The sequence below is a fragment of the Pseudophryne corroboree genome, chromosome 4 (assembly GCF_028390025.1).
Source record: "Pseudophryne corroboree isolate aPseCor3 chromosome 4, aPseCor3.hap2, whole genome shotgun sequence".
Taxonomy (NCBI): domain Eukaryota; kingdom Metazoa; phylum Chordata; class Amphibia; order Anura; family Myobatrachidae; genus Pseudophryne; species Pseudophryne corroboree.
In genome coordinates, this window is record NC_086447.1 from 353910539 (window position 1) to 354054717 (window position 144179).

Consider the following 144179-nt stretch of genomic DNA (forward strand, 5'->3'; position numbering starts at 1 on the left):
TCTCAGGGGTACAAGCTGGAATTCGAGGCGTCTCCCCCCCGCCGTTTCCTCAAATCTGCCTTGCCGACAACTCCCTCAGGCAGGGAGGCTGTGCTAGAGGCAATTCACAAGCTGTATTCCCAGCAGGTGATAGTCAAGGTGCCCCTACTTCAACAAGGACGGGGTTACTATTCCACACTGTTTGTGGTACCGAAACCAGACGGTTCGGTGAGACCCATTTTAAATTTGAAATCCTTGAACACATACATAAAAAAATTCAAGTTCAAGATGGAATCGCTCAGGGCGGTTATTGCAAGCCTGGAGGAGGGGGATTACATGGTATCCCTGGACATCAAGGATGCTTACCTACATGTCCCCATTTACCATCCTCACCAGGAGTACCTCAGATTTGTGGTACAGGATTGCCATTACCAATTCCAAACACTGCCGTTTGGACTGTCCACGGCACCGAGGGTCTTTACCAAGGTAATGGCAGAAATGATGATACTCCTTCGAAAAAAGGGAGTTTTAATTATCCCGTACTTGGACGATCTCCTTATAAAGGCGAGGTCCAAGGAGCAGTTGTTGGTCGGAGTAGCACTATCTCGGGAAGTGCTACAACAGCACGGATGGATTCTATACATTCCAAAGTCACAGCTGGTTCCTACCACACGCCTACTGTTCCTGGGGATGGTTCTGGACACAGAACAGAAAAAAGTGTTTCTCCCGCAGGAGAAAGCCAAGGAGCTGTCATCTCTAGTCAGAGACCTCCTGAAACCAAAACAGGTATCGGTGCATCACTGCACACGAGTCCTGGGAAAAATGGTAGCTTCTTACGAAGCAAAATTCCATTCGGCAGGTTCCATGCAAGAACCTTTAAGTGGGACCTCTTGGACAAGTGGTCGGGATCGCATCTTCAGATGCATCGGCTGATAACCCTGTCTCCAAGGACCAGGGTATCTCTACTGTGGTGGCTGCAGAGTGCTCATCTTCAAGAGGGCCGCAGATTCGGCATACAGGACTGGGTCCTGGTAACCACGGATGCCAGCCTTCGAGGCTGGGGGGCAGTCACACAGGGAAGAAATTTCCAAGGACTTTGGTCAAGTCAGGAGTCGTCCCTACACATAAATATTCTGGAACTGAGGGCCATTTACAATGCCCTAAGTCTGGCAAGGCCTCTGCTTCAAAACCAGCCGGTACTGATCCAATCAGACAACATCACGGCAGTCGCCCATGTAAACCGACAGGGCGGCACAATAAGCAAGATGGCGATGGCAGAAGCCACAAGGATTCTCCGATGGGTGGAAAATCACGTCTTAGCACTGTCAGCAGTGTTCATTCCGAAAGTGGACAACTGGGAAGCAGACTTCCTCAGCAGACACGACCTACACCCGGGAGAGTGGGGACTTCATCCAGAAGTCTTCCAACTGTTGGTAAACCATTGGGAAAGGCCACAGGTGGACATGATGGCGTCCCGCCTAAACAAAAAACTAGATATTGCGCCAGGTCAAGGGACCCTCAGGCAATAGCTGTGGACGCACTAGTGACACCGTGGGTGTACCAGTCGGTTTATGTATTCCCTCCTCTGCCTCTCATACCAAAGGTACTGAGAATAATAAGAAAACGAGGAGTAAGAACGATACTCGTGGTTCCGGATGGGCCAAGAAGAGCTTGGTACCCAGAACTTCAAGAAATGATATCAGAGGACCCATGGCCTCTACCGCTCAGACAGGATCTGCTACAGCAGGGGCCCTGTCTGTTCCAAGACTTACCGCGGCTGCGTTTGACGGCATGGCGGTTGAATTCCGGATCCTAAAGGAAAAGGGCATTCCGGAGGAAGTCATTCCTACGCTGATAAAAGCCAGGAAAGAAGTAACCGCAAACCATTATCACCGTAATTGGCGAAAATATGTTGCGTGGTGTGAGGCCAGGAAGGCCCCCACAGAGGAATTTCAGCTGGGTCGTTTTCTGCACTTCCTACAGTCAGGGGTGACTATGGGCCTAAAATTGGGTTCCATTAAGGTCCAGATTTCGGCTCTGTCGATTTTCTTCCAGAAAGAACTGGCTTCACTGCCTGGAGTTCAGACATTTGTAAAGGGAGTGCTACATATTCAGCCCCCTTTTGTGCCTCCTGTGGCACCTTGGGATTTCAACGTGGTGTTGAGTTTCTTAAAATCACATTGGTTTGAGCCACTTAAAACTGTGGATTTGAAATATCTCACGTGGAAAGTGGTCATGTTATTGGCCTTGGCTTCGGCCAGGCGTGTGTCAGAATTGGCGGCTTTGTCATGTAAAAGCCCTTATCTGATTTTCCATATGGATAGGGCAGAATTGAGGACTCGTCCCCAGTTTCTCCCTAAGGTGGTATCAGCTTTTCACTTGAACCAACCTATTGTAGTGCCTGCGGCTACTAGGGACTTGGAAGATTCCAAGTTACTGGACGTAGTCAGGGCCTTAAAAATTTATATTTCCAGGACGGCTGGAGTCAGGAAAACTGACTCGCTTTTTATCCTGTAGGCACCCAACAAAATAGGTGCTCCTGCTTCTAAGCAGACTATTGCTCGCTGAATTTGTAGCACAATTCAGCTGGAGCATTCTGCGGCTGGATTGCCGCATCCTAAATCAGTAAAAGCCCATTCCACGAGGAAAGTGGGCTCATCTTGGGCGGCTGCCCGAGGGGTCTCGGCTTTACAATTTTGCCGAGCTGCAACTTGGTCAGGGGCAAACACGTTTGCTAAATTCTACAAAATTGATACCCTGGTGCTGCAGAGTCATCCGCACTCTCCCGCCCGTTTGGGAGCTTTGGTATAATCCCCATGGTCCTTACGGAGTTCCCAGCATCCACTAGGACGTCAGAGAAAATAAGATTTTACTCACCGGTAAATCTATTTCTCGTAGTCCGTAGTGGATGCTGGGCGCCCATCCCAAGTACGGATTGTCTGCAATACTTGTATGTAGTTATTGCCTAACTAAGGGTTATTGTTGAGCCATCTGTTGAGAGGCTCAGTTATATTTCATACTGTTAACTGGGTGTAGTATTACGAGTTATACGGTGTGATTGGTGTGGCTGGTATGAGTCTTACCCGGGATTCAAAATCCTTCCTTATTGTGTCAGCTCTTCCGGGCACAGTATCCTAACTGAGGTCTGGAGGAGGGTCATGGTGGGAGGAGCCAGTGCACACCAGATAGTACCTAATCTTTCTTTTAGAGTGCCCAGTCTCCTGCGGAGCCCGTCTATTCCCCATGGTCCTTACGGAGTTCCCAGCATCCACTACGGACTACGAGAAATAGATTTACCGGTGAGTAAAATCTTATTTTTTGCAGACAATACCAAATTGTGTAAGATTATAAATTCGGTGGAGGATGCGGAGTCTCTTTAGAACAATTAATTTAAACTGGAAGCATGGGCTTTCAAATGGAGAATGAGGTTCAATATAGACAAATGTAAGGTAATGCATTCGGTAGCAAGAACAAGAACACTGCCTACATACTAAATTAGGAGAAACTAGGGGATTCTGTACTGGAAAAAGATTTAGGTGTTCACATAGATAACAAACTGAGCAGTAGTACCCAAAGTGGGAATGCAGCAAAAAATGCAAACAAGGTATTAGCATGCATTAAGCGTGGAAATAATGCAAGGGATGAGAGTGTTATACTCCCATTATATAAATCCCTTGTGATGCCACATCTCGAATACTGTGCACAATTATGAGCAACATACTACAAAAAAGATATCCTGGAACTAGAAAAGGTTAAAAGAAGGGCAAACAAATTGATTAAGGGGATGGAGAAGCTAGAATAAGCGGAAAGGCTTGCTAGGCTAGGCATGTTTACATTGTAAAAAAGGAGATTAAGAGGGGACATGATTGCCATTTACAAATATATAAGGGGTCAATACACAGAGCTAGTGGGGGATTTGTTTTTTGTAAGATCATAAAAAAGGACACATGGACACCCGCTTAGGTTAGAGGAGAGGAGATTTCGCACACAGAGACGGAAAGGTTTCTTCACAGTAAGGACAATAGGTATATGTTATTCCCTGCCTGAGAGAGTAGTAATGGCGGACTCGTCATTACTTTTAAGAATGGGTTAGATAAATTCCTAATGGATAAGGATATACAGGGCTATGGTGGATAAATCATGTACTATAGTAATAAAAAACAGAGTATTTTAAGGGGTTCCGTCCTATTCAATATAGGCTGTTATTTTCGACAAGTCGGAAATTCACAACTTCTCGGAAAACACGTGGATCGGCAGATTAAGTGCCGATCCACGTGCTTCCGACAGAAACAGGGCCAAATCCGACAGGTTTTGGCCCATTTTCCGACAACCTCAACCCAACTTTTTTAAAAAGTCGGATTGAGGTGAGGAGATGGGGGAGAGGGGCGAGGGAGGAACAGAGAGTGCTTACCGGTGGGGGCAGATGGAGCCGTGGTTGGTGGAAGACACGGCTCCTCTCTGACATCCCCCCAGACAGGCACCTCTCTCCCAGGCAGCACTCCCCGGCCGGCACTGAGTGCGGCTGTGTGGCTGTCTACAGCAGCTCCCTGTGTTCTCACACACGGGGAGCTGCTGACAGCAGCAGCACAGATGGGAGGGAATGGCCAAATCAGACAGTCGGAGTTGGCTGTTCATTGAATAGCCCTTGTCGGATCCATTCCGACAAATGCATGTCGGCATAGATCCGACTTTAATTGTGTATACCCCATACTCAACTTTTCATGCAAAATAGATCTTATATATCCATATATATCCATGTAATTATATATACACACATATATAACTTTGCATTCAGGGTGTGCAATATACTGTATAATAAGAATTTACTCACCGGTAATTCTATTTCTCGTAGTCCGTAGTGGATGCTGGGAACTCCGTAAGGACCATGGGGAATAGCGGGCTCCGCAGGAGACTGGGCACTCTAAGAAAGAATAAGGACTACTGGTGTGCACTGGCTCCTCCCTCTATGCCCCTCCTCCAGACCTCAGTTAGGGAAACTGTGCCCGGAAGAGCTGACACAATAAGGAAAGGATTTGGAATCCCGGGTAAGACTCATACCAGCCACACCAATCACACCGTACAACTCGTGATACTATACCCAGTTAACAGTATGAATAACAACTGAGCCTCACGAACAGATGGCTCATAACAATAACCCTTTAGTTAGGCAATAACTATATACAAGTATTGCAGACAATCCGCACTTGGGATGGGCGCCCAGCATCCACTACGGACTACGAGAAATAGAATTACCGATGAGTAAATTCTTATTTTCTCTGACGTCCTAGTGGATGCTGGGAACTCCGTAAGGACCATGGGGATTATACCAAAGCTCCCAAACGGGCGGGAGAGTACGGATGACTCTGCAGCACCGAATGAGCAAACTCAAGGTCCTCCTCAGCCAGGGTATCAAACTTGTAGAATTTTGCAAACGTGTTTGAACCCGACCAGGTAGCAGCTCGGCAAAGTTGTAAAGCCGAGACCCCTCGGGCAGCCGCCCAAGAAGAGCCCACCTTCCTCGTGGAGTGGGCTTTTACTGATTTAGGATGCGGCAGTCCAGCCGCAGAATGTGCAAGTTGAATCGTGGAGCAGATCCAGCGAGCAATAGTCTGCTTAGAAGCAGGAGCACCCAACTTGTTGGGTGCATGCAGGATAAACAGCGAGTCAGTCTTTCTGACTCCAGCCGTCCTGGAAACATAGATTTTCAGGGCCCGGACCACGTCCAGCAACTTGGAAGCCTCCAAGTCCCGAGTAGCCACAGGCACCACAATAGGTTGGTTCAAGTGAAACGCTGATACCACCTTAGGGAGGAATTGGGGACACGTCCTCAATTCTGCCCTATCCATATGGAAGATCATATAGGGGCTTTTACAGGACAAAGCCGCCAATTCTAACACCCGCCTAGCCGAAGCCAAGGCCAAAAGCATGACCACTTTCCACGTGAGATATTTTAATACCACGTTCTGAAGTGGCTCAAACCAATGTGATTTTAGGAAATCCAACACAACGTTGAGATCCCACGGTGCCACTGGGGGCACAAAAGGGGGCTGAATATGCAGCACTCTCTTAACAAACGTCTGAACTTCAGGCAATGAAGCCAGTTCTTTTTGAAAGAAAATAGACAGGGCCGAAATCTGGACTTTAATGGATCCCAATTTTAGGCCCATAGTCACTCCTGACTGTAGGAAGTGCAGAAATCGAACCAGCTGAAATTCTTCTGTGGGGGCCTTCCTAGCCTCACACCAAGCAACATATTTTCGCCATATGCGGTGATAATGTTTTGCTGTCACATCTTTCCTAGCCTTTATTAGCGTAGGAATGACCTCAACCGGAATGTCCTTTTCCATCAGGATCCGGCGTTCAACCGCCATGCCGTCAAACGCAGCCACGGTAAGTCTTGGAACAGACAGGGCCCCTGCTGTAGCAGGTCCAGCCTGAGAGGTAGAGGCCAAGGGTCCTCTGAGATCATTTCTTGAAGTTCCGGGTACCAAGTCCATCTTGGCCAATCCGGAACAATGAGTATAGTTCTTACTCCTCTTTTTCTTATTATCCTCAGCACCTTTGGTATGAGAGGAAGAGGAGGGAACACATACACCGACGGGTACACCCACGGTGTCACTAGAGCGTCCACAGCTATCGCCTGAGGGTCCCTTGACCTGGCGCAATATCTGTTTAGCTTTTTGTTTAGGCGGGATGCTATCATATCCACCTGTGGCCTTTCCCAACGGTTTACAATCATTTTGAAGACTTCTGGATGAAGTCCCCACTCTCCCGGGTGGAGGTCGTGCCTGCTGAGGAAGTCTGCTTCCCAGTTGTCCACTCCCGGAATGAACACTGCTGACAGTGCTAACACGTGATTTTCCGCCCATCGGAGAATCCTTGTGGCTTCTGCCATCGCCATCCTGCTTCTTGTGCCGCCCTGACGGTTTACATGGGCGACCGCCGTGATGTTGTCTGACTGAATCAGCACCGGCTGGTTTTGAAGCAGGGGTCTTGCCTGACTTAGGGCATTGTAAATGGCCCTTAGTTCCAGGATATTTATGTGTAGGGAAGTCTCCTGACTCGACCATTGTCCTTGGAAGTTTCTTCCCTGTGTGACTGCCCCCCAACCTTGGAGGCTTGCATCCGTGGTCACCAGGACCCAGTCCTGTATGCCGAATCTGCGGCCCTCGAGAAGATGAGCACTCTGCAGCCACCACAGCAGAGACACCCTGGCCCTCGGGGACAGGGTGATCAGCCGATGCATCTGAAGATGCGATCCGGACCACTTGTCTAGCAGATCCCACTGAAAGATCCTTGCATGGAACCTGCCGAATGGGATTGCTTCATAAGAAGCTACCATCTTTCCCAGGACTCGCGTGCAGTGATGCACCGACACCTGCTTTGGTTTCAGGAGGTCTCTGACCAGAGATGACAACTCCTTGGCCTTCTCCTCCGGGAGAAACACCTTCTTCTGTTCTGTGTCCAGAATCATACCCAGGAACAGCAGACGCGTCGTAGGAACCAGCTGCGACTTTGGAATATTCAGAATCCAGCCGTGCTGTTGTAGCACTTCCTGAGAAAGTGCTACTCCGACCAACAACTGCTCCCTGGACCTCGCCTTTATAAGGAGATCGTCCAAGTACGGGATAACTATAACTCCCTTTTTTCGAAGGAGTATCATCATTTCGGCCATTACCTTGGTAAATACCCTCGGTGCCATGGACAGACCAAACGGCAACATCTGGAATTGGTAATGACAGTCCTGTACCACAAATCTGAGGTACTCCTGGTGAGGTGGGTAAATGGGGACATGCAGGTAAGCATCCTTGATGTCCAGTGATACCATGTAATCCCCTTCTTCCAGGCTTTCAATAACCTCCCTGAGCGATTACATTTTGAACTTGAACCTTCTTATATAAGTGTTCAAGGATTTTAAATTTAAAATGGGTCTCACCGAACCGTCCGGTTTCGGTACCACAAACATTGTGGAATAGTAACCCCGTCCTTGTTGAAGGAGGGGAACTTTTATTATCACCTGCTGGAGGTACAGCTTGTGAATTGTCGCCAGCACTACCTCCCTGTCTGGAGATGCAGCTGGCAAGGCCGATTTGAGGAAACGGCGAGGGGGAGATGTCTCGAATTCCAGCTTGTATCCCTGAGATACCACTTGTAGAACCCAGGGATCCACCTGTGAGCGAACCCACCGGTCGCTGAAGTTCCGGAGACGGGCCCCCACCGTACCTGGCTCCACCAGTGGAGCCCCAGCGTCATGCGGCGGATTTAGTGGAAGCAGGGGAGGATTTCTGTTCTTGGGAACTGGCTGTATGGTGCAGCTTTTTCCCTCTACCCCTGCCTCTGGGCAGAAAGGACGCGCCTTTAACCCGCTTGCCTTTCTGGGGCCGAAAGGACTGTACCTGATAATACGGTGCTTTCTTTGGCTGTGAGGGAACCTGGGGTAAAAATGTCGACTTCCCAGCTGTCGCTGTGGAAACGAGGTCCGAGAGACCATCCCCAAACAATTCCTCACCCTTGTAAGGCAAAACCTCCGTATGCCTTTTTAGAATCAGCATCACCTGTCCACTGCCGAGTCCATAATACTCTCCTGGCAGAAATGGACATTGCATTTATTCTAGATGCCAGCCGGCAAATATTCCTCTGTGCATCTCTCATGTATAAGACTACGTCTTTTATGTGCTCTATAGTTAGCCATATAGTGTCCCTGTCAAGGGTATCAATGTTATCAGACAGGGAATCCGACCACGCAGCTGCAGCACTGCACATCCATGCTGAAGCAATAGCTGGTCTCAGTATAGTACCTGAGTGTGTATATACAGACTTCAGGATAGCCTCCTGCTTTCTATCCGCAGGCTCCTTTAAGGCGGCCGTATCCTGAGACGGTAGTGCCACCTCTTTTGACAAGCGTGTGAGCGCTTTATCCACCCTAGGGGATATCTCCCAACGTAGCCTGTCCTCTGACGGGAAAGGGTACGCCATTGGTAATTTTTTTATCAGGAGAAGCCCACGCTTCTTCACACACTTCATTTAACTCATCTGAAGAGGGAAAAACCACTGGTTGCTTTTTCTCCCCAAACATAATACCCTTTTTAGTGGTACTTGGGTTAATGTCAGAAATGTGCAATACATTTTTCATTGCCGTAATCATGCAACGGATGGCCCTATTGGAATGTACACTAGTCTCGTCGTCGTCGACACTGGAGTCAGTATCTGTGTCGGCATGTGTCTGCCATCTGAGGTAGCGGGTGTTTTAGAGCCCCTGATGGCTTTTGAGATGCCTGGGCAGGCACTGGCTGAGAAGCCGGCTGTCCCACAGCTGTTATGTCAACGAACCTTTTATGTAAGGAGTTGACACTGTCGTGTAATACCTTCCACATATCCATCCACTCAGGTGTCGACCCCGCAGGGGGTGACATCACATTTATCGGCACCTGCTCCGCCTCCACATAAGCCTCCTCATCAAACATGTCGACACAGCCGTACCGACACACCGCACACACACAGGGAATGCTCTGACTGAGGACAGGACCCCACAAAGTCCTTTGGGGAGACAGAGAGAGAGTATGCCAGCACACACCACAGCGCTATATAAACAGGGATTTACACTACACAAGTGATTTTCCCTATAGCAGCTATAATACACAGTTTTGCGCCTAAATTTAGTGCCCCCCCTCTCTTTTTTACCCTATTGAGCCTGGAAACTGCAGGGGAGAGCCTGGGGAGCGTCCTTCCAGCGGAGCTGTGAGAGGAAATGGCGCCAGTGTGCTGAGGGAGATAGCCCCGCCCCTTTCTCGGCGGGCTTCTCCCGCTCTAATATTAATATAATGGCAGGGGATTTTTACACATATATAGTTTTTAGGCTATATTATGTGTGTTTTTGCCAGTTTAAGGTACTTTTATTGCAGCCCAGGACGCCCCCCCCGGCACCCTGCACCCATCAGTGACCGGAGTATGTGGTTTGCATAGGGAGCAATGGCGCACAGCTGCAGTGCTGTGCGCTACCTTAATGAAGACCGCCGATTTCCATGACGTTCTTCTTGCTTCTGGCTCTGCAAGGGGGACGGCGGCGCGGCTCCGGGACCGGACGACCGAGGCTGGGCCTGTGTTCGATCCCTCTGGAGCTAATGGTGTCCAGTAGCCTAGAAGCCCAAGCTAGCTGCAAGCAGGTAGGTTCGCTTCTCTCTCCTAAGTCCCTCGTAGCAGTGAGTCTGTTGCCAGCAGATCTCACTGAAAATAAAAAACCTAATAAATACTTTCTTTACTAGAAGCTCAGGAGAGCCCCTAGTGTGCAACCAGCTCGAGCCGGGCACAGATTCTAACTTAGGTCTGGAGGAGGGGCATAGAGGGAGGAGCCAGTGCACACCAGTAGTCCTAATTCTTTCTTAGAGTGCCCAGTCTCCTGCGGAGCCCGCTATTCCCCATGGTCCTTACGGAGTTCCCAGCATCCACTAGGACGTCAGAGAAAAATATGTGAGTGCCGGGTTGAAGTATATACACATACAGTATATACACAATATAGTCATGGAGCCTGCACACTGCATATACACGTACAGTATATACACACACATATAGTCATGGAGACTGCACACTGCATGGGCCAAGTGTCAAGCATCTGGTTTTTCCTTTATTGCTCCTCTCACATCATATCATTTGATGTCACATCATAAAAAACCTCAGTTTCTTTCTAGGACACTAAGCTATACAATAGTGAAAACACAATGGCCCTCATTCCGAGTCGTTCGCTCTGTATTTTTCATCGCATCGCAATGAAAATCCGCTTAGTACGCATGCGTAATATTCGCACTGCGACTGCGCCTAGTAATTTAACAATGAAGATAGTATTTTTACTCACGGCTTTTTCATCGCTCCGGCGATCGTAATGTGATTGACAGGAAATGGGTGTTACTGGGCGGAAACACGGCGTTTTATGGGCGTGTGGATGAAAACGCTACCGTTTCCGGAAAAAACGCAGGAGTGGCTGGAGAAACGGGGGAGTGTCTGAGCGAACGCTGGGTGTGTTTGTGACGTCAAACCAGGAACGACAAGCACTGAACTGATCGCACAGGCAGAGTAAGGTTGAAGTTACTCAGAAACTGCAAAGTAGTTTGTAATCGCAATATTGCGAATACATCGGTCGCAATTTTAAGAAGCTAAGATACACTCCCAGTAGGCGTAGGCTTAGCGTGTGTAACTCTGCTAAATTCGCCTTGCGACCGATCAACTCGGAATGAGGGCCAATCTAAATTCATCCAATAGTTTCTATGTGATGAACAGACAGACAAAAATTCCGATTTTTTTTCTTCTTTCATCTCCATAGTTCATAAGCAGTCCCTAGAAATATATATTTCCGAAAAAAATGCTATGTACCGACACAGCCCTTACAATTATATGTATAGATAAGTGGAGTATGATACTACTTTATAGCCACTGCATGAGCAAGATACACTACCATGTTCTGTTGTCATTGTTTATTGAAAGTTATTTCTTTCACTAAATATTATACTGAAGAAACATTTTTTTCATGAATTCAAATATTGCTTAGAACTACATTTGGTTTCATACATGTCAATCATAGTAAATTCAGAAATATGATTCAGACACTTCACATTGCCAAGAATTAGCATAGTACATACAACAATCAATACACAAAATTGTTCAGCAGGTAAAGACATACATGAACAAATGCTTTAGCAGTCTACTTGGTTACATTATCTAAGTAATGTTCTTTCACACCTGCTATGGATATTATGACAAATATGACAATGTAAATAATTGCACTTTACAAATAAAAAAAAAATTGTTGAAGCTAATTAGAAAAATCATAAACAATTGTCTGGGGCAAAAAAAAAATAGTGGTATCCTTAGGCCATTGTACTTAGGTGACACAAATACTGTTTGGCTTCAACTTCTGCACAATAAAAGAATTTCAAGTGAAATATGGAAGCCCTAAATGTCTAATGTTATAATTACAGCAAGCCATGCTTTCTATTGGCAATTGTGTGTGTGTGTGTGTGTGTGTGTGTGTGTGTGTGTGTGTGTGTGTGTGTGTGTGTGTATTACATTAACAAATCCAACTGAACACCAATTTCAATAAATTATTTGTTGCATGCATGAATTTGGAAATAAAGCAATAATGTAATGACAGGTCTATGACATTTATCTTTTTAGTAACCATAGAGTCAATGCTCCAAGTCCCACGATAATAGAGACAACAAGTTCTCCTGTTGAGGTTTCTCTTTGAGGTTGTGCTGGGGCTCTTGGGAGTCTGTCTGTAAATGAGCCTCTTGACTGATGAGGAGTACTTGGAGATTCCTCTATCTCTGGCTGGATTTTTGCTGTCATTGTCTGCCACTTACAGATGTGCAATCTGCAAGCCTCGCAGTGCTCCTTGTCATGGGGTCCTTCCATATTATTACTGTATAGCTCAGGCTTTAGGTCTGGGTTAACCCTCTTCTGTCCATAGAAGACTTGCTGGATTCGACTACACACGTTTCTGATGATTCTACTTACATTCTCCAAACTGACCTCTGGCTTCTCCAGTAGAGGAAATTTGCATTTCTTACATTCCTGCTTGAAGATCCTCATCCTCACTGTTCCTTGTTTCATGTATTTATTCAGATTCATGAGAAATAAAACATGCACTTCTGCAGAATTCCATGAACGTCTACAAAGTGAACACCGAAACCTGAACAAAATATATAATTTGTTATATAGGAGTAAATGAACTGCAAATAAATCAACAGAATGTTCAAGAACAAACTAAATAGAATTGAAGTATAAAAAAAATTGAGTGATTCTAATAAATGGATGTAACAGGTCGCTGTCCCGATTTATCAATGGACAAGTCGCCATATGTAATAGTTTTAAAAAAGTTACAAAACAATAGAGATACCACTGTCCACTCTGAAAATCTAATCTGGGCTTACAACAGATTTAAATAAATAAATAAGTAATAAAAATAAATAAATGTATAAATAGTTTAAAAAATGAAAACAAAAACATCCCCCTCCCAAAGTATAATCAGCACTAGCACTGAAAGCATAGTCAGGTAGTTGCAAAACCATGTGAATGAACATAGTGGGGTTCCCCACAAATTGCGATTATACTGCAGGTCACAGTGACGTGCGGTGGGGTGAGGCAGATGAGGCAGAGCTTTTCAAGTTATATTCCAGTATATACCAGAGTTTTGACTATATAAAGTATATGAAAAATATCAAGAATATATTATAAATATCTTCTTTGTATTATTCTAATAATTTTTTTATAGTCAAAACTATAGTCCATGACAGGCGAGGCAGTGCCCACATGCACCCTTGGACTCATATATTGTGTGTAAATCTGGCCAGTGCCTCCTTAGCCATTTACCTCACTGCATGTCTCTGATAGCTGGCAGCATGTGTTCCCCCACAATAGTGCAAACCAGTCCTAGGCTGGTCAGCGCCAGGCCGTATTCCCTAATTAAATGCAGACTCCTCCTAGGAAAAACAGCATATTGATGATAGTACTTGTGATCTTCCTGCACTGCTAGGCAGTCGCTGTGGATTAATAAAATGGTTAATGACAGTCTTTCTTTTCTTCCCTGGATTATATTGCAAGGGATTATGCTATTTGTGGCCCAATAGCCCCCTCACTTCCACCTGACCAGATCTCCAAGAGCACAGAAAGAAAATATAGGTAACTATGAAATGACGCTCATTAGCTTCCATTGTAAAAGTCACATGAAAATTATAAAACACAACTCATACAGTCAGTGTCGTTTCTTGCGGCGGGCGAGCCGTGAAACCGCGTGGGGCGCCCGCTGCGGCACTTCTTGAGCACTTTGAATCCCCCCTACTCCCTCCTCCCGAGTGCCCAGCTCAGGGGGCGGAGTGTCGCGGAATGACGCGGGTGCGTCGTGACGTCACGACGCAATCGCGTGATTCCATGAAACTCCGCCCCCCGAGCTGGGCACTCGGGAGGAGGGAGAAGGGGGAGCCAAGCCGGCCGGCGCCGCGCAGACGAGGGAGAGGCAGCTGAAGAGCGGGAAGAACCGCTTCAAATGTAAGTCAGCCTCTCTCTCCCCCCCCCCCCCCCGCCATCTGCCGGAATGTGTAAAATGGGGACTCTTGCCTGCCGTAATGTGGAAAATGGGGACACGTACCTGCCGTATTGTGTGATAGGGGGACATTTGCCTGCCGTAATGTGTAAAATGGGGACTCTTGCCTGCCGTAATGTGGAAAATGGGGACACTTGACAGACGTAATGTGGAAAATGGGGACACTTGACAGACGTAATGTGGAAAATGGGGACTCTTGCCTGACATAATGTGGAAAATGGGGACACTTGACTGATGTAATGTGTAAAATGGGGACTCTTGCCTGACATAATGTGGAAAATGGGGACACCTGACTGATGTACGTTGTAAAATGGGACTCTTGCCTGCCGTAATGTGTAAAATGGGGACTCTTGCCTGCCGTAATGTGGAAAATGGGGACACTTGCCTGCCGTAATGTGGAAAATGGGGACTCCTGCCTGCCGTAATGTAGAAAATGGGGACTCCTGCCTGCCGTAATGTGGAAAATGGGGACACGTGCCTGCCGTAATGTGGAAAATGGGGACTCCTGCCTGCCGTAATGTAGAAAATGGGGACTCTTGCCTGCCATAATGTGTAAAATGGGGACTCTTACCTGCCGTAATGTGGAAAATGGGGACACGTGCCTGCCGTAATGTGTAAAATGGGGACTCTTGCCTTCCGTAATTTGGAAAATGGGGACTCTTGCCTGACGTAATGTTGAAAATGGGGACACATGCCTGCCGTAATGTGTAAAATGGGGATTCTTGCCTGACGTAATGTGTAAAATGGGGACTCTTGCCTGCCGTAATGTGGAAAATGGGGACTCTTGCCTGCAGTAATGTGGAAAATGGGATTTTAATGTATCAAGGGCATTGCGGTGTATGGCATAATATATATTTTTTATTTTTTTACTGTGCTCGCCATGATCTGTCAGTGCAAGGTCAAAAACTGGGGTGTAAGGTAGTCTTTTCAGATGAGACCACGCCCATTTTATCGAGGCCACACCCCCTTTGTCAGGAGCATACCTTTTACTTTTTATATCTATGGGCGGGGGCGCATTTTTTGTTATGTCAATGGGGGGAGGGGGGCGCATTTTTAAATCTCGCACTGGGAGCCAAATTGGCTAGAAACAGCCCTGCATACAGTGGGGGGGAATTCAAATATTTGAAATGTCAGTTGGGTGTCTGTTTTTCCTGTCTATTAGATAGGAAAAAACAGACACCCAACTGACTTTTTATGCAGTTGAATATACCCCAGTGATTCTCACTCGAACTTCAGGACCCCACACAGTTCACATTTTCCAGGTCACTTGGCAGGTGCACTGTGTATCACCAACTGTCACATTTCAAAAATCCACAGGTGACCTGGAAAACATAAACTGTGTGGGGTCGTGAGGACCGAGCTTGAGAACCTGTGCACTAATATATACATACCTCCCAACATTTCAAGTCAATGCAGAGGGACTCCTGCGCAGGCGAGTCCGGAAAGGGGGAGTGACCTATGGAAAAGGGGGCTTGGCTTCATGGCAGTGCCGTGTGCTGCACTATAAACAAAGGGTGATCAGTATTAATGTGACTGCTCTTTACATGGACATGGTGGGAAGAATACATGTGGGCTGACATTTTATTGGTAGCAAAGCAAAAAAAAAGCAAATTTATTTATTTATTTATTAACAGTTTCTTATATAGGGCCTAATTCTGAGTTGATCGCAGCAGCAATTTTGTTAGCAGTTGGGCAAAACCATGGCCCTCATTCCGAGTTGATCGGTCGCAAGGCGAATTTAGCAGAGTTACACACGCTAAGCCTACGCCTACTGGGAGTGTATCTTAGCTTCTTAAAATTGCGACCGATGTAATCGCAATATTGCGATTACAAACTACTTTGCAGTTTCTGAGTAACTTCAACCTTACTCTGCCTGTGCGATCAGTTCAGTGCTTGTCGTTCCTGGTTTGACGTCACAAACACACCCAGCGTTCGCTCAGACACTCCCCCGTTTCTCCAGCCACTCCTGCGTTTTTTCTGGAAACGGTAGCGTTTTCAACCACACGCCCATAAAACGTCGTGTTTCCGCCCAGTAACACCCATTTCCTGTCAATCACATTACGATCGCCGGAGCGATGAAAAAGCCGTGAGTAAAAATACTATCTTCATTGTTAAATTACTTGGCGCAGTCGCAGTGCGAATATTGCGCATGCGTACTAAGCGGATTTTCATTGCGATGCGATGAAAAATACCGAGCGAACGACTCGGAATGAGGGCCCATGTGCACTGCAGGAGGGGCAGCTATAACATGTGCAGAGAGAGTTAGATTTGGGTGTGGTGTATTCAAACTGAAATCTAAATTGCAGTGTAAAAATAAAGCAGCCAGTATTTACCCTGCACAGAAACGAAATAACCCACCCAAATCTAACTCTCTCTGCACATGTTACATCTGCTCCACCTTCAGTGCACATGGTTTTGCCCAATTGCTAACAAACTTGCTGCTGTGATCAACTCAGAATTACCCCCATGGGCCCTCATTCCGAGTTGTTCGCTCACTAGCTGCTTTTAGCAGCATTGCACACGCTAAGCCGCCGCCCTCTGGGAGTGTATCTTAGCATAGCAGAATTGCGAACGAAAGATTAGCAGAATTGCGAATAGAAATTTCTTAGCAGTTTCTGAGTAGCTCTAGACTTACTCAGCCATCTGCGACCAGCTCAGTCAGTTTCGTTCCTGGTTTGACGTCACAAACACACCCTGCGTTCGCCCAGACACTCCCCCGTTTCTTCAGACACTCCCGCGTTTTTCACAGAAACGCCAGCGTTTTTTCGCACACGCCCATAAAACGGCCAGTTTCCGCCCAGAAACACCCACTTCCTGTCAATCACAGTACGATCACCAGAACGATGAAAATCCTTGTTATGCCGTGAGTAAAATACCTAACTTTTGTGTAAAATAACTAAGCGCATGCGCTCTGCGAACCTTGCGCATGCGCAGTAAGCGACTAATCGCAATATAGCGAAAATCGGCAATGAGCGAACAACTCGGAATGACCACCATAGTGCAGCAAATTCCGTTGCACTTTACAATTGGAAATAACAATGATATAACAAAACTGGATAACTTATCACCTTGATAAAGTCATGTTGTACTGCAGGTGGGGAAGAATTAATATAAAAATGTATATATGAGAGGGGCTCAACTGAAATCTAAACTATATTGTGAAACAAAGCTGACTATCATTTGTGGGCTACATGCAAAAGCAGCCAGTATTTACCCTGCATGTAAAAAAAAAAAAAAAAAAAGATTTACCCCCTTGGTATTGCACCATTGTTTGCCCAGATGCAAAGTTAATTGCTTTGTTTGCTCTACTCCCAACTCAGGGGTAAATTTACTAAGGTGGGAGATTTATAGAACTGGTGATGTTGCCCATAGCAACCAATCAGATTATATCTATTATCTGCTAGAAGCAGCTAGATAAATGGTAAGTAGAATCTGATTGGTTGCCATGGGCAACATCACCAGTTCTAAAAATCTCCCACCTTAGTAAATTTACCCCATAGAATCAGTTTTAATATGTTCAGTCGTTCTAAGGAAAAAGCAACCCACCACAGTATAACTAAATAAATCCACTTTTACTTAGTCAAAGAACACGTATTACTTAATTGTAACCTGATGTATCTATCTAACCCCGCAAATATTCTTAGGCAAACTATCAGTTCACACTCCACTTTTATGCTAACAATTGTGATTTTATTTTAATAAGATTTTACTCACCGGTAAATCTATTTCTCGTAGTCCGTAGTGGATGCTGGGAACTCCGAAAGGACCATGGGGAATAGCGGCTCCGCAGGAGACTGGGCACAACTAAAGAAAGCTTTTAGGTCACCTGGTGTGCACTGGCTCCTCCCACTATGACCCTCCTCCAAGCCTCAGTTAGGACACTGTGCCCGGACGAGCTGACATAATAAGGAAGGATGTTGAATCCCGGGTAAGACTCTTACCAGCCACACCAATCACACTGTATAACTCGTGATACTATACCCAGTTTAACAGTATGAAAAACAACTGAGCCTCTCAACAGATGGCTCAACAATAACCCTTTAGTTAACCGTAACTATGTATAAGTTTTGCAGACAATCCGCACTTGGGACGGGTGCCCAGCATCCACTACGGACTACGAGAAATAGATTTACCGGTGAGTAATATCTTATTTTCTCTGACGTCCTAGTGGATGCTGGGAACTCCGAAAGGACCATGGGGATTATACCAAAGCTCCCAAACGGGCGGGAGAGTGCGGATGACTCTGCAGCACCGAATGAGAGAACTCAAGGTCCTCCTCAGCCAGGGTATCAAATCTGTAGAATTTTGCAAACGTGTTTGCCCCTGACCAAGTAGCAGCTCGGCAAAGTTGTAAAGCCGAGACCCCTCGGGCAGCCGCCCAAGATGAGCCCACCTTCCTTGTGGAATGGGCTTTTACTGATTTAGGATGCGGCAGTCCAGCCGCAGAATGCGCGTGCTGAATTGTGCTACAAATCCAGCGAGCAATAGTCTGCTTAGAAGCAGGAGCACCCAGCTTGTTGGGTGCATACAGGATAAATAGCGAGTCAGTTTTCCTGACTCCAGCCGTCCTGGAAACATAAATTATCAAGGCCCTGACTACGTCCAGCAACTTGGAATCCTCCAAGTCCCTAGTAGCCGCAGGCACCACAATAGGTTGGTTCAAATGAAAAGCTGATACCACCTTAGGGAGAAACTGAGGACGAGTCCTCAATTCTGCCCTATCCATATGGAAAATCAGATAAGGGCTTTTACATGACAAAGCTGCCAATTCTGACACACGCCTGGCCGAAGCCAAGGCCAATAACATGACCACTTTCCACGTGAGATATTTTAGATCCACGGTTTTAAGTGGCTCAAACCAATGTGATTTTAAGAAACTCAACACCACGTTGAGATCCCAAGGTGCCACTGGAGGCACAAACGGGAGCTGAATATGCAGCACTCCCTTCACAAACGTCTGAACTTCAGGTAGTGAAGCCAGTTCTTTCTGGAAGAAAATCGACAGAGCCGAGATCTGTACCTTAATGGAGCCTAATTTCAGGCCCATAGTCACTCCTGCTTGTAGGAAATGCAGAAATCGACCTAGTTGAAATTCCTCTGTTGGGGCCTTTTTGGCCTCACACCAAGCAACATATTTCCGCCATATGCGGTGATAATGCTTTGCAGTTACATCTTTCCTGGCTTTAATCAGCGTAGGAATGACCTCCTCCGGAATGCCCTTTTCCTTCAGGATCCGGCGTTCAACCGCCATGCCGTCAAACGCAGCCGCGGTAAGTCTTGGAACAGACAGGGCCCCTGCTGCAGCAGGTCCTGTCTGAGCGGCAGAGGCCATGGGTCCTCTGAGATCATCTCTTGAAGTTCCGGGTACCACGCTCGTCTTGGCCAATCCGGAACCACGAGTATTGTTCTTACTCCTCGTTTTCTTATTATTCTCAGTACCCTTGGTATGAGAGGCAGAGGAGGGAACACATAAACTGACTGGTACACCCACGGTGTAACCAGAGCGTCCACAGCTATCGCCTGAGGCTCCCTTGACCTGGCGCAATATCTCTCTAGTTTTTTGTTTAGGCGGGACGCCATCATGTCCACTTGTGGACGTTCCCATCGATTTACAATCAGCGTGAAGACTTCTGGATGAAGTCCCCACTCTCCCGGGTGGAGGTCGTGCCTGCTGAGAAAGTCTGCTTCCCAGTTGTCCACTCCCGGAATGAACACTGCTGACAGTGCTAGTACGTGATTTTCCGCCCATCGGAGAATCCTTGTGGCTTCTGCCATTGCCATCCTGCTTCTTGTGCCGCCCTGTCGATTTACATGGGCGACTGCCGTGATGTTGTCTGACTGGATCAGTACTGGCTGGTGTAGAAGCAGGGATTTTGCCTGACTTAGGGCGTTGTAAATGGCCCTTAGTTCCAGAATATTTATGTGTAGGGAAGTCTCCTGACTCGACCATAGTCCTTGGAAGTTTCTTCCCTGTGTGACTGCCCCCCAGCCCCGAAGGCTGGCATCCGTGGTCACCAGGACCCAGTCCTGTATGCCGAATCTGCGGCCCTCTAGAAGATGAGCACTCTGCAGCCACCACAGCAGAGACACCCTGGTTCTTGGAGACAGGGTTATTAGGCGATGCATCTGAAGATGCGATCCGGACCATTGGTCCAACAGGTCCCACTGAAAGATTCTGGCATGGAACCTGCCGAAAGGAATTGCTTCGTAAGAAGCCACCATCTTTCCCAGGACCCGCGTGCAGTGATGCACCGATACCTGTTTCGGTTTCAGGAGGTCTCTGACTGGAGATGACAGCTCCTTGGCTTTCTCCTCCGGGAGAAACACTTTTTTCTGGACTGTGTCCAGGATCATACCCAGGAACAGTAGACGTGTCGTCGGAACCAGCTGTGATTTTGGAATATTCAGAATCCAACCGTGCTGGTGTAGCACCTCCTGAGATAGTGCTACTCCCACCAACAACTGCTCCTTGGACCTCGCCTTTATTAGGAGATCGTCCAAGTACGGGATAATTAAAACTCCCTTTCTTCGAAGGAGTATCATCATTTCCGCCATTACTTTGGTAAACACCCTCGGTGCCGTGGAGAGTCCAAACGGCAGCGTCTGGAATTGGTAATGGCAATCCTGTACCACAAATCTGAGGTACTCCTGGTGAGGATAGTAAATGGGGACATGCAGGTAAGCATCCTTGATGTCCAGGGATACCATGTAATCCCCCTCGTCTAGGCTTGCAATAACCGCCCTGAGCGATTCCATCTTGAACTTGAATTTTTTTATGTATGTGTTCAAGGATTTCAAATTTAAAATGGGTCTCACCGAACCGTCCGGTTTCGGTACCACAAACAGTGTGGAATAGTAACCCCGTCCTTGTTGAAGTAGGGGCACCTTGACTATCACCTGCTGGGAATACAGCTTGTGAATTGCCTCTAGCACAGCCTCCCTGCCTGAGGGAGTTGTCGGCAAGGCAGATTTTAGGGACCGGTGGGGTGGAGACACCTCGAATTCCAGTTTGTACCCTTGAGATACTATTTGCAGGATCCAGGGATCCACCTGTGAGCGAGCCCACTGATCGCTGAAATTTTTGAGGCGGCCCCCCACCGTACCTGGCTCCGCCTGTGGAGCCCCACCGTCATGCGGCGGCCTTGGAAGAAGCGGGGGAGGACTTTTGCTCCTGTGAACCTGCTGTTTGTTGTAGCCTTTTTCCCCTACCTCTGCCTCTGGACAGAAAGGACCCGCCTTTTCCACGCCTGTTTTTCTGAGTCCGAAAGGACTGTACCTGATAAAACGGCGCCTTTTTAGGCTGTGAGGGAACATGGGGTAAAAATGATGACTTCCCAGCAGTTGCTGTGGAAACTAGGTCCGAGAGACCATCCCCGATTAACTCCTCACCCTTATAAGGCAAAACTTCCATGTGCCTTTTTGAATCTGCATCCCCTGTCCACTGGCGAGTCCATAAGCCTCTCCTAGCAGAAATGGACAGTGCACTTATTTTAGATGCCAGCCGGCAGATCTCCCTCTGTGCATCTCTCATGTATAAGACTGAGTCTTTTATATGCTCTATGGTTAGCAGAATAGTGTCCCTATCTAGGGTGTCAATATTTTCTGACATGGAATCTGACCACGCAGCGGCAGCACTGCACATCCATGCTGACGCAATAGCAGGTCTAAGTATAATGCCTGAGTGTGTATATACAGACTTCTGGCGGGAAAGGGAACGCCATTAGTAACTTCTTAGAGATTACCAATCTTTTATCAGGGAAAGCCCACGCTTCTTCACACACTTCATTTAATTCTTCTGATGGGGGAAAGACTACGGGTAGTTTTTTCTCCCCAAACATAATACCCTTTTTAGTGGTACCTGGGTTTATATCAGAAATTTGTAACACCTCTTTCATTGCTTCAATCATGCAACGAATGGCCTTAGTGGACATTAGACTAGACTCATCGTCGTCGACACTGGTGTCAGTATCCGTGTCGACATCCGCGTCTGCCATCTGAGGTAGCGGGCGTTTTAGAGCCCCCGATGGCCTTTGAGACGCCTGGACAGGCACGAGCTGAGAAGCCGGCTGTCCCGCATTTGGCATGTCGTCAAATTTTTTGTGTAAGGAGTCGACACGTGCACGCAATTCCTTCCATAAGTCCATCCACTCAGGTGTCTGCCCCGCAGGGGGTGACATCCCTTCTATAGGCATCTGCTCCGCCTCCACATCATTATCCTCATCAAACATGTCGACACAGCCGTACCGACACACCGCACACACACAGGGAATGCTCTAACAGAGGACAGGACCCACAAAAGCCCTTTGGGGAGACAGAGTGAGAGTATGCCAGCACACACCAGAGCGCTATATAATGCACGGACTAACTGAATTATGTCCCCTATAGCTGCTGTTATATATACTGCGCCTAAATTTAGTGCCCCCCCTCTCTTTTTTACCCTTTTCTGTAGTGTAGACAGCAGGGGAGAGCCAGGGAGCTTCCTTCCAGCGGAGCTGTGAGGGAGAAATGGCGCCAGTGTGCTGAAGGAGATAGCTCCGCCTCTTTTTCGCGGACTATTCTCCCGCTTTTTTATGGATTCTGGCAGGGGTAATTATCACATATATAGCCTCTGGGGCTATATATTGTGGTATTTTTGCCAGCCAAGGTCTTTTTATTGCTGCTCAGGGCGCCCCCCCCTAGCGCCCTGCACCCTCAGTGACCGGAGTGTGAAGTGTGTATGAGGAGCAATGGCGCACAGATGCAGTGCTGTGCGCTACCTTGGTGAAGACTGATGTCTTCTGCCGCCGATTTTCCGGACCTCTTCTTACTTCTGGCTCTGTAAGGGGGACGGCGGCGCGGCTCCGGGACCGAACACCAAGGCCAGTTCCATGCGGTCGGTCCCTCTGGAGCTAATGGTGTCCAGTAGCCTAAGAAGCCCAAGCTAGCTGCAAGCAGGTAGGTTCGCTTCTTCTCCCCTTAGTCCCTCGCTGCAGTGAGCCTGTTGCCAGCAGGTCTCACTGTAAAATAAAAAACCTAATTATATACTTTCTTTCTAGAAGCTCAGGAGAGCCCCTAGTGTGCATCCAACCTCGGCCGGGCACAAAATCTAACTGAGGCTTGGAGGAGGGTCATAGTGGGAGGAGCCAGTGCACACCAGGTGACCTAAAAGCTTTCTTTAGTTGTGCCCAGTCTCCTGCGGAGCCGCTATTCCCCATGGTCCTTTCGGAGTTCCCAGCATCCACTAGGACGTCAAAGAAAAATAATTAAAATAATTTAAGTGTTTTCATTAATGACCTTACAATATTATTTCTAATTAACATTTCTCTATTTGAATATATATATATTAAATGACTAACTGTAAATCTACTTATTTATTTCTCTAACAAAATTAAAGGCATTAAATGAAAGCAAAATCACACAAGGGCCTATTTATGTGCAGCTGTTTTGGCGGATCCCTACATAAATTAAGTATTTCCATACTATATGAAGGGAAAAGGATGGGGGCTGCTAAATTGTGAAATGTGCTGAGTTGCGAAAAGCTTATCTTTACAGAGCTTGTCCCCATGAGCTGGTGCCATCTTTAGATGTAATTAGTCACTGTAGCCTATGGGCTACATTCGTACAAATTCTTCAGGAGAGGAGCCCTCCTCAATAACCGCACTGCGCGGCCTTGACAAAACTATCAGATTGAAACATATGTCGGCATTTGCTTTGTGTCTACTGCCCAGGACTGCCATCAGAAATGATGGGGCCCAGGAATGACAAATAAGGCAGGGAAACACTTGCAGGCAGCGGCGGCATGGAGGGACAGAGCCAAAGCAGTATTTTTACTACAATCGGAGCTCACGGACCGGCAGACAATCAGGAGCTTCCATTCGGCAGTTCGTGATTGGTTGCTGCTCCGCAAGCTCCAATTGGCTCATGGCTGGCTCGGTAGTAAGAATACCACCGAGGCTATGTCCCTCCGAGGCTGCCTGCCGGTGCGCAGGCAGACAGCTGGCAAGGCCCCCAATCCTGACTGCAGCCACCCAGGCCACATCTCAATCCGGGCCGGGTCTGCTGCTACACTGTCTACATAGACAGCTGTAGAATGGGTGACATCTGATCCTGCTACATGCTGTGAGAGCAGCGCACAGATCAGTAGTAGTAGTAGTAGTAGTACTACTACTACTACTACTACTACTACTACTACTAATAATAATAATAATAATAATAATAATAGTAATAAAAGCAAAGAGAACTCCGATAAAGGGAACAAATCGAGGGCACATGAAGAATTGGTTGAGTATAGTAAAGAGCAATTCCCTGATGCCGACCAGTGGCGTAACTCCCAGAGACAATGGAGACATTTGTTGCAGGGCTCCGGGTATCAGATGGGTGCCAAATAAGAAAGACAAACGGGGGCTGCTGAACTAGAATAGATCTCTCTCCACTCATTTCATAGTGATTTGGGGCAGTCACTGCTGACTTATGTCCAAGCTCAGAAGCCCTCCTTGAAGACCTGTTCAGCCAAAGTGTCTGGAATTTATCTGATAACAAATCAAAGTTTGTACAATAAGCTACAGATCTGCTGCTGTGTCTTATATGAAGAAAGAAAGGAGAACAAAAGTTGGTTTTAAGAAAATGCACAAATTATAATAAAACTTTTAAGGGGGTATTTATCAAAGCTTGGAGAAAGATAAAATTGTGAGAGATAAAGTACCAACCATTCCTAACAGACATTTTTCAAACACATCCTTTAAAATGTAAGGCAGAAGCTAATTGGCTGGTACTTTATATCTCATAATTTAATCTCTCTCTCTGAGCTTTGATTACACCCCTCCTCAGGGCTCTATTTTTTATCATTTGCAACCAGCACCCAAAAATAAAGATTCCTTTTCACCACAATTAGCTGCAATAAGGAATCTTTATTCTCCCAGATTTACCATTGACAAGTCACTGGGACATTAGTACATATGCAAGCTGGAGCCACTGAGGGAGTACCACCTTCTATTTCACCTTTTGGCATCTGCCATGAACTTTCACCCCTGATGCCGACATTGATTGGGTAAAGAGCAAGATCCAAAATGTAAGGACCGTTTTTCCATTTATTACATGTAATAACCTGTACTTTTTCCATTTACAGACCCTTTCGGAGCTCGATGTGGAGCCTGCCGAGGCCGTAGAATTGCCCAGTGATGTTGAACATTCTATACCTCAGCCACCCCCCAAGACCAAGAGGAGGTTGGGGAACACTACTTCTACGGCACAGAAGTCCAGCGCTGCTGTGGCGGCTTCACGGTCAGAGCAATTTTTGAGGAAGGCAGAGGATTTTCTAAGGAAATGCCCCCTGTAGTTTAGCCCCTCCAGTTATGCCCCCAGTAGTTTAGCCCCCCAGTAGTAATGCCCCCAGTAGTTTAGCCCCTGTAGTTTAGCACCCAAGTAGTTTGCCCCCGTAGTTAGCCCCCGTTAGTAATGCCCCCAGTAGTTTAGCCCCAAGTAGTAATGCCCCTAGTAGTTTAGCCCCTAGTAGTTTAGACCCCAGTAGTTTAGACCCCTTGTAGTTTAGCCCCCAGTAGTAGTTTAGCCCCCAGTAGTAATGCCCCCCTATAGTTTGCCTCAGTAGTTTGCCCCCTTGTAGTTTAGCCCTCAAGTAATAATGCCCTTAGTAATTTAGTCCCTGTAGTTATGCCCCCAGAAGTTTAGTCCCCCTGTAGTTTGACCCCTTGTAGTAATGCCACCAGTAGTAATGCCGTCCTGTAGTTTGCCCCCTTGTAGTTTAGCCCCCCTGTAGTTTAGCCCCCAAGTAGTAATGCCCCCCAGTAGTTTAGCCCCTGTAGTTATGCCTCCAGTAGTTTAGCACCCCTGTAGTTTGCCCCCAGTAGTAATGCCCCTGTAGTTATGCCCCCAGTAGTTATGCCCCCCAGTAGAAGCACTCACACATATTATAAAAACAAACAAAAAAAACACACCATACTCACCAAGCCCTGTTCCCGTGTCCAAACGCTGCAGTCCTCCTGGCGTCTGCTCCTCGGCACTATGAGATAGACGTCTCTCCCATAGCGCACACTGATAGAGCCGGGAGCCGGAGCTGAGTAGTGAGCGGAACGCAGTTCCACCCCGTTCCGGCTCACTTTAACCCCTGGAATTATCTCCATCCAAGCCTTAGTAAATAGACTCCAAAGTAACATTTCAGCTTTCAGGCCGACCTGGCAGTTTGCAATTATAATTTATGTACATAATTTAATTATTTATTTATTTATTTATTTTCTAACAGTTTCTTATATAGCGCAGCAAATTCTGTTGCGCTTTACAGTATCAATAATATAACTTTTTTCACCAATGAATTTACCGTAATTCACTTTTCTGTGTACATTTGATTAAAATACCCTGCAGCAATTGATTTAGTCAATGGAATAAAGTTATGCTTTAATTCTGAAGAGTGCGTGTACAGTATATAACCTGGTTACGTCTTCTCCCCATAGCCCATACTTCACATAATAAATGGTCTACACAGTTCCCTTTGCAAAGATTGTTATTAGTACTAGAAAGGTGTGCAAGCATAAAGTAAATGAAAATGAAAAAGTAACATAAAAATGTGTGTACCTAAAATAAAACTAGTCATTCAGATGTATTTTAACTTTCTACTATACTATGCACTTACATACACTTCATAGTGATAGACAGTAAACATACACTTGTCATGTGATTGTAAGCTGTCATATTGTATACAGATTACTTTGCTTCTATCATATTTACCTGCCAAATGTATGCTGTGCATAGCGCAACCCTTTCTCTTGTGATTGGAGATCATCATCAACAAACAGTTTCCATGTATCACGGATTCCACTTTCTTCTATTTCACTGTCAAATTCATCTGACCAGGTTTCTGCATCCATGTTCCGTCCTGACAAACAGCAGCTCTGAGAAAAGAGAGCTGGGAATCTGTGCAGTATTGGGTGTCACATTTCCAGAGAAATGAAACTCAGAGAACAGAGCATCAGAGAAACGAAACTTAGAGAACAGCAGATCTCAGCCAGCCTGAATTACCTAGTACAGTGCATATTTCCTGAGTTGGAAAAACAGAAATGTATTTGTGTTTTGAACATACAGTAACATTTGCTTTTTTCAAACCAATGGTTATAATTGAGGATATAGGGGGTTATTCAGGTTTGTTAACAAATCAAAAAAGCACACTAATGGGCAAAACCCTGTTACACTGCAGGTGGGGCAGATATAACATGTGCAGAGAGATGTAGATGTTGGTGGGTAATATTGTTTATATGAAGGGTAAATACTGCCTGCTTCATTTCTACACTGCAATTTGGATTTCAGTTTGAGCACACTCCACCCAAATCTAAATCTCTACACATGCTATGTCTACCCCACTTGCATTGCAACATGGTTTTGCCCAGTTGCTTACCTTTTTGTTTTGCTAACAAACCTGAAGAAGGCCCATAGGGTGGTATTCAAATGTTTGAACGGCCAGCAGTCAGTAGATGGTGCCCAACAGAGCTATTCAATTGTTGCTCCACTTGGGCACAATATGCTGCTGCCACCGGGATTTCATCATATACTCTTCAGGGGTGGTAAGCTGAAATGAGCGAAAAGTAACCCATTTGAGTGCTCAAATTAGACTTTTCACTTCGCACCCATTCGTTTAGTTGGATTTAACCACTTTATGAGGCTAAACCTGACACCTACGCATACTTACCTACTCTCCCGGAAGCTGCGGGAGGCTCCCGTTTTTTGGGGTAGCCCCCCGCACCCCCGGAAGAGTGGGCAGGTCTTCCGCATCCTGCTCGCACCCTAGTGATGCGAGCAGGTTGGAGAGATTACCTCCCGCATTCGCGGGTCCGTCGGGTGGAGAAGGGGTTAAAATGACGCAAATCGCGTCATTTTAGCCCCACCCCCTTTCCGCGGACCAGCGAATCGCGGCATTTCCCGATACGGGGGCGGGGCTTAGTGATATCACAGTCCGGCCCCGCCCCCGAAGACACGTGCAGCGTCTCCTCTCCGGGCTTCTCCCGGAGAGGAGAAATCAAATGTAGGTAAGTATGCACCTACGGTCACGATATGCATGATAAAAAAGAAAAATTTAATATTGCCCCGTGATCTCCCATCACTTTAGATGGGAGATCCGGCATGGTATAACAATTGAATAATGCCCATAATGTAAATTAATAAACAATTACCATTCAGATAATTTCATTAAGTGAACTGCGGATTCAAAGGCAGGGCCGAAACTAGGGTTTCACCACCCAGGGCAAGGCAGTAATTTGGCGCTTCCTCCCCCCAAAAAAGCCCCCCATAAATAAATAAGTGAGAAATATTATGCAACACTCTTTATCACACAATAGAGCCCCTTATTCACAGTAAACCACACAGCAGTAATGTTATTTATAGCACAATGGAGCAGATGTATTAAGCCTGGAGAAGTGATAATGCAGTGATAAGTGGAAGGTGATAATGCACCAGCCAATCAGCTTCTAATTGTCAATTTACATATTGGAGCTGATTGGCTGGTGTGTTATTACCTTGCACTTATCACTGCTTTATCACTTCTCCGGGCTTAATACATCTGCCCATTATGCCACACATTAGGATCCCTAATGTATCTTACAATAATTGTCAGGTAGTAACAGTTGCAACATGAAGAATCAGGCATGGTTGTGCTATACATTATAGCCTAAACAAAAATATGTTCTGATTAGTTAGAACTTAGTAGTCAGTACTCTGAGCTGTTAACTTTATTGTGAGAAAAAATAGGAATTTAATACCTACCAGTAATTCCTATTCTTCTAGTTCGTAGTGGATACTGGGGTCTTGTACTTTAGTACCATGGGGTATAGATCAGGTCCACTGGAGCCTGGCACTTTAAAAATCTTTAGTGTGTGTATGTGTGTGCTGGCTCCTCCTCTCTATGCCCCTCCTACCAGACTCAGTCTAGGAAAACTATGCCCGAGGAGACGGACATAATATGAGAGAAAACACAATACAACAGCGGTGAGGCAACAAGCCAACACACAACCATAAACGAAAGGAGGGCGCTAGCCAGAACAGAGGATAGCACCAACCTAACCAGGATAGCACAGCTACCCCAACAACATAACGGGACAGCAACACCGGTCCAACCCAATACTTACACAGGTAAGCAGGAACGAAGCACTGAGGTGGGCGCCCAGTATCCACTACGGACTAGGAGAAAAGGAATTACCTGAAGGTATTAAATTCCTATTTTCTTTTATGTCCTAGTGGATACTGGGGTCTTGTACATTAGTACCAAGGGGAATACCAAAGCTCCCAAACGGGTGGGAGAGTGCTGAGACCCCTGTAAAACCACCTGACCAAACTGAAGGTCATCTTCGGCCAAGGTATTAAACCTATAGAATTTAACAAACATGTTCGAACCAGACCAAGTAGCAGCTCGGCACAACTGTAAGGCTGAGACACACCGGGCAGCCGCCCAGGAAGAGCCCACAGACCTCGTCGAGTGGGCCAGAATAGACGTTGGCAAAGGCAGAGCCGCCAAAGTATAGGCCTGTTGAATGGTCAACCTAAGCCAGCGAGCAGCAATAGATTGCCTAGAAGCCGGCTGACCAATCTTGGAGGCATCATAAAGGACAAACAGCGAGTCAGATTTCCGATGACGGGCCATCCTTTTGACATAAAACTTCAGAGCCCTGACCACATCCAGGGACTCAGGACCAATGGAAGCGTCAGGCTAAACTGGAACCACAATAGGCTGATTCACATGAAAAGCTGACACCACTTTCGGCAAAAACTGAGGACGGGTCCTAAGTTCCGCCCTGTATTCATGAAATATCAAATAAGGGCTCTTACAGGATAAGGCCCCCAATTCAGAGACACGTCTGGCAGACGCCAATGCCAATAACATCACCGTTTCCAGGTGAGAAATTTTAACTCCACCCTATGTAAGGGTTCAAACCAGTCCGATTGGAGAAAGGACAGAATCACATTGAGATCCCATGGAGCCGTGGGAGGTACAAAGGGCGGTTGTATAGGAAGAACTCCCTTTAGGAAAGTCTGTACTTCTGGCAACAAGGCAAGCTGTTTCTGGCAGAAAATAGAGAGCGCAGAAATCTGGACTTTGATGGAGCCTAACCGTAGGACCATATCCACTCCGGCTTGCAGGAAAAGTAGAAAATGACCAATCCGAAATTCCACGGGAGAGACCTTTCTAGCCTCAAACCAGAAAACATAATTTTTCCAGATACGATGGTAATGTTTTGACGTAACCATCTTCCTTGCCTGGACTATGGTGGAAATGACCCTGGAGGGAAGACCCTTCCTAACTAGAATTTCCCTTTCAACTTCCAAGCAGTCAAACGTAGCCGCTGTAAGTCTGGATAGATGAACGGACCTTGTTGAAGAAGATCTTCTTGGAGCGGTAGAGGCCAGGGATCCTCCAGAGCCATGGTTAAGAGGTCCAAATACCACGCCCGTCGAGGCCAAACCGGGGCAATTAGAATTGCCTGAACGCTTTCCCTTCTTAGTCTTTTGAGAACGCTTGGGATTAGCGGTAGAGGAGGGAACAGGTATACAAACTGATACATCCACGGTGTCATCAGCGCTTCCACTGCAACCGCCTGCGAATCCCTCGTCCTGAAACAGTAACGGCATAGCTTCTTGTTGAGTTGAGAGAACATCAGATCTATCTGCGGACAGCCCCACCGGTGAATTAACTGTTTAAACACCTGGGGATGTAGGCCCTATTGATGGAGGTCGTGCCTGCTGAGGAAGTCTGCTTCCCAGTTGTCCACTGCTGGGATAAATATGGCTGAGATGGCCCTTGCATTGGCCTCCGCCTAGAGGAGGATTTTTGACACCTCTGCCATCGCCACTCTGGTTCTTGTTCCCCCTTGTCGGTTTATGTACGCCAACGCCGCGGCGTTGTCCGACTGATCCTGGATTGCCTGATCCTTTAGGAGAGGAGAAGCCTGCAGAAAAGCATTGTAAATTGCCCTAAGTTCCAGGATGTTTATCGGCAGAGCAGATTCCTGTCTTGACCATATCACCTGGAACTGGGCCCCTTGGGTCACAACCCCTATCCCCGGAGGCTGGCATCCATTGTCAGTAGAATCCACGAGTGGATATTGAAACTCCTGCCCTCTACCAGGTGAGTAACCTGTAGACAGCATAATAGAGAAATCTGGGCTTTAGGAGACAAGGTCACTTCCTGATGCATGTGAAGGTGAGACGCTGACCATTTGTCCAGCAGATCCAGCTGAAATGGACGAGCATGAAACCTGCCATATTGGATTGCCTCATAAGCAGCCACCATCTTGCCCAGTTATCGATGCAAAGATGTATGGATACCTTGCGAGAACTTAACACAGAGTGAACCATAGCCTGGATAGTCAAGGCCTTGTCCATCAGGAGAAACACCTTTTAAGACACTGTATCTAGAATCATTCCCAGGAACTGAAGACGTTGGGTCGGTTCCAGGTGAGATTTCAGAAAATTTAGGATCCACCCATGATCCATAAGCAAGCGAGTCATCAGATCGATGCTGTGCAGCAGACTCTCCCTGGACACAGCCTTTATTAGGAGATTGTCCAAGTAGGGGACTATGTTTACTCCCATCATGCACAGTTGTAGCAACATCTCCACCGTGACTTTGGTGAAGACCCTCGGAGCTGTAGATAATCCAAAGGATAAGGCCTGAAACTGGAAATGGTCATCCAATATGGCGAACCTGAGGTAAGCCTAATGAAGGGGCCACATGGGAATGTGTAGAGAAGCATCCTTGACATCCAGAGACACCAGGAACTCCCCCTCCTCCAGAGTGGACACCACCATCCGCAGGGATTCTATCTTGAATTTGAACACCCGCAGATACGGGTTGAGAGATGTCAGGTTCAAGATGGGGCACACCGAACCGTCCAGTTTGGGAACGACAAAAAGACTGGAGTAAAAACTCCTGTTGCATAATGGAGGAGGTACTGGGACTACCAACTTTGTCTGCAAAAGTTTTTGAATAGCCTCTTGCAAGGTAACTTTTGCTGCGGGTAAAGCTGGTATGCCCGACTTGAAAAATCTGTGAGGAGGTAGTGTTTAAAATTCTATCCGTTAACCTTGGGAAATGAGGTCCCTCACCCAAGGATCCTGACAGGACTCCGCTCACATGTGGGCGAAGTGTTGAAGGCAAGAACCTACCTGAAAGTTGCCTTGCTGCTTGGGCCAACCGTCACACGGAAGGCTCAGCGGCAGGGGATCCGGTGATCTGGTCCAGGGAGAGAGCAGTTACAGGTTTACGGGAATTCACACGAGATCCTCTGGGAGTGGTGGAAACCCCCTCAGCCCCTGCCTCTGAACCTTGCCACATGAAAGGACTGCAAGGAGGGTCCCGTGTATGAATGTCTAGCAGGTAGCGCAGACTTACCTGCTGTTGCCTGGGAGATCCATTTATTTAACTTGTCTCCAAACAAGGCATCACCTGTAAAGGGAAGGTTTTCTACGCCCTTTTTGGAATCAGCATCTGCCGACCACTGACGTAACCACAGAGCTCTGTGCGCCGAAACAGCAATAGCAGTAGTGCACCCATTAATCCTACACAACTCCTTATTAGCCTCGCTCATAAAATTTGCAGCATCCTGTATATGTTGCAGCAGAGTAATGACCTCATCCCGTGGCAGAGAGTCAAAACCGTCAAGAACATTATCAGACCACTTGACTACCACCCTGGAAATCCACCCACAAACAATTGTGGGGCATTGTGCTGCACCTGCCGCCGCATATTTTGCCTTGAGCTGGCTGGCTCTTTTAGGGATATAGCCCCTGGCACCGGCAGTTCCAATTTCTTAGACAGTCTGGATACAGACGTATCGACTGACGAGGGGTTTTCCCATACCTTCCTGTCCTCAGCTGGAACTGGAAAAGTAGATACAAACCTCTGAGGAATCTTACATTTTTTATCAGGGTTTAACCAAGCCTCCCTGGCCAGGGAGTTTAATTCTTTAGACACAGGAAAAGTTGCTGAGATCTTAGATCTAACATTAAAAGACAACTCCTCATCTGGTTCTGCCTCCTGATCCGGTATGTGAAGGACCTCTCTTACAGCAAAAATGAGAGCCTCCACCCCAGGGGACAGAGAGCTGGCCTCATCCATATCATCATCATCTACATCAGGCTGATCAGAATCAGACTGGAGCACCTGTGGCAGTGAGCGTTTATATGAAACCACTAGAGGGGGCTGAGAAGCCTTCTTGGTATCTGCTGCTTTAGCCACACAATCAATAGAGCATTTTAACACCTGTCTCTCTCTTTTAGCTGCAGCTAATTCTGAACTTACATTCTGAATCATGCTTTTAAATCAATCAGGTGCCTGTGAGCAGGGTCCCTGTGGTGAAAAGGAACATTACTCACACATGAGTGACCCAGCTGAAGACGGGGTAGAGTTACAAGCAGCACACATAACCATGTCAACAGACATCTTACGCAATAGTACTACAGCGCAGCCCACTGATCAACACCTCCACACAGACCCTAGAGAGCCCCTGGAGTGACACTGAGGAGCGGACATCAGGACACAGAACACAGCAGCACAATGTGTTGAAGTATGTGTATGACCTGATATAAGAGCAGAGGTGCTACCGCTGGCATGCTCCCCCCTTTCTATGACCCTCTGGTACCAGTTTTGTAGTCTGTTGCAGCGTGGGTCCTGGAGGAGCAGCGTACATGCAGCCTTGAAAATCAGCAGCAGCAGGAAATGGCGCCTTTCCGCCGCTGGTCTCGCTCCGTGAAGCCCCGCCCCTTGTAATGGCGCACGGTCCCTATGACCGTTTATACTGGTCACATATAACGAACAGCATAATATGCATTGTACAGTACACACAAAGCCTGGAGACATTGAGCACTGTGGGGCTTAACAGCCCTGAGCCAGTTTGTCCGCGGCGGGGCACCGCAGCTTCGGGCCCGTGACCACCGCGTGACTTGCCGCCAAAACTGTACCAGGGATCCGCTAGCCAGGACCCCGGTGTAACACTCACCGCACCTTGTAACTTCGGCATCTGTTAGAGGGTGGCAGCTAGCTGCTGGCGTGGGCACACATACTAACGATGTGTGATCAGCACCTCAGGAGCTCAGTGTCCTGTCAGCTGGGATTACGAACCATTAACCCTCAGGAGGTTGGGTCAGTCCCCCCTCTATGTCCCATGAAGCAGGTGGCCTGGTTGCAAACCAGAGCTACCTGAAAATAATAAACCAAAATAAAAATAAAGTAAAATCTCTGGAGCTCCAGAGAGATGCACCCGGCTCCTTGGGCACATTTTTCTAAACTGAGTCTGGTAGGAGGGGCATAGAAGAGAGGAGCCACACATACACACACTAAAGATTTTTAAAGTGCTAGGCTCTAGTGGACCCGATCTATACCCCATGGTACTAAAGTACAAGACCAAAGTATCCACTAGGATGAAAGAGAAAAAGAAAGTATCTGGAGGACTGTGTGCTGCACTAGAGATTATGCAATAGCAAACACATTTAACTCCTTTAGTGCTGCAAGCACAGCTCCAGGTATAGAAAGGTCTGCAGGTAGAGAACCCATTAAAAAAACACTATACCTACATGGTTTAAAGCTGTAGGAGAAGAGACTGCCGGGATATAGAGTCTGCTGCTGCTGTGAGCTTTCAGCAGGGTATAGATATACAGGGTGAGATATACAACAGCTGCTGCCCAGGAAGGCCCTAGACAAGCAGCTCTGCAGTGTGAAGTCGATTGATCTAGACTGCTACAGACTGCATAATCGATCTGAAAATCATTGATGCCGGCAAAGCAGCAAGCAGAGATTACACACTGCAAGGACTGATTTCAACTGGCTAAGGGAGCTGAATGGAGGTCTCACGCCAACTCAAATCCGGCGCCCAGGGCACATGCCCCCCTAGACCCCCCCTAGTTGCAGCCATGTCAAAGGGACATATTTTTAAAAGATTATTTGCAGGATATTCCCCCAAAAAGACAATTCCGCCCCTGAGCTGCTATGGACCGTCCATTTCCAACTGCAATGCAGCCCCTATGGAGTCTGATATGCTGTCAGATTTACCAAATTACGAAATATGAAGATTAAGTTAAGCTATAATAGCCTATGGGCTACTGCATTGGCAATTCTTTTGGTAAATGATCCACAGAATCCCTCTCCACTGTCAGCATCTGGAGTTTTACCTCCGGTTCTGGTCCCTGCAGCCTTCCTGTTAGCTGGCTGGTGTGGCTGCGGTGGATAGGAGCTGTGGCAGCGAGGTCCTCCGGTGCGGCTGCCGGGTGCCTGGAGGCTGGGTCCTGGGGAGCGGAGCATGGCAGTCGGAGGTGTCTGTTTCCAAGTGTTCTGTTGCTGGAGTGCGGCGTCTGGGAGGCTGAGGCCTGAGATAGTGGCTGTGTGCTGGTTCCACATGTGTCCTCTGTGCAGGGAGCCGCCATGTTGGAGACCAAGCCAAGCTAATAAATATCCCAGTTCGCATCCAGCCAATCCGGTGCAGTCTTCCCTTATAAAAAGGGGTTGATGCTTAGTCATGGTGCCAGTGCTTCAAGTTACTTGTTGCTGTAAGGTGCTCAAGCTCTGTGCTCCCATGTTAACCCCTGGTATCCTGGTTCTGTTGTGGCCGCCTGGTGGTCAGTTCTGTTATTGCAGTCCTTTGCTCCCAGTCCACCTGCTCTTGCGGTTTAACCGCTGGATCCTATATCTGGTAGAGGGTCTACATTTGCTGACGGTGCTCACAACGATCCTCTCTTCAACATCGTTCTCCAAGTCATCTCTTCATTCAATGTTCTTCAGCATCATTTACAAATCACAAGTCAACTCTTCATTCAGTGTTCTTCAGTATCGTTTACAAATCACAAGTTACTTCTTCATTCAGTGTTCTTCAGCATCAGTTACAAATCACAAGTCATCTCTTCATTCAGTGTTCTTCAGTATCGTTTACAAATCACAAGTTACTTCTTCATTCAGTATTCTTCAGCATCGTTTACAAGTCACGAACATTTCATCTTTCAGAATTCACTTAGACTAACCTCCTAGTCATTGTGTATGATTGACGTCTCAGTAAAGCTGAATTAATCTTTCTTCAGTGAATCGTTCTCGTTCATTGTTCTCATTGCCTACCCCTCTACATCTTCAGGCCTAAGTCTTCAATCCATGAGTAAGAACTACATTCAGCCACCTCGTTTCCTTCCTTTACGGATAGCTGCTCCCTCAATTATCAGTCGTCAGATCCCCAACTCAAGCCAAGCGTGACATCCGTATGCCCGTGATGCCGCATGTGCAGGTCACTGGCCGTGCATTCATTTTACTAGTGTTGATGCTGAAACCAGAAGCAGAGAAGCATTTAAATCTCTGCGGGAGAGAGCAGCCAGGTCGGCTCGGCAAGGGGGCAGGGGAGGGCTGTGACGTGGGGAGGAGGTGGACCGGAGGCGGGACGGGGGTGGAGCAGGGGCAGGATGGGGGCGGAGTTTCGGTGGCACATCCTTTAAGCAACGCCCCCCGCTCTGTAATGCTGCGATCCCCGGCATTACACTTCAGGGGGCGTGGCTATGATGACGCGATTCAGGAAGAATTGCGTCATCAACTGCCCGGACCGCCCACTTTACACACTAAGTGGGCGGACGGGCAGGGGGAGCCCTGATTCCGGGGCACTTGCCTGCTCTTCCGGGGGCCGGGAGGGTCACCCGATTTTCGGGAGCCTCCCGGCCATTCAGGGAGAGTAGGCAAGTATGACCTTGGGCCCTGGTCATGTAGTGCTTTGAAACTCAGTAAGCCAATCTTGAAGGTGATTCGCCATCTTACAGGCAGCCAGTGAAGGGAGTAGAGGATGGGTGTTATGTGGCTAGAACGGGGCTGGTCGGTTAACAGCCTGGCAGCTGTGTTTTGCACCAGCTGTAAGGGGTGCAATTCATCTCATGTTATATTCCCCTATTTGAGATTTGCTGTAACATTTTCTTTTTTCCCCAAAATATTTCTTTCTATATAAAAACAATATTAATTGTATTTATCTCCATTTTTCCCTGGTATAATGTATAAGTGTAATGATTCATTTACATTGTTTTTTTATTTAGTTTCACATCTCATATATATTTCATGCATCTTATCTAATCTATCTATCTATCTATCTATCTATCTAAATATGGATCTTGCATCACACAAAGCATGACGTTTTTTATTGTGGTGCCAAGATCCATAAAACGTATATAATATACTCACCCAAACCATGAAATACAGAATGAAATAAAGGATTGTTACACATAGGCAAATACAGGAGAAGGAAGGGGATGGGGGTGGGGGGTCTGGTTGACTGGTAACCACCCCGCCCCCCCCCCCCTTCTTGGAAAGTGGCTCAAATTATGACAACAGTAGCAATATAATACAATTACTAGGGCTGCCGCCACGTCATGCAGTTTAAAGGACAGAGCAGAGCTGCTGCACATGTCCAGTGGTAGCAGCTTCTTCTATCCAGTTTGCTGTGTGTTTTGATCTGAGTCCTCAGTCACTGCACTAGACCAGAGAGTAGCTGCCAGGAAGAAGAGACAGGAGCCTTACCATGAGGTGAGAGAATATGTGCTGAGAAAGTGAAGTACTGGTTCTATTATATTTGTGTATTTATTTATTATGGTATGTTTAACATTTTCCTGACCACTTGTTTATATTATTTAAATGTTTGATGCAGCCTATACTAGAGACCATGTATAGCGTTAAATATTAATACTCTATTCCATACAGTATCAAGTGTATAAAAACACCAATGTTTACATTAATGTTAAGGGCCGTTACTAGGTTCTTCTACCGCTCCACCAGACTCCAGCACTTGCTCCAATGTTCGACAGAGTTGGAGATTGTGGACCGCACTTGAACCCCCCCCTCTAGAAATCCTGCATTTGTCACTCACTGTTGTGATTAAGAAAAAAAAATATATAGTAAACTTTTTATTCAACATAGTGATGTATAATATTTGTCTGACTTCGACTTCAGCCTTAATCTATTTAGGGTATCTTCAGAGGACCTGAAGGTGACCTGTGCCATCACTTCCATGGGACTAATGATTGAACATTACTGAGAGATAAGTGGCTTCTGATATGATAGTCAAAGTGTCAGATCATTCTGTTGTAGTAGATATGGTTTATTCTAAAAATAAGGCCAGTAAAAGGACATTAGCCAAATGTTGAAGAACTTATATATTTAAAATAACACAGCTAAAGGTCTTCACATACATCCTTATATGCCTCATGTGTTGGCTATGTGGTGAATTAACAATGTCCTCACTACTGTATGTGGCCTGTGCACCATAAATTAGTATTTCTGCCTATCGCATCCTTTTATCCAACACCCGCCTACTGCATTTATTTGGGTGGTTGCAAAAGACCACTTTGGGAAATAACTTAATAAACAAAAAAAATAATAAAACAAAAACCTTAAGAGCATTTGCAAGGAGTCCCCTAAATGCTGCTGCCTCAGACATTTGTCTCTTTGGTAGACACAGTCCTGACTGTGACTTCCCCCAAGGATGCTCAGCGGATTCAGCAGTTATTCAGTATACATGTAGGAAGAAGAAGAAACTCGTCAGCATTTAACACTACACCATGGGGAAGTAGTGTTGACCAGAAGACTAGAGTTTGATGTAGAGATGAGCGGGTTCGGTTCCTCGGAATCCGAACCCGCCCGAACTTCAGGTTTTTTTACACGGGTCCGAGCGACTCGGATCTTCCCGCCTTGCTCGGTTAACCCGAGCGCGCCCGAACGTCATCATCCCGCTGTCGGATTCTCGCGAGGCTCGTATTCTATCGCGAGACTCGGATTCTATATAAGGAGCCGCGCGTCGCCGCCATTTTCACACGTGCATTGAGATTGATAGGGAGAGGACGTGGCTGGCGTCCTCTCCGTTTAGACTAGAGTACTAGAGAGAGACACAAATTTTGGGGAGCATATTATTAGGAGGAGTACTACTTGCTGCTGATAGTGTGACCAGTGACCACCAGTTTAATAATTAATCCGTTCTCTGCCTGAAAAAAAACGATACACAGTGTGACACAGTCACATACCATATCTGTGCTCAGCCCAGTGTGCTGCATCATATGTAATACTGTATATCATTATCTGACTGTGCTGAGTGCTCACTGCTCACACAGCTTAATTGTGGGGGAGACTGGGGAGCAGTTATAGCAGGAGTACATTTAAGTACAGTGCACACTTTTGCTGCCAGAGTGCCATTGCCAGTGTGACTGACCAGTGACCACTGACCACCAGTATTGTGATTGTCTGCTGACCACCATTATATTGTGATTGTCTGCCTGAAAAAGTTAAACACTCGTCGTGTGGTGTTTTTATAAACACATTCTGCAGACAGTGTCCAGCAGGTCCGTCATTACATAATATATATATATTATATATACCTGTCCGGCTGCAGTACTAGTGTGATATATATATTTATATATATATATTAATTTTATCTCATTATCATCCAGTCTATATTAGCAGCAGACACAGTACGGTAGTCCACGGCTGTAGCTACCTCTGTGTCGGCAGTCGCTGGTCCATCCATAATTGTATACCACCTACCCGTGGTTTTTTTTTCTATCTTCTTGATAATAGTAGCTTACTTTAGGAGTCTGCGGTGCTGACAGACAGTGTCCAGCAGGTCCGTCATTACATAATATATATATACCTGTCCGGCTGCAGTACTAGTGTGATATATATATATATATATATTTTAATTTTATCTCATTATCATCCAGTCTATATTAGCAGCAGACACAGTACGGTAGTCCACGGCTGTAGCTACCTCTGTGTCGGCAGTCGCTGGTCCATCCATAATTGTATACCACCTACCCGTGGGTTTTTTTCTATCTTCTTGATACTAGTAGCTTACTTTAGGAGTCTGCAGTGCTGACAGACAGTGTCCAGCAGGTCCGTCATTACATAATATATATATACCTGTCCGGCTGCAGTACTAGTGTGATATATATATATATTTAAATTTTATCTCATTATCATCCAGTCTATATTAGCAGCAGACACAGTACGGTAGTCCACGGCTGTAGCTACCTCTGTGTCGGCAGTCGCTGGTCCATCCATAATTGTATACCACCTACCCGTGGTTTTTTTTTCTATCTTCTTGATACTAGTAGCTTACTTTAGGAGTCTGCAGTGCTGACAGACAGTGTCCAGCAGGTCCGTCATTACATAATATATATATACCTGTCCGGCTGCAGTACTAGTGTGATATATATATAAATTTTAATTTTATCTCATTATCATCCAGTCTATATTAGCAGCAGACACAGTACGGTAGTCCACGGCTGTAGCTACCTCTGTGTCGGCAGTCGCTGGTCCATCCATAATTGTATACCACCTACCCGTGGGTTTTTTTTCTATCTTCTTGATACTAGTAGCTTACTTTAGGAGTCTGCAGTGCTGACAGACAGTGTCCAGCAGGTCCGTCATTACATAATATATATATATACCTGTCCGGCTGCAGTACTAGTGTGATATATATATATATTTTAATTTTATCTCATTATCATCCAGTCTATATTAGCAGCAGACACAATACGGTAGTCCACGGCTGTAGCTACCTCTGTGTCGGCAGTCGATCGTCCATCCATAATTGTATACCACCTACCCGTGGTTTTTTTTTCTATCTTCTTGATACTAGTAGCTTACTTTAGGAGTCTGCAGTGCTGACAGACAGTGTCCAGCAGGTCCGTCATTACATAATATATATATACCTGTCCGGCTGCAGTACTAGTGTGATATATATACTGTATATATATTTTAATTTTATCTCATTATCATCCAGTCTATATTAGCAGCAGACACAGTACGGTAGTCCACGGCTGTAGCTACCTCTGTGTCGGCAGTCGCTCGTCATCCATAAGTATACTAGTATCCATCCATCTCCATTGTTTACCTGAGGTGCCTTTTAGTTGTGCCTATTAAAATATGGAGAACAAAAATGTTGAGGTCCCAAAAATAGGGAAAGATCAAGATCGACTTCCACCTCGTGCTGAAGCTGCTGCCACTAGTCATGGCCGAGACGATGAAATGCCAGCAACGTCGTCTGCCAAGGCCAATGCCCAATGTCATAGTACAGAGCATGTAAAATCCAAAACACCAAATATCAGTAAAAAAAGGACTCCAAAATCTAAAATAAAATTGTCGGAGGAGAAGCGTAAACTTGCCAATATGCCATTTACCACACGGAGTGGCAAGGAACGGCTGAGGCCCTGGCCTATGTTCATGGCTAGTGGTTCAGCTTCACATGAGGATGGAAGCACTCAGCCTCTCGCTAGAAAAATGAAAAGACTCAAGCTGGCAAAAACACAGCAAAGAACTGTGCGTTCTTCGAAATCCCAAATCCACAAGGAGAGTCCAATTGTGTCGGTTGCGATGCCTGACCTTCCCAACACTGGACGTGAAGAGCATGCGCCTTCCACCATTTGCACGCCCTCTGCAAGTGCTGGAAGGAGCACCCGCAGTCCAGTTCCTGATAGTCAGATTGAAGATGTCAGTGTTGAAGTACACCAGGATGAGGAGGATATTGGTGTTGCTGGCGCTGGGGAGGAAATTGACAAGGAGGATTCTGATGGTGAGGTGGTTTGTTTAAGTCAGGCACCCGGGGAGACACCTATTGTCCGTGGGAGGAATATGGCCATTGACATGCCTGGTGAAAATACCAAAAAAATCAGCTCTTCGGTGTGGAAGTATTTCAACAGAAATGCGGACAACAGGTGTCAAGCCGTGTGTTGCCTTTGTCAAGCTGTAATAAGTAGGGGTAAGGACGTTAACCACCTCGGAACATCCTCCCTTATACGTCACCTGCAGCGCATTCATCATAAGTCAGTGACAAGTTCAAAAACTTTGGGCGACAGCGGAAGCAGTCCACTGACCAGTAAATCCCTTCCTCTTGTAACCAAGCTCACGCAAACCACCCCACCAACTCCCTCAGTGTCAATTTCCTCCTTCCCCAGGAATGCCAATAGTCCTGCAGGCCATGTCACTGGCAATTCTGACGAGTCCTCTCCTGCCTGGGATTCCTCCGATGCATCCTTGCGTGTAACGCCTACTGCTGCTGGCGCTGCTGTTGTTGCTGCTGGGAGTCGATGGTCATCCCAGAGGGGAAGTCGTAAGACCACTTTTACTACTTCCACCAAGCAATTGACTGTCCAACAGTCCTTTGCGAGGAAGATGAAATATCACAGCAGTCATCCTGTTGCAAAGCGGATAACTGAGGCCTTGACAACTATGTTGGTGTTAGACGTGCGTCCGGTATCCGCCGTTAGTTCACAGGGAACTAGACAATTTCTTGAGGTAGTGTGCCCCCGTTACCAAATACCATCTAGGTTCCACTTCTCTAGGCAGGCGATACCGAGAATGTACACGGACGTCAGAAAAAGACTCACCAGTGTCCTAAAAAATGCAGTTGTACCCAATGTCCACTTAACCATGGACATGTGGACAAGTGGAGCAGGGCAGGGTCAGGACTATATGACTGTGACAGCCCACTGGGTAGATGTATGGACTCCCGCCGCAAGAACAGCAGCGGCGGCACCAGTAGCAGCATCTCGCAAACGCCAACTCTTTCCTAGGCAGGCTACGCTTTGTATCACCGGTTTCCAGAATACGCACACAGCTGAAAACCTCTTACGGCAACTGAGGAAGATCATCGCAGAATGGCTTACCCCAATTGGACTCTCCTGTGGATTTGTGGCATCGGACAACGCCAGCAATATTGTGTGTGCATTAAATATGGGCAAATTCCAGCACGTCCCATGTTTTGCACATACCTTGAATTTGGTGGTGCAGAATTATTTAAAAAACGAGAGGGGCGTGCAAGAGATGCTGTCGGTGGCCAGAAGAATTGCGGGACACTTTCGGCGTACAGGCACCACGTACAGAAGACTGGAGCACCACCAAAAACGCCTGAACCTGCCCTGCCATCATCTGAAGCAAGAAGTGGTAACGAGGTGGAATTCAACCCTCTATATGCTTCAGAGGTTGGAGGAGCAGCAAAAGGCCATTCAAGCCTATACAACTGAGCACGATATAGGAGGTGGAATGCACCTGTCTCAAGCGCAGTGGAGAATGATTTCAACGTTGTGCAAGGTTCTGCAACCTTTTGAACTTGCCACACGTGAAGTCAGTTCAGACACTGCCAGCCTGAGTCAGGTCATTCCCCTCATCAGGCTTTTGCAGAAGAAGCTGGAGACATTGAAGGAGGAGCTAACACTGAGCGATTCCGCTAGGCATGTGGGACTTGTGGATGGAGCCCTTAATTCGCTTAACAAGGATTCACGGGTGGTCAATCTGTTGAAATCAGAGCACTACATTTTGGCCACCGTGCTCGATCCTAGATTTAAAATCTACCTTGGATCTCTCTTTCCGGCAGACACAAGTCTGCTGGGGTTCAAAGAACTGCTGGTGACAAAATTGTCAAGTCAAGCGGAACGCGACCTGTCAACATCTCCTCCTTCACATTCTCCCGCAACTGGGGGTGCGAGGAAAAGGCTCAGAATTCCGAGCCCACCCGCTGGCGGTGATGCAGGGCAGTCTGGAGCGACTGCTGATGCTGACATCTGGTCCGGACTGAAGGACCTGACAACGATTACGGACATGTCGTCTACTGTCACTGCATATGATTCTCTCCCCATTGAAAGAATGGTGGAGGATTATATGAGTGACCGCATCCAAGTAGGCACGTCAGACAGTCCGTACTTATACTGGCAGGAAAAAGAGGCAATTTGGAGGCCCTTGCACAAACTGGCTTTATTCTACCTACAGTAAGTTGCCCTCCCACAAGTGTGTACTCCGAAAGAGTGTTTAGTGCCGCCGCTCACCTTGTCAGCAATCGGCGTACGAGGTTACATCCAGAAAATGTGGAGAAGATGATGTTCATTAAAATGAATTATAATCAATTCCTCCGTGGAGACATTGACCAGCAGCAATTGCCTCCACAAAGTACACAGGGAGCTGAGATGGTGGATTCCAGTGGGGACGAATTGATAATCTGTGAGGAGGGGGATGTACACGGTGATATATCGGAGGATGATGATGAGGTGGACATCTTGCCTCTGTAGAGCCAGTTTGTGCAAGGAGAGATTAATTGCTTCTTTTTTGGTGGGGGTCCAAACCAACCCGTCATTTCAGTCACAGTCGTGTGGCAGACCATGTCACTGAAATGATGGGTTGGTTAAAGTGTGCATGTCCTGTTTATACAACATAAGGGTGGGTGGGAGGGCCCAAGGACAATTCCATCTTGCACCTCTTTTTTCTTTGCGTCATGTGCTGTTTGGGGAGTGTTTTTTGGAAGGGCCATCCTGCGTGACACTGCAGTGCCACTCCTAGATGGGCCAGGTGTTTGTGTCGGCCACTAGGGTCGCTTAGCTTACTCACACAGCTACCTCATTGAGCCTCTTTTTTTCTTTGCGTCATGTGCTGTTTGGGGAGTGTTTTTTGGAAGGGCCATCCTGCGTGACACTGCAGTGCCACTCCTAGATGGGCCAGGTGTTTGTGTCGGCCACTAGGGTCGCTTATCTTACTCACACAGCTACCTCATTGCGCCTCTTTTTTTCTTTGCGTCATGTGCTGTTTGGGGAGTGTTTTTTGGAAGGGCCATCCTTCGTGACACTGCAGTGCCACTCCTAGATGGGCCAGGTGTTTGTGTCGGCCACTACGGTCGCTTAGCTTACTCACACAGCTACCTCATTGCGCCTCTTTTTTTCTTTGCGTCATGTGCTGTTTGGGGAGTGTTTTTTGGAAGGGCCATCCTGCGTGACACTGCAGTGCCACTCCTAGATGGGCCAGGTGTTTGTGTCGGCCACTAGGGTCGCTTAGCTTACTCACACAGCTACCTCATTGCGCCTCTTTTTTTCTTTGCGTCATGTGCTGTTTGTGGAGTGTTTTTTGGAAGGGCCATCCTGCGTGACACTGCAGTGCCACTCCAAGATGGGCCAGGTGTTTGTGTCGGCCACTAGGGTCGCTAAGCTTAGTCATCCAGCGACCTTGGTGCAAATTTTAGGACTAAAAATAATATTGTGAGGTGTGAGGTGTTCAGAATAGACTAAAAATTAGTGGAAATTATGGTTTTTGAGGTTAATAATACTTTGGGATCAAAATGACCCCCAAATTCTATGATTTAAGCTGTTTTTTAGTGTTTTTTGAAAAAAACACCCGAATCCAAAACACACCCGAATCCGACAAAAAAAATTCGGTGAGGTTTTGCCAAAACGCGGTCGAACCCAAAACACGGCCGCGGAACCGAACCCAAAACCAAAACACAAAACCCGAAAAATTTCAAGTGCACATCTCTAGTTTGATGGGTGCCAGGATTAGGAGTTACAACACCTTGTTTACGCCACAGAAAGTGAAATGTTGTCATGACATAAGATTAAGTAAGAGCTTACCCTCCCTGCGACCTGTCCTGGTGTTAGGACTCACTAAGTCATAAGTTATTCGGATTACCCTTGCAAATGTGTATTTCAAAAGAATTAATGCACAAGTAGAATGAAACAATAGCTGGTTTATTATTACACACTTGTGGTTGAGCCAGAGACCAGGGTTTACACAGGATAAACTTGGCTTGGATTGTAGAATAACAGGATATAAAATTTGGGTTGCAGCACAATATGACAAGTGCAGTTGAACAAGGTAGAAGACTTGGCTGGAAGTGCAGTATGACAGGATAGCAGGCTCAACTTGCAGGGAAGGATAACAGGATAGCAAACTTTCTCCACTTGCCACATAAGTTAAGTTCAGTCTCAGGGCTTAAGTCAGACCCGATCGCAGCAGCAAATTCTTTCTCTAATTGGCAAAAGCATGTGCACTGCAGGAGGGGCAGCTGTAACATGTGCAGAGAGAGTTAGATTTGGGTGGGTTATTTTGTTTCTGTGCAGGGTAAATACTGTCTGCTTTATTTTTACCCCGCAATTTGCAAGTTATATCTGCCTCACCGGCACTGCACATGGTTATGCCCATTAGAGAAAAAATTAGACAAAAATGTTGCTGCTGCGATCAGGTCTGAATCAGGCTCTCAGGTAGCATGCACTGATGATCTGGCACTGAGTGCCCAGAGAAGCTGGGTAGTAAATAGGAGTAAAAGGTGCAGCTCATTAGCCAATTACCTCCTCTGCAGAGATACAAACCATGGAGTGCTAGGAGCACCAGCAGAAGTGATACTGCAGGAGTCTAGACTGGGGTAGCACCACCACTGGAGGAAGATTGATACTGCCACATATCATAACACATAGGAAATGTCAGTCACAGAATGTCAGGGCAGGCAGGAGCCAGCAGTAACAGAGGGCTCATTACCAGGGCTGTTTGTAGGCAATTTGGCTCTCAGTGCAAGATTTAAAAATGTGCCGCGCCCCCCCCCCCCCCCCATTGACATTAAAAAATGTGCCCCCCCCATAGATATAAGAAACACGAGGGGACATTGCCTCAATAAAATGGGCAATGTCTTGCTAAAATGGGCCTGAAAAGACTAATTTACATCCCAGTGTTGACCCTGCACCAACAGACCTCGGCCACCACAGGGAAAAATAAATTCCACCATATTAAGCCCCACACAGTAATGCACCATATTATGCACCCTTCACCATATTATGCCACACACTGCAATGCCCATGATACATTATGCCCTATAGTAAAGCTTCTAATTACTTTTAAATTACCTGCTCGTTGCAAAGAATTTCACACGCTGGGTGTCATGCTTGTTACCATGCTCAATGCCAGGGGTTTCATGCTCTGGGATCAATGCTCGTTGCCACGGGGTTTCATGCTCTGGGACGGTGTTATGATCATTGCCAGGGGTGTGTACTGCTAATTTTCATGGGTAATGCTCATTGTCAGGGCTTAGGGGTGTGTAATGCTAGTTGCCAGGGATGTGTAATGCTCATTGCCAGGGGTGTGTAATGCCAGGAGTGTGTGCTAGTTGCCAGTGGTGTGTAATGCCAGGAGTGTGTGCTAGTTGCCAGGGGTGTGTAATGCCAGGAGTGTGGCTAGTTGCCAGGGGTGTGTTGTAGTTGCCAGGGGTGTGTGCTAGTTGTCAGGGGTGTGTGCTAGTTGCCAGGGGTGTGTAGTGCTCATTATCATGGGTGTGTACAGTGCCCATCCACCAGCCCGCAGCTCCCCCCTCCCTGTCAGTACTCTGCTCAGGGGTGGAATTTTGTGAAATGATGCGTTGCGTTGTGACTCCGGCGCGCTGGCAGGCCACTACTCGCCATGTCCCGGGTCGCAGCGGCTGTGTGTGATGTCACGCAACTGCCGAGGGATGCACCCCCAACATTCGGACACGCCGGGTTGTCCAGGCCGCGCCCCACCAACGGCGTTGCAGCGCTGTTGGAAAGCCCCCTACTGCCACGCGACCGCCTCTGCCTGTCAATCAGGCAGAGGTGATCGCACCAGTGAGATGCTGTTAGCATTTCACTGGGCTCCCGGGGTGCGCCCGCTGCGCAAGTGCACTCCACAAAGTGATTCAGATTGCGATCGCTGCCGCTGCAGCGATGCAGTCTGAATTACTCCCAGTGTCCTGGATGGAGAACATGAGAACAAACAGCTGCCCCAACTATTAGATCTTGGAGCTTGATTGAGACCCCAGTGTGCAGTAGTACAGGTGTATCCAAGGCACATGTGACTATCTCAGGACACAGATGACTACTTGCTCTGCTGCTGAGATGTGTGATGCAATTCTGTCTGGGTGGGGACTGGAGGAGCTCTGTCTCGGACTGCAGTGCCAGGCTGCCAGCCTCTTCTTTCGATATCAGTAGCTCCTCCACAGGAGAGCTATTTTGCTTACTAGGATGGCTGTCATTGGGCTGCCTGTGATCCAGGAAGGGTTACCACTACTGGGCATAGAACCATATGTGACAAGCAACCTCACAGTTGCATTGGCTTTCTGGAAATCTTCCATGTGAGTTAATTGGCCAAAACATCCCTGCACATAAGATACATGCCAAGGGTACCACTTGCTGTGGTGGGCAATTGGACCTTATTTTTTATTACTGTCAGTCCAAAATTTACCAGTAACTAGAAAATTTTTAATTGTACTGTACCAACAATTATCATATGAGGGCTTACAGAATAACCAGGTAATGATAATAATAAAATTGGGCAGTAGGGGACAGCTGTTACTGTTGTGCCTAGAGTAGAGATGAGCAGTCCGGATTCCAGAATCTAGAGTGCTCCAAACAACTTGGATCCGAGTCCCGCCAGATCCCATGTCAAGGCTAAATGTCATCCGCTCAGTGTCGGATTCTCGCAGAACTAGGATTCTATTTAAGGCACTGTGGCCGGGACTCAGCTACCGTTTGCTGCACTGTACTCTGCTATATTAGCTGTGCTGTATCCAGGGCCGGTTCTACCCCTTGTGGCGCCCAGTGCGAGAGTTTCCACTGGCGCCCCCCCCCCCTCTCCGTGGCAAAACAGTTAGTGTGCGGGGGGCGTGGCTTCATAGGGGAGGGGCGTGGCCAGTTATGCTCACAGTAGCTGTGCCCCCCAGTTTATTTGCCCCCTCTTTATTTGCTCCCAGTATTTGTGCCTCCTCTTTATTTGCCCCCAGTAGTTGTGCCCCCTCTTTATTTGCGCCTCCTCTTTATTTGCCCCCAGTAGTTGTGTCCCCAATATTTGTGCCTCCTCTTTATTTGCCCCCAGTAGTTGTGCCCTCTCTTTATTTGCCCCCAGTATTTGTGCCTCCTCTTTATTTGCCCCCAGTTGTTGTGCCCCCTCTTTATTTGCCCCCTGTCGCTGTGCCCCCCGCTTACAAACACACACACACACACACACAAAATAATAAAAACAATACTTACCACTGCCCCGCTCCTGCTTCTTCTGCTGCTGCTGCTCCGTCAGTCTGGCCGCCCGCTCCTCTCTATGGGAGAGACGTCAATGACGTCTCTCCCATAGCGCCGCACAGACACTAGAGGTCAATAACGACCTCTAGTGTCTGTGCCTGGAGCCGGCTGCAGCGGACGCCCACACAGCCCACGGCATCTGCTGCAGCCGTGGAGCGGGGAGCGGAGTGCGGGCAGGCGGCGGTGCCTCCGAGGTGACTGCGGCCGCGCCCCCAGGCCGCAGCGCCCCGGGCAAAGGCACTGCTTGCCCGCACCAAGGACCGCTCCTGGCTGTATTCACAAGTGACTGTGCTCTAGTGACTGTATATAGGGGCATGCTGCTGAATTCTGCACTATACTCCACTGTATTAGCTGTGCTGTGTCCACAAGTAGCTGTGCTCTAGAGTGACTGTATATGGAGGCACATTGGTGTATGCTGCGCTGTACTCTGCTGTACATTGTACTGTTTGGTGCACTTTGTTCATGTGCATCTACAGTATAAGGCCTGTGATCCACGCAGTTTAAACTGAGCTGCAAGTTCAAAAACAGAAAAATATAAAAATAAATATTTCTATTGTTTGTACTGTTTGGTGCGCTTTACCCTAGTACAGTTTGCTCACATGCATCTATAAGCCCTGTGATCCATGCAGCTTGAACCGAGCTGCGAGTTCAGAAAAGAAAAAAGATATATAGATCTATTGTTTGCACTGTTCTGTGCACTGTACCCAGTACGCTGTAGCAATGTTTCATAGATGCGCTATAAATTGCTGTGTATTTGTGCTACTGCTCTGTTGATAATGTTGATATTATCTTAAACCATAAAGCTATACCTTTAAACACACTTTTACCATGGAGCCGCTACGGCCGCTTGACTTAATACACAAGCTACGCACTTCGCACGCTATTTGCATACAGAGTCCCGTACTTGGCATACACACGCTGCGCTGAGTGTACAGAGTACGCACAGCGCGCGCACACACAATTGATAACCTTTAAACCTTATTAGTAATACAATGTAATAATATTGTTACACTTTAAACCTTTATGCAGCAAAGCACTGCAATGATGTTATACCTTAAACCTTAAGCAGCGCAGACGGTATAAAGTACCCGCAGTGCGTACACCTTATCAATACTTATAAACCTTATACAGTAAAATACGCTTTAAACCCTAGCAGGGAAATAAGGACAACACCGATATGTAGTTGAACCACAGGGTTCTAAGGCCACAGTGGGTTATTTCAAAAGGTAAAACAGTACAAATTATACACTACAGACCTAACAAGATAAATCTACAACAGAATAATGGCTACAGTCAATGTACATACGTGAGAATGTTCGCTTGCGCAACCCGGCCGGTCCTCCGCTTATCAGGTAGAAAGCGTTCAGAGTCTTCTGACCAGCCAGGCAGCAACAGGCTTTTTATACACAACTTCCATATACAATGCAATGGTCACTGTAATCCCTTTGTCTATTGGACACAGAGATGCATCTCTACATTACAGGAGAGGTCATAGGTTGATTTGAAAAGGTGGGCGATGTCTTTCTCAACTGCTCTTGTGGGTGGTATCCTCTGGATTCCCGCCGCATACATAATATACAGTAAATACAGTTTATATCTATATTCTACTTCTGCACATAACTATACGCAGGAACATGCAATCTTTCTCTAACCAACACCGGAATGTTACCCTTAAAATACCCTACAGCTGGATACTAGACATCACCTTATAACCTTTGTCTGTCCCTTCCTATCATGCAAAGGTGAATCCCTTAGTCCTGGAATCATTTAAACTGTTGATACTTGCTGATGTGGTGTAGGGGAGCTATGTGTACAAAATGCACTATTTGGGTTAAATATGTAATGTTCTTATAACCCTCTATGCGCTCACAAATTCCGCCGTTAATACCCATACCACGCGCATGATCGCAGGAGCGATCCTACGCAAATTGCGGATATGTGCACGCACGGCGGAATAAGTGCACGCGCAGCGGGCATGTGTATGGGGTTAGTACATGGTGTATGCATTACAATATTTTTCAACTTTGACAGTCCACCCTTTGGCAGTCAACAATAACTGCCACTATCTAAACACTAAACAGAAAAATATACAATACATATCTACAGATGATTGGACAGTATGAGGAGAGGTGTAGGTGGGAAATGTATGACCTAGTGAGATAGTAAAAGCATGTATGTATGTATGTATGTATGAATCCATGTCTGAGGGGCATGTATCATCGTGCCGTATATGTTCTAGATAAGCTTCGAGGTATTGCGAAGTACACATTAAATCCTTCTTATCCCGTATTAAGAGTCTGTAAGTGGGCCAACAAACACTACCGAGCTCTTTTCTGCTTCTTGTTCCAACAAATGAGATGCACATTTAGATGATGATACATGGAGGGGGAACATATGTGAGTGCTAATATATGTGGATATCACCTGTCGACTATGTGTGTCACTACCTGAAGGTTGTAGAGATGAAGATAAGAAACATATCAAAAATACATTCACATAACATTTGCGTAATCATTCTTGGGTGTTGATTGAAGTCTTCTCCGGATGGGTGTATTTTTGCTGAGGAAAAACAAAGGAGAAACGGGTGAAAGAAACGGACCGTGGAATCACGTGTTATCACAACATTGTCTGTATTGATGGGTCATAAATTAAATCTGCTGCTGTACCAATGCCCCCGCTCCTTAAACTTATCACTTTGGTACCGTGCTTGCGCCGCGTTAAAATTCAAAGACACCTAAATATCAAGCCAATAATTATGACAACTCCCAGGATACAAAGGAGAAACTTTCCCACACTCATGATAACATTTTGGGCCCACTCTCCTAAACCTGAGAACCAATTTCGTGGGTACAACCATGAGACCCAGCCGGTCAGTTCATTACTCACAGCAGTAAGGGTAAGGTTGTGTCTCCTCCGGAACTCCCACTTCAACTGCAAGATATCGTCCATCTTTTGATCTATGACCTCGGTTGGGTCATCAGTGCTGTTTGTAATATACGTGCAGCACTTCACACCATACTGAGTTGCCAAAGTGACACAGTACCCTCCTGTCACCGCTGTGATATAATTGAGGACCATCCTGTGCAGGATCAATTCCATTTTGTAAGCTTGCAACTCCCTTCCTGTATACCTGAAGGTGTCATCATACATCTCGGTGATATTATCTATCAGGTTCGCTAGCGCGTGGATATACCTATGAATTTATAATTCCTCTGGCGGTACGGGTGATGTCTAACGCGAGTAGGAATTGAATCCAGGTGGATTCGTGGATTAAATCAGAGGCTGCGTGCTCTGTCCTATCTATGAGGTGTCTCTTAACGATGTGTTCATAATGAGTATGAGTATAAGGAGCTTGAGCACTGCGGTGAACGTCTTTCATCTTATCATTGGTTATGTCCATAACCTCTGGCAACACTCTTCCAATGTAACACAATCCCTCTGAGTTTGGGGCAAGCCACTTATACGCCTTCCTCCCGCATATGAAATAGGCATCATCGGGGAGAACATATGGGACAGAATATGACATTACCATTTTGCAAACTTTCCAAGTGAAAAACCCAATCCCTAGTTCTCTCATCTTTTCAGTACACGTATCAGACTGTATGATATGCGCACAGTACCCTGGTGATACTTCTCCAACCCGCATGGCCTTACTTCCTAGAGTATACCTATACCGAAAATACCTTCCACCGTCGGCTATTTGGCGTATAAGTTCAGAGTCTACGGGTATCCTGTCAGCTCTGTGTGAAAATGCCATGGTTTGGTTATTCCATGTCACTTCCCAATTTCCCGGCTTTCGGGAATTGGAAATGTTGAAACACACTAAGGATCTATCTACATGGTACTGGTGGAGCTTCACTAGGGGGCCTAGAAATATTAAATTTCTTGTCCACCGGTCTCCCACCCCGTAATTCGAGTACCTCATCTATTGCTAAAGGGTACGGTACTAGTCCTGACTTGCTCTGACCTTGAGGTACTTGTGAGCACACCCAGCATTCTGTTTGGTTTAAAACCTTGCCCACTAGTGAGTGGTAATCACTCAATGGATGATGGTCCATGTTAATATTAAGGCTGGACAGACATCTCTGGATGCACCCGTCCTCAACTATGTTTTCACAATTCCTATTTTCCTCTGCCAATAACCCTTCACAGTGCCTCCTAGTTTCTTGATTACCAGATCGTTTTCTGATACTCGCCTTTGCTCGATGGATGTGTTGCTCTTGGAATCCTCAAATCCGTCCTTGCCATCAGAACCCATTCCAGATCCTTTCTCGACTTCTCTGGTACTCTCACCGAAACAGACTGCTCTGGTCAACAACAAGGTCAACAGGAAAATCCGGAACGCAGTCTCTTGGGGTAAGTCCATCTTGTTAAGGGGAGAGAAAAGGGAATGAGAAGGAGGGTAATGGGAGATGGAGAAAATAATAAAAAGGAAAAAGAAAAATTGGTTCGACAACCACCTCTGGTCTTGTTCTCCGTGCTCAGGTGCCGTGACAACAGTCCTGCCTCTCAGCCTTCCCGGAACAGACACTCCAGTGATACGATGTTCTCTCCGAGTCAGCGACCTTTCTATAGGGAACATAAATCTTGCATTACATTGTGTTTAACTGTTGTATATTATCAGTTGTGTGAAGTAAACCATCCGTGGAAAAATGAAAAAGAAAGAGAGAGAATAATAAAAAGAAAATTTGTCAGATTTGCGTTCACCATCAGGCTGTCACATCATTATGCGGTCTTCTGTTCCTAACATTAGAGACCAGTTATGGTCCGAGTATTTAATATATCTATCTAAATTTCTTATATAAGAAGATAGAAGGGTGAAATTATAAGTTATAATAGTGAGAGTGAGCAGTATAGAATTACTCCACCAGTGTTGTTCAGTTGAAAATATACGTGATCATCTTAGTGATATCCACAGTGCCTGGTATTCCTGAGTGGTCCCCCTTCACAGTACTAGCCAGGTCTATCCTATCAGCTTCCGAGATTGAAGATCGGGCTACTTTCAGGATAGTACGACCTTGAATAGTGAAGATGATATGTGAAGGAAGAAAGAACCCACTTCTGCTGTCTGTACTCTGCCTGTTATGTGTCCCTGGAAAGTTGGCCCCAGGCTTTTCCAGATGAGAGAGTGTTGGAAGGGAGAACCAAAAGTTGTCTTTGAATGTTGACAAATTGACTGTAGAATTTTTCTTCCCCTTCGGATGGGGGATAGAAAAAAGAAGAAAGAAGATACACTTCTGCTTTCTGTTGTGACAGTAAAATGTACGCTGAAGAGGGCAGAACCCTGGCCAGCACTACTGTCAACCAGATGAGAGAGTGATGAAAAAGATAAGAGAGATAACGAAAAAGTATAACATATAACACATGTGCAGTGTTAATTGCTGAATGGTATAAAGAACAGAAATGAATCAATAGCTGACATTCACACACCGATTGGTTCAATTATATTTCCTGGGTATTTGTCATTCGGCAGTTAACTTAATCCTGTTAGGTAATCAACACAAGAGAAACAGCATCTGTGTGGATAGGCAGAGTAGTATTCACTCGTATGAATGGTGGATTATATACAGAAGCTCAAATCTCTCAAAAGAAATATAACAATGTTGCAAAAAAAGGGGGACAGGTCCTATTAATACATATATATGGTGTATTATTAGTAAAACTCTGATCTCTCAAAGAAAAATGTTTTCGTGTGAACACTGTTGCAAAAGCAACACACATCCACAGGCATTTTAGTCTATGAAATAGACTTCATTAATCAATTATAATTGGTCTCTGTTGATTACACAGTTAAATATCTTACACATGTGTCAAATCTGCAGACCTAGTTCATTGCTGCAATCCAATTAATACGTGTAGTTTTCACAACTAAGTGTCCACTCTGAATATTTTAGTCTGCAGAGTAAATATATCTAATCAAATACAAATGGTCAGTGTCAATTTCCACAAGCAGAATGTTCACATCTACATAGATGCTTAATTTGGTTCGTTAGATGGCACAATACATCAGTAGGTACATCATCACGCAGATACATCCTCAAAGATCTGGTATGCAAGGTTAGTTCATTGTTCAAAGATAATAAATATATATCAATTTCCACAAAGCAATATCCACGTCTGTATCACTGCTTGTTTAAGCTTAATGCATGACACAATATAGCAAAGGAATGTGCTATCAGAAGTAGTGATATTCCAAAATTAATTTATATTCTGATGAATCAAATACAGATCTATACAAGTTTTAACACTTTAAATATTGTCAAACGGTGTAAGAATATTCTTGTGCATATATCTTAAACTGTATTCATAATTCACCTTATTACTGACGATATGAAATCAGAGAGCACAAGGTTAATTGATTCAAATAATTCATTCATCACTTCATGAAATAGGTCTGTGGAAATTCTAACAATTTTAAATGCTAATCAGCAGTGTAAGCACTCCTAAACCCGTTTTTTATGCACATGCAATTTGCAACATATGTAGCAATAAAAAAGAAAGAAGTAGCAACATCACCAGTGATCAGGGTATATATGTAATTCAATATGAATCCCAACTGGTGATAGTAAACATAATATGAGGTGGAAGAAAGCAGGGGCATATGGAGCCGTATAGAAGCGCTGAATGGTGTCAGACATTTACATTACCAGCCGCCGCTCCAAGCACATTTGGATGCCGGCGTGTGTCAGTCTCCTCCGCTACTCCGGCGTGACCTGCTTTACCACTTAGCTTCTCACACCTCCCACATGTACAGAGGTGTCGCGGCTACCCGAACCGAGAAGGGGAAGGGGAGTGGCCGCACGACGTCCTCAGTGACGTCAGTCCCGACGTACGTTTCACCGCTGGGCTTGTTCACGGGAGCCTCAGAGGAACAAGGAACAGAATAAATGTTAAGTTTTAAATTATTCATCTTTACATCATTTCATTGTACAATATGATTTAATATTGACTAAAATTTCAAAAAGAGTGCTCCCAAAAAGGATTTCTTTTGTCTTTCCTTTCCTTCCATATATGTAGTTAACCTACAAAAGTATTTTGGGAGCACCACCAATAAGTAAAGTGCTGTTAATAGGTTAAACTAAAAAGCACTGTGTATATTGGTATTTTCAGATTCATTAGATTTATTGATATTTAGGTGTGGCCATACATCACACTACTAGTGCGGAACTGACAAACCCTCTCTACTGTCACATCATTATGTCTATCGGTATCTATGCACAGTCTCCCTTCACCAGTATTTCCACTCTCCACCCTTTGTGCATGGCCAGGCACAGTGATGCTGGTGAGATATACTGGGTTTGGGCAGACCTCTGAAAAGACCGAGTAGACATGTGACGTTTGAGCTGTAATTCTGTCGGTGAATGTCAGAGATGAAGAGGAAACTTTGAAGAAAAATCACAGAGTTTAGTAACAAAGAAGATTTTACAAAGTTTGACATCTGGATTGGGCACTACGAGGAATGATTCCCTAATCAGTCTGTTCCCTTAAAAAAAATTCTGTGTGTGTTATATCTCCACTGGGACTATCCCAGCCCTCAATCCAGTGTCTTGTCCATTCTAAGATCATAGGTAACCTGGTATCTTTGAGATAATTTCCTCTACCTGCGATGGACATGTTTCTAAAACAGTGAAATGCAATATTAGTCTTCGTGGGTATTTTAACATATTTTGTGCTTCCTGGGTGGGAGCACTCTATATGTATACCATCTCTAACAAAACTCCTGTTAAATTACTTAGAGGTCACTTCTGCTAGAGAGAGAGAAGCAGAAGTTTAGAATCCTCCTCCTAATCTCCGTAAATTCTGTCAAAAGGGTAAAGTTGCATTTATTCTGTTCTTCCCATTAACCGAATCTGTGTTTTTCTATACTGTATCGTGATTCCTTACTATATGTCCCTTGATCCTGTCTATGTGTTTAATAACGTGGCTTATTTATTCTGTCTAGGGGTCTATATTGGCTATGTGCTCTACTACTCCTACAATTTCTAGCAAAATGTCCTTCATTTTTACAAATGTAACATATCTTAGGTCTTTTGTTACTACTAGGGTTTTGGTGTTTGAGCTGATGAGACTTTGGTGTAAGAGCCTGCATACTTTCAATCCTCAACCTCTCCTCTCGCAGTTTTCTACGCCTAGCAATATTCCTGTGGTGTTCAGTTGCGCACTCTCTAAGGCAAGCTACTGTGACCCCTCTCCAACCAGGCAAAGAGGTTTGTACTCTGTCCCTCACTGTTTTATCGAGTCCGTCCATCAGCGCAGAGACAACCACCTCTCTGTAATTTTCATCATTCCCTGCATCAGATACCCCTATGTATCTATCCATTATGTGTAGGGCCCGATGGAAATATTCAGATGCCATTTCGTTTTCCTTCTGCTTTATGGAGAAAATTTTCCTCCATTTAGCAGTTGTGGGGAAATACAACTCTAGTTGTCTGTTAATTCGTTCTATATTTTCCTGATTGTTTCTGTCAGTCATAGGACTATCCAATTCTAATCTACAATCAGTGATTAATTTTAGGGTGTCAATATTAGGGGGTAGGCAGGCTTTCAAAAATGTCCGCCAATGTTGGTTTGTCGGTTCATACACATTACCCAGATCTCTGATAAATTTCTGACATTTGGCTAAATGCTTCTGAGGGTCGGGGAATTCTGAAATGATTGATCTCAGCTCATCTCTGGGCCACGGGCAATACATTGCATTATTCCTGGTGAGGATTACTTCCCGTCTATCGGTTCCCCCATTGGGAGTTACTATTTCCAAAACAGGGTGTAATCCTACCGTTCCGTTCCTAATCTGTTTACTGTGTGGTGTTGTTGTTTCTGTGCAATGAACTGTCTCATACTTACCGGTAGCTGTGACCTCACCAGTTCTTTCATTAGGGAATATTATTACTGCGCTACCTGGTTGGACAGGCCCCACCTGAGTGTCCTGCAAAGTGACTGCTTGGAGGAGAGCTGCGATTTGGCTGAATCCTTCATCTTCCTGTGACCTAAAACCTTGGAGAGACTTCAAAACAGAATACATTTTGCAAAAGTTAGGGTTAATACATTGCTCTTTCATATTACTATCATTTACGGATGTATCATTGACTGTAGCCTTCTGTTCCCCTTCGACCTGTGTCGACAATGGTGTGTTTGTGTTCTCATTCCCGCTAGGTTTGGAACCGGTTGCATATGTTAATTTCTCTTGCATATCGCCCTCTTGCTGCCATAAATTTTAACAGTTTGTGTGTCTGACCCTTTTCTTTTGGGACTTTATCAGGCATATCCTAACCCTTAAATTCTGCAAAACCTCTGGTCCAAAACTGCCTACTCTAGGGAATGGTTCCCTATCTTCCGCAGTCATACGTTCCCATTCATTGCATAAAACCTCTGTGTGTGATCCATACTTCTCACACATTATGTACCTCGCTGACGCTCTGGGCCGCGGAACATCAACCTGAACCCTGGTTGAACGTCCCTTACTTGAGCAACTGGCCCCCATATTTTGCAGGTATTGCTAATTCCTACAAAAAAAACAAAATACTCAATATAAGGCAACGGTGAAAGTTCAACGAGTGCTCTCACCCACGTTGGCCAATACTACCATACACTGTTGATAGCGCAGGCAATGTACCCAACCTAGGGCCCCTGTGTAACCTCTATTCACTGGAAGTATCTGGGAGTGACTTACCCTTTCCAGTAAATATTGGTTGTTGGAGATTTCCTGAGTGACCAGCGAAACTCCCTTAAAACAAAAAACTTTTTACACAAATCACGCTTGCGTACGCTACACCCAGCGCTAATGATCCCGCGATTTTACGCAAAGCTCGTAAAAAGGGTATCAAGTTGAGCTAAGTATTGCACCCACGAACGCGCGGTCCAATCACACAGCGTATAGGTAACTGTTACTTATCCTCCGTACGACCAATGGGATCGTTTTTCAGGCTGCGAAACCTCAGCCGGAGCGTATCTAAACGGCCTATATGGGTTCTTCGCTAACCACCTGGGCTGCGGTATCTAAACAAAAACCTCGCTGACCTTTGGTCTGCGGTACTCTAAACCTTCGCTGACCTTCTGGCCTGCGGTATCTGCTACCTTGCTCCTTTGTACTTTAATCAATGTTAACGTGAGCAAGCCACTCTCACGCCACCAAGTGTCCACTCACCTAGTGTGGTCTCATACGGGATCCCGAATTCCCTGTGTCCACAAAACCTTTATTGTTTGCACACTCAGGCTCGTTCACTCATATACACTTTGATTTTTCTGTACAGAAATTTAACTTTCATTCAGGTGAACAGCCTTAGTACCAGAGGTAATACAGTAAAAAAGGTTTTATTTAAACTAAATCTTGGACACTGAGCAATTTGTGCTATTATCGCGTGGCTACCGTTTCGCGCCTAAACTAAACACTGCTATTGTGTAATTTGTACTTAGCGGTTGTATCCTTACGCATGTTGCGTAAACATGCGACCGTGCGTACGTCTTTACGCTGCGTACGCAGTCCCGTACTTTGTCCAAGACACGTGTACAAAGACCATACGTCCGCAGTAGTACAAATCCCAAACATGCGACCGTGCGTACGTCTTTACGTTGCGTACGCAGTCCCGTACTTTGTCCAAGACACGTGTACAAAGACCGTACGTCCGCAGTAGTACAAATCCCACACTTCTATAAATGTAAGCGATATTACCTATAATCGTTTACTTAACACAACACAGTATCTTTCTGTATAAACCTGTTTAACTAGGCCAGACTGTATTTGTGTTTTTATGTCTTACTCCCTTAATATCTAGTCTATGTTTTAACTAAATAGCAACAAATTTCTCAGTACAGGTCAAAATGAATCTAATAATCATCAATAATTCAAATGGTATGATTCAGATTGGATAGCTATCTTGCAGAACATACACTGATATAAATATACACATAATTATAATATTATTATATATATATTATATATTTATATAATATATATAACTTGACTCTCATAGAACCCCCACACAGTACACACCTACTGAAATGAATGCATTTCCTTTAAAGTCTCTAATTTGCATATCAATGCTGTGTGCTTTTTGACTGCCTGTTCAAGAGGGTTGTTCACTGCTAAGAAAAAGCAGTTACACAGGTTACTTTGCATTTCAATGGCTATTTTATAGCAAGCAGAGTTAACTGAATCTTAGAGAAAAAAAAACTTTTTTTTTTAATATCTGTGTGTACTTCTTACATCAAATATTCATCTTACTATTAACTTTTCACTAGGCCCAGCTGAAACTATTTGTAATTGACTATGGCATGGGTTAAATAAATGCATTGGTAACTCATAAATGGTGATTTCTTTTTGACCAAGGAGGGCTGATTATTCCGGGCAGTGAAAATCAGCCATTTAGAAAAATGACCTTCCCAACATGGCCGCTGCTCCTCCCCCTTCCACATCCATGAGGGTTACACAAAATGGTGGACAAGCCATGTGGTTAGTCCAAAATGGAGGACAGACCATGCGGCTTCCTTTGTCACAAAGAAATCACACACCATGCAAGCCCCTGAAGTTATTTTAGGCCTGAGTTAAAAAAAAACCCACTATATCAAGGCTTTTGCAGCAACTTTTAAATGTACTTTTACCCTACTTAACATATAAGCAATCCAATCTGAATCAAACACAATATGACTCATTTGAACCTTGTTTTGCAACAATATGATCAGATATGCAGAGTACAGGTGTATGCTTGTATTGTGTGCGCATTTGGCGCCAAACAGAAATTCACAGACTTTAAAAATAGCTTTGTATATTTACCTTACGGATCCCACCAGCATCCCTACAAACCATGCAGAGCAGACGCCATCTAATCAGCACTAAATTTAGGGTTTTCAGTGTATCAACCAACCAGGAGAAGGCTTACGTGGAATACCTTTCCGCCCTTTGCTGATAGATGAAGTCTGCGTAAACCTGCTAGGCTGCGGGTATGAGGAAAAACTGGATGATGCCCCCAATTGATAATGTTGATATTATCTTAAACCATAAAGCTATACCTTTAAACACACTTTTACCATGGAGCCGCTATGGCCGCTTGACTTAATACACACGCTACGCACTTCGCACGCTATTTGCGTACAGAGTCCCGTACGTGGTACGTACTTTGCGTACCACGCCACGCTGAGTGTACAGAGTACGCACAGCGCGCGCACACAATTGATAACCTTTAAACCTTATTAGTAATACAATGTAATAATATGGTTACACTTTAAACCTTTATGCAGCAAAGCACTGCAATGATGTTATACCTTAAACCTAAAGTAGCGCAGACGGTATAAAGTACCCGCAGTGCGTACACCTTATCAATACTTATAAACCTTATACAGTAAAATACGCTTTAAACCCTAGCAGGGAAATGAGGACACAACACCGATATGTAGTTGAACCACAGGGTTCTAAGGCCACAGTGGGTTATTTCAAAAGGTAAAACAGTACAAATTATACACTACAGACCTAACAAGATAAATCTACAACAGAATAATGGCTACAGTCAATGTACATACGTGAGAATGTTCGCTTGCGCAACCCGGCCGGTCCTCCGCTTATCAGGTAGAAAGCGTTCAGAGTCTTCTGACCAGCCAGGCAGCAACAGGCTTTTTATACACAACTTCCATATACAATACAATGGTCACTGTAATCCCTTTGTCTATTGGACACAGAGATGCATCTCTACATTACAGAAGAGGTCATAGGTTGATTTGAAAAGGTGGGCGATGTCTTTCTCAACTGCTCCTGTGGGTGGTATCCTCTGGATTCCCGCCGCATACATAATATACAGTAAATACAGTTTATATCTATATTCTACTTCTGCACATAACTATACGCAGGAACATGCAATCTTTCTCTAACCAACACCGGAATGTTACCCTTAAAATACCCTACAGCTGGATACTAGACATCACCTTATAACCTTTGTCTGTCCCTTCCTATCATGCAAAGGTGAATCCCTTAATCCTGGAATCATTTAAACTGTTGATACTTGCTGATGTGGTGTAGGGGAGCTATGTGTACAAAATGCACTATTTGGGTTAAATATGTAATGTTCTGATAACCCTCTATGCGCTCACAAACTCCGCCGTAAATACCCATACCACGCGCATGATCGCAGGAGCGATCCTACGCAAATTGCGGATATGTGCACGCACGGTGGAATAAGTGCACGCGCAGCGGGCATGTGTATGGGGTTAGTACATGGTGTATGCAATGCATTACAATATTTTTCGACTTTGACACTGTCACCTAGTACTGAGCCTGCTCACTGCAGCTTTTGGACAATATTGGTGAAAACAATATTGTGAGCTGTGAGGTGATTGACTGGAAATTTCTGGAAATTAATGTTATTGAGGCTAATAATACTCTAGGAACAAAACAAAAAAAAGATGCCAAATTATGTGATTTTAGCTATTTTTGTCAATGTAAAAAAAAAATCCCAAACCAGTCATGGCAGTTTGGCAAATCCAAAATCGGAAGATGAAATCCACTGAAAATTGTTAGTCGCCTTGTCCCCTAAATCTGCCCTGTGACCAACATTCTTTAATCTTGTGGCTTCTTGCACGACATCCCAGGTACTATGTGTTAAATGCAACGTGTTCAGTGCTCTTTTGGTTGTAGAGGCCATGTCCACACCAAAGCCAGAGAAGAGGAATATCAGTGGTAGGGGTGCTAAACATTAATTGGTACCCCAGGTGGGTACATCACAGCACAGGAGAGTTCACAAGAGTTTGGATACTTGTAAATGAAATGTAGTTAGAAGGCAATCCTAGGTCTGGAACAGAAAATAACAGGGGAACAAGATACAGTGCCTTGCTAAAGTATTCACCCCCCTTGGCTTTTCACCTATTTTGTTACATTACAACCTGTAATTTATTTATTTTAAAATCTGAATTCCATGTGATGGATATGCACAAAATAGTCTAAGTTGGTGAAGAGAAATAAGAAAAATGTATACAAAAAATAATTTTTAGAAATAAAAATTTAAAAATTGGACTGTGCATATGTATTCACCCCTTTTGCTATGAAGCCCCTCAAAAGTTCTGGTGCAACCAATTACCTTGAAAAGTCACATAATTAGTGAAATGAAGTCCACCTGTGTGTAATCTAAGTGTCACATGATCTATCAGTATAAACACACCTTTTCTGAAAGGCCCCAGAGGCTGCAACACCACTAAGCAAGAGGCATCACACCATGAATATCAAGGAGCTCTCCAAACAAGTTAGGGACAAAGTTGTTGAGAAGTACAAGTCAGGGTTGAGTTATAAATAAATCCCCTGGAGCACCATCAAATCCATCATCTTCAAATGGAAAGAACATGGCACCACAACAAACCTGCCAAGAGAGAGCCGGCCACCAAAACTCACAGACCGGGCAAGGAGGGCATTAATCAGAGAGGCAGCACAGAGACCAAAGGTAACCCTGAAGGAGCTGCAGAGTTCCACAGCACAGACTGGTGTATCTGCGCATGTGACTACAATAAGCTGTACACTCCACAGAGCTGGGCTTTATGGAAGAGTGGCCTGAAAAAAGCCATTACTTAGTATTAAAAATAAGAAGGCAGGTTTTGAGTTTGCCAAAAGGCACGTGGATGACTCCCAAAATGTATGGAGGAAGGTGCTCTGTTCAGATAAGACTAAAATTTTACTTTTCAGCCACCAAGGAAAACACTATGTCTGGCGCAAACCCAACACATCCTATCACCCCAAGAACACAATCCCCACAGTGAAACATGGTGGTGGCAACATCATGCTGTGGGGATGTTTTTCTGCAGCAGGGACTGGGAAACTGTTTCGAGTCGAGGGAAAGATGGATGGTGCTAAATACAGGGATATTCTTGAGCAAAACCGGTTTCAGTCTGCCTGTGATTTGAGACTGGGATGGAGGTTCACCTTCCAGCAGGACAATGACCCGAAGCATACTGTTAAAGCAACACTTGAGTGGTTTAAGGGGAAACATTTAAATGTGTTGAAATGGCCTAATCAAAGCCCAGATCTCAATCCAATTGAGAATCTGTGGTCAGACTTGAAGATTGCTGTTCACAAGCAGAAATCATCCAACATGAAGGAGCTGGAGCAGTTTTGCCTTGAGGAATGGGCAAAAATCCCAGTGGCAAGATGTGGCAAGCTCATAGAGACTTATCAAAAGCGACTTGCAGCTGTAATTGCCGCAAAAGGTGGCTCTACAAAGTACGACTTTAAGGGGGTGAATAGTTATGAAGTTTTCTGTTGTTTTTGTCCTATTTGTTGTTTGCTTCACAACAAAAGAAAAACATCTTTAAAGTTGTAGGCATGTCCTGTAGATGAAATGATGCAAATCTTCAAACAATCCATTTTAGTTCCAGGTTGTGAGGCAACAAAACATAAAAAATGCAAAGGTGGGGGGGTGAATACTTTAGCAAGGCACTATCTTTTTTTACATAAAGTTTGCAGTGTATTTGCCCAAAGTTAATTTCACATTATGAGGTTACCACCTACTTGTCCAAATATAGATGTATATGCTGGCAGGCTGATGGCTGGCTTTTCCACCAATGAAACACTGCATTGATTACAATTATGCTAGAAGGACCCCATCCACCCAGTTTTCATTTTATGGCTTTATCGAATTATTGAGATAAAAAATAGGTATTTCAGACATGGGTTTCCAGGTCCACATTTGTTAAAAATAAGGTACTTAGTTTGTTTGATCATTATTTTATTTTTTGGTAAAAAGGGATAAGGAACTTCATAAATGAAAAAAACACATACATTTGCATTAAGATGCTCCTTAAGGGTAAATATTGTAGCTTTGTTTTTGTGTTTTGGGTTGTTGTTTTTTTTTTTTTTTTTTTTTTTGGGGGGGGGGGGGGGGTAATGTGGCTCATGTGGCATAGGCCTTTACTCTCTGCGTGGACCACATGGCTGCAAAACCATTCTGATTGTTGTTTGCTAACCAAAAAGCCTATTTTGCATATAACAGTGTTGTATGTATAGTTCCACTTTAAAAGCAAGGACGTGCAGTCAGGGGAGGCAGGGGAGGCAGTGCCTCCCCTGTGATTCATTATTAGAATAATAAAAAGAAGATACTTATGACACATATTCTGTGTCATAAGTATCTTCTTTATTGAATCCTAGTCATTTTACTGCTTTAAAGCAGTTTGGGAGGCACTGACAGCAGGTGCCTCCCGTGGATAATGGGAACGGGACAGTGCGGGGGGCGGAGCCTAGCACTGGGCTGTAAAAGCCCATGAAAAAACATGGGGAAAGCGGCACTGTTCCAAGTGCCTCGCTGACAGGGATACCACCCCCATGTCAGCGAGGCACCTGTGATTGGACAGCGGATCCAGGGCTGGATCCGCTTGTCCAATCACCCATATGCGGCGCTGCAGGCGGCGGGTCCCGGCGTGAATGATAGGCGGGAGTAGCGGTGGCCAGCGTGTCTGCGGCTTCCCCCCTTCCCGTCCTCCTGCGCCGGCTCCCGCTCACCTTGCCAGCGGCGGCGGCGGTCCCGAGGAGTGTGCAGCTCTCCCCCCCGTCCTCCCCCGTCTGGCTCCGTCCTCCCGGCTCCCGATCACCTGACAGCCAGCAGCGGCTTGTGCGGCTGTCCTCCTCCGCCGGCTCCAGCAGCAGCAGGTTAGTTTGGTTTTTTTTTTGTTCTCTCTCTCTCTCTCTCTCTTTCTCTTTCTCTCTCTCTCTCTCTCTCCTTTCCCCCTCCTGTGGATCATATGTAAGCATAATGTTCAGTTTTTACAGGTACCCCTTTGGATTCTACTGGACAAGTGGACGTGACCGGCGTGGGATGTAGGTAAGTAATCTCTCTCATTTTTACAGGTATCGGCCCTATTGGATTCTACTGGACAAGTGGACGTGACCGGCGTGGGATGTAGGTAAGTATGTGTGAGTGTGTAAGTGTGTATTAATAAAATTTTACTGTCACGGTGTGTGTGTTTGTGTTTTTATTTGGGTATTTTTGTTGTTGTAGAACTACAGGTACAAGCGAGACCGTTATTTCCCCGCCTGCTGGTACTTGAGGTTCTCCAAGTACCAGCAAGCGGGGGAGGCTTGCTGGGCCTTGTAGTTCCACAACAAAAAACAATATTCTTTTTTTACACACATGGCTATCAGCCTGGCACCCACCGCCCAGGGGTGCTGGGGACAGCCTCGGGCTTCACCCCTGGCCCTTGGGTGCCTGGAGGGGGGGGACCCCTTGATTTAAGGGGTCCCCACTCCTCCAGGGAACCCCGGCCAGAGGTGACTAGTTGGGGGGGTAATGCCACGGCCGCAGGGACCTACATAAATGTGTCCCCCGGCTGTGGCATTATGTCCCTGGCTAGTGGAGCCCGGTGCTGGTTTTAAAAATACGGGGGACCCCTACATCTTTTGTCCCCCATATTTTTGGAACCAGGACCAGACTAAGAGCCCGGTGCTGGTTGTCTAAATACGGGGAACCCCTGTCCAATTTTTTTCCCAGTATTTAAACAACCAGGACTGGCTCAAAGAGCCCGAGGCTGGTTATAATTAGGAGGGGGGACCCCACGCATTTTTTTTTAACCCATTCAGACCCTTCTCCATTAAGTTAGTGGAAGCCCTGGACAACAAAATTGCATTCATGTCCTCCTCCCACTCCCTTCCCAGTCCCAAACACTAAGTTTATTTATTTTTTCTATAAAAATGTACACTATAAAAATGTACACTACACTACAAGTACACTACACTACAAGTATGATGAGCAGGCAGCGGGCATTGGCGGCATCGGACTGAGATAGAAATTAGTGGCGGAGGGCTGAGTCAGTTGATTGTGGGCGAGTTTGTAAGCCTTTGGCGGTGGCAGCGGGTACCGGCTCAGAGGCAGTAGCGGGCATTGGCTCGGCGGAGGTAGGGGTCATCGGCAGGATTCGGCGGACATTATGGCTGCAGTGCCTCACCAGCCACTGACCTCACCGCACGCCACTGTTTAAAAGGTGTTTTTGTTTTTTTGAGTCTTTACTTGTTTTTTTGCCAAACGTTTGTATTGCTACCAACAAACTTGGGCTTCATCACAATATGCATGCAACACGGAATTTTGTAGCAGTTTGCCAGGTGCAATGTATCACACACAGTGGGTCAGATGTATTATCCAGGAGAACGCATAAGTAACTGATAAACCAGTGATATGTACAAGCTAATACAAGCACCATCTAATCTGTCAAAAAATGAAATGGCCATATTGGTGAGGTTTGGCTGCTGCATTTCTCACCTTACACAACACTGGTTTCTCACTTACTTAGGGCTTCTCCTGGTTACGCCATCTGCCACAGTGTTTTTTCAAGTCATTCGTAAATATTGTTGTTTTGGAGTATATATTTTTCATTGTGGTTGTTTTGCCAGGAGCCAAATTCAGTATTTTGAGTGTGGAGTACATTGTGTTATGGTGTGTTTGTTTTTATATTTAACAAACAATGGGCCAGATCTATTAACCTGGAGACGGCATAAGGAAATGCCAAACCAAGTAAAAGCACAAGCTGCAAAACACACCAGGCAATCACCTACAATATGCAAATTGTCACTTAGGAGCTGACCGCCTGGTGCATTTTTCTCCTTGTGCTTATCACCGGTTTCTCACTGATTTATGGCTTCTCCAGGTTAAGACATGTCTAGCAATTTTTCATTAGCTTTGTTGGTATGTTGGACTAGTGTGTGTTTGTTGTGCCACATCACACAGGTTGACACAAATATCCTTTCATATTTGTTAAAATGTTCCACAATATGTGTGTGCTTTGTAGTGTTGTATTTTTGTGTTGTAATGTAGACCCATGTTTGCGTCATCTCCATTTTGTGATGCCTTGCACTTTACTTAGTGCACATGGCCCATTTGCCACAATTGTTTTGCTAATGCCTTTGGGTCTGGGGTCCACATCAGCTGTTTTTTTTTATGTTCAAATGAGTCCAAATTTTGAAACACACAAAATAAAAAGTGTTTTTTTTCCTTTTAATTATAAAGGTAAAAATGCGTATCAACTGCATTGTACAATTTCAAAAAATAACTCAAATTTTTTCGTGTTGTACAGTGTCGAAAAAGTCCAAATCTGCCCGACCTCCAGCCAGTCCAATAACATCTGAGGATGATGCTGCAGCAGCAGGTAAAGTGTCAATTGTAGTACATTTTATGTTTGTAAAGGAATGCTCCAACATTAATTGTGGCTTTATGAATTGGTCCATTAACACAAGGCATTGAGCCCAGAAGATGCCCTCCTGAAGGCCACAAAAAAAAAAAACATGTGGCACCCAAGAGACCAAGGCCGGATGTCCCCTCAAAACCACAGGAGTCTCCACCACAACACAGAATTTCCATTATGTCTTCCAAGCCACCACGCCAAATATTGGCCACTCCACCAATACACCAACCACACTCCCCTCATCTGCCTGGTGAGTATGAATAAAATAAACAAAAAACACATTAGTCATATATAAATGAGACAGTTTTTGTCATTCATAAACTGGAGCCACACCAGAAACAACAATACGTCCTGAAGAACACCAACCACAAAATGCCATCAAAGTGGAACGTAGATACTGGACTCCAGTAAAGATATGTGTGTCCACTTCAGCAATACAGTAGCATATTGTCAGGAAGATGCTGCAAAACAAACAGATGGCCAAGCTTGACAAAGAGTAAGGCTGTAAACATTGTTGTGTGTTGATGTTTTTGGCTACATTGTTTACAACATACATAATCTCAGATATGTTTTACTGGCCCACACAAAAATAAGACACTTTAAAGAAAACATGACACATTTTTCGTGGAGTATGTAGGACACCCAAACCAAATAATGTGCTTGCTCTTACATTGATGTAAACACCAAAGCAACAATGAGAGAGGCATGTCCAGCCTTTAAAAGGCAGTAGTGATGTTGTTGAAAGGCACAACAATTACAATATGCATTCACATTTGTAGAGTCGGCTTTAGTTGTCAAACATATTAGAAACATATATGCCAAGCTAACCAAAAATGCTTTGTCCTTCCAGAAACTACTAATGAGCCCAGCATCCCTCTGTCAACCCAGCATGACAAATTTATCAAAGAGAAAAAACCTTTTTTATCAGGCGCTAATATCAAATGTTATAAAAAACCCTTTTGGATATAATAACAATCAGCTGCAAAAAGTTAATGACCTGGGGTTAGCAGTAGAGATGTGCACTTGAAATTTTTCGGGTTTTGTGTTTTGGTTTTGGGTTCGGTTCCGCGGCCGTGTTTTGGGTTCGACCGCGTTTTGGCAAAACCTCACCGAATTTTTTTTGTCGGATTCGGGTGTGTTTTGGATTCGGGTGTTTTTTTTAAAAAAACACTAAAAAACAGCTTAAATCATAGAATTTGGGGGTCATTTTGATCCCAAAGTATTATTAACCTCAAAAACCATAATTTCCACTCATTTTCAGTCTATTCTGAATACCTCACACCTCACAATATTATTTTTAGTCCTAAAATTTGCACCGAGGTCGCTGGATGACTAAGCTAAGCGACCCTAGTGGCCGACACAAACACCTGGCCCATCTAGGAGTGGCACTGCAGTGTCACGCAGGATGGCCCTTCCAAAAAACACTCCCCAAACAGCACATGATGCAAAGAAAAAAAGAGGCGCAATGAGGTAGCTGTGTGAGTAAGATAAGCGACCCTAGTGGCCGACACAAACACCTGGCCCATCTAGGAGTGTCACTGCAGTGTCACGCAGGATGGCCCTTCCAAAAAACACTCCCCAAACAGCACATGACGCAAAGAAAAAAAGAGGCGCAATGAGGTAGCTGTGTGAGTAAGATAAGCGACCCTAGTGGCCGACACAAACACCTGGCCCATCTAGGAGTGGCACTGCAGTGTCACGCAGGATGGCCCTTCCAAAAAACACTCCCCAAACAGCACATGACGCAAAGAAAAAAAGAGGCGCAATGAGGTAGCTGTGTGAGTAAGATAAGCGACCCTAGTGGCCGACACAAACACCTGGCCCATCTAGGAGTGGCACTGCAGTGTCACGCAGGATGGCCCTTCCAAAAAACACTCCCCAAACAGCACATGACGCAAAGAAATAAAGAGGCGCAATGAGGTAGCTGTGTGAGTAAGATAAGCGACCCTAGTGGCCGACACAAACACCTGGCCCATCTAGGAGTGTCACTGCAGTGTCACGCAGGATGGCCCTTCCAAAAAACACTCCCCAAACAGCACATGACGCAAAGAAAAAAGAGGCGCAATGAGGTAGCTGTGTGAGTAAGATAAGCGACCCTAGTGGCCGACACAAACACCTGGCCCATCTAGGAGTGGCACTGCAGTGTCACGCAGGATGGCCCTTCCAAAAAACACTCCCCAAACAGCACATGACGCAAAGAAAAAAAGAGGCGCAATGAGGTAGCTGTGTGAGTAAGATAAGCGACCCTAGTGGCCGACACAAACACCTGGCCCATCTAGGAGTGGCACTGCAGTGTCACGCAGGATGGCCCTTCCAAAAAACACTCCCCAAACAGCACATGACGCAAAGAAAAAAAGAGGCGCAATGAGGTAGCTGTGTGAGTAAGATAAGCGACCCTAGTGGCCGACACAAACACCTGGCCCATCTAGGAGTGGCACTGCAGTGTCACGCAGGATGGCCCTTCCAAAAAACACTCCCCAAACAGCACATGACGCAAATAAAAATGAAAGAAAAAAGAGGTGCAAGATGGAATTGTCCTTGGGCCCTCCCACCCACCCTTATGTTGTATAAACAGGACATGCACACTTTAACCAACCCATCATTTCAGTGACAGGGTCTGCCACACGACTGTGACTGAAATGACGGGTTGGTTTGGACCCCCACCAAAAAAGAAGCAATTAATCTCTCCTTGCACAAACTGGCTCTACAGAGGCAAGATGTCCACCTCATCATCATCCTCCGATATATCACCGTGTACATCCCCCTCCTCACAGATTATCAATTCGTCCCCACTGGAATCCACCATCTCAGCTCCCTGTGTACTTTGTGGAGGCAATTGCTGCTGGTCAATGTCTCCACGGAGGAATTGATTATAATTCATTTTTATGAACATCATCTTCTCCACATTTTCTGGAAGTAACCTCGTACGCCGATTGCTGACTAGGTGAGCGGCGGCACTAAACACTCTTTCGGAGTACACACTTGTGGGAGGGCAACTTAGGTAGAATAAAGCCAGTTTGTGCAAGGGCCTCCAAATTGCCTCTTTTTCCTGCCAGTATAAGTACGGACTGTCTGACGTGCCTACTTGGATGCGGTCACTCATATAATCCTCCACCATTCTTTCAATGGTGAGAGAATCATATGCAGTGACAGTAGACGACATGTCCGTAATCGTTGTCAGGTCCTTCAGTCCGGACCAGATGTCAGCATCAGCAGTCGCTCCAGACTGCCCTGCATCACCGCCAGCGGGTGGGCTCGGAATTCTGAGCCTTTTCCTCGCACCCCCAGTTGCGGGAGAATGTGAAGGAGGAGATGTTGACAGGTCGCGTTCCGGTTGACTTGACAATTTTGTCACCAGCAGGTCTTTGAACCCCAGCAGACTTGTGTCTGCCGGAAAGAGAGATCCAAGGTAGGTTTTAAATCTAGGATCGAGCACGGTGGCCAAAATGTAGTGCTCTGATTTCAACAGATTGACCACCCGTGAATCCTTGTTAAGCGAATTAAGGGCTCCATCCACAAGTCCCACATGCCTAGCGGAATCGCTCCGTGTTAGCTCCTCCTTCAATGCCTCCAGCTTCTTCTGCAAAAGCCTGATGAGGGGAATGACCTGACTCAGGCTGGCAGTGTCTGAACTGACTTCACGTGTGGCAAGTTCAAAAGGTTGCAGAACCTTGCACAACGTTGAAATCATTCTCCACTGCGCTTGAGACAGGTACATTCCACCTCCTATATCGTGCTCAATTGTATAGGCTTGAATGGCCTTTTGCTGCTCCTCCAACCTCTGAAGCATATATAGGGTTGAATTCCACCTCGTTACCACTTCTTGCTTCAGATGATGGCAGGGCAGGTTCAGGCGTTTTTGGTGGTGCTCCAGTCTTCTGTACGTGGTGCCTGTACGCGGAAAGTGTCCCGCAATTCTTCTGGCCACCGACAGCATCTCTTGCACGCCCCTCTCGTTTTTTAAAAATTCTGCACCACTAAATTCAAGGTATGTGCAAAACATGGGACGTGCTGGAATTTGCCCATATTTAATGCACACACAATATTGCTGGCGTTGTCCGATGCCACAAATCCACAGGAGAGTCCAATTGGGGTAAGCCATTCCGCGATTATCTTCCTCAGTTGCCGTAAGAGGTTTTCAGCTGTGTGCGTATTCTGGAAACCGGTGATACAAAGCGTAGCCTGCCTAGGAAAGAGTTGGCGTTTGCGAGATGCTGCTACTGGTGCCGCTGCTGCTGTTCTTGCGGCGGGAGTCCATACATCTACCCAGTGGGCTGTCACAGTCATATAGTCCTGACCCTGCCCTGCTCCACTTGTCCACATGTCCGTGGTTAAGTGGACATTGGGTACAACTGCATTTTTTAGGACACTGGTGAGTCTTTTTCTGACGTCCGTGTACATTCTCGGTATCGCCTGCCTAGAGAAGTGGAACCTAGATGGTATTTGGTAACGGGGGCACACTACCTCAAGAAATTGTCTAGTTCCCTGTGAACTAACGGCGGATACCGGACGCACGTCTAACACCAACATAGTTGTCAAGGCCTCAGTTATCCGCTTTGCAACAGGATGACTGCTGTGATATTTCATCTTCCTCGCAAAGGACTGTTGGACAGTCAATTGCTTGGTGGAAGTAGTAAAAGTGGGCTTACGACTTCCCCTCTGGGATGACCATCGACTCCCAGCAGCAACAACAGCAGCGCCAGCAGCAGTAGGCGTTACACGCAAGGATGCATCGGAGGAATCCCAGGCAGGAGAGGACTCGTCAGAATTGCCAGTGACATGGCCTGCAGGACTATTGGCATTCCTGGGGAAGGAGGAAATTGACACTGAGGGAGTTGGTGGGGTGGTTTGCGTGAGCTTGGTTACAAGAGGAAGGGATTTACTGGTCAGTGGACTGCTTCCGCTGTCGCCCAAAGTTTTTGAACTTGTCACTGACTTATTATGAATGCGCTGCAGGTGACGTATAAGGGAGGATGTTCCGAGGTGGTTAACGTCCTTACCCCTACTTATTACAGCTTGACAAAGGCAACACACGGCTTGACAAATGTTGTCCGCATTTCTGTTGAAATACTTCCACACCGAAGAGCTGATTTTTTTGGTATTTTCACCAGGCATGTCAACGGCCCTATTCCTCCCACGGACAACAGGTGTCTCCCCGGGTGCCTGACTTAAACAAACCACCTCACCATCAGAATCCTCCTTGTCAATTTCCTCCCCAGCGCCAGCAACACCCATATCCTCCTCATCCTGGTGTACTTCAACACTGACATCTTCAATCTGACTATCAGGAACTGGACTGCGGGTGCTCCTTCCAGCACTTGCAGGGGGCGTGCAAATGGTGGAAGGCGCATGCTCTTCACGTCCAGTGTTGGGAAGGTCAGGCATCGCAACCGACACAATTGGACTCTCCTTGTGGATTTGGGATTTCGAAGAACGCACAGTTTTTTGCGGTGCTTTTGCCAGCTTGAGTCTTTTCATTTTTCTAGCGAGAGGCTGAGTGCTTCCATCCTCATGTGAAGCTGAACCACTAGCCATGAACATAGGCCAGGGCCTCAGCCGTTCCTTGCCACTCCGTGTGGTAAATGGCATATTGGCAAGTTTACGCTTCTCCTCCGACAATTTTATTTTAGATTTTGGAGTCCTTTTTTTACTGATATTTGGTGTTTTGGATTTTACATGCTCTGTACTATGACATTGGGCATCGGCCTTGGCAGACGACGTTGCTGGCATTTCATCGTCTCGGCCATGACTAGTGGCAGCAGCTTCAGCACGAGGTGGAAGTGGATCTTGATCTTTCCCTAATTTTGGAACCTCAACATTTTTGTTCTCCATATTTTAATAGGCACAACTAAAAGGCACCTCAGGTAAACAATGGAGATGGATGGATACTAGTATACTTATGGATGGACGAGCGACTGCCGACACAGAGGTAGCTACAGCCGTGGACTACCGTACTGTTTCTGCTGCTAATATAGACTGGATGATAATGAGATTAAATTAATATATATATATATATAATATCACTAGTACTGCAGCCGGACAGGTATATATATTTATTATGTAATGACTGATGACGGACCTGCTGGACACTGTCAGCTCAGCAGCACCGCAGACTGCTACAGTAAGCTACTATAGTAGTATGTATCAAGAAGAAAGAAAAAAAAAAACCACGGGTAGGTGGTATACAATTATGGATGGACCAGCGACTGCCGACACAGAGGTAGCTACAGCCGTGGACTACCGTACTGTGTCTGCTGCTAATATAGACTGGATGATAATGAGATGAAATTAATATATATATATATAATATCACTAGTACTGCAGCCGGACAGATATATATATTTATTATGTAATGACTGATGACGGACCTGCTGGACACTGTCAGCTCAGCAGCACCGCAGACTGCTACAGTAAGCTACTATAGTAGTATGTATCAAGAAGAAAGAAAAGAAAAAACCACGGGTAGGTGGTATACAATTATGGATGGACCAGCGACTGCCGACACAGAGGTAGCTACAGCCGTGGACTACCGTACTGTGTCTGCTGCTAATATAGACTGGATGATAATGAGATGAAATTAATATATATATATATAATATCACTAGTATTGCAGCCGGACAGGTATATATATTTATTATGTAATGACTGATGACGGACCTGCTGGACACTGTCAGCTCAGCAGCACCGCAGACTGCTACAGTAAGCTACTATAGTAGTATGTATCAAGAAGAAAGAAAAAAAAAAAAACACGGGTAGGTGGTATACAATTATGGATGGACCAGCGACTGCCGACACAGAGGTAGCTACAGCCGTGGACTACCGTACTGTGTCTGCTGCTAATATAGACTGGATGATAATGAGATGAAATTAATATATATATATATATAATATCACTAGTACTGCAACCGGACAGGTATATATATTTATTATGTAATGACTGATGACGGACCTGCTGGACACTGTCAGCTCAGCAGCACCGCAGACTGCTACAGTAAGCTACTATAGTAGTATGTATCAAGAAGAAAGAAAAAAAAAACCACGGGTAGGTGGTATACAATTATGGATGGACCAGCGACTGCCGACACAGAGGTAGCTACAGCCGTGGACTACCGTACTGTGTCTGCTGCTAATATAGACTGGATGATAATGAGATGAAATTAATATATATATATATATATATATATATATATATATATATATAATATCACTAGTACTGCAGCCGGACAGGTATATATATTTATTATGTAATGACTGATGACGGACCTGCTGGACACTGTCAGCTCAGCAGCACCGCAGACTGCTACAGTAAGCTACTATAGTAGTATGTATCAAGAAGAAAGAAAAAAAGAAAAAAACACGGGTAGGTGGTATACAATTATATGTATATTATATACAATTATATATATATATTAAACTGGTGGTGATTAATTAAACTGGTGGTCAGGTCACTGGTCACACTATCAGCAACTTGCAAGTCGTACTCCTAAGCAGACAATCACAATATATACTGGTGGTCAGTGTGGATATGTACTCCTGCTCTCAGACTCTAACTGCTCCCCACTGTCTCCCCCACAAGTCAGATATACAGTCACACTATCACTTCAGCAAGTAGTAGTACTCCTCCTAATGCTCCCCAAAATTACTAAAGTAAATACTGTGTCTCTCTCTACTCTAGTCTCACTCTCTTCTCTATAAACGGAGAGGACGCCAGCCACGTCCTCTCCCTATCAATCTCAATGCACGTGTGAAAATGGCGGCGACGCGCGGCTCCTTATATAGAATCCGAGTCTCGCGATAGAATCCGAGCCTCGCGAGAATCCGACAGCGGGATGATGACGTTCGGGCGCGCTCGGGTTAACCGAGCAAGGCGGGAAGATCCGAGTCGCTCGGACCCGTGTAAAAAAAACAGAAGTTCGGGCGGGTTCGGATTCCGAGGAACCGAACCCGCTCATCTCTAGTTAGCAGGTCAATCAAATTGCACTGGGCCACCCAAGTGCAATTAACCACAAAACTCCAATTGTTAGAAACTTTTGCGCTATATTATAAATTTATATGATATGGCTGACAAAAATAACAGACTCCTATTGAATTAAAAATGTTTAATAATATATGAATAATCACAAATCATAAAACAAGACCGGTCTTAGTAGTTTAAACATCTAAGATGACAAGTATATATACTTTCCAATAAAAGGAGGTGGACTTAAGCATATTCTGTGCACAGAGGTGTAAAAACTAGCTCTATAGCTAAATGACTTGATTTACAAAGTCAAAAAAATAGATCAAATGTAGCTGCTGGTAGAACCCGTATAATAGATGTTTCCAATAGACAGTCACTTTGTATCAAAGTTCCTTTGAATGTAATAATCCAACATAGGTCAGTAAAATGAATGAGAGCCGTTTTCAACCGGAATCTTACGTGAGGTGTGAGCAAGTAGTATCAGCAGGAGTACATCCCGACGTCCACCACACTGGCTTCTAGCTGCAGGGAAAACGGCACCTGCACTGGCGCCTGCTACAACCTGTCCTGCTCGGTCTGAATGCTCCACAGGTCTCCACCTCTACGTGCCGTTTGCGGGCACCGGTGAACGGCTCCTCTCCACTCAAGAATAAACAACCAGCAGATGAATGCTGCGGCCGGTATGTACTACGGGTCTAACTCCAGCTGGGGTCCAACAGTTCAGCTTCTGATGCGTTTCGCTCCTCCCACAGGGGCTTCCTCAAAGAAATTTATCAAAGACGGATGACTGACTGAGGATGAAGGAGTCATGGCAGCCACCAGGGTAACCAGCCACAACACTCATGATTTTGAGTTTTGCATCACAAACCACCTGGACATTTGTAGAATGGTCAAGATGACGATATATATATATATATATATATATATATATATATGTTGCCTGCCCCTAGGTGGTCTCAGCTCAACGTGTGTGCAATCTATGGCACCCAGCACATTCGGCATGCCAGCAAGCCCATAGAAAGCTACCCTGATGCCATGCCACTGAAACTCCTGGGTAGGGAAGCAGATAGAGGCATCGATGTGGGGCTGCAAAGCATCCAACACCTGTGTGTATATTTAAAAAAAAAAAGGAGGGTAGTGAGATGACATAAAATCACATTGTCACTGTGTACTGACATTACTACAACAACAAACTAACAGATGAGGATGTAGGGTATACGTCACCTGGGTTAGGATTCTGGAAAAGGAGGGCTGTGAGATCCCAATGACATCGCCAGACACAGCCTGAAAGCTGCCAGTAGCCATAAAGTGCAACACAGCCAGGAGTTTGTGCAGGCCTGAGACAGGGCGAGAGCCTGCTGTCTCAGGATCTAGGTCCAGTTTGACAAGGTCATACAGACGGAAAATGTTTGCTCAATTTAGACGGAACATCTGTATGACCTGGTCATCGGCCAATGCATTTAAGTTTAAACGCCCCCTAAAAAAACGAGGCCTGCGCAGCCTCCGCGGCACCTGTACAACCTGCTGACCATGTTCAGTTTCCTGGCTCTGGTTTCTTCCAGGCTGATGTCGCAGTCTCAGGAATCCCACAGCACACCAGACATCACTGCACCACAGTACACCAGGCATTTCTGAGTGAGGGATGTTTCAAATGTGCCTAGGGCCCTTTTATAGGCATCCTAATTCAGGTGTGATTGATGATGAAGTTGACACACATTTAAACACTTTGAAAAAAAATACAAACTCAGACAAAATCGTGACTTTAGCAAATATACAGAGATACAGTACAATAATAGTCAATGTGTATATTCGGGATCAGTACTAAATGCCGCCGGCTGGAATCCCGGCGGTCGAAATACAGACGCCGGAATCCCGACCACACAATTCCGACAGGGGTGGCGAGCGGAACGCAGCCCCTTGTGGGCTCGCTACGCTCGGCACACTAATTTATTCTCCCTCTATGGGTGTCGTGGACACCCACGTAGGGAGAATATGTCGGGATTGTGGCAGTCGAGATTCCGGCGTCGGTATTTCGACCGCCGGGATTCCGGCCGCGGGATCTTGACAGCATCCCGTATATTCACCAAAGATTATTATATTATACTGGCAGTACTGCCTCTAAAATCTTATGGAACTAGACAGAGGAATACAGTTGTAGCTAAGGTTGCATATTTCACAAGAACTGTTTTAATATGTGTAACCTGAAATACTGAAGCCAAACTGTGAGTAGGAGACCAGGTAAATGGTTAATGAAATATTCGGTTCATTTGTGATATAGATAATTGTGTCTTGAAAGTGTAGATATTACATGTATTAAATATACCAAAAATAGAGGCACTATAAGGAGTAAAGAAAAAATTATAATGGTAAAGAATTTCTTTTTAAATATAAATGTAAGTTCATGCAAGTAGCTTTGAGTTAGGTAAGCTAAAATAGGGGTAGAGTATAGATAATTAGTTACCACTCCCACTACTGGTATAACAGGGACTTCACATCAAAAGTTTGGAGCAGTGCAGATTGTCCACTGATCAGAGACCTTCAGGAATGTGCTGACCATTTTGGAGAAAGGCGGTCATCTAAGCCTTGACACGGGGAGAGTCGGGCAATATTGCCGCTACTGCTCCTGAATGTCGGATGCAAACCCACTACCGCTGCGCAGAAAATGTATTTAGATGACCGAGGAGGGGGATCCCTTTATTGGGAAGGTCCCCATTCCCCCAGCCAGGGCTGACTAGTTGGAGGGGTGGTGTAATGCTATGACCACAGGGACCAATATAGGCATTTCCCCCTGGCTGTGGCATTACATCCTTGGCTAGTGGAGCCCAGTACTGGTTTCAAAAATATGGGGGACCCCTACATCTCCCCCCTAATATTTTTGAAACCAGGACCAGTCCAAAAGCCTGGTGCTGGTTCCTTAAATACAGGGTGACCCTACGCATCCCCCCCCCTCCCCCTGTATTTTTAGAACCAGGACCAGCTCAGAGAGCCCGGGGCTTGTTATGCTTAGCAGAGAAACAAGGCACAGATCTTCTCTAAACACGTTGCTGAGAGGGACGTCGATTTGAAAAGTGTATTTTGATCCAAGTTTTCACTATTCATGGGTGTGTTTGCGTAAAGGATTCTAGGTAATTTTCCATGTATCAATGATGTCTTTGTGAAATCCACCCAAGTTTGGCCAATGGTGTATTTGGTCAAAAATCCCTGTCCATCCAGGTTTTGTACTTCTAGTTCACCAAACACTCCCGTGTTTGGTCTTTGGTAAATTACCGAGATTGAACATTCTTCTGTGTTTGCCAGCTTTGGCAAACATGGAGCTTAGTAAATTTACCCCACAGACACAGGCTATGGCTGAGGATACTGCAGAGTTGGATCTTTAGTGAACTCTATGAGTTACTGGAGTCAGAGATTAAAAACTGGAGTTAGAATACAATACTGTTGCTGAAGAAGGATTCTGTGGAACCAGGGAACTGAAGAACCACACTCAGGAGCCAGGGTTTGCTAAAAAGTTTTTCTGTGAGCAGGAACTGGATAGCAGGATCCTTACAAAGGAATTGGAGGTCTCTGATTGGTTGTTGATGTCAGCTGGGATGAAAACACTCTAACTGGAGAAATGCAGTCAGCTGACATGCTCCAAGATGGTGATGTCTGTGCATCTGATTCTCAAACAGGAATAAGCAGGAATTCTGACCTGCAGGGCAGGTGGCAGAGGTAAGTCACAAGACAATTACTTAGAACATGAGTGAAATAAAGGGGTAATTAAGGTCTGGCTTTTCTAAATGATAATATTCAAGCCACAATAAGGGAGAAGAGATTTTGCTATCTGAGATATTGTATCCCTGTTTTATGCCCCAGATGGGGCAAATGTATTAACTGCTGTGAGTTCAGGAGTTAATAGCACTCCAGGGTATAAGATCTTACAATGTGCACTGCAGTAGCACTTGCTTGGAGGTCTGTGAATAACAATGCAGTCAGGATCCTTCAAGCTGAAGACACAGATGAATTCACTGAAAGATAAGGTTAGTGACACAAGTGATGTACCCTCAAGGTACCACAATGTGAAGCAGTGACTTCACCCTTCACCTCTGCTACTGAGATGCCAGTTCCTGCTATATATGGGTGAGTCACTGCTTCATCTTCCTCCACCTGTGCCTGCTTGTGTTTTGAATGCTCTTATATTAAAAAGGGGCCCCTCATTTTGATACCTCTCTATAAAGTACTGCCCGCTCATTCCTGGAGTATTTACTGTTTGGGACATTGCTGATTGCTACGTATCCATTTCCCTGGCCCTGAGCAGGTCCCCCTCACCAGATCTTCTCTAGCACAGTGTCCCCATTGCATCCAAATAATTGTTTTTGGTCTCAGTGACAGGCAGCGTTGCCGGCAGCATGAAGCGCGGCTCTTCAATCTCCAGTCTACCCACTAATCTCTGGTCCTGTGTCAGGTAATGGGTCCCTCTCTCCCTTCCCGCTGCACCTGTGTGACAGACAGCAGCTGCAGGCACTTCAGTCTTCAGCAATACACCGTAACATGTATAAGGGACACTACTGTGTGACGTAACATGTATAAGGGGCACTACTGTGTGATGTAACATGTATAAGGGGCACTACTATGTTGTGTAAAATGTATAAGAGGCACTACTGTGTGACGAAACATGTATAAGGGACACTACTGTGTGACGTAACATGTATAAGGGACACTACTGTGTGATGTAACATGTATAAGGGGCACTACTGTGTTGTGTAAAATGTATAAGAGGCACTACTGTGTGACATAACGTGTATAAGGGACACTACTGTGTGACGAAACATGTATAAGGGGCACTACTGTGTGACATAAGTGTATAAGGGACACTACTGTGTGACGAAACATGTATAAGGGGCACTACTGTGTGACAAATGTATAAGGGACACTACTGTGTGACATAACATGTATAAGGGGCACTACTGTGTGATGTAACATGTATAAGAGGCACTACTGTGTGACGTAACATGTACTGTATAAGGGGTACTACTGTGTGATGTAACAAATAACTATTATATGGTGTAATATGAATCATAGGCATGACGTGCACTGTCATGTGAATACAAAAGAAAAAATTGCAAATGGAAGAAGTGCAATAACACTTGATAATGTACATTTAATATCGTAAAATACACATACAATAAGTGCACAACTACCTTTAATATTTAAAAATGAGCGGTATATATATATATATATATATATATATATATATAGTCTTTTGGAAGGATACGGCACTCCAGGACTTAATGAAACATGCCTCCAGCAACCTCAAAGAAAGCTATCCAAGCAGCTTAATGCAGTCAACGTTTCATTTAATTTAATTAAATTTCGTCAGGACAATATAAAGAAAACATGTACAAAAGCTTACCTTAAATACCCACACCACATACAGATCAGTCTACGCAGCACGAGCGGGTCCCGGCCGGGGACTGATGACGTCACCAAGCGGCGACGCGCGCTCTCCAGCGCCGTTGTCATGGTAACCCGCCGGGCTAAGCCGCACCAATGCTGAGAGTCAAAAAACAACAACAACAATACCGTGAACATGTATACAACACCGTGAAGATATAAAACATATATAAAGAATATATAAAGGTCTGCAACGGGGCAAGAGAGGACAGTATACACTGATTCATGAGAATAGTAATACAATAATACACATTTAGATTATTCCCAAATCGGATCAGAAATGGTCAGAGCTGCCACAAGCTGGTGGTCATTTACACATATCTATAAAGACTTGAGATTTACCCATTATGTTAAAGGGATCTATCAAATATTGTTGCCACAGTATGGGAATAAATTAAAAAAGATCCACAGAAAATGAAAATACGTGTAAACAACCTGAAAGAACTGTAAAAGGGTTAATCAGGAAAGGTACAAAATGGTATAAGAGTAAAACGGACAATTATAGGAAACATCCTAAATGATTGGATTCATTAAGCCCATTTGGGGCCAATGTGCACAGTTCAAAAATCCAACGAGCCTCCTTCTGGAGTAACAATGCTCCTCGGTCCCCTCCACGGATATTACTGGGAACATGGTCAATGACCTTATGCTTCAGACTTGCCAAGGAATGTTTGGCCTCACGGAAGTGACGGGCCACCGGTTGCTCCTGAGGCTTGCCCTCCAAAGCTGAACGTATGGCCTGGCGATGCAGTGCCATTCTCTCCCTGAATTGGCGGATGGTTTTGCCAATGTAAAACAGGCCACATGGGCATTTGATATAATAGATGACGTATGTACTTTGGCAAGATAAGATGTGTTTAATTCGGATCTTGGTTCCAGAGTGAGGATGGTTGAACGTGGCACCACATTCCATGGACCTACACGTGGTGCAACCCAAGCACTGGCTGCCGGGTCAGAAAGTTCTTGGGGGTTACATCATTCATATGTGAAATATCGGCCCTCATTCCGAGTTGATCGCTCGCAAGGCGATTTTAGCAGAGTTACACACGCTAAGCCGCCGCCTACTGGGAGTGAATCTTAGCTTCTTAAAATTGCGAACGATGTATTCGCAATATTGCGATTACAAACTACTTAGCAGTTTCAGAGTAGCTTCAGACTTACTCGGCATCTGCGATCAGTTCAGTGCTTGTCGTTCCTGGTTTGACGTCACAAACACACCCAGCGTTCGCCCAGACACTCCCCCGTTTCTCCGGCCACTCCTGCGTTTTTTCCGGAAACGGTAGCGTTTTTATCCACACGCCCATAAAACGCCGTGTTTCCGCCCAGTAACACCCATTTCCTGTCAATCACACTACGATCGCCGGAGCGAAGAAAAAGCCGTGAGTAAAAATACTATCTTCATTGTAAAATTACTTGGCGCAGTCGCAGTGCGAATATTGCGCATGCGTACTAAGCGGAATTTCACTGCGATGCGATGAAAATTACCGAGCGAGCGACTCGGAATGAGGGCCATCATTTTTAACCAGCATGTCACGGAGGTTTCGTTTGCGTTTATAGCTGGGCATAAGTTTACAGTGCTTGATGGATTGAAGATCCTGGTCAGAGGTGAGTATGGGCCAAAGACTCTTGCCCATTTGCATGCTCTTTTGGTTAAACGGGTGATATTCCTGTACAAAGGGAATTCTATTGTCTCTGTTTTGGCCAGTAGTCTTGATGGAAAGCACTTCCTGTCTGGGTAAAGCCAGGACCTGTTCTTTAGTTGTTTGTAACTGGATGATGTCATAGCCACGAACAACAAAGTCCTGTACCATCTGGTCAATGTGTTTCTCCGCCTTTTCCAAGGTATCACAAGTACGAATCGCCCGTAGGAACTGGGATTTGGGTAAGCTGCGGGTGACAAAACCCGGGTGCTGGCTGTCCGCCCTTAAGAGCGTATTGCGGTCCGTGGGTTTCTTGAAAAGATCTGTAGACACCTTACCGTTGAGTAAGGAGACCTCAACATCCAGGTAATGGACCATACTGTTACTGGTCTGATAAGTGAACTGTATGTTGGCATCCATAGCATTGATTTGTTCCATGGCAGAGCTGAATTCCTGGCTGGTACCGGTCCATATGACAAACAAGTTGTCTATGTATCGAGTTAGATACAAAATCCTTGATTGTGTGCAAGGATTCAGCAGGAAAAGATTCCTGTCCAGCTCAAACATAAAGATGTTGGCCAGGGATGGTCCTACGCAAGAACCCATTGCACAACCCCGTTGTTGCACATACCAGTGCTGGTCAAATAAAAAATAATTTCTTGTTAAAGACAGAGTCAACAACTCACAAAAGAAATCTATATCCGGACCCCGGTATGCCAGGTTCCCAGTCAGGAACCTACGGATTGCCTGTACCCCCCGGGTGTGGGGGATGTTGGTATATAGTGATACCACATCCAATGTGCATACAATGCATCCCTCTGGTAGAATTGGTAATTTGTCCAGTTTTCTGAGGAAAGTGGACGAATCCTTAAGGTAGGTAGGCTGGTCTTGGATAAGATCCTGCAGGAAGCTGTCCAAGTATTGTGAGATAACATAATAAATGGAATCACGGGCATTGATGATAGGACGCCCTGGTGGATGGGTAGAATTTTTGTGTAGCTTAGGAATGGAATATAAAACTGGAGTTTTTGGATGATTCGTGGATAATGCTTGGCAAACTTTATCCGTGATGTACCCATTCTGTACAGCATTCAATAGAACCGTGTCCAGTTCCTTCTTAAAGATTGTAGTTGGGTCAGACCTTAGTTGTCTATACACCTCAGTGTCATTCAGTTGTGAGAGGATGTCCTGTCGGTAATATTCAAGGTCTAAGATCACCACGCCCCCGCCTTTGTCGGTGGGGCGAATGACTATGTCCTTGTAGCCCTGTAGATTCTTCAGAGCCACCCGCTGAGCCCTCGTAAGATTATTCCTAGGCTGGGGAGAATTACTGACATCCTCTATGACATGTTGGTTCAGAGTTCGTGTGAACACTTTCACAGAGTTATTGGTGGAGGCAGGGTCAAAAACTGACTTTAGTCTGAATCTTTGTATTTGTGAAACTGGAAGTTTCACACGAACTCTGAACCAACATGTCATAGAGGATGTCAGTAATTCTCCCCAGCCTAGGAATAATCTTACGAGGGCTCAGCGGGTGGCTCTGAAGAATCTACAGGGCTACAAGGACATAGTCATTCGCCCCGCCGACAAAGGCGGGGGCGTGGTGATCTTAGACCTTGAATATTACCGACAGGACATCCTCTCACAACTGAATGACACTGAGGTGTATAGACAACTAAGGTCTGACCCAACTACAATCTTTAAGAAGGAACTGGACACGGTTCTATTGAATGCTGTACAGAATGGGTACATCACGGATAAAGTTTGCCAAGCATTATCCACGAATCATCCAAAAACTCCAGTTTTATATTCCATTCCTAAGCTACACAAAAATTCTACCCATCCACCTGGGCGTCCTATCATCAGTGCCCGTGATTCCATTTATTATGTTATCTCACAATACTTGGACAGCTTCCTGCAGGATCTTATCCAAGACCAGCCTACCTACCTTAAGGATTCGTCCACTTTCCTCAGAAAACTGGACAAATTACCAATTCTACCAGAGGGATGCATTTTATGCACATTGGATGTGGTATCACTATATACCAACATCCCCCACACCCGGGGGGTACAGGCAATCCGTAGGTTCCTGACTGGGAACTTGGCATACCGGGGTCCGGATATAGATTTCTTTTGTGAGTTGTTGACTCTGTCTTTAACAAGAAATTATTTTTTATTTGACCAGCACTGGTATGTGCAACAACGGGGTTGTGCAATGGGTTCTTGCGTAGGACCATCCCTGGCCAACATCTTTATGTTTGAGCTGGACAGGAATCTTTTCCTGCTGAATCCTTGCACACAATCAAGGATTTTGTATCTAACTCGATACATAGACGACTTGTTTGTCATATGGACCGGTACCAGCCAGGAATTCAGCTCTGCCATGGAACAAATCAATGCTATGGATGCCAACATACAGTTCACTTATCAGACCAGTAACAGTATGGTCCATTACCTGGATGTTGAGGTCTCCTTACTCAACGGTAAGGTGTCTACAGATCTTTTCAAGAAACCCACGGACCGCAATACGCTCTTAAGGGCGGACAGCCAGCACCCGGGTTTTGTCACCCGCAGCTTACCCAAATCCCAGTTCCTACGGGCAATTCGTACTTGTGATACCTTGGAAAAGGCGGAGAAACACATTGACCAGATGGTACAGGACTTTGTTGTTCGTGGCTATGACATCATCCAGTTACAAACAACTAAAGAACAGGTCCTGGCTTTACCCAGACAGGAAGTGCTTTCCATCAAGACTACTGGCCAAAACAGAGACAATAGAATTCCCTTTGTACAGGAATATCACCCGTTTAACCAAAAGAGCATGCAAATGGGCAAGAGTCTTTGGCCCATACTCACCTCTGACCCGGATCTTCAATCCATCAAGCACTGTAAACTTATGCCCAGCTATAAACGCAAACGAAACCTCCGTGACATGCTGGTTAAAAATGATATTTCACATATGAATGATGTAACCCCCAAGAACTTTCTGACCCGGCAGCCAGGGTGCTATAAGTGCTTGGGTTGCACCACGTGTAGGTCCATGGAATGTGGTGCCACGTTCAACCATCCTCACTCTGGAACCAAGATCCGAATTAAACACATCTTATCTTGCCAAAGTACATACGTCATCTATTATATCAAATGCCCATGTGGCCTGTTTTACATTGGCAAAACCATCCGCCAATTCAGGGAGAGAATGGCACTGCATCGCCAGGCCATACGTTCAGCTTTGGAGGGCAAGCCTCAGGAGCAACCGGTGGCCCGTCACTTCCGTGAGGCCAAACATTCCTTGGCAAGTCTGAAGCATAAGGTCATTGACCATGTTCCCAGTAATATCCGTGGAGGGGACCGAGGAGCATTGTTACTCCAGAAGGAGGCTCGTTGGATTTTTGAACTGCGCACATTGGCCCCAAATGGGCTTAATGAATCCAATCATTTAGGATGTTTCCTATAATTGTCCGTTTTACTCTTATACCATTTTGTACCTTTCCTGATTAACCCTTTTACAGTTCTTTCAGGTTGTTTACACGTATTTTCATTTTCTATGGATCTTTTTTAATTTATTCCCATACTGTGGCAACAATATTTGATAGATCCCTTTAACATAATGGGTAAATCTCAAGTCTTTATAGATATGTGTAAATGCCCACCAGCTTATGGCAGCTCTGACCATTTCTGATCCGATTTGGGAATAATCTAAATGTGTATTATTGTATTACTATTCTCATGAATCAGTGTATACTGTCCTCTCTTGCCCCGTTGCAGACCTTTATATATTCTTTATATATGTTTTATATCTTCACGGTGTTGTATACATGTTCACGGTATTGTTGTTGTTGTTTTTTGACTCTCAGCATTGGTGCGGCTTAGCCCGGTGGGTTACCATGACAACGGCGCTGGAGAGCGCGCGTCGCCGCTTGGTGACGTCATCAGTCCCCGGCCGGGACCCGCTCGTGCTGCGTAGACTGATCTGTATGTGGTGTGGGTATTTAAGGTAAGCTTTTGTACATGTTTTCTTTATATTGTCCTGACGAAATATAATTAAATTAAATGAAACGTTGACTGCATTAAGCTGCTTGGATAGCTTTCTTTGAGGTTGCTGGAGGCATGTTTCATTAAGTCCTGGAGTGCCGTATCCTTCCAAAAGACTGCACATTATTTACTGGCACCTGGTCATCCTATACTGCATGACTCATAGGAGTGCCGGTCCTTGCCTTCATTTGTATATATATATATATATATATATATATATATATATATATATGACATATATTTTAAAATATTCAGTTTGATGTCCAATTCAGGCCACTAATGTATCCCCAGGTAACAGAGAAAAGATATTAATGTTTCAAAGCAATTGAATCCCTGAAAAAATTGTAACTCTAATTAACTCTTATTTCATTTGAATTTAAAGGGGTAGGCAACCCCCTTTTATTGGGAAAAAGCTGCATCAATACTGGTTTCCCATTAACACAAGGGTTATTTGGAGGTGCCTCTTCTTTGTCGTTTTGCTTATGAGAATGCGATTGTGCTTCTGTGTGGCATAAATTGCCTTGTGGGTACTACTTTATGGCCATGCCCCTTTCTTTTGAGACCACAACCATGTTTTGCGCTGTGCGCTGTCCCTTTATTGAGTATGGGAGGGAGGGCACAAATGTATAGTCTGCAGGGAGGCGCTGAACACCCTAACACTGGCCCTGCACCTAAGGGTACGCCTTATACAATGTACCCATTCTTTTTAAGGGATACAAGTTAACTACACCCAGTTGCCCAAAGTCTTGAGCTATGAATTTGCTCTTGTGTGTAAATGGACTAATTTTCCCACTAGTTAAGAGGTGTGGCCTTACAAGTCAGAAAACACTAAGGCTGCAAAGAAAAATAAACATGCAGGAGGTGATTTGTAAAAGTGGTGTGCAAAGAATAATTAAGAATTATAGAGGTACACTTTTTCTAAGCAAAATGCTAGCTGATATTGGGGGTCATTCCGACCCGTTCGCATGCAGCGGTTTGTCGCTGTGGTGTGAACGGGTCTGGAATGCGCATGTGCAGCAGCCGCACTGCGCACGCGCTTCGTTGCCCGGCGACCTACGTCGTGGACAACGAAGAAAGCAGTCACAGAGGCGATCGCAAGAAGATTGACAGGAAGGTGGATTTCCTGGGCGTCACCAGACCGTTGCCTGCCGTTTTCGGGGAGTGGAGAAGAAAATGCAGGCGTGTCCAGGAGAACGGAGGGCGGATGTCTGACGTCAAAGCTGGCCCCAGCATCGCTGAGATCGTCGCACAGGGTAAGTATGTCCAGGGCTAGTCTTGTTCTGCATTAAATTTTTTTAGCTTATCAGGGCTGCACAAGCGATCGCAGCCCTGCTTTGCTAAAATACACTCCCCCATAGGCGTGGACTAGTTGATCGCAGCAGCAGCAGCAAAAAGTTGCTGGCTGCGATCAACTCGGAATGACCACCATTATATAAGATATAATTTTAATCTCCTCAAAGTCTAGGATGCCATTTTTTATCTGTAGTTGTAATAAGTACACAGTAACTTTACTGAACGTGTGACCCAGTTGCAACAACTAACTAATTAAAATCCATTATCAAAGAAAATTGCAGTAAACTGCCGATATCCATTTTAATGGTATCCGGACACTGTCTAGGTCGACACACATTGGTGGACATTGAGTAGGTTGACACAGGAAATAGGTCGACACTGCCATTAGGTCGACATGAACAAGAAGATGGAAAAAGGTCAACATGAGTTTCATTTTTTTTTTACTTTTTCATACTTTACGATCCACGTGGACTACAACTGGGAATGGTAACCTGTGCCCGAAGCATGGCGAGTGAAGCGAGCCATGCGAGGGGACACGGTGCACTAACTGGGGTTCCCTGTCACTTTACGAAGAAAACTACACACAAAAAAACATTAAAAAACTCACGTCAACCCTTTTTCCATGTCGACCATGTTCATGTCGACCTAATGGCCGTGTCTACCCATTTCTTGTGTCGACCTAGTCACTGTAGACCTATAGGTGTTGCCCTAATGTGTGTCAACCTAGAGTCCCATACCCGTTTTAATATCTTTAAATGTATAAAAAGTTATACCTTTAATTTAAAATCCAGCTGCTGAAAGCGGATATAGGATCAGGGCAAAATTAATCTACATTGAAACATGAAAAGAATTTAGAGGATATACACGTGTTTGTGTACAATTCTACACACACACACACACACACACACACACACACACACACACACACACATGTAAGGATCAGTGCTATTAATCGTAATACCAATATGACTGAATAATTTTGAGACTCAGCAAATGAAGATATCCATATAAAATTAAATTTTTCAATAAAAATATACATAAAAAATTATTGCAATTGCAACTGAGAATATATGAGGTATTACACAGATACAGTATATGTCTTTATAGAACTGTAGTAATTGTCGTATCTGCTCCAGTTCTTACTTGGCTCCCATGCAGAGCTTCTATTTGTGGGACAAGTCCCATAGCCAGGTTACTGTTGGACAATAGGAAGTAAACAAAAAGGGATAATGGGCCTAATTCAGAGTTGATCGTAGCAGCAAATTTGTTAGCAGATGGGAAAAACCGTGTGCACTGCAGGGGGGGGGGGGGGGGCAGATATAATATGTGCAGAGAGAGTTAGATTTGGGTGGGGTGTGTTCAAATTGAAATCTAAATTGCGGCGTAAAAATAAAGCGCCAGTTTCTATACTGCCCAGAAACATAATAACCCACCCAAATCTAACTCTGCACATGTTATATCTGCCACCCCCACCCTCCGCAATGCACATGGTTTTTCCCATCTGCTTACAAATTTGCTGCTATATGGGGATAAAAAATACTAATTTGACGTGGAAATGAGGCATAACTATATCAATTGTCTCAGACCTCTCATTTCCAGTTGAATATTTAAGTGCCAGCTCCTCCAGCCTATCTGCAATCCTATGGCCCAGTGTTTCCAAGTCTTGCTGCAAGAGAAAATTAACTTTAAAGATTATCCAACATTTCTGTTTTATTAACAAACCATCTTCAGTATACAAATAAATAAAGTGCATGTATTATAAACCCCCATCCTAAACACCTCCAGGTGCTCAGAACAATCACTGGCCATGTAGGGGGAGAGGGGACTTGAGGTGAAGATTTGTGGATATCCCGGGGATAGGATTTGTGAGGTGCTGAATTGCAGAATCTCCAACAGAAGGGGTGTGCGATGGTCCAGTTTGTACTGGTTATGACACACTGCTTTCCTGAAATGGCTGTGAAATGGGGTAGGGGGCGATGCAACTCTATACTTACTGTATACATTCTAGCAGGCACTAAGGGGCATATGTAAAAGGGTCCGAGTTTGTCGGAGATATCAGATGATCTTGGATGTTTTTTTTAAAGCGGTAATTGTTTACAAGGCATGGGTTTGCCTTGTAAATGATTGGCCCTTTAAAAAAAGTCAGAGATCGTCCGGCATCCCAAACCTCCGGCAAACTCGGACCCTATTACATACAACCTATGGTCCTTTAAAGAAGTGATGGACATCACCTCCCCTCATTTCTAGGGCGCATCTGCTAGACTGCCACTAGCCTGCTTATATAACAGATTTAGAAAACACAATAATTTCATTCCACTTTGGGAGCAGGGGCCATTTTGCACATGCGCAATCTGCATACCACACATGTGCAATGGACATTGTTGCGGAGGGTTCTGGAGGAAATTTGTGTGGAATGTAGCTCACACGGTAGGCTCCAGCAGCTAATTCCATTTTCAGCTAGGAAAATCGGACATCTTGACAATTCTCATAGAAACGTGGAGGGACCACAGCAGACATTGGAGATATCTACTGTGGTTCCTCACAGTTGGGGGATCCTTAATATTTGTAGGTGCCCCTGCTCCTCCTCCTGAAAATGGATGATATGCTGCAAACTATATTTGATGAACAAGCCCCTTAATGAGTTCCTTGGTGTTCTTCAATTACATATCAACTGGGGGAGATTGTTTAAATCTTGGAGAGATATAAAGTAGAGAAGTTGGTCTTAGCAACCGATCAGCTTCTGTCTTTTTAATTTTTTAGCACAGCCTATAAAATGATAGATCAATACTGATTGGTTGGTATGAGAAACTTCTCCCCTTTGTCTCTTTTCAAATTTTATATATCTCCCCTTTATGTCTTTCATTGGCTTTCCTATTACTTTGCTTTGTGCCTCATTTCTTTGAAATAATTTAGACTCATTCTTTTGACAATCAAGAATCCTGTTCCAATTTAAAATCAAACATTGTCCCTATGGTCCTTCCGGTCAGAGCCAGCTCAAATGCCTAGGGGCATGTATTTCATGCCTGGGTCCAGCCCTGCTTCCAGTAGCACTTGCTGTCCTCTTTCCTAACACAATTTCTCACCCTATTCACTTCGTCCACAGTCTACCACCACTTTTTTCATGAACATTCTTGCCATCAGTATTCCTATATCATTGTGTCTTCCCTCCATCTCAATACAGATACAGTAATTTCAGATGCAGCAACCTACCCTTCTGTTTCTCTATTAAACACATTTCCTGTTCTCCTTGTATACTTTTCCACTACCTTGTATGCATTAACCAATACCGATTATGTGGCAAGTGCGGTGGGTATGACCATGTGATTTACATCATTATGGTGGTTCCATTAAGCTATGTACTGTAACTTGTGTCATCCCACCCATTCCACTTGGGAATAGGGTATCCTATTCTTCCAGGAGTCTGGGAGAACTTCCCAAAAATCGTGAGCCTTTCCAGATGTTCCAGAAGAGTAGGAAAATCTAGTTCTATAGATGAAGAAATACTATAGAAAAAGTATCTGAAAAATAATAATTTTACAAGTTGTTTCACATAATCTTTATTTTATTATCATTCAATTGGGCAGATCATTGGAGAGTGATTAAGTGGAGAGAGATAAACTACCAACCAATCAGCTCCAGTTCTTTTTTAAACACAGCCTGTAACATGACAGTTAGGAGCTGATTGGCTGGTACTTCATCTCACTCCAGTTTCTCACTCTCCAACCACATCAGTTATAATAGCAATGCTGGAAATATGAATTTCAAGTAGAAAATCAATAAATTACAACAAAACAAATTTGCTAATTTTTATTAAATTGATCTTTACTCTCCATTACACTAGAACAAAATGTCTGTTTACAAAAGTAAATACAAGTTACACCATTGCTTAAATGTATTCTGTGTTTTTTCTAAGACTGTAACCTTTTATTACAAATTATTGCCATGGTTATTACCAACCATCTTTATTCTATGAACTATACCACTTCTGCTATTAACAACATTATTTCCAAAACTGTGATCTTCCTTGAAAACGTATCTTGTAGCATACATTATTTGGATTTACTGCCAACAGTATCAGAAGTTTCAACATAGAGTATGTAGATTTTCTAAAACACAATTGTACTATGCCTCAACATCAACAATAACCAGCAATAATTATCTTCTTATTGTGTTCTAATTTTACTTCATTTGGAAGTTTTTGTATTATGGGGGTCATTCCGAGTTGATCGTAGCTGTGCTAAATTTAGCACAGCTACGATCATTCACACTGACATGCGGGGGGACGCCCAGCACAGGGCTATCCCACCCCGCATGTCAGTGCCGCCACTTCCCCCCCCCCGCAAAAGTGCAAAGGCATCGCGCAGCAGCGATGCCTTTGCACTTCAAGAGTAGCTGCGTGCTACTGGCTCACCCCCCGTTCGGTCCGGCCCCGCCTGCATTGGTTGGACCGCGCTCATGAAACGGCAGCCAAATGCCACCGTTCCGCCCCCCCCCCCCCCCCGCCTAGCGACCGCCTCTGCGCCATCTGGCATGCCCTGGAGCACTGTGGTGCCGGCGCATGCGCAGTTCTGACCCGATCGCACCGCTGCGATAACCTGCAGCGTGCGATCGGGTCAGAATGACCCGCAATATGTTTTGACCTGTATTTGTATATGTATGATTATGTGGGGCAGTAAAGATAGTGTAATGGTTAGCATTACTGTCTCACAGCACTGAGAGCATGGGCTTGATTACCACAATGGCCCTAACTGTGTGGAGTTTGTATCTGTTCCCCATGCTTGCGTGGGTTTCCTCCCTCAACCCCAAAATATACAGATGGAGCCATGCTAGTCGTGGCTCCGTTTGTGACTAGGCATGCGCGCCTGCGATGGAGAGGCGCCCCATTCACTTGAATGGATAGCGTCTCCATCCGCGTGCCCGGACAAAGATGCTCTGAATGGGAGCGTCTCTGTGCACTCCCAGCGTGATCGTCTAGTCACGCCGGAAGTGCTTGTTTGCGATGGAGCTGCCTCAGATGAACACGGCTCCATCTGTACTAGGTTAATTGGCATCCTGCAAAAATGTAACCCTAATGTGTAAGTGTGTGCATGTACATGTGTTTAGGGCAGATTAGATGGGCCAAGCGGTTCTTATCTGCAGACAGAAAACAGAACTTGAAAGCTCTGACAGAGAGAGAGAGAGAGAGAGAGAGAGAGAGAGAGAGAGAGAGTGTGTGTGTGTGTGTGTGTGTGTGTGTAAAAAATATTTTATTTATATTTTTACTTCAGTTTTAAATACCATAAATCAATAAAATTCAAAAAACATCAGATCAGCAGAACAATTTTACAAAAACACATTTTTATATATCTATAAATTTTTCTATATAAGCCATATATACACCCATTTTTTTCTGATCCCTAGAGACTGTTTCCAATGATTTGCTACTTTGGTTAGACCTAATTGTATCCAGCCAATCTCTGGAACAGAAAAGTTACAAGTCTCCTTTCAGTCTGCAACACAGTATTTTTGCTAACTATGTAGCTATATATAATAAAATACAAATTTAGGAGCTCCTAATTATTAAAATATCAGATTTTAAAAAATCTATGCAACGTCCATGTTGCAGAAATTTTTACTGTATGACATTGGAATTACTATTCCTTTTTTGCACCAGATTTAATTAGCGCATTCAGCTGAGGCACGTTGAAGTCTTTCCTCATAGAAATGAGTTTTAGCAGCGTGTATATTACTAGAATATTCGTATTCCAACACAGAGAAAGTCAATTGCACACTTAGTGCTTGTTAATATACATGGCCATGTATGTGTTTGTGTTTTTAAAATTATATAGCAACTTTACCCCTCTCAGCGTCCGTGGAGTAATTACACTGGTCAAATAGGGCTCCCGGCTCTGGTAGCGAAATTCCTTTTTGACGAGCCTTGTCTGGAGATCCGAGTCCAGTTCCACGTGAATTTGCAGGGGCTTGCAGTGGTGGCGATTCCGTATATCTGCTGTATAGCTCAATACGTGTTTCTCCGCCTAACATCACCATCGGCTGCTTCCTCAGTTGATCAATATTCTAGGTATTTCGTGGCTCTTAATTTAAAATTTTCGCGGTGTACGCATGCGCACATCCGATGCGTTTCAAGCCTCACTTTGGTTGTTTTTATTATCTTATCCAGTTTCAAATTGTCTGAGACCATAGCCAGTACCTGAATCCATTCTTAAATCATCTAGGTCTCTATAGCGCGGCTGTATTAAGATGGGTCTATTTCAGATTTTCTTGTGTTTTTAACTATATAGATTATAGACTCATTATATGCCATATGCATCCTCTTAACAATGTGAAAGCAGGTTAAACTTAATTTCTGGTATTAACGGGAACCACCTCTTACATTAGCTTTTCATATATAATTTCATTTATCATTATATACTCTATTAAATACCTGGGTATCCTTTTTTATGCATATATATATATATATATATATATATATATATATATATATATATATATTGAATAGCGTTGCTCAGGATTTGAAATTTTCCAAAGTCCTCTGTTTGGTGACACATAGTTAAACAGAGGTGGATTATAGGGCTCCACCATTCCTGATGAGAATAGGGAGTATAACATCACCTAATTTCAACCAAATTATTATTTTTTGATTGATGAAGTTTATTTAGATACCATATTTATTGAATCGAATATGTGATTGGATGTAATCATTGGATATTCTAACCTTTCTAATCAATGGCAATTACTCCTACTATAAGAACTGATTGTAAACCCCTGATGAAGTCCTAACGGACGAAACGCGTTGGGTTTCGCAACATCGGGTTAATAAAGCCTTTATTACAAGCATCTGGTTGGAGATACATCCATTTCAAGTTCTGGCTGTGATCACCTGACTGTAAAATCCTCACATCAACTTGAATTTTTTTATGCATAAGATTGTAACATTGTTTTATTGAATTTTTAGAAGGTTGTGGCAATGACGAACGTTTAGGATAAATATCGTTTGTTTCTGTATAATAAAAACTTTTAATTATTGTCATACAAAAGGCATATTGGCTCCCACGAGAATCCTTTTCTATTCTAAATCTACTTTTAATACCTTATCTGACAGAGGGTATTTCTTGGTGGTTTGAGACTAGTGGTATAGCGCAGTAAATTGGGGTTGAATCTTCGCTATATATATATATATATATATATATATATATATATATTACCTTGTTTCGTTTATTATATTTTATCCATATTGTTCATATTAATAAATATATATATGCATAAAATTTCACTTATATCAGTACTGTTTATATATTCAATAAACCACAATTCATTTTATATATATATATATATATATATATATATTTATATAAAAGTATATGTATATTGAGACACACTCCTTTATATTATATTTTCTGTTAATTTGTTTACCCCTAATTATATTTTAATCAATTATGTATATTATTTGTTATTTCTTCAACATGATTTTATTAATTTTAACACTAAATGTCACAAATCTCTTGTTTATATAGTTATCAATCTTACTTGATATTCACCCAAGAGTTTCATCTAGAAAAGAAAACTACCTTGATATATCTATAACCCCTACTAGAATTGGTTAGCTGCTCCTCTACATATTGAAGAGAGCAAAAATGAGACTACAAATTACCCCCTTTTCTCTCATTCTTTGTCAAATTCTTAGTTTCTGGTGGTTCAGACGGTGGTTCAGAAAATTGTTCTTTTATCTGCCGACAAATTCTGTTTCTATGCAAGGTTTTTTTTGGGGGGGGGACTAAAATTGCTTTTTTATCTAACTGGTATTCACTCTTGTTTCCAAAGCATTGTTTTTATACTAATGATCGAAGCAAACAAAAGTTGTCTGTAATTCGTTTTTTTTTTATGATAAATTGTAAGGTTTAACTTTAACAAAATATTAAAAATGTATTTAGATTATTTAAAGTGCAGATATTAAGACTATAATTTGCAGCTGTGTAATCCTAAGAAATATTGGGGCTCATTCCGAGTTGATTGCTTGCTATGGATTTTCGCAGCACAGCGATTATGGCAGAACGGGGCTAATCTGCGCATGCACCGCAATGCACAGGCGTATCGTACAAGTACAAAGAGCTTTGTGGTTTTGCACAGGTTCTAGTGACGCTTCCAGTCGCACTGGCGGACGCAAGGAGATTGACAGGAAGTGGGAGTTTCTGGGTGTCAACTGACCATTTTCTGGGAGTGTTTGGAAAAACGCAGGCGTGGCCGGGCATTTGCTGGGCGGGTATCTGACGTCAATACCGGGACCTTTGTCGCAGCAATCATTGCACAGAATAAGTAACTACAGGGTTGGTCTTGTTCTGCACAAAATGGGTTTGCTGCCGCTCAGCTGCACAGACGTTCACACTCCTGCAAAGCAAAAATACACTCCCCGTGGGCGGCGACTATGCGTTTGCATGGCTGCTAAAAGTAGCTAGCGAGCGATCAACTCGGAATGAGGGCCAGTATACAAAACAAAGTTATAATCAATGTTGGATATACTCGGTACTTAGGGATTGTTTTTTTTTTTTTTTTTTAAGTAGAAATAATTTTTGCAACATTAACATCTTTCCTTTTTCTCATCAGCAGGTGCTGCAAATGCGGACATACATCCAGGAAGAAAATAGGGATATCTCAGTCATAAATGGATGGCATCCATTGTGAGATTTGTGGCATTATAGGGAGTTTGTGGAACATTTAAAAACCATTTTAATCAAGTCACTTGCTCCAAAAATGTGTCTATCAATATTTAAAAAAAAGATGATTTAGAAATCAGTAATATTATTATGTATATTTATTGTTGTTAAAAATGTGTAGTTTTATTGTACATAATTTTTATGGTTTTATTTAAAATATAATTGTAAAGTGCTACAGAATATGCTCACACTATATAAATGTTAATAAAATAAATGTTGATAAATGTAAATACTTTATAGTATATGAACCTGTATGTTCTGGGTTGAGTTTAGATAAAGTATATGTTACGTGCATCTGATGTAAACCTGGAGCATTTTTTACTGGTGCAGAAATGAACACATCACGAGATGTGTAAGACAGAGAATATGCAAGTAAATATACTTATTTGCATACATCATTTTGGAGAGGTATGGGTCGTTGGGTCGACCCAACTTTGGTCAACACTCATTAGGTGGACCACTGAAGGTCGACATTGCCCTTAAGTCAACATGCATTAGGTCGACATAACTGTTAGGTCGACATGTACTAGGTCGACAGGACAAAAGGTCGACATGAGTTTTTGACTGTTTTTGGTGTCGTTTTCTCGTTAAAGTGACGGGGAACCCAAATTAGTGCACAGTGTCCCCTCGCATGCTTCGGGCAGATTACCGTTCCAATCGTAGTCCACGTGGATCGTTAAGTAGGAAAAAATCCAAAAGTGAAAAACTCACGTCGACCTTTTGACCTGTCGACCTAGTACATGTCGTCCTAACGACCATGTCGACCTAAGGGCAATGTTGACCTTCAGTGGTCGACCTAATGAGTGTCGACCTAAGTTGTGTCGACCTAGTGACCGTATCCCATTTTGGAGCATACATTTCCTTCATATGAGTCCATGCAGGGTCTGACTGGCCCACAGAGGAAATCCCCAGGGGGATGGGGGTGGTCATTACCTGAGGGCCCACCCACTCCTCTAGAGATTAGCTTCCAAACTGTGCATTTGAATTATACAAATGCTGCATTATACTGCAATAGGCTATGGTGTATTTTCTACAGTGCATTGCTATTATGGTATATTACCATACCTGCACTTGCAGTATTTACTATAAATATTTATTAAAAGGCCCAGACCATGCAGTCTCTAATGGTTACCCAAGCCTCTATGGAGGTTGGATGCCCCCCCCTGGCGGCTGGCCACACACCTAAATACGCACTGAGTCCAAGTCATCCCCAGAGTAATTACTCTATCTCCACTAGCCCATTCACTAATTAGTGCCTTACCTAGACTGAGCACAGAACCAATCCCCCCACCAACAAGAAATGTGAAGATAGTATTGGAGTCAATGAAGTAAGGTAATATGATTTCTCAATGCTTTTTCTGTCTGTCTGTAGCTGCAGTTTTACCATTGTGTATTTCAAATAGGTATGTAAAAAAATATGCAGAAAAAAGCATAAAGATATTCTGAATTAAGCTTTGAAAGGACAGGGATGATTATGATAGTTTCCCCCCTTGCATTATTTCATAAAATGATCAATGTTTTGAAAACCCAATAGCCGACATGAACAAAACAACAAACACAATGACAACAAGCAATGTTAGCATCACATTTTGCTCATTGTGTGTTTGGTGAGCTGTTGTAGGTGGGCGGGCTGTAAACCAGGAGGAATCATATTCATCTTGAACTCTCCTTTGGGATTGAGCTGACTGTGGCTGATTGACAGATCCTCTCATGTCAGTTATCATTGCGGTTCCTCTTATGTCACCTTCCCCTGCTTGCCATTGACATGCATTCTCCTTACAAGCCTCACAATGCTCCACATCATGAGGCCCCTCTATATCATCACTGTCAATCAGAGGCGGTAACAATGCTTTGCCACTGTTCCTCATATAGACCATTTGATGGATTTTGCTGACCAGATTGCTGATGACCCGTTTAATATTCTCTTCAGGAATCTCTGCTTTTTCCCAAACAGCAAATGTGCACCGCCTACATTTTTGCTTAAAGATCCTCATTCTCACGGTGCCACGTCTAGACTGTCTGTCCCGTCGTATCAGGAATAGAATATGCACCTTTGCCGATTTCCACCAGCGGGCACAACGTGAGCACTGGAACCTGAAGCATAAAAAGGACTAGATTTTATTAAGATGCAATTAGATTTTCCAGCTACATTTATTGTGTTTTTACTATAGTGGATAAACCCTTTAAAGACCAGAGATGTTTAGTCTCATGACCGATCAAAATTCATCAACTATACTATATTCTGAATAAACCAAGTACTATTTTGTTAGTAATGTATCTATAGAATGGAGTGGTACACTTCTACCAAAAAGCACCACATTTCTATACTTTACTGCAAATGTCTCAAACCCGGTATAATAGAAGAGTGAGGGTGTCTTATGAACATATAAATGTATGACAAATGCACATAGAAGGCTCAAACCAGGCTACATTGTGATGGTACTGACACCATGCATGCAGTGGACCACACTGTCTAAGGGCCCACCCCTTTTCTAGGAATCAGGTTCCAGACTGTGCAGTTGAATTATGCATTACATTATACATATTTTACATTATAATGCACAGGAGTATGATGTATTCTCTAGAGATGAGCGCCGGAAATTTTTCGGGTTTTGTGTTTTGGTTTTGGGTTCGGTTCCGCGGCCGTGTTTTGGGTTCGACCGCGTTTTGGCAAAACCTCACCGAATTTTTTTTGTCGGATTCGGGTGTGTTTTGGATTCGGGTGTTTTTTTAAAAAAAACCTAAAAAACAGCTTAAATCATAGAATTTGGGGGTAATTTTGATCCCAAAGTATTATTAACCTCAAAAAACATAATTTACACTCATTTTCAGCCTATTCTGAACACATCACACCTCACAATATTATTTTTAGTCCTAAAATTTGCACCGAGGTCGCTGTGTGAGTAAGATAAGCGACCCTAGTGGCCGACACAAACACCGGGCCCATCTAGGAGTGGCACTGCAGTGTCACGCAGGATGGCCCTTCCAAAAAACCCTCCCCAAACAGCACATGACGCAAAGAAAAAAAGAGGCGCAATGAGGTAGCTGTGTGAGTAAGATTAGCGACCCTAGTGGCCGACACAAACACCGGGCACATCTAGGAGTGGCACTGCAGTGTCACGCAGGATGTCCCTTCCAAAAAACCCTCCCCAAACAGCACATGACGCAAAGAAAAAAAGAGGCGCAATGAGGTAGCTGTGTGAGTAAGATTAGCGACCCTAGTGGCCGACACAAACACCGGGCCCATCTAGGAGTGGCACTGCAGTGTCACGCAGGATGTCCCTTCCAAAAAACCCTCCCCAATCAGCACATGATGCAAAGAAAAAGAAAAGAAAAAAGAGGTGCAAGATGGAATTATCCTTGGGCCCTCCCACCCACCCTTATGTTGTATAAACAAAACAGGACATGCACACTTTAACCAACCCATCATTTCAGTGACAGGGTCTGCCACACGACTGTGACTGATATGACGGGTTGGTTTGGACCCCCCCCAAAAAAGAAGCAATTAATCTCTCCTTGCACAAACTGGCTCTACAGAGGCAAGATGTCCACCTCATCTTCACCCTCCGATATATCACCGTGTACATCCCCCTCCTCACAGATTATCAATTCGTCCCCACTGGAATCCACCATCTCAGCTCCCTGTGTACTTTGTGGAGGCAATTGCTGCTGGTCAATGTCTCCGCGGAGGAATTGATTATAATTCATTTTAATGAACATCATCTTCTCCACATTTTCTGGATGTAACCTCGTACGCCGATTGCTGACAAGGTGAGCGGCGGCACTAAACACTCTTTCGGAGTACACACTTGTGGGAGGGCAACTTAGGTAGAATAAAGCCAGTTTGTGCAAGGGCCTCCAAATTGCCTCTTTTTCCTGCCAGTATAAGTACGGACTGTGTGACGTGCCTACTTGGATGCGGTCACTCATATAATCCTCCACCATTCTATCAATGTTGAGAGAATCATATGCAGTGACAGTAGACGACATGTCCGTAATCGTTGTCAGGTCCTTCAGTCCGGACCAGATGTCAGCATCAGCAGTCGCTCCAGACTGCCCTGCATCACCGCCAGCGGGTGGGCTCGGAATTCTGAGCCTTTTCCTCGCACCCCCAGTTGCGGGAGAATGTGAAGGAGGAGATGTTGACAGGTCGCGTTCCGCTTGACTTGACAATTTTCTCACCAGCAGGTCTTTCAACCCCAGCAGACCTGTGTCTGCCGGAAAGAGAGATCCAAGGTAGGCTTTAAATCTAGGATCGAGCACGGTGGCCAAAATGTAGTGCTCTGATTTCAACAGATTGACCACCCGTGAATCCTTGTTAAGCGAATTAAGGGCTGCATCCACAAGTCCCACATGCCTAGCGGAATCGCTCCGTGTTAGCTCCTCCTTCAATGCCTCCAGCTTCTTCTGCAAAAGCCTGATGAGGGGAATGACCTGACTCAGGCTGGCAGTGTCTGAACTGACTTCACGTGTGGCAAGTTCAAAGGGCATCAGAACCTTGCACAACGTTGAAATCATTCTCCACTGCACTTGAGACAGGTGCATTCCACCTACTATATCGTGCTCAATTGTATAGGCTTGAATGGCCTTTTGCTGCTCCTCCAACCTCTGAAGCATATAGAGGGTTGAATTCCACCTCGTTACCACTTCTTGCTTCAGATGATGGCAGGGCAGGTTCAGTAGTTTTTGGTGGTGCTCCAGTTTTCTGTACGTGGTGCCTGTACGCCGAAAGTGTCCCGCAATTCTTCTGGCCACCGACAGCATCTCTTGCACGCCCCTGTCGTTTTTTAAAAAATTCTGCACCACCAAATTCAAGGTATGTGCAAAACATGGGACGTGCTGGAATTGGCCCAGATTTAATGCACACACAATATTGCTGGCGTTGTCCGATGCCACAAATCCACAGGAGAGTCCAATTGGGGTAAGCCATTCCGCGATGATCTTCCTCAGTTGCCGTAAGAGGTTTTCAGCTGTGTGCGTATTCTGGAAAGCGGTGATACAAAGCGTAGCCTGCCTAGGAAAGAGTTGGCGTTTGCGAGATGCTGCTACTGGTGCCGCCGCTGCTGTTCTTGCGGCGGGAGTCCATACATCTACCCAGTGGGCTGTCACAGTCATATAGTCCTGACCCTGCCCTGCTCCACTTGTCCACATGTCCGTGGTTAAGTGGACATTGGGTACAGCTGCATTTTTTAGGACACAAGTGACTCTTTTTCTGAGGTCTGTGTACATTTTCGGTATCGCCTGCCTAGAGAAATGGAACCTAGATGGTATTTGGTACCGGGGACACAGTACCTCCAACAAGTCTCTAGTTGGCTCTGCAGTAATGATGGATACCGGAACCACGTTTCTCACCACCCAGGATGCCAAGGCCTCAGTTATCCGCTTTGCAGTAGGATGACTGCTGTGATATTTCATCTTCCTCGCAAAGGACTGTTGAACAGTCAATTGCTTACTGGAAGTAGTACAAGTGGGCTTACGACTTCCCCTCTGGGATGACCATCGACTCCCAGCGGCAACAACAGCAGCGCCAGCAGCAGTAGGCGTTACACACAAGGATGCATCGGAGGAATCCCAGGCAGGAGAGGACTCGTCAGACTTGCCAGTGACATGGCCTGCAGGACTATTGGCATTCCTGGGGAAGGAGGAAATTGACACTGAGGGAGTTGGTGGGGTGGTTTGCGTGAGCTTGGTTACAAGAGGAAGGGATTTACTGGTCAGTGGACTGCTTCCGCTGTCACCCAAAGTTTTTGAACTTGTCACTGACTTATTATGAATGCGCTGCAGGTGACGTATAAGGGAGGATGTTCCGAGGTGGTTAACGTCCTTACCCCTACTTATTACAGCTTGACAAAGGGAACACACGGCTTGACACCTGTTGTCCGCATTTCTGGTGAAATACCTCCACACCGAAGAGCTGATTTTTTTGGTATTTTCACCTGGCATGTCAACGGCCATATTCCTCCCACGGACAACAGGTGTCTCCCCGGGTGCCTGACTTAAACAAACCACCTCACCATCAGAATCCTCCTGGTCAATTTCCTCCCCAGCGCCAGCAACACCCATATCCTCCTCATCCTGGTGTACTTCAACACTGACATCTTCAATCTGACTATCAGGAACTGGACTGCGGGTGCTCCTTCCAGCACTTGCAGGGGGCATGCAAATAGTGGAAGGCGCATGCTCTTCACGTCCAGTGTTGGGAAGGTCAGGCATCGCAAACGACACAATTGGACTCTCCTTGTGGATTTGGGATTTCAAAGAACGCACAGTTCTTTGCGGTGCTTTTGCCAGCTTGAGTCTTTTCAGTTTTCTAGCGAGAGGCTGAGTGCTTCCATCCTCATGTGAAGCTGAACCACTAGCCATGAACATAGGCCAGGGCCTCAGCCGTTCCTTGCCACTCCGTGTGGTAAATGGCATATTGGCAAGTTTACGCTTCTCCTCCGACAATTTTATTTTAGGTTTTGGAGTCCTTTTTTTTCTGATATTTGGTGTTTTGGATTTGACATGCTCTGTACTATGACATTGGGCATCGGCCTTGGCAGACGACGTTGCTGGCATTTCATCGTCTCGGCCATGACTAGTGGCAGCAGCTTCAGCACGAGGTGGAAGTGGATCTTGATCTTTCCCTAATTTTGGAACCTCAACTTTTTTGTTCTCCATATTTTATAGGCAGAACTAAAAGGCACCTCAGGTAAACAATGGAGATGGATGGATTGGATACTAGTATACAATTATGGACGGACTGCCACGGTTAGGTGGTATAAAAAAACCACGGTTAGGTGGTATATATTATAATAATAATACAATTATGGATGGACGGACTGCCTGCCGACTGCCGACACAGAGGTAGCCACAGCCGTGAACTACCGCACTGTACACTGGTTGATAAAGAGATAGTAGTATACTCGTAACAACTAGTATGACACTATGACGACGGTATAAAGAATGAAAAAAAAACCACGGTTAGGTGGTATATATTATAATAATAATACAATTATGGATGGACGGACTGCCTGCCGACTGCCGACACAGAGGTAGCCACAGCCGTGAACTACCGCACTGTACACTGGTTGATAAAGAGATAGTAGTATACTCGTAACAACTAGTATGACACTATGACGGTATAAAGAATGAAAAAAAAACCACGGTTAGGTGGTATATATTATAATAATAATACAATTATGGATGGACGGACTGCCTGCCGACTGCCGACACAGAGGTAGCCACAGCCGTGAACTACCGCACTGTACACTGGTTGATAAAGAGATAGTAGTATACTCGTAACAATTAGGATGACACTATGACGGTATAAAGAATGAAAAAAAAACCACGGTTAGGTGGTAGGTATATAATAATAAATAATACAATTCTGGTCGGACGGACTGCCTGCCGTGTGCCGACACAGAGGTAGCCACAGCCGTGAACTACCGCACTGTACACTGGTTGATAAAGAGATAGTAGTATACTCGTAACAATTAGGATGACACTATGACGGTATAAAGAATGAAAAAAAAACCACGGTTAGGTGGTAGGTATATAATAATAAATAATACAATTCTGGTCGGACGGACTGCCTGCCGTGTGCCGACACAGAGGTAGCCACAGCCGTGAACTACCGCACTGTACACTGGTTGATAAAGAGATAGTAGTATACTCGTAACAATTAGGATGACACTATGACGGTATAAAGAATGAAAAAAAAACCACGGTTAGGTGGTAGGTATATAATAATAAATAATACAATTCTGGTCGGACGGACTGCCTGCCGTGTGCCGACACAGAGGTAGCCACAGCCGTGAACTACCGCACTGTACACTGGTTGATAAAGAGATAGTAGTATACTCGTAACAATTAGGATGACACTATGACGGTATAAAGAATGAAAAAAAAACCACGGTTAGGTGGTAGGTATATAATAATAAATAATACAATTCTGGTCGGACGGACTGCCTGCCGTGTGCCGACACAGAGGTAGCCACAGCCGTGAACTACCGCACTGTACACTGGTTGATAAAGAGATAGTAGTATACTCGTAACAATTAGGATGACACTATGACGGTATAAAGAATGAAAAAAAAACCACGGTTAGGTGGTAGGTATATAATAATAAATAATACAATTCTGGTCGGACGGACTGCCTGCCGTGTGCCGACACAGAGGTAGCCACAGCCGTGAACTACCGCACTGTACACTGGTTGATAAAGAGATAGTAGTATACTCGTAACAACTAGTATGACACTATGACGACGGTATAAAGAATGAAAAAAAAACCACGGTTAGGTGGTATATATTATAATAATAATACAATTATGGATGGACGGACTGCCTGCCGACTGCCGACACAGAGGTAGCCACAGCCGTGAACTACCGCACTGTACACTGGTTGATAAAGAGATAGTAGTATACTCGTAACAACTAGTATGACACTATGACGGTATAAAGAATGAAAAAAAAACCACGGTTAGGTGGTATATATTATAATAATAATACAATTATGGATGGACGGACTGCCTGCCGACTGCCGACACAGAGGTAGCCACAGCCGTGAACTACCGCACTGTACACTGGTTGATAAAGAGATAGTAGTATACTCGTAACAATTAGGATGACACTATGACGGTATAAAGAATGAAAAAAAAACCACGGTTAGGTGGTAGGTATATAATAATAAATAATACAATTCTGGTCGGACGGACTGCCTGCCGTGTGCCGACACAGAGGTAGCCACAGCCGTGAACTACCGCACTGTACACTGGTTGATAAAGAGATAGTAGTATACTCGTAACAATTAGGATGACACTATGACGGTATAAAGAATGAAAAAAAAACCACGGTTAGGTGGTAGGTATATAATAATAAATAATACAATTCTGGTCGGACGGACTGCCTGCCGTGTGCCGACACAGAGGTAGCCACAGCCGTGAACTACCGCACTGTACACTGGTTGATAAAGAGATAGTAGTATACTCGTAACAATTAGGATGACACTATGACGGTATAAAGAATGAAAAAAAAACCACGGTTAGGTGGTAGGTATATAATAATAAATAATACAATTCTGGTCGGACGGACTGCCTGCCGTGTGCCGACACAGAGGTAGCCACAGCCGTGAACTACCGCACTGTACACTGGTTGATAAAGAGATAGTAGTATACTCGTAACAATTAGGATGACACTATGACGGTATAAAGAATGAAAAAAAAACCACGGTTAGGTGGTAGGTATATAATAATAAATAATACAATTCTGGTCGGACGGACTGCCTGCCGTGTGCCGACACAGAGGTAGCCACAGCCGTGAACTACCGCACTGTACACTGGTTGATAAAGAGATAGTAGTATACTCGTAACAATTAGGATGACACTATGACGGTATAAAGAATGAAAAAAAAACCACGGTTAGGTGGTAGGTATATAATAATAAATAATACAATTCTGGTCGGACGGACTGCCTGCCGTGTGCCGACACAGAGGTAGCCACAGCCGTGAACTACCGCACTGTACACTGGTTGATAAAGAGATAGTAGTATACTCGTAACAATTAGGATGACACTATGACGGTATAAAGAATGAAAAAAAAACCACGGTTAGGTGGTAGGTATATAATAATAAATAATACAATTCTGGTCGGACGGACTGCCTGCCGTGTGCCGACACAGAGGTAGCCACAGCCGTGAACTACCGCACTGTACACTGGTTGATAAAGAGATAGTAGTATACTCGTAACAATTAGGATGACACTATGACGGTATAAAGAATGAAAAAAAAACCACGGTTAGGTGGTAGGTATATAATAATAAATAATACAATTCTGGTCGGACGGACTGCCTGCCGTGTGCCGACACAGAGGTAGCCACAGCCGTGAACTACCGCACTGTACACTGGTTGATAAAGAGATAGTAGTATACTCGTAACAATTAGGATGACACTATGACGGTATAAAGAATGAAAAAAAAACCACGGTTAGGTGGTAGGTATATAATAATAAATAATACAATTCTGGTCGGACGGACTGCCTGCCGTGTGCCGACACAGAGGTAGCCACAGCCGTGAACTACCGCACTGTACTGTGTCTGCTGCTAATATAGACTGGTTGATATTTAAAGAGATATTAGTAGTATACAACAATACTATACTGGTGGTCAGGCACTGGTCACCACTCCTGCAGCAAAAGTGTGCACTGTTAATTAATATAATTGTACTCCTGGCTCCTGCTAACAACCTGCAGTGCTCCCCAGTCTCCCCCACAATTAATTATAAGCTTTTAATTTATACATTGATGACTGTGCAGCACACTGGGCTGAGCTGAGTGCACACAGACTGAGTCACACTGTGTGACTGACTGTGCTGTGTATCGTTTTTTTTTTCAGGCAGAGAACGGATATAGCAGAGAGAAGTGAACGGATATATTATATTAAATAAAAGTTAACTAGCAACTGCACTGGTCACTGACTGTGGTAAACTAACTCTGTCTGCGACTCTGCACAATCTCTCTCTATCTAATCTATCTATCTCTATTCTAATGGAGAGGACGCCAGACACGTCCTCTCCCTATCAATCTCAATGCACGAGTGAAAATGGCGGCGACGCGCGGCTCCTTATATAGAATCCGAGTCTCGCGATAGAATCCGAGCCTCGCGAGAATCCGACAGCGTCATGATGACGTTCGGGCGCGCTCGGGTTAACCGAGCAAGGCGGGAAGATCCGAGTCGCTCGGACCCGTGGAAAAAAAAGTGAAGTTCGTGCGGGTTCGGATTCAAAGAAACCGAACCCGCTCATCTCTAGTATTCTCTACAGTGCATTGCTGTTACTAATCTGGAACATTATCATGCATGGACTAGCAGTATTTATTATATAGTAATAAAGGGGCCAAAACAATGCACTCTTTAATAGTTAGCCAAGCCTCTGGGGTGGCTGACCACATGGGCCCCTACCCTTCATGCCCCAGTGCGACACTGCATGCATACACAATAGAGTATAGATGGACACCGGGACAGAAAATACACCAACAAAGGTTTTTCATTTGGCATGTCCACAGCAGCACAGACTTTAGTTTAGATCTACATATCTAATTATACATTAATAATTAAAAAGTTTATTTTATTGTTATCCGGACTATAGATCTACACTAAAAAGGTATACACAGTCAATAGGTCTACTACTAATGGTAGACATGCAAAATGCCAACATGTAAAAGGTAGACAGTTCAAAAGGTTGACGTGGTCAAAAAGTCGGCATGGCCAAAAGGTCGACATGACAATGATCAACACACATATAGTAGACACACTTTTAAAAAAAAATATTTATTTTTTTCATACTTTACCATCCACGTGGACTACGAATGGGATTAGTTACCTGTGCCAAGCACATTGGTATTGGACTGAGGTACCTTGCCCAAAGCCATGCGGGGACAACGTGGTACACTAATGGGGCTTGTTTGTGGCAGAAAAGTGACAAAACACCCCCCCCAAAAAAAGTCTACCTTTTTTGTGTCGACCATTTACATATCAACCTTTTGACTAGAGATGAGCGGGTTCGGTTTTACTCGGTTTTACTCGGTTCTCAAAACGGCATCTAATTGGCTCACGGATGTCACGTGTTTTGGATAGCCAATAAGGTTCGGTTTTGAGAACCGAGTAAAACCGAGTAAAACCGAATCCGCTCATCTCTACTTTTGACCCGGTCGACCTTTTGACCATATCAACCTAATGCATGTCTACCATTAGTGGTAGACCTATTGAATGTACTGTACACTGTATTAGTGTAGATCTAATAATCCACACCCATTTTACCTATATATTGTACCAATCCACTACAGGTTTGCTTCTAAAAATATAATTTAAAACTAATTAATTATACATTCTTTGTTCAATTGTACTGAAAGTTTTACAGTGCATATTATCAAAAACTGAATATCTTTTGGACCTTAACTTATCACGCCTAATTTCCAGTTATCGCTCCCAATTCCCATGTGATCCAATTGAGAAACATGGGTGCAATCTTTTTTTCTGTTAAAAGCCATGTAAAATAAGGATTATGAGACTGCACCCTACAAAACATTCATATAAAATGTGCATAACATTACAGATAAATAGTACTGTCCAAAAGCAAAATAAATGGCTGATTTTCCAATTTTTTAACAACAGAAAGTTATTTTTTAAGCCAGTGGTTCTCAAACTGTGTGCCTAGGCTCCCTGGAGTGACCCAGGGAACTTGCTGGGGTGCCCTGGGTTGGTGGTCCTGGACCAATTCAATATATTTATGGTCAATGTAATAGGCAAAACCAGTTCTAATAGCTGCCAATCATAAAATATGAGGACAAACAGAAGCAAATCGTGCCCCTTAACACACAATTGATACTTTTGGCCTAGGGGAGCTGTGAAAAGAATTCAGATGCTCTAGGGCGCCGTGAATTCAAGGAACCAGTGTTTTAAGCAAATAAATGCTCTATATATACCCCTTTCTGACCGGGATGCGGTCAAGATCCCGCTGGACGGAATTATAGCGGTCGAAATACCGACACCGGGATCCCGACCGGCACAATCCCGACATATTCTCCCTCTGTGGGTGTCCACGACACCCATAGAGGGAGAATAAATTAGTGTGCCGAGCGCAGCGTGGCGAGCACAGCGACCCCGCAAGGGGCTGCATTGCGCTCGCCCCCCTGTCAGGATTGTGCCAGTCGGGATCCCGGTGTCGGTATTCCGACCGCCGGGATCCCGTCCGGCGGGATTTCGTACTGATCCCTGCCAGACCACATTAAGCAGGTCGCACCTGGGACTTGAACACGGCTCCTTTCTGGGTGCGACCCACTTAAGACCCCTGTATTGCTGTATTGTGTCATCAGATGATCTCCAAGCGCCGTCTCTTTCTATACAGTGAATAGGTGCTGGGTTGCATCAACCCGGCTTACCCGTTCACACCGCACAATGATCTTGGTCGCTACCCAAGTTGAAATACCAGCTCGACCCGGATTATTTCAATTGGCCCCTTTCAGGCCGCACAACAATCCAGTTTGAAAGGGGTATTCAATTATTTTTATAGTCATTCAAAGCCGCTTTAAAAAATGTATGTAAAAAAAAAAAAACCACCAGTAATTCCCACCTGCAATGTTAAAAACACCTGTCCCATCCTCAAAAACACCCCCATATACCTGTCCCACATCTATTAACCTATTATTCTGTACTTTTTAGAAATTCACCACCATAATGACATACACGTTATTATTATCCAAATTAAGCTAGTTGAAAACTTTTAATTGCCTAATTAATCATTAGGAGGTGTCCTAGGGGTTCTGAACCAAGGGCCTGATTCAGAGATGTATGCAAATTCCATTGCAGCTGAAAATTTGTATGCAGCAGCTGTGTGAAAATATGGAAATGTCGCTGTTGCCGGGATTTGTATTGAGACGCCCACTGGAGGCGTCTCTGACCCACCACTTGCATACAAAGATGCAACCATCGCTCACATCACTCAAACATCAAACTTATCAGTAACCCTATGGTTGCGCAGCATAGACGCTGGAAGTAAGACACAGGAGCCATTGTAACTGCTTACGGGATCACAGTCACAAGCTGTGACACACTCCTGAAATGGTCTCATCACCCGTGCATTTGAGTCACACTTCCCCTATTTCTGCCCACAAATGGTCCCTGTCAATCACTTTGCAAATAAATACTCTCTGCGTCCACCGGCACAAGACCGTTGCACAGTGCAACTTACAGTATATGCAGGTGTAGTGGCAAAAACAATCACTCCACTGTGTACAACATCGACGTTGCATCCATCTCTGAGTCACTGAGGCCCCAAGTCCCGACATTTTTACCATAAAATACAGATTTTCCCTGACTGTGCACCTGCTCTGTAGCTGCGAGAAAAAAGCTGCTGTAAATCCTATTGAAATTACAGCTGCTAAAATTCTCTCTGCTATATGTACAGGAAAAACATTATGGGGCATATGCAACACTTGGGGAGAGATAAAATGGAGATAGATAAAGGAAGCTGATTGATTGGTACTTTATCTCCATCAACCTTATCTCTCTCAAAGGCTTAGCACATAGACCCCTGTGCTTGAAAAATGACAGTTGGGAGCGGATTGGTTGGTACTTTAGGCCAGATGTACTAAGCCCTGAAAAATGATAAAGTGGAAAGTGATAAACTACAAACCAACCAGCTCCTAACAGCCATTTTTCAAACCCAGTCTGTAACATGGCAGTTAGGAGCTGATTGGTTAGTAGTTGAATGCAGAGGTCCTCAAGCTGCAACTCCTATGCAGTGAAATGCGTGAGGAGTACACACCTTGCCTATCCCATTTGTGCAAGAAACTAAATTACCTAGGTAATTGGCCCGCCGCTGTTAAGAGGATATGCTTGACCTTTAAGCTGCTGTTTAAAGGGATAGTTAGTCCCTGGAAGGACAAATAGAAAAGGGTATATACACCGCTAAAAAACTGGATATGGAAAAACAATCACAATTTATTATATATAAAAAAATTGTTGCAACAAATAGACCATTAAATATATAAAACAATTTTCATATAAAAATATGTCAAACAGGGCAGGCACAGCAGATTTGTTTGGTATATTACCACACGAGGAAGCCGGACATGATGCACTGATAAAAAAATCCCTGGAAATATGCCACAGTCCTGGGTGCAGTTTTCAATGCTAGCAGATTAAAGTCCATATGAATGTGAAGGCAGACCTTTGTTTGCTTGATTCCAGACCAGATTCAGTCCTATTTAAAGCTGGATCTCTTATGCCTTTGTGGAATTCTGCAAGTTTCCCAATTGCTGATGGCGCAGTGGACTTCTAGGCTTGTTCCAGGTGTAGATGATAAATTCAGTGATGCACGGCTCCTCAAAACCAACACGTTTCCCTGTATCCACAGTTTTATCAAGCTTGATAAAGCTGTGGATACAGGGAAATGTGTTGGTTTTGAGGAGCCGTGCATCACTGAATTTATCATCTAAAGCTGTGGATACAGGGAAACGTGTTGGTTTTGAGGAGCCATGCATCACTGAATTTATCATCTACACCTGGAACAAGCATAGAAGTCCACTGCGCCATCAGCAATTGGGAAACTTGCAGATGTCCACAAAGGCATAAGAGATCCAGCTTTAAATAGGACTGAATCTGGTCTGGAATCAAGCAAACAAAGGTCTGCCTTCACATTCATATGGACTTTAATCTGCTAGCATTGAAAACTGCACCCAGGACTGTGGCATATTTCCAGGGATTTTTTTATCAGTGCATCATGTCCGGCTTCCTCGTGTGGTAATATACCAAACAAATCTGCTGTGCCTGCCCTGTTTGACATATTTTTATATGAAAATTGTTTTATATATTTAATGGTCTATTTGTTGCAACAATTTTTTTTATATATAATAAATTGTGATTGTTTTTCCATATCCAGTTTTTTAGCGCTGTATATACCCTTTTCTATCTATCCCATTTGTACCTTGCAACCAAGGACTGTTACCGGACCAACACCCCACTGTTTTGCCTTCTGTGATCTACATCTCAGCTCCAAATTGCCTCAAAATCGTGGACTGGACCTTATTATCTACACTGTACAGCTTGAGGACCATGTGCACTGCAGGTGGGGCAGATATAACATGTGTAGAGAGAGTTAGATTTGGGTGGGGTGTGTTCAAACTGAAATCTAAATTGCAATGTAAAAATAAAACAGCCAGTATTTACCCTGCACAGAAACAAAATAACCCACCCAAATCTAACTCTCTCTGCAAATGTTATATCTGCACCCCCCCTGCAGTGCACGTGGTTTTGCCCATCTGCTAACAAATTTGCTGCTGCGATCAACTCTGAATTACCCCCAGTATTCCTCTAATAGTGAACCAGTAACTATAAACATGAAAAGTAACACTTTTAAGGAGCTAGCATTTCTTCTGGACACACAATAAAGGGGGGTACAGACACTTTATCACCTCAGAGACTGGTCCTAATCTAGAAACCTGCTTATTGGTAGGTGCAGGTGTTGTTGTTTTTTTTTTTTTTTTTTTTTGTGTACCTGGTTTAATTTAACGTGTTTATATTGAATATATACTTTTCACTTTTTATTTTAATTGTTGTTATTAAATGTATATCTTTTACCATCCAGGAATTTATTATTGTGAGAAAATTCATAACTACTCATTAGTGCTGCCACATTTGCTTGTTTAAAGACACAGAAATGCTCACACAGGACGCCATGTTCAGACAGGGACACTGCGCCTGCCATAAGCATTGGGTAAGTTTGATGGTGCATCCAATGGTGCAGCGATGGTCCGACTATAAATCCGAGAGGGATTTGCGTTCCTGCAAGTGGGTGTCTCACTATGGACAAAAGGCCTCATTCAGACCCGATCGCTGCTGTGCATTTTCACATTGCAGCTATCGGGTCTGAACTGCGCATGCGCCGGGCCTCAGTGCACCTGCGTATGGCAGGCAGCTGACAGCTGTCTTAGCCCTGCGATCACCTCTGCCTGATTGACAGGCAGAGGCGGTCGCTGGGCAGGAGGGGGCAGGCCGGCGGCGTTTGGCTGCTGTTTAGGGGGCATGGTCCAGACAATGCAGGCATGCCCGGACCATTGGGGGGGCTGGCCGCGGTGGCTGCATGAGGTCACACGCAGCCACTGCAGCCCTCACAGCGACGAGTAACTGCTGGCAGGGAGTTACTCCTACAGTACAAAAGCATCGCCGCTGTGCAATGCTTTTATATTTCTGCGACAGGGTAGGGCCTGACATGCGGGGTGGACAAGCCCTGTGCTGGGCGTCTCCCCCCCATGTCAGTGTGCTTGATCGTAGCTGTGCTAAATTTAGCATAGCTACGAACAACTCTGAATCACCCCTAAAATCGGCATTAAAATAAAGATGTAGATGCATCTGGGGCAAAAGACACGGTAGATGCTAGATCCAAGTGGCCACATCACCAGGTGGAGGAGCTAGGCCAGCGGGATAGTTCCTCTACTGTCCACGCCACCAACCACTACCTTCAGCAACCCTGTGGCAAGCGTAGCAAGCCACTGAGCCCGAAGCGTGGCGAGCATACATTTCGGGTACCCTGTTCGGCCGTTGCTCCACCCCCTGGTGACATCAGAGGTCCCTTACCAAACTTGGATTTAGAACCAACCCAAAAGACACAACCACAGTTGTGTCCGACCCACAGTCAGGAACTATCAATTACAAGTAAAGATGCATACAAGAGTTAACCCTTTATTTCCCACACACCTGGGGGAGTGGGGGGTATCCTGACTCCCAGTGGCAGCAACAGCCATTACTAAATTCTGAAACAAAATGACTGGCGTGGACTTTTCATCTTACTTCAGAGTATTGATTACAATAGCATGATTGTAGCTAGACATTAACCCTGTGAAGTTCCATACTATTTCTTTAAACTGGGACACACAGATTCTGTGGCTGATTAAAACCAGGTGAAATGCAGGCTTAAAGTCAGCCAGCCACAGAACCTGTGTAATTTATAAATGTCCGAGTTTAAAGGTTATGGGGGATATCCAATTAGCCCTGTTTTTTTACCGGGACTAATTGTCCCGCCGGGGGCTATCTAATTAGCCCCGATAAGCCGCGGCACGCGCCGGCTTATCGGGGATTTTGTTACACCTGCCTCCAGCAGGCGAAGCAGGATCCCTGGAAACAGCACTGTTTTCATCCGATAACGGGGCTGTTTCACCCGAAAACACACAGGTTTCACTGAACCTGTGTGTTTTCGGGAGAAAGAGTTTTGTTTGTTTTTTTTGTTTTTTTTACACGCAATTTAACAGGATAGCATGTAAAAAATAATAATAATAATAATAATAATTATCGGTGAAACATCGGAAAAAAGCCATTTTTCGGACCCGATGTTTTAACGAGGATAATTGGATATCCCCAATAGTATGGTAAATCTATGTATGTACCGTGTATGTGATACACACAATACTGATAAAAGCACAATACTGATAAAAGAGTGCATATAAATAAAAGAAATCCGGCATTCGATATCATGGAAAGAAGTTATTATTGAGTGCTGAACAAGGCTTTTTTCTATGTAAGCCCCATTACCTGATACTCTTCTCTTACCTTGCAAAGGTGCACTGTGTGTTCTGCAAATAACCCTGCTGTGCCTTAAGATTATCCTCCGCACTGAAGCTCCACTCATGGGGGATTCCTTGATCCTCTAATTCATTTTCAAACAGTGTATTCCATGTCCACGAAGCCATCTTCCGCTGTTATTCAGTGTACTGTACGTCCTTCTGAAGATTCAAAGCCGTCTGACTACAGTAAGTGAGAAGCTTTGAAGAAATGAAACTGAAACAAAGAGCTTTCCTGAAATTAGCAACTACAGCAATCAGGGGTGGATTGGGATAAAAACTAGCTCGGGAAATTTGCATGCGCACAGCATCTATTCACAGCTGTTCAGCTAGCAGCAAGTGACAGGAGCCTCCCAACTGCCCCCCACCACGGGACACTGAGCTGCGGGTGGGACAGGGGGACAGTCCCAAAAAGACGGGACTGTCTCGTGAAAATCGGGACAGTTGGGAGCATACTTGCCTACCTGACCCTCTCCATGAGGGAGAAAATGCTTTGTTCCTGGACTTTCCTGGTAATGTATGATTGCCATCACCTGTGGTGAAACACCTTTCTTATCAATTAACTAGCTCACCACAGGTGATGGCAATCATACATTACCAGGAAAGTCCAGGAACAGAGCATTTTCTCCCTCATGGAGAGGCCAGGGTCAGGTAGGCAAGTATGGTTGGGAGGTATGGTTACAGCCCTCCTTTGCTGCAGTTGCATCTGCAACGTTATGCTAATGCACCTACAATACCCTTCACTGGTGTACATCCCTGTGTCCCAATATACAAGGGCTGAGATGCCCACTGTCAGTCATCATCGGTTGCACCATTAAAACTTTCACCAGCCCTATGATAGGTGCTGATCATCTGTCTGGAAGCAGTATGGCCTCCAATGTGAGCTATTCAGCTTCTATACGCAACCGCTCTCTGCAAAACGGTCATGTCACTCTAATAACACACCCATACCAGGGACATATGGTGAGGTAAATGGCTTAGGAGGCACTGGCTAGTACCAGAGCCAGATTTACACGCAATATATAAGCCCAAGGGTTCAGCAGTATAAACTTCTGGAAATTTGGTGAGTTTTGATTAGAGATATGTTGATAATATAGGCAGGGGAAGCACTGCTCCCCCTGCCATAGGCATTTTACTCCGAAGATTTGACTATAAAAATTATTAAAATAATGCAATGAAGATATTTCTTATAAATTATTTGTATTATTCATATATAGTGGGGCAAAAAAGTATTTGGACAGCCACCGATTGTGCAAGTTGACCCACTTAAAAAGATGAGAGAGGTCTGTAATTTTCATCATAGGTACACTTCAACTGTGAGAGACAGAATCTGAAAAAAACAAAAAACCAGGAAATCACATTGTATGATTTTTAAACAATGTATTTGTATATTCTTGCGGAAAATAAATATTTGGACAATCAAAAAGTTTAACTCAATACTTTGTAATATAACCTCGGTTGACAATTACAGAGGTCAAACGTTTCCTGTAGTTCTTGACCAGGTTTGCACACACTGTAGCAGGTATTTTGGCCCACTCTTCCATGCAGATCTTCTCTAGATCTGTCATGTTTTGGGGCTGTCGCCAAGCAACACTGACTTTCAACTTCCTCCACAGATTTTCTATTGGGTTGAGGTTTGGAGACTGGCTAGGCCACTCCAGAACCCTGAAATGTTTCTTATGGAGCCACTCCTTAGTTGCCCGGGCAGTGTGTTTGGGGTCATTGTCATGCTGGAAGATCCAGCCACGTTCCATCTTCAATGCTCTTACTGAGGGAAGGAGGTTTTTGCCCAAAATCTCACGATACATGGCCCCATTCATCCTCTCCTTAATACGGATCAGTCGTCCTGTCCCCTTTGTAGAAATCAGCCCCAAAGCATGATGTTTCCACCCCCATGCTTCACAGTGGGTATGGTGTTCTTGGGATGCCATTCATCATTCTTCTCCCTCCAAACACGCCGAGCGGAGTTTATACCAAAAAGATTGATTTGCTCTCATCTGACCCCATTACATTCTCCCAATCCTCCTCTGGATCATCCAGATGGTCACTGGCAAACTTTAGACGGGCCTGGACATGTGCTGGCTTAAGCAGGGGGACATTTTGGGCGCTGCAGGATTTCAATCCATGAATCGTAGTGTGTTACTAATGGTAACCTGTGTGACTGTGGTCCCAGCTCTCTTGAGGTCATTGACCAGGTCCCCCCATGTAGTTCTTGGCTGATTCCTCACCGTTCTCAAGATCATTGATACCCCACGAGGTGAGATTTTGCATGGAGCCCCAGGTCGAGGGAGATTGTCAGGGATCTTGTATTTCTTTAATTTTTTAATAATTGCACCAACAGTTGATCTCTTCTCACCAAGCTGTTTGCCTATTTTCGAGTAGCTCATCCCAGCCTTGTGCAGCTCTATAATTTTGTCCCTGGTGTCCTTAGACAGCTTTTTGGTCTTGGCCATGGTGGAGAGGTAGCAGTCTGACAGTTTGAGGGTGTGGACAGGTGTCTTTTATACAGATAACCAGTTCAAACAGGTGCCATTAATACAGGTAACGAGTGGAGGATAGAAGAGCTTCTTACAGAAGACAGGTCTGTGAGAGCCAGAAATCTTGCTGCTTGGTAGGTGTCCAAACAGTGCCATAACTAGACATTTTAGCGCTGTGTGCAAGAAATGGCATCAGCACCCCCCGCCCTTTATGTAAAATAGGGGTAGTGCGCGCCATAGGCGTGTCCAAAAAATATAGGGGCGTGGCTTCATGGGGAAGGGGTGTGGCAACAAAATAATACCAATTCATATTACGGTGCACAGTAGTCTCCATTATTCAAATTATGCCGCACAGTAGCACCACTACACCAGGTAGAGCCCTTTTTACACATTACGGCGGAGTCCCCCTTTTTTTTTTAACACAATATGGCAGACAGTCCACCTTTTTACACATTACGGCAGACAGCGTCCCCTTTTTACACATTTCGGCAGACAGCGTCCCCTTTTTACACATTACGGTAAACATCTCCCTTTTTTTTTTTTACACATTACGGCAGACAGTCCCCCTTTTTACACTTTTATGGCAGACAGCGTCCTCTTTTTTACACATTACAGCAGCAGAGTCCCCCTTTTTACACATTAGGCAGGCAGGGCCGGTTCTAGCCCTTGTGGCGCCCCGGGCAAAAATAGGGGCGTGGCTTCATACAGGGGTGTGGTCAGTTACGCCCCCTGTAGATTGTGCCCCCTGTAGCGTTTTGCCCCCATTTGTGCCCCCTGTAGCTTTTTGCCCCCATTTGTGCCCCCTGTAGAGTAGCGCCGCTAAAAAAAATAAAAATACAAAAAAAATAAAAATAATTAATACTATCCCTGCTCCTGATTCCTGACTGCTACTGACCTCTGCCGCACTGCACCGCTCCTCGGATCTATGGGAGAGACGTCATGACGTCTCTCCCATAGCACAGCATAGACACTAGAGGTCAATTATGACCTCTAGCGTCTATGTGCCAGTCCCACAATGCTGTGCGGTGCGCGATGGCGTCATCGCGCACCGCACAGCAAAGGTCCTCTACACAAAGGGAAACTAGACGGGTAGCATCTACCCGTCTAGTTTCCTTCATAGCGCCGCACAGCACCGGGGGCACTGACCAACACTAGCAGATCTTGCCATGGCGCTGCACCCTCCAGGTGGCACCCTCCGGAAGGTGGTGCCCCGGGCAAAAGTCCCGTGTGCCCGTGGCAAGATCCACTACTGTAGGCATTATGGCAGCAGAGTCCCCCTTTTTACACAAATGTATGCATTGTATGGCAGCCTGCACGCACCAGTAGGGGATACTATGGTGCTGAGGAGGCTCTGTGTGAAAGGTTGTGTCTATGTTCCCCCTGTGTGAAGCTTCCAGAGCCTGCTTACACAAAGTATGAGGCAACCACAGAACAGAGGTGGTAAAAAAGGTGTACCTCGCGGTCACTCTCAGAGGAAGACAGTATGTAAGCACCCCCAGCCGTGATAGAGACCAGATTGCACTCTCACATCCTTTAAGCTGCCTGCGCTGCTAGCAAGAGAGCTGTGACTGGGGGATAGTGAATACAGAGCAGGGCAGCTGAAGTGCAGCACGTCCTGCAGGGAGAGGCTGGCAGCGCTGGTACCTGTAATAGCGCCGGGAAGCTGGTCCCCTGTAGTGAATATACAGCAGGGCAGCTGGAGTGCGGCACGTCCAGCAGGGAGAGGCTGGCAGCACTGGTACCTGTAATAGCGCCGGGAAGCTGGTCCCCTGTAGTGAATATAGAGCAGTGCAGCTGGAGTGCGGCACGTCCTGCAGGGAGAGGCTGGCAGCGCTGGTACCTGTAATAGCGCCGGAAAGCTGGTCCCCTGGGCGGCTGTCACGGCGGCATCTACAAGAGACCGGAACAGAGAGCACACAGCACAGCACCCGAAAGTGAAAGCAGCATCGAGAGACAAGCCAATCCTGTGCCACCGCCGGCACACACCTAGTTACGGCTGTGTCCAAATATTTATTTTCCACAAGAACATACAAGTAAATTGTTTAAAAATCATACACTGTGATTTCCTGGTTCGTTTTTTTCAGATTCTGTCTCTCACAGTTGAAGTGTACCTGTGATTGAAATTACAGACCTCTCTAATTTTTTAAGTGGGTCAACTTGCACAATCGGTGGCTGTCCAAATACTTTTTTGCCCCACTGTACTTTATACAGTCAAACCTCTGGTGTATACGTTAGTATGACAGGAAAGGCTCTGCCTCACCTCCCCGCACATCACTGGCCCATACTGTGTTACATATGGGACTTATTAGACAACCCCCTGTAACCAAATCTAGAGTTTATCAGGAGGCGCTGCTTGCTGGATATATAAATTCACACAGTTATCTAGACTTTTATTACATCTAAAAAATGTGGCCATAAAAATTAGTGATGTGCACCGGAAATTTTTCGGGTTTTGTGTTTTGGTTTTGGGTTCGGTTCCGCGGCCGTGTTTTGGGTTCGAACGCGTTTTGGCAAAACCTCACCGAATTTTTTTTGTCGGATTCGGTTGTGTTTTGGATTCGGGTTTTTTTTCAAAAAACCCTAAAAAACAGCTTAAATCATAGAATATGGGGGTCATTTTGATCCCATAGTATTATTAACCTCAATAACCATAATTTACACTCATTTCCAGTCTATTCTGAACACCTCACACCTCACAATATTATTTTTAGTCCTAAAATTTGAACCGAGGTCGCTGGATGGCTACGCTAAGTGACACAAGTGGCCGACACAAACACCTGGCCCATCTAGGAGTGGCACTGCAGTGTCACGCAGGATGGCCCTTCCAAAAAATACTCCCCAAACAGCACATGACGCAAAGAAAAAAAGAGGCGCAATGAGGTAGCTGTGTGACGACTAAGCTAAGCGACCCTAGTGGCCGACACAAACACCTGGCCCATCTAGGAGTGTCAGGCAGGATGGCCCTTCCAAAAAATACTCCCCAAACAGCACATGACGCAAAGAAAAATGAAAGAAAAAAGAGGTGCAAGATGGAATTGTCCTTGGGCCCTCCCAAAAACCCTTATGTTGTAAAAACAGGACATGCACACTTTAACGAACCCATCATTTCAGCGACAGGGTCTGCCACATGACTGTGACTGAAATGACTGGTTGGTTTGGGCCCCCACCAAAAAAGAAGCAATCAATCTCTCCTTCAGTCCGGACCAGATGTCAGCATCAGCAGTCGCTCCAGACTGCCCTGCATCACCGCCAGCGGGTGGGCTCGGAATTCGTAGCCTTTTCCTCGCACCCCCAGTTGGGGGAGAATGTGAAGGAGGAGATGTTGACGGGTCGCGTTCCGCTTGACTTGACAATTTTCTCACCAGCAGTTCTTTGAACCTCTGCAGACTTGTGTTTGCCGGAAAGAGAGAACCAACGTAGGTTTTAAATCTAGGATCGAGCACGGTGGCCAAAATGTAGTGCTCTGATTTCAACAGATTGACCACACGTGAATCCTGGTTAAGCGAATGAAGGGCTCCATCCACAAGTCCCACATGCCTAGCGGAATCGCTCTGTTTTAGCTCCTCCTTCAATGCCTCCAGCTTCTTCTGCAAAAGCCTGATGAGGGGAATGACCTGACTCAGGCTGGCAGTGTCTGAACTGACTTCACGTGTGGCAAGTTCAAAAGGTTGCAGAACCTTGCACAACGTTGAAATCATTCTCCACTGCGCTTGAGACAGGTGCATTCCACCTCCTTTGCCTATATCGTGGCCAGATGTATAGGCTTGAATGGCCTTTTGCTGCTAATCCATCCTCTGAAGCATATAGAGGGTTGAATTCCACCTCGTTACCACCTCTTGCTTCAGATGATGGCAGGGCAGGTTCAGGTGTTTTTGGTAGAGATGAGCGGGTTCGGTTCCTCGGAATCCGAACCCCCCCGAACTTCAGCCTTTTTACACGGGTCCGAGGCAGACTCGGATCTTCCCGCCTTGCTCGGCTAACCCGAGCGCGCCCGAACGTCATCATCCCGCTGTCGGATTCTCGCGAGGCTCGTATTCTATCGCGAGACTCGGATTATATATAAGGAGCCGCGCGTCGCCGCCATTTTCACACGTGCATTGAGATTGATAGGGAGAGGACGTGGCTGGCGTCCTCTCCGTTAGAATAGATAGAGACACTTGAGTTGATTACTTAGTAATTTTGGGAGCATTAGGAGTACTTAGAGTGCAGAGTTTTGCTGATAGTTAGTTACTAGTGACTGACCACCACCAGTTTTATTTATTATTTAATATAATCCGTTCTCTGCCTGAAAAAAAACGATACACAGTCACATACCATATCTGTGCTCAGCCTCAGTGTGCTGCATGATAATATCATCTATGTATATCTGACTGTGCTGAGTGCTCACTGCTCACACAGCTGAATTGTGGGGGAGACTGGGGTGCAGTTATAGCAGGAGTACAGTGCACACTTTTGCTGCCAGTGTTACTGACCAGTGACCACCAGTATATTGTCTGCCTGAAAAAGTTAAACACTCCTGTGGTGGTTTTTTTTTTTTATTCTATAAACGCATTCTGCTGACAGACAGTGTCCAGCAGGTCCGTCATTCATTATATTATATAAATATTTACCTGCAGTAGTGTTATATTTTTTTTGTTCATCTCTATCATCTTTATCATCTCTATACTAGCAGACGCAGAACGGTAGTCCACGGCTGTGGCTACCTCTGTGTCGTCAGTGCTCGTCCATAATTGTATACCTACCTGTGGTGGGGTTTTTTTTTCTATCTTCTTCATACTAGTAGTTTAGGAGTCTGCTGACAGTGTCCAGCAGGTCCGTCATTATATTATATATACCTTCAGTAGTGATATATATATATTTTTTAAATCATTATCATCTCTATACTAGCAGACGCAGTACGGTAGTCCACGGCTGTAGCTACCTCTGTGTCGTCAGTGCTCGTCCATAATTGTATACCTACCTGTGGTGGGGTTTTTTTTTTCTATCTTCTTCATACTAGTAGTTTAGGAGTCTGCTGACAGTGTCCAGCAGGTCCGTCATTCATTATATTATATAAATATTTACCTGCAGTAGTGTTATTTTTTTTTTGTTCATCTCTATCATCTTTATCATCTCTATACTAGCAGACGCAGTACGGTAGTCCACGGCTGTGGCTACCTCTGTGTCATCAGTGTTCGTCCATAATTGTATACCTACCTGTGGTGGGGTTTTTTTTTCTATCTTCTTCATACTAGTAGTTTAGGAGTCTGCTGACAGTGTCCAGCAGGTCCGTCATTATATTATATATACCTGCAGTAGTGATATATATATATTTTTTATATCATTATCATCTCTATACTAGCAGACGCAGTACGGTAGTCCACGGCTGTAGCTACCTCTGTGTCGTCAGTGCTCGTCCATAATTGTATACCTACCTGTGGTGGGTTTTTTTTTTCTATCTTCTTCATACTAGTAGTTTAGGAGTCTGCTGACAGTGTCCAGCAGGTCCGTCATTATATTATATATACCTGCAGTAGTGATATATATATATTTTTTATATCATTATCATCTCTATACTAGCAGACGCAGTACGGTAGTCCACGGCTGTAGCTACCTCTGTGTCGTCAGTGCTCGTCCATAATTGTATACCTACCTGTGGTGGGGTTTTTTTTCTATCTTCTTCATACTAGTAGTTTAGGAGTCTGCTGACAGTGTCCAGCAGGTCCGTCATTATATTATATATACCTGCAGTAGTGATATATATATATTTTTTGAATCATTATCATCTCTATACTAGCAGACGTAGTACGGTAGTCCACGGCTGTAGCTACCTCTGTGTCGTCAGCGCTCGTCCATAATTGTATACCTACCTGTGGTGTTTTTTTTTTTCTATCTTCTTCATACTAGTAGTTTAGGAGTCTGCTGACAGTGTCCAGCAGGTCCGTCATTATATTATATATACCTGCAGTAGTGATATATATATATTTTTTATATCATTATCATCTCTATACTAGCAGACGCAGTGCGGTAGTCCACGGCTGTGGCTACCTCTGTGTCGTCAGTGCTCGTCCATAATTGTATACCTACCTGTGGTGGGTTTTTTTTTTCTATCTTCTTCATACTAGTAGTTTAGGAGTCTGCTGACAGTGTCCAGCAGGTCCGTCATTATATTATATATACCTGCAGTAGTGATATATATATATTTTTTATATCATTATCATCTCTATACTAGCAGACGCAGTACGGTAGTCCACGGCTGTGGCTACCTCTGTGTCGTCAGTGCCCGTCCATAATTGTATACCTACCTGTGGTGGGTTTTTTTTTCTATCTTCTTCATACTAGTAGTTTAGGAGTCTGCTGACAGTGTCCAGCAGGTCCGTCATTATATTATATATACCTGCAGTAGTGATATATATATATTTTTTATATCATTATCATCTCTATACTAGCAGACGCAGTACGGTAGTCCACGGCTGTAGCTACCTCTGTGTCGTCAGTGCTCGTCTATAATTGTATACCTACCTGTGGTGGGGTTTTTTTTCTATCTTCTTCATACTAGTAGTTTAGGAGTCTGCTGACAGTGTCCAGCAGGTCCGTCATTATATTATATATACCTGCAGTAGTGATATATATATATTTTTTGTATCATTATCATCTCTATACTAGCAGACGCAGTACGGTAGTCCACGGCTGTAGCTACCTCTGTGTCGTCAGTGCTCGTCCATAATTGTATACCTACCTGTGGTGGGTTTTTTTTTCTATCTTCTTCATACTAGTAGTTTAGGAGTCTGCTGACAGTGTCCAGCAGGTCCGTCATTATATTATATATACCTGCAGTAGTGATATATATATATTTTTTATATCATTATCATCTCTATACTAGCAGACGCAGTACGGTAGTCCACGGCTGTAGCTACCTCTGTGTCGTCAGTGCTCGTCCATAATTGTATACCTACCTGTGGTGGGGGTTTTTTTTCTATCTTCTTCATACTAGTAGTTTAGGAGTCTGCTGACAGTGTCCAGCAGGTCCGTCATTATATTATATATACCTGCAGTAGTGATATATATATATTTTTTATATCATTATCATCTCTATACTAGCAGACGCAGTACGGTAGTCCACGGCTGTAGCTACCTCTGTGTCGTCAGTGCTCGTCCATAATTGTATACCTACCTGTGGTGGGGTTTTTTTTCTATCTTCTTCATACTAGTAGTTTAGGAGTCTGCTGACAGTGTCCAGCAGGTCCGTCATTATATTATATATACCTGCAGTAGTGATATATATATATTTTTTGTATCATTATCATCTCTATACTTGCAGACGTAGTACGGTAGTCCACGGCTGTAGCTACCTCTGTGTCGTCAGCGCTCGTCCATAATTGTATACCTACCTGTGGTGTTTTTTTTTTTTCTATCTTCTTCATACTAGTAGTTTAGGAGTCTGCTGACAGTGTCCAGCAGGTCCGTCATTATATTATATATACCTGCAGTAGTGATATATATATATTTTTTATATCATTATCATCTCTATACTAGCAGACGCAGTGCGGTAGTCCACGGCTGTGGCTACCTCTGTGTCGTCAGTGCTCGTCCATAATTGTATACCTACCTGTGGTGGGTTGTTTTTTTCTATCTTCTTCATACTAGTAGTTTAGGAGTCTGCTGACAGTGTCCAGCAGGTCCGTCATTATATTATATATACCTGCAGTAGTGATATATATATATTTTTTATATCATTATCATCTCTATACTAGCAGACGCAGTACGGTAGTCCACGGCTGTAGCTACCTCTGTGTCGTCAGTGCTCGTCTATAATTGTATACCTACCTGTGGTGGGGTTTTTTTTCTATCTTCTTCATACTAGTAGTTTAGGAGTCTGCTGACAGTGTCCAGCAGGTCCGTCATTATATTATATATACCTGCAGTAGTGATATATATATATTTTTATATCATTATCATCTCTATACTAGCAGACGCAGTACGGTAGTCCACGGCTGTAGCTACCTCTGTGTCGTCAGTGCTCGTCCATAATTGTATACCTACCTGTGGTGGGGTTTTTTTTTCTATCTTCTTCATACTAGTAGTTTAGGAGTCTGCTGACAGTGTCCAGCTGGTCCGTCATTATATTATATATACCTGCAGTAGTGATATATATATATTTTTTGTATCATTATCATCTCTATACTAGCAGACGCAGTACGGTAGTCCACGGCTGTAGCTACCTCTGTGTCGTCAGTGCTCGTCCATAATTGTATACCTACCTGTGGTGGGTTTTTTTTTCTATCTTCTTCATACTAGTAGTTTAGGAGTCTGCTGACAGTGTCCAGCAGGTCCGTCATTATATTATATATACCTGCAGTAGTGATATATATATATTTTTTATATCATTATCATCTCTATACTAGCAGACGCAGTACGGTAGTCCACGGCTGTAGCTACCTCTGTGTCGTCAGTGCTCGTCTATAATTGTATACCTACCTGTGGTGGGTTTTTTTTTCTGTCTTCTTCATACTAGTAGTTTAGGAGTCTGCTGACAGTGTCCAGGCGGTCCGTCATTATATTATATATACCTGCAGTAGTGATATATATATATTTTTATATCATTATCATCTCTATACTAGCAGATGCAGTACGGTAGTCCACGGCTGTAGCTACCTCTGTGTCGTCAGTGCTCGTCCATAATTGTATACCTACCTGTGGTGGGTTTTTTTTTTTTCTATCTTCTTCATACTAGTAGTTTAGGAGTCTGCTGACAGTGTCCAGCTGGTCCGTCATTATATTATATATACCTGCAGTAGTGATATATATATATTTTTTGTATCATTGTCATCTCTATACTAGCAGACGCAGTACGGTAGTCCACGGCTGTAGCTACCTCTGTGTCGTCAGTGCTCGTCCATAATTGTATACCTACCTGTGGTGGGTTTTTTTTTTCTATCTTCTTCATACTAGTAGTTTAGGAGTCTGCTGACAGTGTCCAGCAGGTCCGTCATTATATTATATATACCTGCAGTAGTGATATATATATATATTTTTTATATCATTATCATCTCTATACTAGCAGACACAGTACGGTAGTCCACGGCTGTGGCTACCTCTGTGTCGTCAGTGCTCGTCCATAATTGTATACCTACCTGTGGTGGGTTTTTTTTTTCTATCTTCTTCATACTAGTAGTTTAGGAGTCTGCTGACAGTGTCCAGCAGGTCCGTCATTATATTATATAGACCTGCAGTAGTGATATATATATATATTTTTTATATCATTATCATCTCTATACTAGCAGACGCAGTACGGTAGTCCACGGCTGTAGCTACCTCTGTGTCGTCAGTGCTCGTCCATAATTGTATACCTACCTGTGGTGGGGTTTTTTTTTCTATCTTCTTCATACTAGTAGTTTAGGAGTCTGCTGACAGTGTCCAGCAGGTCCGTCATTATATTATATATACCTGCAGTAGTGATATATGTATATTTTTTATATCATTATCATCTCTATACTAGCAGACGCAGTACGGTAGTCCATGGCTGTAGCTACCTCTGTGTCGTCAGTCACTCGTCATCCATAAGTATACTAGTATCCATCGATCTCCATTGTTTACCTGAGGTGCCTTTTAGTTGTGCCTATTAAAATATGGAGAACAAAAATGTTGAGGTTCCAAAAATAGGGAAAGATCAAGATCCACTTCCACCTCGTGCTGAAGCTGCTGCCACTAGTCATGGCCGAGACGATGAAATTCCATGAACGTCGTCTGCCAAGGCCGATGCCCAATGTCATAGTACAGAGCATGTAAAATCCAAAACACCAAATATCAGTAAAAAAAGGACTCAAAAATCTAAAATAAAATCGTCGGAGGAGAAGCGTAAACTTGCCAATATGCCATTTACCACACGGAGTGGCAAGGAACGGCTGAGGCCCTGGCCTATGTTCATGGCTAGTGCTTCAGCTTCACATGAGGATGGAAGCACTCAGCCTCTCGCTAGAAAACTGAAAAGACTTAAGCTGGCAAAAGCACAGAAAAGAACTGTGCATTCTTCGAAATCACAAATCCACAAGGAGAGTCCAATTGTGTCGGTTGCGATGCCTGACCTTCCCAACACTGGACGTGAAGAGCATGCGCCTTCCACCATTTGCACGCCCCCTGCAAGTGCTGGAAGGAGCACCCGCAGTCCAGTTCCTGATAGTCAGATTGAAGATGTCAGTGTTGAAGTACACCAGGATGAGGAGGATATGGGTGTTGCTGGCGCTGGGGAGGAAATTGACAAGGAGGATTCTGATGGTGAGGTGGTTTGTTTAAGTCAGGCACCCGGGGAGACACCTGTTGTCCGTGGGAGGAATATGGCCATTGACATGCCTGGTGAAAATACCAAAAAAATCAGCTCTTCGGTGTGGAAGTATTTCAACAGAAATGCGGACAACATTTGTCAAGCCGTGTGTTGCCTTTGTCAAGCTGTAATAAGTAGGGGTAAGGACGTTAACCACCTCGGAACATCCTCCCTTATACGTCACCTGCAGCGCATTCATCATAAGTCAGTGACAAGTTCAAAAACTTTGGGCGACAGCGGAAGCAGTCCACTGACCAGTAAATCCCTTCCTCTTGTAACCAAGCTCACGCAAACCACCCCACCAACTCCCTCAGTGTCAATTTCCTCCTTCCCCATGAATGCCAATAGTTCTGCAGGCCATGTCACTGGCAATTCTGACGAGTCCTCTCCTGCCTGGGATTCCTCCGATGCATCCTTGAGTGTAACGCATACTGCTGCTGGCGCTGCTGTTGTTGCTACTGGGAGTCGATGGTCATCCCAGAGGGGAAGTCGTAAGACCACTTTTACTACTTCCACCAAGCAATTGACTGTCCAACAGTCCTTTGCGAGGAAGATGAAATATCACAGCAGTCATCCTGCTGCAAAGCGGATAACTGAGGCCTTGGCATCCTGGGCAATGAGAAACGTGGTTCCGGTATCCATCATTACTGCAGAGCCAACTATAGACTTGTTTGAGGTACTGTGTCCCCGGTACCAAATACCATCTAGGTTCCATTTCTCTAGGCAGGCGATACCGAAAATGTACACAGACCTCAGAAAAAGACTCACCAGTGTCCTAAAAAATGCAGTTGTACCCAATGTCCACTTAACCACGGACATGTGGACAAGTGGAGCAGGGCAGACTCAGGACTATATGACTGTGACAGCCCACTGGGTAGATGTATTGACTCCCGCCGCAAGAACAGCAGCGGCGGAACCAGTAGCAGCATCTCGCAAACGCCAACTCTTTCCTAGGCAGGCTACGCTTTGTATCACCGCTTTCCAGAATACGCACACAGCTAAAAACCTCTTACGGCAACTGAGGAAGATCATCGCAGAATGGCTTACCCCAATTGGACTCTCCTGTGGATTTGTGGCATCGGACAACGCCAGCAATATTGTGTGTGCATTAAATATGGGCAAATTCCAGCACGTCCCATGTTTTGCACATACCTTGAATTTGGTGGTGCAGAATTATTTAAAAAACGAGAGGGGCGTGCAAGAGATGCTATCGGTGGCCAGAAGAATTGCGGCACACTTTCGGCGTACAGGCACCACGTACAGAAGACTGGAGCACCACCAAAAACGCCTGAACCTGCCCTGCCATCATCTGAAGCAAGAAGTGGTAACGAGGTGGAATTCAACCCTCTATATGCTTCAGAGGTTGGAGGAGCAGCAAAAGGCCATTCAAGCCTATACAACTGAGCACGATATAGGAGGTGGAATGCACCTGTCTCAAGCGCAGTGGAGAATGATTTCAACGTTGTGCAAGGTTCTGCAACCTTTTGAACTTGCCACACGTGAAGTCAGTTCAGACACTGCCAGCCTGAGTCAGGTCATTCCCCTCATCAGGCTTTTGCAGAAGAAGCTGGAGACATTGAAGGAGGAGCTAACACAGAGCGATTCCGCTAGGCATGTGGGACTTATGGATGGAGCCCTTAATTCGCTTAACAAGGATTCACGGGTGGTCAATCTGTTGAAATCAGAGCACTACATTTTGGCCACCGTGCTCGATCCTAGATTTAAAACCTACCTTGGATCTCTCTTTCCGGCAGACACAAGTCTGCAGGGGTTCAAAGAACTGCTGGTGAGAAAATTGTCAAGTCAAGCGGAACGCGACCTGTCAACATCTCCTCCTTCACATTCTCCCGCAACTGGGGGTGCGAGGAAAAGGCTCAGAATTCCGAGCCCACCCGCTGGCGGTGATGCAGGGCAGTCTGGAGCGACTGCTGATGCTGACATCTGGTCCGGACTGAAGGACCTGACAACGATTACGGACATGTCGTCTACTGTCACTGCATATGATTCTCTCCCCATTGAAAGAATGGTGGAGGATTATATGAGTGACCGCATCCAAGTAGGCACGTCAGACAGTCCATACTTATACTGGCAGGAAAAAGAGGCAATTTGGAGGCCCTTGCACAAACTGGCTTTATTCTACCTAAGTTGCCCTCCCACAAGTGTGTACTCCGAAAGAGTGTTTAGTGCCGCCGCTCACCTTGTCAGCAATCGGCGTACGAGGTTACATCCAGAAAATGTGGAGAAGATGATGTTCATTAAAATGAATTATAATCAATTCCTCCGTGGAGACATTCACCAGCAGCAATTGCCTCCACAAAGTACACAGGGAGCTGAGATGGTGGATTCCAGTGGGGACGAATTGATAATCTGTGAGGAGGGGGATGTACACGGTGATATATCGGAGAATGATGATGAGGTGGACATCTTGCCTCTGTAGAGCCAGTTTGTGCAAGGAGAGATTAATTGCTTCTTTTTTGGTGGGGGTCCAAACCAACCCGTCATTTCAGTCACAGTCGTGTGGCAGACAATGTCACTGAAATGATGGGTTGGTTAAAGTGTGCATGTCCTGTTTATACAACATAAGGGTGGGTGGGAGGGCCCAAGGAAAATTCCATCTTGCACCTCTTTTTTCTTTCATTTTTCTTTGCGTCATGTGCTGTTTGGGGAGTGTTTTTTGGAAGGGCCAGCCTGCGTGACACTGCAGTGACACTCCTAGATGGGCCAGGTGTTTGTGTCGGCCACTAGGGTCGCTTAGCTTACTCACACAGCTACCTCATTGCACCTCTTTTTTTCTTTGCATCATGTGCTGTTTGGGGAGTATTTTTTGGAAGGGCCATCCTGCCTGACACTACAGTGCCACTCCTAGATGGGCCAGGTGTTTGTGTCGGCCACTTGGGTCGCTGAGCTTAGTCACACAGCTACCTCATTGCGCCTCTTTTTTTCTTTGCGTCATGTGCTGTTTGGGGAGTGTTTTTTGGAAGGGCCATCCTGCGTGACACTGCAGTGCCACTCCTAGATGGGCCAGGTGTTTGTGTCGGCCACTAGGGTCGCTTAGCTTACTCACACAGCTACCTCATTGCGCCTCTTTTTTTTCTTCTTTGCGTCATGTGCTGTTTGGGGAGTATTTTTTGGAAGGGCCATCCTGCCTGACACTGCAGTGCCACTCCTAGATGGGCCAGGTGTTTGTGTCGGCCACTTGGGTCGCTGAGCTTAGTCACACAGCTACCTCATTGCGCCTCTTTTTTTCTTTGCGTCATGTGCTGTTTGGGGAGTGTTTTTTGGAAGGGCCATCCTGCGTGACACTGCAGTGCCACTCCTAGATGGGCCAGGTGTTTGTGTCGGCCACTAGGGTCGCTGAGCTTAGTCATCCAGCGACCTCAGTGCTAATTTTAGGACTAAAAATAATATTGTGAGGTGTGAGGTGTTCAGAATAGACTGAAAATGAGTGGAAATTATGGTTATTGAGGTTAATAATACTTTGGGATCAAAATGACCCCCATATTCTATGATTTAAGCTGTTTTTTAGGGTTTTTTGAAAAAAACACCAGAATCCAAAACACACCCGAATCCGACAAAAAAAATTCGGTGAGGTTTTGCCAAAACGTGTTCGAACCCAAAACACAGCCGCGGAACCGAACCCAAAACCAAAACACAAAACCCGAAAAATTTCCGGGGGAACATCTCTAATCCTCATCCTGGTGTACTACAACACTGACATCTTCAATTTCACTATCAGGAACTGGACTGCGGGTGCTCCTTCCAGCACTTGCAGGGGGCGTGCAAATGGTGGAAGGCGAAAGCTCTTCCCGTCCAGTGTTGGGAAGGTCAGGCATCGCAACCGACACAATTGGACTCTCCTTTGGGATTTGGGATTTCGAAGAACACACAGTTCTTTGCTGTGCTTTTGCCGCAAGTCTTTGCTTTTTTCTAGCGAGAGGATGAGTGCTTCCATCCTCATGTGAAGCTGAACCACTAGCCATGAACATAGGCCAGGGCCTCAGCCGTTCCTTGCCACCCCGTGTCGTAAATGGCATATTGGCAAGTTTACGCTTCTCCTCAGACGCTTTTAATTTTGATTTTTGGGTCATTTTTTTACTGATCTTTTGTGTTTTGGATTTTACATGCTCTGTACTATGACATTGGGCATCGGCCTTGGCAGACGACGTTGATGGCATTTCATCGTCTCGGCCATGACTAGTGGCAGCAGCTTCAGCACGAGGTGGAAGTGGATCTTGATCTTTCCCTATTTTTTTAACCTCCACATTTTTGTTCTCCATATTTTGCGCACAATTAAAAGTCACCATAGGTATACAATGTAGATGGATGGATAGTATAGTATTATATTACTTATGGACGACGAGTGCACTGACGACACAGAGGTAGGTACAGCCGTGGCCTACCGTACTGCTTATATATATAATAATATACTGTATATAACGGACCTGGTGGACACTGTCAGCAGACTGCTAAACTAGTATGAAGAAAAAAAAACCCACCACAGGTATACAATGTAGATGGATGGATAGTATAGTATTATATTACATATGGACGACGAGTGCACTGACGACACATAGGTAGGTACAGCCGTGGACTACCATACTGCTTATATATATAATAATATACTGTATATAACGGACCTGGTGGACACTGTCAGCAGACTGCTAAACTAGTATGAAGAAAAAAAAAAGCCACCACAGGTATACAATGTAGATGGATTGATAGTATAGTATTATATTACTTATGGACGACGAGTGCACTGACGACACAGAGGTAGGTACAGCCGTGGCCTACCGTACTGCTTATATATATAATAATATACTGTATATAACGGACCTGGTGGACACTGTCAGCAGACTGCTAAACTAGTATGAAGAAAAAAATACCCACCACAGGTATACAATGTAGATGGATGGATAGTATAGTATTATATTACTTATGGACGACGAGTGCACTGACGACACAGAGGTAGGTACAGCCGTGGCCTACCGTACTGCTTATATATATAATATACTGTATATAACGGACCTGGTGGACACTGTCAGCAGACTGCTAAACTAGTATGAAGAAAAAAAAAGCCACCACAGGTATACAATGTAGATGGATGGATAGTATAGTATTATATTACTTATGGACGACGAGTGCACTGATGACACAGAGGTAGGTACAGCCGTGGCATACCGTACTGCTTATATATATAATATACTGTATATAACGGACCTGGTGGACACTGTCAGCAGACTGCTAAACTAGTATGAAGAAAAAAAAAAACCACCACAGGTATACAATGTAGATGGATGGATAGTATAGTATTATATTACTTATGGACGACGAGTGCACTGACGACACAGAGGTAGGTACAGCCGTGGCCTACCGTACTGCTTATATATATAATATACTGTATATAACGGACCTGGTGGACACTGTCAGCAGACTGCTAAACTAGTATGAAGAAAAAAAAAAGCCACCACAGGTATACAATGTAGATGGATGGATAGTATAGTATTATATTACTTATGGACGACGAGTGCACTGACGACACAGAGGTAGGTACAGCCGTGGCCTACCGTACTGCTTATATATATAATACACTGTATATAACGGACCTGGTGGACACTGTCAGCAGACTGCTAAACTAGTATGAAGAAAAAAAAAAGTCACCACAGGTATACAATGTAGATGGATGGATAGTATAGTATTATATTACTTATGGACGATGAGTGCACTGACGACACAGAGGTAGGTACAGCCGTGGCCTACTGTACTGCTTATATATATAATAATATACTGTATATAACGGACCTGGTGGACACTGTCAGCAGGCTGCTAAACTAGTATGAAGAAAAAAAAAAGCCACCACAGGTATACAATGTAGATGGATGGATAGTATAGTATTATATTACTTATGGACGACAAGTGCACTGACGACACAGAGGTAGGTACAGCTGTGGCCTACCGTACTGCTTATATATATAATATACTGTATATAACGGACCTGGTGGACACTGTCAGCAGACTGCTAAACTAGTATGAAGAAAAAAAAACCCACCACAGGTATACAATGTAGATAGATGGATAGTATAGTATTATATTACTTATGGACGACGAGTGCACTGACGACACAGAGGTAGGTACAGCCGTGGCCTACCGTACTGCTTATATATATATAATATACTGTATATAACGGACCTGGTGGACACTGTCAGCAGACTGCTAAACTAGTATGAAGAAAAAAAAAAGCCACCACAGGTATACAATGAAGATGGATGGATAGTATAGTATTATACTACTTATGGACGACGAGTGCACTGACGACACAGAGGTAGGTACAGCCGTGGCCTACCGTACTGCTTATATATATATATAATAATATACTGTATATAACGGACCTGGTGGACACTGTCAGCAGACTGCTAAACTAGTATGAAGAAAAAAAAAACCACCACAGGTATACAATGTAGATGGATGGATAGTATAGTATTATATTACTTATGGACGATGAGTGCACTGACGACACAGAGGTAGGTACAGCTGTGACCTACCGTACTGCTTATATGTATAATAATATACTGTATATAACGGACCTGGTGGACACTGTCAGCAGACTGCTAAACTAGTATGAAGAGAAAAAAAACCACCACAGGAGTGTTTTTCAGGCAGACAAACGTATACTGGACTGGTGGTCACTGTCAGCAAAACTGTGCACTGTACTCCTGCTATAACTGCTCCCCAGTCCCCACAATTAGGCAGATTGAGCAGTGCACTCAGCACAGATATATCATGCAGCAGTGCAGCACACTGAGCAAAGATATGGTCGAGCGTTTTTTTCATGTAGAGAAACAAAGGATTAAACTCACTGGTGGTAAACCCTGCACTGTACTCCCTAACAGCTGCTCCCCGTCCCCAATCCTCCCCACAATTATAACTAAGTCACTCAGTTTACTCTTTTCTTTTCTAATATAACGGAGAGGACGCCAGCCACGTCCTCTCCCTATCAATCTCAATGCACGTGTGAAAATGGCGGCGACGCGCGGCTCCTTATATAGAATCCGAATCTCGCGAGAATCCGACAGCGGGATGATGACGTTCGGGCGCGCTCGGGTTAACCGAGCAAGGCGGGAGGATCCGAGTCGCTCGGACCCGTGTAAAAAAAGGTGAAGTTCGGGCGGGTTCGGATCCCGAGGATCCGAACCCGCTCATCACTAATAAAAATACATATAATTCCACATATAAAAATAAATAACACAATTTAAATAATATTTAGTTTGATTCTTTCCACTTTCTATAAAATACAATTCTGATTTGTTAAATACTGCTTATGCTTTTACATAATACACATCACTAATACCATTCTCAATACGACCCGGGCCCGTCTCCCTCTCCCCCGGCGGCAGCGCCCCCCCAGCGGACCAAATCGGGTACTGCAATTTGTGGAAGTCTCGCCGATGAGTGCGGACGGGCGTTCCTCAGGCTGGGAGGCACTTCCAAGAGCCCGGGGAAAATTGGAGAGCGCACCGCGAAAGCGTCATGCGCGCCTCCCATCCCACTACGTTCGAGAGAACCCCTCAGCGAGATTTACAGGTGGTGGCTGGATTACGGTATGAAAACAGTGAACCGAATGAAAGAGAAAATTACTCTTTTTTCTGCAAACTGATCGATGTGGCACCCAGCACCCTGGCGGGGAGGGATGATCGCTCGGCCGGAACCCAGGGGTCTCGGCCAACTTCAGGTGAACCCGACCCTCCCTCTGCCCAAGGCGCACCCTGAACCCCTTCGCCGGCGAGGGCGTCCGGACCACATGCGTCCGCCCGAGCCTCTGGGCCGGCGCCGGGCAGGCTCACACCAGACCCCATGCGGCATGGTTTGCTCCGTCTGTCAGCACCCGCAGGTGCCTGATGCTGCCAGGGGTGCCAGGGAAGTGTCCCCCTCACCCAGCATAGGGCGCTTGCCACCGGCCCCACGGTGGAGCACACGGTTTCCCAGGAACCGAATGAGCGTCGCATCGAGATCGAGGATGTAGCTCGACGATGGCCGTTTCTCGCAGCCCCAGTAGAGGGCCCTGCATGCCGCCCGCTCCAGCAAGGCGGCTGCACGGAAGGGTTCACCCGCCGGGCCCCCCCGCGGACTGGAGGGCCAGACAGGATGGAGGTTAGAGTGAGAGAGAGCGCGGGAGAGAAGTCGAGTCTTGCAGAGCGAGAGAGAGGCGCAGACTCGGAGCGAGGCCGGCAGGAGACCGTCCAAGAGAGACAAGGAGAGCGGGAGGCACTTTCGGAGGGAGCTGGCGGAAGCTGCGGACGCCTAGGCGCCAGGCGGCGGCATCCCTAAGGGTGATGGAGCCCCGTGAGACGGAACCTTTTTACACCCTTTCAGCCCCCCGGGACAAGATGAAACCCGTCAGGTGTAGATCGGGATGAGGTGGGGCTGGGGGCAGCTGCTGCTTTCCCAGCACAAAAAAACACACACCAGGATGGCTTGCACCGGTTTCCTAGCGAACAGGTTGTCGGGTGAGGCGAAATCGAGCACGGTGACATCCCCCTCCCTGGGGTGGCCGCCTGACGGCGCGGGGTGGCCGGGCCCCGCCGTTCCCTCTGACTCCGAACTTCCCCCTCGGCCCGACCGGGACGGTTGTCCTCCTCCTCCACCCCCTCAGCTTGAGACCCACCCCGGCGCCCGGTCCCCCGCCTGGGGGGGAAAGGCTGGTCCGGAGGACCCTCAATTATCGAGACGGCACGCCGCAGCCCCAGTCGGGCGCGCGCTGGCCGATACCGAGTTCTACCTGGTTGATCCTGCCAGTAGCATATGCTTGTTTCAAAGATTAAGCCATGCACCTGTAAGTACACACGGCCGGTACAGTGAAACTGTGAATGGCTCATTAAATCAGTTATGATTCCTTTGATCGCTCAACCCCGTTACTTGGATAACTGTGGTAATTTTAGAGCTAATACATGCAGACGAGCGCTGACCCCCAGGGATGCGTGCATTTATCAGTCCAAGACCAATCCGGGGGTTCCCGGCGGGTTGGCCCCGGCCACCCGCTGCCCCCGGCCTCTCTGGTAACTCTAGATAACCTCGGGACGATCGCACATCCCCGTGACGGCGACGGCTGTCTGCCCTATCAACTTTCGATAGTACTTTCTGAGCCTACCATGGTGACCACGGGTTAAGGGGAATCAGGGTTCGATTCTGGAGAGGGAGCCTGAGAAATGGCCACCACATCCAAGGAAGGCAGCAGGCGCGCAAATTACCCACTCCCGACTTGGGGTGGTAGTGACGAAAAATAACAATACAGGACTCTTTCGAGGCCCTGTAATTGGAATGAGTACACTTTAAATCCTTCAATGAGGACCCATTGGAGGGCAAGTCTGGTGCCAGCAGCCACAGTGTGAGGAGTGTGTTTGCTGTTCTCCAGAGATCCGTGACTAGGCCAAAGCCTGGGCTTTTCCTAGGGGAAATTTCCCCAGAAATATGGCGCTCCTGGGGCTGCTTTCCAGGAGAGTCCTCTGCCTGCCAGGCCTGGCCCTGGCCTTCCCCCTGATCCACCTGGGGGCAACAGCAGAAGGGGAAAATCATGTAGTAGTGATATGGAAAGCAGTATACCAGCTGCAGATTTATTGGAAGCACTGCTAGACGTGGAAGGAACAATAACTGCAGGAGAAAGGTCACTGACTGTGGGAAATCATGCTCAGAAAGTGGATAAAGAAGCAAATGTTTGTGAAACCCCTGTGGCTCTATCGGGAGGGCGACCGCTGATTTTCCCTAGCAAGTTGGGGATGCCTGTTGAGCCCACTATAAGCGTTGTGGAAGCTACAGGGAGCGTGGAGCCTGTAATCCCGGCGAGTGTCCCTATGGAGATGGAAGAGCTGCCTATAACGGTGGGTAATGTGTGTTTGGAAACTACAGTGACAACCAAAATAAAGCCTGTAGCATACTTGCCTACCTGACCCTCTCCATGAGGGAGAAAATGCTCTGTTCCTGGACTTTCCTGGTAATGTATGATTGCCATCACCTGTGGTGAGCTAGTTAATTGATAAGAAAGGTGTTTCACCACAGGTGATGGCAATCATACATTACCAGGAAAGTCCAGGAACAGAGCATTTTCTCCCTCATGGAGAGGGTCAGGTAGGCAAGTATGGCCTGTAGTTGGTGACTGTCAGCACCTTTCTACTGATCTGCAGTGTTCTACTAACTTAATGTGTATTGGTGAGCCTGCTGCGGCTGGCATGAATAAAATAGGAGAGCAGAACCCAGGCGATGGGGGTGCCTCATCTATGAATTTGCAAACTGCATTTCCTAGTAATGGTGATCTGCTTGCTGAAATGGGATGCACACTTGTGGGAGGTTCTGCAGCAGCTGCAGTGTTCCTATGAACTTCTCTGAGGAATTGCTAAAGGCTGAAATAGAGATTATAAGGCTAAAAAAATGTGTGGTAGCTAAAAGGCAGAAACGCAATAGAGCCTTTAGCAGTCAAAGGCCACAGTTGAAAATGGAATTGGAGATAGAATTGAAAGATAAACTGTTTTTACAGGCTGGTTTGCAAGCTAAAATGACTGCAGCATTAATACCTGAGGGAGAGGAGTTGATGAATGACAGCAAGCTTCCACCAAATCCTGTGGTTAGTTGCAGTGATGTTTCTGGTGATTCTAAAGGGCCCTACACACATGCCGATTTGTGTTAAAGATATGAACGATCTCGTTCATAAATGAACGAGAACTCGTTCATATCTTTCAGTGTGGAGGCTCCAGCGATGAATGATGCGCGGCCCCGCGCTCGTTCATCGCTGGTCCCCCGTCGGCTGTACATGCAGGCCAATATGGACGATCTCGTCCATATTTGCCTGCACTTCAATGCAGCCAGGTGACGGGGGGAGTGAAGAAACTTCACTCCCCCCGTCACTGCCCCCCCCCCGCCGCCGGGTCGCCCGTCGGCCGTATCCGCCGTCGGCCAGCTCGGCGGCGGATCGGCCAATGTGTAGGGCCTATAACCCTGTTACATTCGCACACTAGAAGAGGATGAAGGGCCTGGATCATACAGTGTTGTTCAAGATGCTATTGTGGAACTGCCCTCAGGTGTCTCTAATAACACTGATAAAAGACAGGTGGTCTCTTATTCAGCTGAGGCTGTAGTTGGGACAAGTGTGCAAGTGGAAAGAGTCTCTGTGACTAATAACGCCTTTGAATTAGGAATGTGGCAAAGATATGCTGCTAGCATACCTCCCAACATGACCCTCTCCAGGAGGGACACAATGCTCTGCTTCTGGACTTTTCCCTTTCTCTATGATTGCCAGCACCTGTGTTGAACAGGTTAATGGATTTAATAAGTTGTTTCATCACAGGTGAGGGCAAACATAAATTAAGAGGGAAGTCCAGGAGCAGAGCATTGTGTCCCTCCTGGAGAGGGTCATGTTGGGAGGTATGTGCTAGAGAGGCAAAGAAAGAGAAAAAAACACCTAGTAAAGAGGGTAAAGAAGCTGATGCTTTAATTGATGAGCTAACTGAAGTTATTAGGCAAGCAACAGCTAAAAATATCACTCAGGTATCTGGTGGGTCTGCTCCTGGTGCCGGCAGGAGGTGCTGCAGTTGCCTCTTGTGCAGTAGGTTCGCTTCCTGTGCACCCGGGTGTGACCTCTTATTCCAGGGTGTTGGCAGGTGGTTCAGGAGGTAGCAGCAGAGCCCCTGGTGGAGGTAGGATGATGGGGGCGAAGCCCGTTAAGAGAAGTAATGCGGTACAGTTGAAGTGGCAGAGCAGTGACCCTCCCCCTTCTAGGGAAGATTTTTTAAAGCAGTTTCTCAGTTTGGGGTTTGTTGCCTCAGGCCTCTACGCCTGTATTCATCCGGTTAATTCCCCTGAGTATGACATCAGTTTTATTTCATACAATGGATTGCAGGCGTTTTGGTCTGTATGGGGGGCAGCAAAGACCCAGGGTCCTTGGGCTAATTATAAAACCTTAGCCATCACGTGTAAGGAGACTGTTAAAATAAATGTCCTGGTAAGGAATGAATCTCTGGACCCGGCTGATATCTCCTTCTGGCTTCAGAGGATTGTACAGTCAATGGAAATACCATTGACCAAGGTTCCTGTGTCAATGGGGGGTATGGGCTGGAGCCTGGTCAGCAGTTGTAAAATTGAGGCACAATGTGCATATTCCTTCTGCAGCATATATTGGGGCTGACAGGATACAGTGCTTTTACCCCGGTCAGCCCCGAATGTGCCACAAGTGCGGCGACTTTCGCCATGTAAGCCGTGATTGTACAATAGTTAAGTGCACCAGGTGTGATAAAGTGGGTCATGTAATACCATCAAATGTAACCTCTGTGGGGAGGAGGGTCATCTCTATTATAAGTGCCCAGAAGCATTCCACAATAAAAGTGTAGATGAACAGATGGTAAGGGTGGCGGCTAGAGTGGAGGTTGAGGTATTGGGAGATGGGGTGGTTAAGGAGGTTCCCCAGGGGCCTGAGTTATGTGTTCCAGGGCCCAGTAGGGAGGGTGCTCAAGGTCTGGAGTTGGTACAGGTACCTGGGTGTGTAGAATATCCCTTTATAGTAGTAGGGGGTAAAGGAGGGAAGAGGATGAAAGAGAAAAATATAGAGGGCCGGCCCATAACCTTCACCAATAGGTTTTTTGCTCTTGAGGAGGAGAATGAGGATGAAGGGGATATTATCCGGCAGGATAATGGAGAATTGGTCCTTAGGCCTAAAGAGCAAAGGAAAAAGAAAAAATCTAGGGCTGTGTCCCCATCTTTGGGACAATTAAAGGTGTCGCTCAAGTCAAAGGACAAATCTAAGGGGATGAGTAGTGTAGGTGTTCCAGCTGTGGCCCTGGAGGATTTTTTAGTTGAGAGTGGTTATAGGGGGCGTAGACGGGGTTTGGTGGAGGCTCAGGCACCTATGCCTCGGGAGGTTGTTTGGGTGGAGGGGGTTCAGGCCCCTTCTAGCCAGGATGACCTGCTGCCTGAGCTTTCGATGGCTCCCGGGGTGTGTGGGTCTGACCCTTCTCCCCTTCTTGGTTAAATCCTGGGTCCCCCATCTGGATCATTTCCCTTTGGGGGTTCTGCCCTGGTAGTGGCCCCAATCCCTCCCGATACAGGGGATGGGAGTACAGGTTTAGTTTGTTTAAATCCCCCTTCTATCTTGCCCATGTCAGGGGGCGGTGGTTCTGGGGAGGCATCTGCTGCTGTCATTGTTGGTGATGGTGTGTGTATAGGAGTAAGTAACACATAAGTGAGTGTTTGGAGCAATAATAGGGTGCCTACTAGAACCCTGAAGGATGGCTCTCCAGCCTATCAGGGGTTCCACCATTAATGTGGCATCAATTCTGTCCAAACGAGCTCGTTATTTGGCCTTTGATTTTTTTCAACACGCTTGAGGTTGATTTTTTTATTTTTGCAGGAGACTAGGGTAGGCAGGCTCGCGGATCTTCACAAGGCTAAGGCTGAGTGGAGACCTGGCCCCTCCTATTGGTCTCTTGCGGCCGAGCTGTACGGTGGGTTGGCGGTTCTTTTTACCGGCATAGTAACTGTCCAGCGGGTTATTGATCTCCAGGTAGGTAGATGTATGGTTTTGGATGTCAATCTGAGGGGGCACGACCTGCGCCTAATTAACATTTATGGTCCCCAGTCCAAGTGGGACAGGAAGTGCCTTTTCAGCTTTATACGCCGAAATTGACTTCCCGGAATTTAAGAAAGGAAAAGGAAAATAAGATACAAGAATTGAAAGATACTAAAATTTATAACATTAGTTTACATGTATTAACCCCCTTAGAGGAGGGAGTATTGAAGAAAGGGTTAAAATTTGCACCCATGAATAAGGTGAAAGCCTTTGATTTATTTATAGATGTGGAAAAGTTTTTAAGAAAGTTGTCATTGAAACGTTTTTTCTCCATCGAAGGAAGGGGTGAGAATGCTGCAGGTGGACAGAGTGTAAAAAAGTCCAAATTTAAGAAAAAGTCAAGTTTTAACTCACTGCATAGTAGGGGTGCTGCAGTGAATACATTTGGTAAAATGGTGATGAAGGATTTGGAAAAAATGTGTGAGGATGATCAGACACGGGGGAAGAATAAGAGAAAGAATAATTTAACTAGAAGAGAAAAAGAAGCATTAAAAGGCTTACAGGAAAACATGTCCATCACCATCAAACCCGCAGATAAGGGGGGCAGGGTGGTGGTGATGGACACAGATGTGTATGAGAGTAAAATAAAGAATATGTTGTTGGATAGGGAAACATATATGACGTTGAAAAAAAACCCTATTATGAAGATCAAAGAGAACCTTTTCCAATTGGTAGATAAATAATATGGATTAGGAGTGGTTACTGAACAGGAGAAGGAGTTTTTGAAATGAAATGATCCGATACTGTCTGTATTTTTATGGATTGCCAAAAATCCATAAGGACACAAAAGATCCTCCCCTACGCCCCATAGTGGCAGGGGTGGGATCGTGACATCTAACCTTTCACAATTGATAGACCATTATCTACAACCCCTGGCATGCAAAGGGAGAACATATCTTAAAGACACAACTGACATAATCAATAAATTGAAGGGGATACAGTGGCAGCCAGGGGATATTTTGGTTACAGCCGATGTCGGCTCGCTTTATTCTATTATTGAACACAGCAGGGGGATTCAGGCAGTAGAACATGTGTTGATGCAGGAGGATATGGAGGAGAATACTAAGAATTTTATTAAAGAGAGTATAATGTTTTGTTTGACAACAATCATTTTTTCTTTAAGGATGCGCATTATTTGCAACGCCTCGGGGCAGCGATGGGCGCGAGATTCGCCCCCAGTTTCGCGAACATATTCATGAGCTTGTGGGAGGAGCATCATGTGTGGGGTGAGCTGGGGGCGGGTCTCGCGCTTTATTTTATCATAGATGATATTATTTTTGTGTGGAGGGGGGGGAGGAATCCCTCAGAGTGTTTCAGGAGAGTTTGAACAGCAATGATTTCGGGGTGAAACTTACTTTTGCCCAGAGTATACAGGAGGTGAATTTTTTGGATTTGACAATTTATATTAAAAATTCAATGTTGTGTACAAGGAACTTCACAAAACCTACGGACAGTAACTCCTACATTGGGAAGGAGAGTAATCACCACCCCAACTGGTTCCGGGGGTTTCCGGGTAGTCAATTTCGGCGTATAAAGCGAAATTGTACGGAGGAGACAATATATAAGAGACAAGTGCAATCTGTCAAAAATCAATTTATCTTGAAGGGTTATGATGGAGATTCCTTGCATAAAGATTTGGAAAAAATAGATGCACTGGAAAGGGAAACTTTATTACAACACAGAGATAGGGAAGAGGCGGGAGAGCTGCCGATCTCATTTGTGACAACTTATAATCAGAAGTATAAGAACATTGAAGGTATCCTTAAGAAACACTGGGGAATTTTGAAAAGTGATAATATTTTAGAGAAAATTATCCCAGAAAAACCAAGGGTGATCTATAAAAGAGCACCAAACCTGAAGAATCTATTGGTTAAAAGTGCGGTGGCTCCTGTACCGAATATGACCACCAGAATAAAAACCAAAGGATTTTTCAGGTGCGGGTTGTGTATGGCATGTAGGTCCATAAAAGGGAATGAAGGAAGCAAAATGGAAACATTTACCTCAAATGTAACTAAGAAACAATATAGAATAAATCAATTTATAACATGTGAAAGCAAGAATGTAGTTTACATGGTGCAGTGTGCCTGTAAAAGGCAATATGTGGGAAGAACAAGCAGGCCCTTTAAGGTGGGAATGAGAGAGCATATGAACAATGGCCCTCATTCCGAGTTGTTCGCTCGTTCTTTTTCATCGCATCGCAGTGAAAATCCGCTTAGTACGCATGCGCAAAGTTCGCACTGCGACTGCGCCAAGTAACTTTACTATGAAGAAAGTATTTTTACTCACGGCTTTTTCTTAGCTCCGGCGATCGTAATGTGATTGACAGGAAATGGGTGTTACTGGGCGGAAACACGGCGTTTTAGGGGCGTGTGGCTGAAAACGCTACCGTTTCCGGAAAAAACGCAGGAGTGGCCGGAGAAACGGTGGGAGTGCCTGGGCGAACGCTGGGTGTGTTTGTGACGTCAACCAGGAACGACAAGCACTGAACTGATCGCACAGGCAGAGTAAGTCTGAAGCTACTCTGAAACTGCTAAGTAGTTAGTAATCGCAATATTGCGAATACATCGGTCGCAATTTTAAGAAGCTAAGATTCACTCCCAGTAGGCGGCGGCTTAGCGTGTGTAACTCTGCTAAATTCG

At 45.0% G+C, this 144179-nt stretch overlaps 2 protein-coding genes and 1 long non-coding RNA gene across 3 annotated transcripts; 1 reads left to right on the forward strand and 2 right to left on the reverse strand.

Annotated features, from left to right (window-relative positions):
• Positions 1-11971: 11971 nt before the first annotated feature.
• On the reverse strand, positions 11972-26974 carry LOC134909529 (receptor-transporting protein 4-like). The gene is made up of 2 exons (XM_063916506.1): positions 26789-26974; positions 11972-12661 (listed from the first exon to the last, which is right to left on the reverse strand). Exons 1-2 carry the CDS (start codon positions 26926-26928, stop codon positions 12133-12135), a joined length of 669 nt encoding a protein of 222 aa, XP_063772576.1. The 5' UTR covers positions 26929-26974; the 3' UTR covers positions 11972-12132.
• On the forward strand, positions 13397-97076 carry LOC134909530 (uncharacterized). Its single transcript, XR_010175956.1, has 3 exons — positions 13397-13650; positions 25176-25330; positions 96967-97076. It is a non-coding gene; the product is annotated as an uncharacterized LOC134909530 (long non-coding RNA).
• An 80-nt stretch (positions 97077-97156) lies between these two features.
• On the reverse strand, positions 97157-115624 carry LOC134909528 (receptor-transporting protein 3-like). Its single transcript, XM_063916505.1, has 2 exons — positions 115150-115624; positions 97157-99167 (listed from the first exon to the last, which is right to left on the reverse strand). The coding sequence occupies exons 1-2, from the start codon at positions 115287-115289 to the stop codon at positions 98585-98587; spliced, it is 723 nt and encodes a 240-aa protein (XP_063772575.1). The 5' UTR covers positions 115290-115624; the 3' UTR covers positions 97157-98584.
• Positions 115625-144179: the final 28555 nt, after the last annotated feature.

Excerpts from the sequence above, each read along its gene's own strand:
- LOC134909529 (XM_063916506.1), bottom strand. The coding sequence starts at position 26,928 with ATGGATGCAGAAACCTGGTCAGATGAATTTGACAGTGAAATAGAAGAA. Across the intron at positions 12,662-26,788 it reads GCACAGCATACATTTGGCAG|GTTTCGGTGTTCACTTTGTA; the intron begins GTAAATATGATA and ends TATTTTGTTCAG.
- LOC134909528 (XM_063916505.1), bottom strand. The coding sequence starts at position 115,289 with ATGGCTTCGTGGACATGGAATACACTGTTTGAAAATGAATTAGAGGAT. Across the intron at positions 99,168-115,149 it reads ACACAGTGCACCTTTGCAAG|GTTCCAGTGCTCACGTTGTG; the intron begins GTAAGAGAAGAG and ends TTTATGCTTCAG.